The sequence below is a fragment of the Euprymna scolopes genome, chromosome 12, assembly GCF_053919585.1.
Source record: "Euprymna scolopes isolate OS-2025 chromosome 12, ASM5391958v1, whole genome shotgun sequence".
Lineage (NCBI taxonomy): Eukaryota > Metazoa > Mollusca > Cephalopoda > Sepiida > Sepiolidae > Euprymna > Euprymna scolopes.
In genome coordinates this window covers 154,608,323-154,752,501 of record NC_136493.1, presented here as the reverse complement: position 1 = coordinate 154,752,501, position 144,179 = coordinate 154,608,323, and the positions used below count along the sequence as shown (strand labels likewise).

Below are 144,179 nucleotides of genomic sequence, written 5' to 3'. Positions count from 1 at the left end.
GGTAGTGACAGATTAAAGAGTATTTACAATTACTGAGATATACCTGGTCTGGCATTCAATCCATTGTGTATTGGTGTTAGATGGTATGACTAGCCACAGAAAGAAACCACGGTAATCTAAGGCTAAAGGAATCACTACTAATAAAAATATAAACCAAAATAAAACATAGGACTGCAGCCTCCTTATATAAACTCAGGAACACCAAAAACACCCCGGGCATGCACTCACTACTCATCATAACAAAGAAATAGATATATTACTCTTTGATCCCTAATCAATAACAATCTATACTCGTATAATTTTTTATTGTGTGCATTCATATTCATATTAAAAACCCTTTTTGCTATTTATTTAAAAAGAAAATACAACATTCTTATATATGGGTCGTGGAATTGCATTAATCTGCAAAAGATCTAGTTAATTTGCACATTCTTTTAAACATTCATTTTAATTCCTTATTAGATGTTTCGGTTTTCTTATGGGATGATCATCTTCAGTTAACTATTACGTGTAATTATATTCATGCAGATATTCTACATGAGTTATACTTGCGTAATATTTGCATAAAAAGGTTATAGTAAACACAAACATCTTTCTGTATATTTATGTATGTGTATATATATATTTGTTTAAAGATTTTTGCCTACCAAACTCCTCTGTCAGTTTTTGGTCCACAGATATGAAACTTAATATATAGGGTATTCAAACCTATGCTACACTTTATAGTTGGGTGTTATTCAGGGAAAATCGGTACAAAAATGCGACGGCATTACGAATATGCATGCGTAACATAATAGCTATTGGCACATGATTTAATTTTTTAGTCTTGCAGAAAACATGCTTCATAGCTGAGGCATTAACGTCAAAGGAAAAAGTAAATCGTAAGCTAAACGTTTTGGTTTCGATTCTCGGTGGTGGCGCACGAGCCATTTTTTTAAATTTTTAAATCATTGCTATATACTGGATCCAATATAATATAATAATAAATACGAAATCTGTATTAATCAAAATTAATATTTAAGCGTATTTTACGACCGGGCAATGCCGGACGGCTTGCTAGTATATAATAAATAACATGGGTAGATGAAATACAGAGGAAAAATATGTTTAAACATATACATAAACAAACGAATAGACTAAATAAAGAAATGAATATACAGAAAACAAATAAACAAACATATAACAAAACAATAAAATAAATTCAATTATCATAATAAAATAATATATTCAATATGTGTGTACATGTGTACATGTGTGCATACTCTCGAAAATTATGGACATCAACACCTAACATCTTGTACAATACATTATATGTTGGTAAATAAACATAATATAATTGAAAATCATTGAAAATTTCTTCTAATATTGTCATTATTCTTTTATATGCTAACTCATACTCATGGCGTGTCCTATGAACCGCATTGACATAGCCTTCAAACACAACTTAAAAAAATATTTACAGTTTTTTTTTTTAAAATAATATAGAACTGGAATTTAGTTAGCAAAACAATAATAGTTACAATAAGATTGACCTGGTTACATGACGCATGTAACTTACAAAAAACGAGGTTATAACATATTCACGTAAACAAACGAGTCAGTCGAGCCAGATATTAGCTGATAGGAGATTTTGTCTCTGGCGGTCCATTGAAGCATCTCGTGGACGTAATTAGAAGATGTAGAAACCAGATGAGAGACGTCTGCAAGGTTCGAGGGAAGGTGGAAATAATGTTATATGTAAATTGATGTTTCCTTCGGAAGGAAGTATCTTCATTAACAGCATGTTATAGGACTTCAAAGGGAAATTTTTTAAGGAAATGAAACGAAGGTTAGTGGTTCGGTATTAAACGGCCACAGTGTATGTAAGTACACGCCATCATGATATTATTGTCTGTTACGTTTGTACATATGTTTTTTGAACTGTAATTAAATGTGTAACACACACCCACGCACTCACAGAGACGAACAAAAGTATGTATTTTATACATACAGAAAAGAGAATATATACACACATTTCATTTGGTGTCTGGTTACACGTTAACAAAGATACGTTTTGTATATACTAGTAATGGAAAAATTCCAATATTATTCCGATTCCGATAAAATTACCGATTCCGATATTTTATAAATATTTATATATCTGACTATACAGTTGTAATTTTTTCACGATCAGCGTAAAAACATGTTAAATGTGCGTATATTTTCTCAAACATAAAGATACACTTGCAGGGGGGTTTCTATATATTGTTGTCTTACTGGTATGAAAAAATATTTATTATTATAGTATTATTACGGCAGTGGAAGTCTCATTTCTTTCTGGACAAATGGGCTTTATTCAGCCACCATGGTTTTGTACAGTTAAAGTCGCGTCATCATTTTCCATCTTTAGAAGGAAGGTGGGATGGTCTCTATTTTGCTACAGTTTTAACCGCCATTTATTTCTATCTCGTCGCCTCCACAAGATTTCTACCTATCCATTCTCTTGGGGAATCAAAGAAAGACTTTTTCCCAATCTGCTGTGTCTGATTACCAAATACAGACTCGCTAACTCGTATCAATCTTTCCTCAAAACTGCATTTCACAAATCGTTCCGTGATGTGGTGATCCACACTACGCCATTTCAGCAATTGCTCTACCAATTTGACCAATCTCTCTAATGTTGTAATGGCACTCTTTTTTTTTTTTAAAACAAACAGCCTGTCTGTGCTAATAACTTCTAATCTAAAAACAGTGAGCTTCAATTTTTAATTCTATATATTGCACTGGCCACAACTGTCAGTCCGTCTATGATCTGACTATTATACAACACCTGTCCTCTCCAAACTCTATAGAAAATCGGTTGCTGAATGTTGTTTCCCTGGAAAATTGCCTTTGTGGTTACCAGTTTCCTAAAACTATTGAAACTTTTGGCTCACAAAATTTTCGCCCTATCAGTCGTCCCCACCTCGCTTAAATCTTTATATTATTAATCGAGCGTTAATGTTTGCAATTTTAAGCAAGACATTTCGTCATCGACTCAAACGGATTTTTCTTTCTTTAAACTTATTGCATAATATGATTAAACGTTTTTCTTTTTGAGTTTCATTTTCCAAATTGATATTTCAGAAAGTAAAAAAAAAAAAAAAAAAAATGCTGCAAATTAAATGAACACTTTCCTAAAAACTGATCCGATTTATTATGCATAAGTTCAGTTGGAAAATGCAACTCCAGCCATGCTGGCTACTGCTTTATATTTTTCTGTCTACGTGTCTTGAATAGACGTGTGTCTGACTGACCTTTAAAGTTTGTTGCAGTCTGACAAAGGGTTGACTAAATGTGCGGTAGATCAATTTTCAAGTTTGCATGTTGGAGAATCACACGTTCACTTTTAGTATTTGTTCAAAACGGGGGAAAATTGTTGTTTGGAAAAATTTGCAGGTAAGATTTCAATTGCTTACATTAATTAATTTAACATATTACTGTAATTTCTGACACAAAACGCGCGCGTTATGCACTGGTTTTAATCATAACTTTTTTTAGTCTCTATATTGTGGAAACAAATGGACTGTGAACTCGGATCTCGAAACCTGCGATAGCAATAAGATCTCTGAAGAAAGGAAAGTCAGCAGGGGTTAACCTAATACACTGAGAGTTATTTAGGCAGGAGGAGAAGCTGCAATCAACGTCCTGTTGACCGTTGCAATAAGATCTGACAAACCAGGGAATGATTGGATGGTTGGTTGTTTTTGTTTTACGGCATATCAACCCTTTTCGGGTTATTTAATGCCGAATCCAAAGATTTTGAAGAAAATTTTTTTAATAGAATATATTTGTTGTTTTCAAGTCGGTTTCTATTTAATCCATAGTTAGGACCCTAACAGGTACTACCACTCCGGGTCAGAGTGAACTTGGGAGCAATGGTAATTAAAGGTTGGCTCCACACTCCCTAAAGCCCGCAAGCTGGAGCCTCACCACTGACAAACCAGGGAACGACGAACGCTAAAAAGAAGATAGCTTTAATTGCCACACTTTATTTTTCCTCTTTGTTGGGATTCGCTCTCATCGTCACTTCCAAAAATAAGTTAGTTTTCACAGGAGTGTGTTAATGTTTTGTTATAAAATTTCTTTTTCCGCCACCATAACTACTCTTATTCACTCCAAATAAGGCAATTTACCACTGTGACGAAAGGGGATATTATTAGGGATATGCCTATAAAGGACACTCTAAGTAGGGAGTTGAGCAGCAAAAAGTTTCTCCGCATTACATTTAAACTTCTGCATGTTAGTACAGTAAGGAAAGCAGGAAACATGGAGGGAATTCCAAAGTCTTGTTAGAGAGAATAAACTATTAAAGTAGAAATCTTTCCGGCATCCATAGACCTCTGCAGTGAGTGGGTGGGATTTTGCTGCTTGTCACTATTTTTTAATGGAATTTAAAAAGTAAAATTTGATTATTTTTACCACATCTTTTGGTCATTAAATTAATAATTAAACTAAAATTGTTGTAAAATTAGAAATAAAATCATGAAAACTAGTTTTCTTGTCTAAAAAGATTCAAACATAAACAAAATTGTTTACAACTTGAACAGTGGTGCTTGTAGAGAGAAAGTGAGTGAAGATTTATGTGAGAAATGCAAGAAGGGATAACCTGGTTGTCCGTCTAATGTACCAGTGAAGAGACAGAGCATTTATAAAAAAACGAAATGTATTCTGGTGGATTCAATTTCGCAATTAAATTATTTTTGACATAAGTTTTTACAAATTTCCTTCTTTTTTACTATTCTTGAAAAACATCTATTGGAATAGGAAGCTATATTGCAATTAGGTATTAAAACAGCGAATTGATAGAGAACACTAGATCAATGTGTCAACAAAAGAAACAGAAAATAGATGAGACATTTCTGAATAACACATGCCATAAGAGTATTTATAGAAAAGACTGAGACTAGCAACATAACGTCTGTGAGATTGCAGAGAAGAATAAAGGGTGGAGGCCAATCAATTACAGATATTTTATCAAGAACTCTGAAATGAGACAAAAACTCATCAGCCCAAATATGACAACAGTATTCCATACATGGTCTTATAGAAGATTTGTCTAGATAGGGAATAGCTTCAGGCGTGAGAAAGTGTTAAGAACGATAGAGAGAATCAACTTTACAGCCAAAAGAACAATGGATCTAATATCTGAATTCCCAGAAAGATTTGATGAGAAAGATTGCCTCCTTAAGTAAGACACTTTATCAACCCTCCAATACTAACATACTTTTTTTTTTTTTTTTTTTTTTTTTTTACACAGTGATCACCACTTATCAAGGCCCGGAAGCCACTCAGGGATAAGGGTTATTGTAAGTACATCACGTTAGTGAGGAGATTTTATGAAGTGTTTAATTAGGGGGGCGGTTCATTAGGAATTTGTTAACATTAGACTTGAAGACATCCAAGTTGTAGTCCGGAGGGAAGCAGGCAGACGGAACAGAGTTCCACAGGCGTGCAGTTCTAAGAAAGAAGCTTTGCTCATGAAATCCGCGTTTTGATTTAGGCACAGATATAGAGTGGGGGAAATTTTTCACAGTGGATTCAGCTAGACGGGTGTTTTTCGTGAAAGATTGGCGAGGGGGGACCAGGGATTGGAGTTCAGACGAGCACCTGCCATGAAAATAACGATAAAACAAGGATAGGCTCGCAACGTCTCTTCTGTGGGAGAGGGGTTGCAGGGTAGAGAAAAGGGCATCCCCCACTAAACCACGAAGTCTATTTTGTACTCTGTCAAGGCATGATAGGCTGTTTTTGGCAGCTCCTGCCCAGATATGGCAACAGTATTCCATCCTTGGTACTGCACACACAATAACACTTATCCCCGAGTGGCTTCCGGGCCTTGATAAGTGGCGACCACCTTATAAAAAAAAAAGACCAAGAAGTTTTTGAGTTGATTTTTTATTGAAATCAGAGCCATCCATAAGAATCTCAGACAAAAAAGGACATGCCTACGATTGAAAGACACGAAATGAGATTTAATAGTTAAAAAAGATCGATTTTTTTTCTAAATTGTTCTCACTGTGTTTATTGGTATCCGAATGTTATAAAGAAAGAAAATAATTTAAAAAAATGAAATAGTCCATTATATATACAAAAGGGGATATAAAATGAAATGACAGCTCAAGCAAAAGTTAGAGAGAGAGAGAGAGAGAGAGAGAGAGAGAGAGAGAGAGAGAGAGAGAGAGAGAGATTATGTTTTTACTTTTTTATCAGCTTTTTCCTGTTTTAAAAAATTTAATCTGAACTCAATAAGTGGCGCTGTATCGTTTTAGTACTATGGATTGACTTAGTGGTTTAGGCTCCAGACTCTGGGGTCCTGGTTTCAAATTCCGCTAGGGTTAGTCACGTTGATGTGTCGTATAATGATGAAACATGAATTTATAAATTATGACAGTTTTAAAATATATGTCACTCTTTATCTGAAGGCATTACATCAGTGAAGGAAAAATTATTCTCAACTAGCATTTAGGTAAAGTGCTTTTCGTTAAAAATTTTACAAACAAAATAAATAAATAAATGTCACTAAAAACAAACAAAAAACGATAGTAGCAGGGATTGGATACATATATTGAAAGGAACCGACAATTCATGGTTACTTCTGTCCATGAGATTATGTTTTCAAATTTATTAGTTTTTCCCTATGTTTGTGCACATTGTAACGCCTTCTCGAGGAGGTGGTTAAGGACTCTTATTTCTCTGGATTCTCGGCACGTGCAATCTAGACTCCTTACATAAATCTGGTATGCTGAAAGCGAATATCGAAGCGGCAGGTAGGAAGAAAGACAAACAATTGTAGTCTATCTGCAGAAGCTTAATTTTCGCAAAATTATGTACAAAATGTTTTTATCATTCTCATTCAGATTTTGTAAGTTATTTTCGAAGTCTCAACTCTCTTCATAGACAGCAACAGACTGATGGATGAGGTGGAGTCCTCTCTCCAGGGAATGGTGGGTTTATACGACCTGTTCTACCTGAATTCAACAAGCAATCTGTTTAATTTTAGAGCACATCGACCCGATGTGGGTGGGGTAGAAGTCCCCCCAGCCAATCAAATCATGCTAAGTCCCAACGATCTGAGACCCCATTCAAGACTAAAAATCACATAACCTCGAGGTCATCAACCATCACTCAGCCAGTACAATATGTTCGTCTAACTAACGGGATGTTTGTAGTGCCATGTCGCGCATGGAAAGGGACCCTGCACTCATCCCCAGTGGGCTTTCCTGAGGCCACAATCCTGTGGGTGAGGACAGCTGATGGTCTACTTGTATTGCATGTCTGGTATTCTGCACAACTACTTGTCCAGCACCCACTCACTCACTCACTCTAACTGAAACTTTTAAATAAAATAAAATGAAATGACAGCTCAAGCAAAAGTTACATTTAAACCAGGACCAAACTCAAAGAAAACCAACCTGCCTCCTCCCTTGAGGCTTGCATTTACTAATATCCGCGGGCTTAGAACTAACTTAGATGATGTTGAGTCATTTCTCCTTGTAAATACCCCGGATATCTTAGCATTAAGTGAAACTAACCTTCACTCCTCCATTCCCTCTAACCACTTTAACATGCCTGGTTATCTCCCACTCTACCGTAAGGACTCGGACAGACATATGCATGGACGTGGAGTCTATATTCGAAACACCCTCCCCCTAACTAGAGAAATAAAACTAGAATCAGAGGGCCAGGCCTTTATGTGCTTCAGACTAAATATGCAACACAATATTAGCTACTTATATTTTCTCTACCGCTCTCCCTCAAACCAAGACTGTACCCTAATAAACAAAGTCTCAGACAGCATAGATATAGCACTCTCCCTCGATACTAGCGCACAAATACATGTATTTGGTGACTTCAATGTCCACCACAGTAACTGGCTAGGATTCTCTAATCACACAGACGTAGCTAGTAGTGCAACACATAGCTTCTCTGTATCCCATTCCCTATCTCAGTTGGTTACATTTCAGACACGTTTCCCAGACCAGCACGAGCAACATGCCTCACTTCTAGATCTCTTTCTGACAACGGTTCCCAATGACTGTACAACAAATGCCCACAGCCCACTCGGGAATGCTGATCATGCTGTGATAATGGTAGAAATCAGCCTAAATTCTCGCCCTAAAACTGAAGACCAAAACAACGAGGTATTACAAAAAGGCTGATTGGGAAGCCATCAGGGAGCTCATCAGAGATGCCCCATGGCAAAATATCTTTACTCTTCCAGCGGAAAAGTGTGCAAATGAGACCACTGAATGGTTCAAAACTGCTATTGAAGCACATGTTCCCGCACGGAAATTCTATAGCAAGCCCCACTCTCCCCAATGGTTTACTTCTGCTCGTGCCCCTGCCATATGTCAAAGGCAGCATGCGTTCCGCAGATTCAACCGACATAAGTCCAGCTCAAATAAACAGAAGTTTATAGAAGCTAGAAATAATTGTAAGAGAGTGATAGAGACAGCTAAGACAGATTACTCTGAAACCACCAGAAAGCGCATCGAAGCACAGAAATTAGGAACCCGGGAGTTTTGGAAAATCTACAACAGCGTAGTTAATAATGGACAGTCAACTATTCCCCCCTATCAAACAATCATGAGGTTGCTTGCACGGCAACTGACAAGGCTAATCTGCTTGCCAGTCGGTTTGCCTCAAACTCCACACTGAACTCGGTACACCACTCACTCCCTGATTTTCCTCTGCGAACAGACGCCACACTAGACGATTTGAAAATCACCCCTTCTCAGGTACATGCTATTATAAAAAACCTAGACACCTCAAAAGCATGTGGACCAGATCTCATCCCGGCTGTGCTATTAAAAAAATGCTCTGTCGAGGTTGCTCCAGTTCTGTCCAAACTTTACAATAAATGCCTTAACGAATCTTGTTTTCCCGACTGCTAGAAAACCGCCTCTGTGGAACCAGTCTTCAAGAATTCTGGTGAAAGAACTGACCCACTAAATTATCGCCCCATTAGCCTCCTCCCGCTTTTCGCCAAAATATTTGAGTCCTTAGTTAATCAAGCCCTAGTCCAGCACCTAACAGCTGCTAAACTCCTGACTGACAAACAATATGGATTCAGGCAAGCCCGTTCAACAGCAGATATCTTAACTGTAGTTTCTGAACGTATATACCGTTCATTGGATAAAACAGGAGAGGGTAGAGCGGTGGCCCTTGATATATCTAAGGCTTTTGACAGGGTATGGCACGATGATCTTCTAAGGAAAATTAGATCATATGGAATCACTGGAAGAATTCACAATGTAATTAAATCCTTCTTAAGTAATAGAAAAATCAAAGTTGTCCTCGACGGTCGTACATCCAAACAATATGACATAAATGCGGGAGTACCTCAGGGGTCTATCCTTGGACCTCTATTATTCCTGATATTCATAAACGACCTCCCTGATAAAATTGTTTCGGAGATGGGTATATTTGCCAATGACACCACTCTCTATAACAGATATGAGGGGAAAACAAATGAACACATATCCAAGGAAATGGCAGAAACACTAGAGGATGACCTCCAATCCGTAGTGGAATGGGGACAAAAATGGTTGGTCACATTCAATGCTGCTAAGACTAAGCTTGTTTCCTTCAATAACTACAAGAAACCTTCTCTACCACCAATAGCAATGGCCAAGAACACATTGCCTGAAAGTACTTCTTTTAAACTCCTCGGCCTAACGTTTACAGGGAATATGAACTGGAATAGATACATTGAGAGCATTGCCAAGGCTGCTGCAAGGAAGGTTGGCTCCCTCTACCATGCTAGAAAACTACTTACGCCTGACAGTATCCTATACCTCTATAAGGCAACCATTCGCCCATGTATGGAGTACTGTTGTCACATCTGGGCTAGTGCATCTGCTGCTTGTCTCTCACTCCTGGACAGGGTTCAAAAGAGAGTCGCCAACCTGATAGGTCCTGAACTGTCATCTAGGCTTCAGCCTCTGTCCCATCGACGAAATGTTGCATCCCTTTGCCTGTTCTGCAAATACTTTAATGGTGAATGCTCTGACGAACTGCAAACACTTGTACCTCCCTGACGTAACTACCCCCGACAAACCCGACAAGCTACTAAGTCTCATCCCTTTACAGTAGAGATCCCTAGGTGCAAGAAAGCCTTTTACTCCAATAGTTTCTTCCCCAGAACTGCGGGTCTTTGGAACTCCCTTCCGGGATTCTGCTTTCCCAACTGCAATGATATGCAGAAGTTCAAGTGTAATGTTAACAAACATCTTTCTACTCTTCTCCCTTCATAATGACCCCGCAAATTAAGTCCCTAATAGTAGCCCCCTGCTTCAAAGTGGCACTGTGCCTTGTTTGGGGTGAAAATTGAATTAAAAAAAAAAACTTCTTCGCATTTCCTGTTGTCGAGTTTTTTCCCAAATAGCAAAATATCTCAGGTCTTCCAACCCCCAAAAAACAAATATATCCATTTTGACAGTGAATTAAAATATATCTATATTTATCTTCTCTATCTTAAATCCTTGGGTTATCTGGCGTCACCCGGGAATACAAAGCTACCTCAGCGTAGTTCTAACGCTCCTCAACGGAGGATTACGTTGCACATCGTAGCATCCGCATTGCTTAACCAATCGTCACCAAACTTTATCATCGGTCATATTTGAACTTTGATTTAACTTAGGAATATCTAGGTTTTAATATTTAGTTCAAGGTCACGAAAGGGGTAACAGTAACTTCAGTTCTGATCATCGTAGAGACTTACTTCTTGGCCCATATTGCAGCTAATAAAGTCCCGTGTCATATATAATCCTACCATTGACAAATCCGGCCATGGTCAAATTTTTTTTTTTAGGAATTTCAACAATAAAATCGATGCATTGATCTTATACTCTTTGATAACACTAATCAAAAATGCCAAATTTCAGTTCGATCAGCCAAATAGTTTTTGAATGATCATCCTTTTTATGCGTAACTTTGCAAATATTTGATACAATATGACGAAGTAAAACTTGGATAAAACCTTGGCCGATTTTATATTATGAAGCGGAGGTAAGAAATCTTACGATTGATTTATTTTCTTGTTTCAGGAATTAAACAGCGCAAATGTGCCTGAATATTCCGGGCCACTGATATACTAAGTAATGAAAAATGAACATGAAAAAAAACAAACTGTTTTTCTTTCAATTCATGATTAAGCAAAATTAAATTCATCATTTTAATATTTGATTCTATTTATAGGTGAACTACAGAATAACATTCTTCCTCAAGAAAAATACGAACCAAACTAGGATTAAAATGATGATGCGAAAAACTGTTAAAAAAGGTAACTTAGTTTATTGATATGACTCTATAAAGGAATATTGAAGTAGGTGGGTGGTCTTGCTTCATTTTGGGTAATAAATCTGGTATATCGTAGTATGGACGAGTATCGTAAGCGTAGTGGAGTTCATAGCGGGAGGCTTGTGTACTTTCCGACGTTCCTTCCAGAATGTCTCTACCCGCCGGTATTTATGGCTTAACTGTTAGAATTTTTTTGTACCAATAATAGCGCCCCCCCCCCATTTACATTTATTATTTATATTCTGGTTCTTGTATTTGATTTTTTGTATTTCGTATCTTTTATGATTCTTAGTTTCGTACATTTCGGGTTTGTATGAAACTCCCTTTAATTTGAAGAAAAGGGAAATGCTAGCTCCTTGATGACGTCACGAGCCCAGCGCGAATTTCAGTCTCTTTTGAAATTCCGGCGATTGGACATCGTTTCATTGCCCGGCGCAGACAAAGAATTTTGGAACCTCCTTCAAAGAAGAGAACCCAGCAAGAATACCCCGGACATGCAACGAGGCATGCTTCTGAAAACTATCTACGTGGCTACGGTTTGCACGCATTTGGAAGGCGCATAATTTTTTAAGAAAACTTTATTTTGCCTGGCTACGGTTTGCACGTAAATGGAAGGAGAGACATTTTTAAAAGGACTTTAAATGAGAAAAAAAAAAAAGAAAAAGGCACGTGTCTGGCTGGCTTTCAATTTGTGAGTACGCTCCTAAAATTTATTACATATGAGAGTGTGATTAGGAACTACTATTCTGAATCATAATGTTGTGTTCGTTCATGGATACGACATTTTAATATGAGAACCAGTGTTATTTTTTCATTATATGTTACCTTGGCGTTCTTTAAATTTAATGCCCGCAAAGGTAAAAATTTGCAACTGAATCCACTGTAAAAAATTTCCCCCACCCTATATCTGTGCCTAAATCAAAACGCGGATTCCATGAACAAAGCTTCTTTCTTAGAACTGCACACCTGTGGAACTCTGTTCCGTCTGCCTGCTTCCCACCGGACTACAACTTGGATGTCTTCAAGTCCAACGTTAACAAATTCCTAATGAACCGCCCCTTAAGTAAACACTTTATCAAATATCCACACTAACGTAATGTACTTGCAATAATCCTTATCCCTGAGTGGCTTCCAGGCCTTGATAAGTGGTGATCACTGTGTAAAAAAAAAAAAAAAAAAAATAGCTTCAGCCCTTCCTGGGTCTGTTTTTCCTTTACTGTCGATAATCTGCCCTAAGTTTTTTATCTTCATTTAAAACAAACTCGCATTTTTTAGAACTCAAGCTGAATCCGTATTCTTCAATTCTCTGAAATACTGTCCTAATATGAGTTTTATGTTGCGTCACATTTTTTTTTTACGTGGGGCTCACCACTTATCAAGGCCTAGAAGCCACTCGGGGATAAGGGTTATTGCGTGTACAGTAATCAATGGGATAGTATCGTACTTAAGGGGGCGGTTCACCAGGAATTTTTTTATATTAGACTTGAAAACATCCAAGTTGTAGTCAGGTGGGAAACAGGCAACCGGAAGAGAGTTCCACTGGCGTGCACTTCTAAGAAAGAAGCTTTGTTCATGGAATCTATGTTTGGATTTACGCACGGATAAAGAGTGGGGAAAATTATTGACAGTGGTTTCAGCGAGACGAGTATTTATTGATAAAGATTGGCGAGGGGGGGGGACAGAAATTGGAGCTCGGACGAGCACTTGCCATGGAAATAACGATAAAACAAAGACAGACTCGCAACGTCTCTTCTGTGGGAGAGAGGCTGCAGGGAAGAGAAAAGGACATCCCCCACTAAGCTACGAAGTCTATTTTTTACTCTGATAGGTTGTTTTTAGCAGCTCCTGCCCAGATGTGGCAGCAGTACTCCATCCTTGGGTGTACTTGGTTTTTATATAGATAAAGAATTGCATCAGTAGTGTAACTGTACCCGGCCGTGGGTAAAAGAAAGGACAAGGCTTGAGGCTTTCATACTGATGTGATAAGTAATTTTATTTCGCAATTAACCTCCTTGATTCACCGTGAAAACTGTAACAAAAGAGAGCAGAAACAAACAAGAGAATCAAACAACGATTGAAGAAGGGAAGGAACGATGCTCGAACAATACACAAGGAAAATTAAGAGAGAAATCGATTAAATTCTTTCATCGTTCAGTGATAATAATTATAAAGGGAGTATTTACCCTATTTCGCCCGCCTGGCCGTGTACAATTTAAACTTCGCGGTCTTCTCCCATTTACCCAGTAGTCGCCGTCGTTTCCACCATTAAGGATTGCACCTTCTCCTCCCAGACCGATCCCACAGAAAGCAGGTTAGTCACGTGGCCGTTCAATTTAAAACACGGTTTGTTCAACTCATCTCTAACCTATGTTTCAACTAAGAAGCAAAAATAATAGGTGATGTTTTTTCAAGGAAGGGTCCTCCCCTCCTTTATTCTTCGAATTACCGTTCACATTTTATTTTTGTGAATGTGGCTCACCCCTGAGCAGTAGCTGCCGGCAGTTACAAGTAGTGAGATATCTTCTGGAGCGGTAGAAGGATCCCACCATTTTCCCAGCAACCTTGGCAACAGACTTGATGTACGTGTTCCACTTTAGATCAGGAGTAAAGGTCAAAACATTTTCGCTTTGAATCAAAATATCATCGAAATATGCGATTGCATATTCCATATCCGCTAACATTGTATCTATTATTTGCTAGAATAGTCTTGGAGCTACTTTTATTCCAAAAGGAAGAATTGCGTTTAAAAATTCTTAATGTGTGTTTTATCGTCTGGTAATTCGAACAATCTCCACTTTAACCTGAAGGTAAACAAGATAAATACAATTTTGAAAACATTGTACCATCGTTTAATTTCGAGAATATATCTTCTGGAGATCGTAATGAACAAACATGATATTTTAAAAAGTTATTGATACCCATCGAAAAGTCAGCACATACTTATTGTTTGGTTTTTCTTATATATATATATATATATATATATATATATATATATATATATATATATATATATATATATATATATATATATATATGTATATATATATTCTTATATATATTCTTATATATATATATATAATATATATATATATATATATATATATGTATATATATATTCTTATATATATTCTTATATATATATATAATATATATATATATATATTATATATATATATATACAAGAATATTATATATATATTATATATATAAGAATATATATTTATATATAAGAATATATATATATATATAATATATATATATATATTATATATATATATATATATAAGAATATATATTTATATATAAGAATATATATATATATAAGAATATATATATATATATAAGAATATATATATATATATATAAGAATATATATATATATATATATATATATATACATATAAGAATATATATATATATTCGTATATATATTCTTATATATATATATATTCTTATATATATATAATATATATATATATTATATATATATATATATAAGAATATATATATATATAAGAATATATATATATATATATATATAAGAATATATATATATATATAAGAATATATATATATATATATATATTCTTATATATATTCTTATATATATATATTCTTATATATATATATAATATATATATATATTTATATATATATATATATATATATATTATATATATATATATATAAGAATATATATATAAGAATATATATATATATATTATATATATATATATATAAGAATATATATATATATATATATATAATATATATATATATTATATATATATATAAGAAGATATATATATATATAAGAATATATATATATATATAAGAATATATATATATATATATATATATAAGAATATATATATATATATAAGAATATATATATATATATATATAAGAATATATATATATATATAAGAATATATATATATATATATAAGAATATATATATATATATAAGAATATATATATATATATATAAGAATATATATATATATATATAAGAATATATATATATATATATATATATATATATATATATATATATATATATATATATATATATATATATATATATATATATATATATATATATATCGTTGGCGACGCCTAATCTGATTAATCGACTTTTGAAATTACGCCATTTATTTCCAACCTTTGTAATTCCTCATTTATTGCGGCTAATGTCGAAAATGGTATTTTTATTTTGAGTTTAAAAATTGGTTTAAGATTTTCTTTAGTAAACTTCTGTCTTTGTGTACCGACAACCCCCCCCCCCGATTGAATTCGCTTCTCAAATCAGTAATATTTATTTTGTTCGCTCCGTCTTATTTTTATCAACGACGCTAACTTTTTTACAGAAAGAATTTATCGATATTTAAGCATTTATATCATGTATGAAATAAACTTTTATCGAAAATCTATAAAACTTCTATTGTTTGACTAAACGACATGTCCTACTTTTTTTTTTTGGGGGGGGGTTAAATTTGCGTATTTCGTATTCTCTTTCCTTTTCAACTTTTTTCAATAACGTGATTTTTTCTTCGTCCGACCATTCTAATATCTTTCAGTAAATATAGTTTCAAACCTACGAAAATCCGCTGGAAACTGGCCGTACTTATATTCCGCTAGAGTATTTGAGATTCCCTCAGCTGAAAAAGAAAAAAAAATCCCTCTAGCTTGTTGATTTTGTTGTTCTAGACAATACGTCTTCCAAAAGTGATTTATTTTCATTTGCTTGTTTGAATAAATTTGTAAACATCTTTTGTTGTTGGTGTTGAAATAGTTTTTGCTGTTCCGACTATTGTTGTTGAAATGGTCTTTGTTATTCGCATTGTTGTAAAGTTCCTTGAAGCACTTCAGTCAATTCCATTTCTTAATGCACCCACAAAATAGTACTTCGCCATTTTGTGTAGACAATAGATTTTTTGATACTTATGCACTTTTGTTAACGTGCTGAAATAATAACGTTTTTATTTAGAAAGCCATTCTTAACTTGGGGAGGGTGTTTTCTAACTATTCTCCATTTTTACTTAACAATTTAATAAAAGAAGATATCGTAAAATTTGAATTTAACTTGAAAATTCTATTAAAAAATACTATTAAAAAATAGCGCGGTAACAAAAGTGTAAGCACCAACTTTTTTACGTACAAGACTAAAAAAGAGGCAATTTTTTACTTTCTGTAAGAACTGAATAAGATTCTTTTTATCCGTTCCTTGTTAACTAACAAAAGCTAGAGAGAGCGAGAGAGAGAGAGAGAGAGAGAGAGAGAGAGAGAGAGAGAGAGAGAGAGAACTTTATTCACTTTCTTTCTAACGTTCTTCGTTAGCTTTTTCTTTCAACTTGCGAGAGTTCGTTTCGAATTCTTCGTCGATACATAGAAAGGAATAGGTGTCGTTGAAGTAGCCCAGCAGTTTTACTTTAGTTCAAGTAATAAATTTGGCATGTTGCAGTATGAACGAATATTGTAGACGTAGTAGGAGGCTTTTTTATATTACATTTTCATCCCAAACAAGGCACATTGCCACTTTGATGTAAGGGCTTACTATCAGGGACATAAGTTACAGGGGTACTATGTAGGGAGTTGGGCAGCAAGATGTCGGTTCACGTTACACTTGAACTTCTGCATGTCAGTACAGTTGGAGAAGCAGAGACCCGGAAGGGAATTCCAAAGTCTAGCGGTTCAGGGGGAGAAACTACTGGAGTAGAAGGCTCTCTTACATCTAGGGATCTCTGCTGTGGGATTTAGCTGGTTGTCGGGTTTGTCGGGGGTATTTACGTCGAGGAGGCACAAGTGCTTGCAGTTCGTCAGAGCATTCACCGTTAAAGTACTTGTAGAACGGGTTTGTCGGGGGTATTTAAGTCGAGGAGGTACAAGTGCTTTGAGTTCGTCGGAGCATTCACCATTAAAATACTTGTAGAACAGACAGAGAGATGCAACATTTCGTCGATGGGACAGAAGCTGATGCTTAGATGACACTTCATGACCTATCAAGTTGGCGACTCTCTTTTGAACCTTGTCTAGGAGCGAGAGACTAGTAGCAGATGCATCAGCCCAAATATGACAACAATACTCCATACAGGATACTTTCGGGTGTTAGTAGCTTTCTAGCACGGTAGAGAGAACCTACCTTCTTTGCAGCGGTCCTGGAAATGTTCTCAATGTAATTGTTCCAACTCATGTTTCCTGTGAACGTTAGGCCGAGAAGTTTAAAAGAAGTACTTTCAGATAAAGACTATTTGGCCATTGCTATTGGTGGTAGAGAAGGTTTCTTGTAGTTATTGAAGGAAACAAGTTTAGTTTTGGCAGCATTGAATGTGACCATCCATTTTTGTCCCCATTTCACTACAGATTTGAGGCCATCCTCTAGTGTTTCTACCATTTCCTTAGATATGTGTTCATTTGTTTTTCTGTCGTGTCTGTAGAGTGTGGTGTCATCAGCATATATACCCATCTCACAGACAATTTTATCAAGGAGGTCATTTATGAATATCAGGAATAATAGAGGTCCAAGGATAGACCCCTGAGGCACTTCCGCATTATATCATATTGTTTGGATGTAGACTGTCGATGACAACCTGGATTTTTCTCTTATCTAAAAAGCTTCTGTTCCTTTCGACATATCTCCTTGAATGTCGATATTTATGACTTTACCAACTAATCACAATATTACAGGAGGAAAGACTTATATTCATTGCATCATTCATTACTGAAATTAAAATCAAAATAATTTACAAGTTTATGGTCGCTAATAATTTCCACTGAAAGTATTTTCCACGTTGTAGGTAAACATGTTATTGGCCGGTAATTACTGGGTTTTCCCTTTTCCGTGTCTTTTTGCACCAGTGTGGTTCTACCTTTGGTCATCCATTCTGGCACGTCTGCTTCATAAGTAAGTTTTTCCAGATTCTGAATTAATCTTTCATGTAGTGAATTTCTTAAACCAGTATGCTTGTATTTCGTTGTGACATAATGCTCTCCAGTTTATTATTTTTCTTAGGGTTGTCATGAGTGTTTCCCTGCCGATTTCAGTTTCGGCCCCTTCTTCGATTTGCTGTGACTCTTCCTTCATGCTTTTCAGCCACCCAGCATCTCTATTATGATCCTGTTACTCTTCCCATATCTGGATCCAGTAGCGTTTTTTTTAAAAAATTTTTTTACACAGTGGTCACCACTTATCAAGGCCCGGAAGCCACTCAGGGATAAGGGTTATTGCAAGTACATCACGTTAGTGTGGAGATTTGATGAAGTGTTTACTTAAGGGGCGGTTCATTAGGAATTTGTTAACGTTGGACTTGAAGACATCCAAGTTGTAGTCAGGGGGGAAGCAGGCAGACGGAACAGAGTTCCACAGGCGTGCAGTTCTAAGAAAGAAGCTTTGTTCATGGAATCCACGTTTTGATTTAGACACAGATAAAGAGTGGGGGAAATTTTTCAGAGTGGATTCAGCTAGACGGGTGTTTTTCGTGAAAGATTGGCCAGGGGGGACCAGAGATTGGAGTTCAGACGAGCACCTGCCATGGAAATAACGATAAAACAAGGATAGGCTCGCAACGTCTCTTCTGTGAGAGAGAGGTTGCAGGGTAGAGAAAAGGGCATCCCCCACTAAGCCCCAAAGTCTATTTTGTACTCTGTCAAGGCAGGATAGGCTGTTTTTAGAAGCTCCTGCCCAGATATGGCAGCAGTATTCCATCCTTTGACGTACTTGGCTTTTATATAGATAGAGAATTGCGTCAGTAGTGAGATATCTTCTGGAGCGGTAGAAGGATCCCACCATCTTTCCAGTGACCTTGGCAACAGACTTGATGTACGTGTTCCATTTCAGATCAGGAGTAAAGGTCAAACCCAGAAGCTTGTCAAAACATGGGGCCTCTCCCAGACGAGAGCCATCCATCCCAATTGATGCCAGATGGGGATCAGATTGTTCATGATGTAAGGATAGGAGTTTGGTTTTAGATGCATTAAAGGTAACCAGCCACGTCTTCCCCCACCGAACCACGCGCTCGAGATCAGAGGAGAGAGAATCAGAGAGAACTTTGTCATTGATATGTTGCCGTAAATGGTTGTGTCATCAGCATAGATGGCAACGAATGATTTAAGTATGTGTTTCTGTTGGGACGGTTCTTCTGTTCGTGTTTTTCTTCCATTTTCCGTTCACATTCTGATAGAATTGTCTTTCATTCTTTTCAAAGGTCCTGTTTTGCTTGCATTGTTCAGATTTGTATCGGTATTGTTTTAATCTCCGTTCTTTTGCTGCTACTTTTTGCTTCAGTTCTTCTTGTTTCTTGCTGAGTCTCTCCCCGCTGGTCAAATTTTTACTTTTCAATCCATTTCTAGTCATTTTCTATCTTGTTTATCACTTTGACTTCTTGGTCTGTTCCATCGTTTGTCTTTTGTTGTATTTCATTCAGTTCTAGTTTTGAAAGCCAACCTATCTTGAGAATAAGTTTTGTTTGGTCCGTAATTCTTTGTTCTGGTGTATGGTAGTCACTGGACATGTCCTGCAATTCTTTCATCCATTTGCGATATCCCCGGTCTTTTGGGTGACTTTTGCAATAGTATTCCATTACCAGTCTATTCTCTTTTGTTGTCCATTTTTTCCTTCGAATTTTTAGTCGATGTTGGTTATTCTGGATCTCCTGAGTTTTATCTGTATCGTTTTGGTACATAAAATTAGAAGGGATACTTACGCGTTTTATGTCGGTGATATTGTTATTTCTGAATGGGATTAAAAAGTAGTACAAACCTGACCTTGTACAACGGTGCCGCTCATTTCAGGAAAGGGATAAAGAAAAAAATGGCAGCTCCTGCTATTTATGGATTTATGGGGGAAATATGCAAATGAGATGCAATCGTATATTATTTTAATTGGAATTCATTGAGATGAGTATTATTTATTAAGTTTTTTTGCGGACTATTATCCTCATTTTTTTCTTAGTTGTTTCACGAAGTTTTTTTGCGGACTATTATCCTCATTTTTTTCTTAGTTGTTTCACGACGTTTCGGCCAACTATTCCTCTGGCCTTCGTCAGGTGGTAACCGTGACGGGATTGGAACTCTGAATCTCATGACTGCATTCACTGCAATTACTGCCTTCCATAGTTGTTGCCTCACCACGTTTTGGCCAAGTAAGCCTCTGGCCGGCTTTGGGTAGGATTGAAATCGCTATCTCCAGACAATTCTCACCTGGAACCATAGAAATTCAATAAAAGAGTAATAAAAATTGAACATGCCAATGAATAATAAACACTTACAAGCCTCCACCCCTTGGAAACACTTCAAATGAACTACGAAAATTGCCATTTTTACATCTCCAACACATTTGAAAATAATTTCTGACGAGGACGCTTCACAGAACGTCTTAAACGCGCGTAAAAACGATTTCAATGACTTAAAAACATTATTACAATGATCTAAACATAATTCTCAATGAAAAACCAAGACACGGAATAATAAAATAATGTTAAAAAATACACATTGTTGGTGACTACCCCCTTATTTAAATATACATCTTTCTTTCGTTGGAATTTCTTAACCCATTTTATTTAAATATATATATATATATATATATATATATATATATACTTATGCATATACACATATATACTTATGCATATGTATACACATACACACATATACAATCTTCAAAGAAAGAAAATAAAAAGAAACATATATATACATATATATAAAGAGGCACCCATAAGTATACATATATACATATATTTATAGACGCACATATGCAGACATATATACACACATATATGCATATACATACACACACATATATACACACATGTATAGATATATAGACATTTATTACTTACGTTCACCTCAAACAATGCATATCACCATTTGGACATAAACGGCTACTATTTAGGACCATGCCTATGAAAAATTAACAACATGTTGGTTTACATTACATTTAAACTTCTGCATATCAGTACAGTTAAGGAAGCAGGTAGTAGGAATGGAATTCCAAATTCTACCTGTTTAAGGGAAGAAACTATTAGAGTAGAAAGCTTTCTGGTATTTAGTGACATCAACGGTGAAGGGATGTGAGTTTGTTGCTAAGCGTGTTTGTCGGTGATATGTAAGTCGAGGGAGCACACGTGATGGCACAAGTGATGAGTTTACTAGAGCACATTCCATTGAAATACTTGTAAAACAGGTACAGGTTGCAACATTGCGGCGATGGGACAGGGGGTGGGGCTTAGTTGACAGTGCGGGACCTATTAGATTGGACACTACTCCATACATGGGCGAATGGTGGCTTTGTAGAAGTACAGGATACTCTCAGGTGTGAGTAGTCTTCTTGCATAATAGAGGGAATCTGCCTTTTTTGCAGCAGCCTTTGCAATACCCTCAATATATTTGTTCCAGTTCATATTGCCTGTGAATGTTGAAAGTAGAATTCCCAGGCAGAATGTTATTTGTTATGGATATCGGTCGTTGGAGAGGCATCTTGTAATTGTTAAAGTAGTGCAGCTTTTACTAGCATTAAATGTCACCATCCATTTATGTCCCCATTCCACTACGATCTGAACGTTATTTCCTAAGGATTCTGCCATTGTCTTAGATTTGTGTACATCCGTTTTTTCCTTGTATATATTATAGAGCGTTTTATCATCAAAAATATACCCATCTCTAACACAGTGTTATCGGGAAGATTGTTAGTGAATATCAAGAATAATAGTGGTCCAAAGATCGACTCCTGAGGCACTTCCGAATTAATGTTATGCTGTTTGAATTCACGTCCATCAACTTGGATGGCCTTTCTAAGAAGGATCTAATTATATTTTGCATTTGCTCAGTTATATCGTCCGATTTTATTTTCATTAGCAGCTTTTCATGCAAAACTTGGATATATCAAGTGCTACAGCCCTAGCTTCACCCGCTTTATCCAGACTATTAAAATGTCTGCAACATTGGCTAAACCCATACTGTTTGTCAAAGAGAATATTAACTTTTGTAAGGTGGTGGAATAGTGCTTGACTGATTAATATCTCAAAGATTTCAGTGAAGAGGGGGAGGAGACTAATAGACTGCCAGTCCTTTCACCAAAATTCTTGTACGCTGATACCACAGAAGCCATCTTCTAACTATTAGGGAAGCAAGATTTAACAAGGTATTTGTTATAGAGTTTGGAAAGTACGGGGACTAGCTCAGCTGAGCATTTCTTAATTAGTATAGCATAGAGGAGATCAGAATCTAATACACTCGATCTGCAACGGTCTCTATGTATTTAATTATAAATTTACAAATATATATATATATATATACATATATATATATATGTATATATATATATATATATATATATATATATATATATATATATATATATATATAATGAAAAATGTTACAATTGAATACACTCGACCTACCACGATTACTATCCTGTATAAGCTTTTCTGTTTTCTTTCTTTTCAGTTGTTGGAAGTATCTTCATTCTTTTATTGATAATGATTCTATACAAACACTTCGATGACAAAATCTATCGATCCGTTCATACCAGACACCAATTGACTCCGCACCGCAAAGGTAATTTTATTCCTCAAGATTGGTTGCTAAACCGTTGGGATAACGAAAATAAAGCCACCAAACTTCACCAGCATAATTCTCTTAAATTCCGGTCCGTATCTTCGCCCATTTTCCAAGAAAGCTTTTTTTTCATTTGTTGTCAACCGAGGAAGGCGTGGCCGGTCAACATATTCATATTTGCATCCAGCTACGGAATTGCAAAGCACCTGAATAGGACCCTCATCATAAATGAAAACTTTCTTCCGTTTTTCAAAATGGAGGCCAAACAATCTCCTGTGCGTATCAGCCATGACATGAGCCTTTGTAACCGGTACACCATCTACTTGGAACGGACAGCCACCCGATTTGATACTCGACTTATGGATTTTAGTCTGAAACCTCGGCTTTATCTGCATGGCTTCCTACAGTCGTGGAAATACTTTCAAGGTGCCGAAAAAGAAATCAGACAATTATTTCACTTCAATGACAATCTGATCAGAAGCGCACAACATAAACTGGATATACTTAAAAAGGAGTTCTTTAAAGGGAAGTCAATACCCAACAGTGTTGTCTTCGTCGGCGTGGACATACGTAGACAAGGACTCAAGAAATACCTGAACGAATACATGGCTCCCAAGGAATACTTTAAAAACGCAATCGAATATTTTTACTACCATTACAATAATGTGATATTTGTAGGCTGTACGGACAGTCATGAATGGGTAAAAAAATATTTAGCAGATGTGAATGTTATTCCGGTCAAACAACTCTTGCTGCAAATGTGCGTGCTGTCCATATGTAATCATACGATCACATCACCAGGAGCGTTTGGATGGTGGTCGGCTTGGTTGGCCAACGGAACTACAACCTATTATACACCATCACAGAAAACACGACGTCTTCATCCGAATGAATTTAGCGCCAGTAATGAAGATCATTACCCGTTGAACTGGGTAGCTATATCGGAAGATAAAAACGATGAAAGTAAATAAAAACATATCGAATGCTGGACAAAACAAGAACTCTCGTTCATTAAAATAACAACAATGATTGTCCAGAATTGCCATATATATATATATATATATATATATATATATATATATATATAGTAATTTATAAAATATATATGGCGATTAAGCTACACTGAATATTCTGCGTTTCATCCAACTATAGGATTTGTCAGGCTTATGCGCATAAGCCTGACGAATCCTATAGTTGGATGAAACGCAGAATATTCAGTGTAGCTTAATCGCCATATATATTTTATAAATTACTAACTAGCTCTACCTACGTATTGAGCACTTTTGAAAAGTTTACGCATAAATCTATACTTTCGTATATTAAATTTATGTGAATAAATGAAGTAGTAGTATATATATATAACTACTTCATTTACTCACATAAATTAATATACGAAAGTATAGATTTATGCGTAAACTTTAAGTATTTACTTCAAAAGTGCTCAATACATAGGTAAAGCTAGTTAGTAATTTATAAAATATATATGGCGATTAAGCTACACTGAATATTCCACGTTTCATCCACTCTAGGATTCTTCAGGTTTATGCGCAAATTTTTCGGTTGTCTGTCGTTTTTATATACGCACCTTCTATTGAGATTTTAGTTACCCAATCAGCTTTCTAGTATCCACCGCGCCCTTCCTATCAGCCAATGAACATGCACTTACAGGACAAAGGCCCATTTGACCTCTGGTTGACCTGATTCTTTGTGTGTGTTCTATTTAGCCTAAATATCTAGTGTTTTGACCTGTTTTAAATCTAGGTTAGGTTTTTTATGTTAGTTTATATATATATATATATATATATATATATATATATATACATATCTTATACATATATATGTATGTATGCATATATATATAAGTATGTATGCATATATATATATATTTATATATATATATATATATATGATAGTTTATGTATATGCATGTTTATTTATTTTATGTATTTATTTGATTATTTTCTATTGTTTTTGTTAGTTTTAAAGTCATTTTGTATCTCTATCCTAGAGTAAATTTTAATCTGTGAACACAGTTGTTCGCTATTTCTCTCCTACAGTTTAATAGATGTTGGGGTTCTTTAAAGTACAGGATAGCAAATTTTTCATGAAGGCATAATCTACATGGCTCGTCTATGTCTCTACAGGTGTTTGCTTGTCTTACTATTTTCCATTCGACTACCGGCGAACGTCTGCTTTCCTTGAGTTCCCAGTATTTATTTGCTAGCTTTGTTTTCATACAGTGTTTTTTATTGTTGAATGTACTTTTGTGATTATAATATAGAGTTTTGAAATCCAAGGGAGTCATACCTACGTAATATTTCTTCTTATTCAGGGGGGTTTTCACGAATATTGTGGCCTGGTAAACTATGCTTTTGGTTAGACATTTATTTTGAAGTGGGCAACGTGTGAGGTATCTACAGTTGCATTTATCTTGTTCGTTTGTTCGTTATTAGTATTTTTATTTTTATTTCTAGTATGGAGTTGGTTTATTATTATTATTATTATTATTATTATTATTATTTCTGCTAGTTATATATGTGTCTTTTGTGTTAGTTTTATTTTTGTCATGGTGTCTACTTTTTTATTTTTTATTTTGTTGTTGTTTACATTGTTTTTATTTAATATTTTGTTATTATGTGCTTTAATTATCATCTCTAAATTTTCGCAGCAGCTGTAGGATAACTAGGGTATTTTTATTGAAAATTTTGTGTAAGGGGTTGGTTGCGGGAAAGTGCTTTTCGATAAGATCTTAAAATTTCTTGCTAAGTTTTGTTTTTAACATTTGATTGTATGGGGCTGTATACCAGATTATATTTCTTTTTCGTCTATTTTTAATTTTATTATAGTTATTAGTGTTTTGTTGCTTATATTTGATATCGATATTTTTTTATCCACTATTTTTTAGGGCTGTTTCATAGATATTGGTTGACCTGTTAAATGCATTTTCATCGCTTGAGTTATTGCTGAGTCTACTTACGATCGAGTTAGGAATCTGTTTTATAATTGATGGTGGGTGATTGGACTTAGGGTTTATGTATATTGGAGTAGCGTTATCTTTTAAGTAGGGTTCATATATGTTTTTTCTAAATTTAACGTGACGTGCAGGAAGTTTGTTATTTTTATGTATGCTAATACGTCTACTTTTAGGCCTAATTTTTTCATTTCCTTGTGTATGATTTTCTTACAGTTATCTCCCTTGACTTTGTTGGAGTCTTTTATTATAGCTATTATATATATATATATATATATATATATATATATATATATATATATAATCGGAGCAAACTTCGCAAGTAATGAAAAAATGAATAAAAAACTTTTTACAGTCGAAAGTGTAGAGCTAAAAATATAGATCTGCGTTAATAGACTTTCTTGTGCGTGAGGCGTTTGCTCAGTTGGCAGAGTGCCTGCCTCGCATGTAAGAGGCTCAAGTTTCGAATCCCGAGTACGGATATATCTAACTGATGAGCCCAACTGAGTCTTGAACTTCCAGTTTGTCGACTTTCATGCCTCTTGTGGAAATAATTATATAATCTCTCATATTCTGAAAATGTATATTTATAGAACAACAACCATAGCCAGATTTAAAAGATCCAATATCAGTGATAGTGCCTAATATAAAACAACAATTATTGTCTAGATCTCTCTCTCTCTCTCTCTCTCTATATATATATATATATATATATATATATATATATATATATGGATCTGGACAATCATTGTTGTTGTTTTATATTAGAGGCACTATCATATATATATATATATATATATATATATATATATATATATATATATATATATATATATATATATATATGAGATTAAAATGGAGGCGCCCATCTTATGCAGGCTTTCTCAAGAGGGATGGTCAATGACAAGAGAGCTACATTTAATCTATAGGGTTACATCTAAAATTTGCAACGGGGATCTATTCTAAGATAACAACCAAAATGATCAACCCAAAACTATAGATATGAAGACACTGATTTTATGAAAGGTTTCGTCCAGGTTATTATATCCACGACCACCGCCAAAATCATGGATACCATCTGACGCAAACGATATATAAATGCATTATTACGACCATAAGATCATTATCTCACCTGCAGACAAAGGTGGATGTATTGTAATTATGGAACCTACAAAGATAAAGTATTTCAATTCCTGCAAGATAAAAATACATATGAAGAAACTAATTCCTAGATAATGCAAACAGAAATTGACAAGTTTAACAAAACATGCAAGAAATTAATAAACAATAATAAAATTGGTCCAATCTACACAGAATATCATCCCAACTTTATATGAGCTACTTAAGATACACAAAAATAACACTCCAAATCTCTGGCATTGGCAGTGCTACCCATAAAATAGCACAAGCTATTGCAAAACTATTAAGCTAGTAGGCACAATTAGCAATTCTCATATAAAAAAAAATAAAAAACCTTAATCTGAAAAACAAAACTATTAACAACCTTGAATCCCTATATAATAATATTCCTACCAATAAATGCCTTAACCTACTTCTAAAATATTTGATTACCTTTTCCAACTGATAGTATAATTAACATTATAAGGCTATGTGTTGATATGACGTATTTCACATTTGACGGACTCTATTACAAACAGAAGCTTAGATTACCCATCGGAAACCCCTTTAGTGGGATCTTGGCATGTTTGTTTTTGGAGTTCAAAGAAATTGGGCCCTTAAAATAGAAATTGCGCAAGATTATTTAATTATATATACATAGAAAACATTTTAATCCCCCCTGCCCAAATCATCCAAGGTAGAGAACATTACTAACAAACTATATAAAATCGAACCTATCATGAATTCATTTATGAAAAAGAAAACAATACTGCCATATCTTTCCTAGACATTCATCTAATAAATAATAATAACCAACTAAGTTTTAAAGTTCATCGCAAAGTAACTAATAAAATAGTTCCATTGACAAAGTGAAAATAGATTTTATAATTGATTTTATTTATCTTATAATTGATTTTATTTACTTTATAATTGATTTTATTTATTTTAGAATTGATTTTTATTCATCTTATAATTGAGTTTTATTTATCTTATAATTGAGTTTTATTTATCTTATAATTGAGTTTTATTTATCTTATAATTGAGTTTTGTTTATTTTATAATTGAGTTTTGTTTATTTGATAATTGGTTTTATTTATTTTATAATTGAGTTTTATTTATTTTATAATTGGGTTTTATCTCAGAATCCTAAGAATATGCAGCAAAGAATATATAAATGGAGAATTTGATTACATAGAACAAACCTTTAAAAATTTGCAATCCCCTCAATATTTATTAAAAGAAAATTTCTAAATATTTACTGCAATCGGAATTAAAGCAGCCCCCCAAAATAACCAGACACATAACAGAAAATTAATCCTACCCACTAACAATAATAACAGCGCCATTTACAAAATTCTAAATTAATTTGGCTTCCAATAATCACAAAATATCTTCCTTGACTATAAGAGATCTAACTCGTAAATCGGTATCTAACACTAAAACTAAGATCAAAGCCGGAGTATACTCATATTCTGCACTGATTGCGGCAAAATATATATAGGAGAAACGCAATGCGATCTTAATAAGAGGTTATATGAACACAAAAGAGATGTGAAAATAATAATACACTTAATGTTGTTTTCTGTCACATTATGAAGAATGATCACCATTTTAACTTTAATAATGCGACTCTCCTAAAACGTATACACAATAAATCAACACGTTGTATAATCGAATCTGTTCTCATTTCCCGATCTACTAATGCAATTAAGCAAAGAAAAGGCTTCTTCCATATATTTTTGCTTATGTGTCAAAAATCATTATTAACAAAAAAGTTAGATAATAAACCTAAATACTCTCTTCTTAACTTCTTTCATATACTTTTTACAACCATCATAAACTGTATGTATGTGTATAAATGTTTAATTTACATAAAAATTCCCCCCATTACTATATATAGCCCTAAACATTCGACCCTCTCGTCACTAACCATCCCTCTTGAGAAAGCCCGCATAAGATGGGCGAAATATCGAGCCCCTAGGTCTCTCCGCCTCCATTTTAATCTCATATCCTCGGATTTTATCCATTTTTAATAATCATATATATATATATATATATATATATATATATTCGAACGAACAGAATTATCCTGAAAATTGAAATCAAATCTAATATTAAAACTGTAAACTTCCTTGGTGTCATCTTTAACCTCGCAAATGATACATATGACCTTACACTAAGGATAGTACCAATCCCTTATATATACACCCATTATCTAATCATCCAAAACATATTATTAATCACATCCCCAAATCCATTGAAAAAAGAATTAGCATTAACTTATCGAAATTGGAAATCTTTAATAAACACAATCACTTTTATGAGGCAGCCCTAAAAGAAAGTGGATACACTAATAACACCAGTAATTTATTGAACCAAACCCCCTAACAAGGGCAATAAAAACCACAGATCTAGAAAAATTATTTGGTTTTAACCCCCTTTTAATATAATGATTAAAACGAAACTTTTGAAATGAAACATTTTTGTAGATACTAAAAATCCCACCTCCCCAGCAATTTCACACTCTTCAAAAATTCATCTACTATAACTCTCGTAATCTGCTGGTTACACACTTTAACATTATTACCCTCCTCATTTTAGCTTATGACTAAGAAAAATTACAACTATTAACCTACCTATCATTAATTGCTCCTACCTCCCTACATATAGGTATGTAATTCCCACTAAACTCTACACCATTTTATAATGTTATTTTAAACTTTTTTTTAGTTTACTTAGTTTTTATAAATATGCCCATTCTTTTTTAGTCTTTGTCTGTATACTTCTAAGCACATATATTTTTTAACAAACCCTCTTTTTACATCAAATACTTACCCCAAAAATCCTTTTTTAATTTTTAAACCCTAAAACTTTCTTATTTTCCTAATTATTAACCCTCTATTTTTCTAACTATTATTAATCTTTATTTAAATCACATAATTGTCGCAAACCCAATACAAATAATAGGACGTATATTAAATGTAACTAGCTGGACATATGTTTATTATCTGCTATATAAAATGCTATCTAGGGCATTTGTATAAATTATATAGGACTTATATTAAAATGCAATAAACTAGACGTATGTTAACATTGCGACCAAGGAAAAATCTATCCCAAAAACCTTTCACCTTATGTAAATCCCTCCCACCCAAACCAACGCCTGTTTTGTTGACACGTTTAACTCATTTCAAATACGTAACTTCACATCCATCATTTTTCAATTCAACTTATATTGTTCACAGTGCAAATGTATATTTCTTTTCTTCTTTTTCTTTCACTGTATCTTCTACTTTTTAATATATTTTTATATAATTATTATAATTTTTATATAATTATTATTATTATAATTTTTCTTGATATTTCTCGTTTTCTTAATATCCACATGTGACTCCAAAAAACATATCTTCTTCTCTCCTCATTTTGATTATTACAATCTGACGAAGCAGACAGTGAATGTTCTATCTAGGGAAACAATTGTGTGAGTTTTTTTCAAAATTTAAAATAAATAAATCTGAATTATGTTCTTGTCTGGGTCAAATTGGCCTTAACTGACCTATATTTATCTATTTAAAAACAGATTTAGAAAAATGATTCTCTATCTGCTCATTTCCCCCTTTCTTACTCGCCTCCTCCCTCGACTATGTCTCTCTCTTTTTCCCCTCTCTTTTCGACTTCTTAATATTCTTTCTTCCTCTCCCCTGTTCTTATCTTTTTTCATTTTTCCTATCTTTCTCTTACCACCCCCATTTCTCATTTTCAAACTTAAATATTATTTTAAATACACCCAAGGGGGCATTTACTGAGATGATACCTTATTCGCTACTAGAGCTAGACCAAGGAAAGATAATAAAACAATTAGGAAATTACACAGCTTTTTTTTTTTTTAACAATTTTGGGCTATCTATAACAATTTTAACATGAAAAAAAAACTTCTAATTTTCTTGATACCACACTTAACCTTAATACAGAATCCTATCATAAGCCCAATTTAAATCTTTTCTATGTTCACAAGTTTTCTAATCATCCTAATTCTATTATAAAATCCATAGTACCTTCTATCTCTAAAAGAATTTCCTCACTTTCCGCGGACAAAAAAACCTTGAACTGTAATGCAACCTTCTTCAATAACACCTTACAAATTTCAGGGTATAATGAAAAATGCAATATAACAATAATAACCCCGTTACTAGCCGTCTAACATCTGTAATTACCCATAACATGACTAGAAATAAATCATATTCCAGAAAACAATCTACTCCGCTGAATAATAACTGTAATAACCAACTGCTTTACCAACATAGCTCCATCCAATGCAATAATCATAACAAGCTAAACCCCTGCAACCATTTTAGGAAAAAGAAGAAAATTTGGTTCAATCCCCTCTTCAGCTCAAATGTCAAAGCAAATATACCAAAAGAATTTTTTAGTAGAAATTTTTTTAAGCAATCACATAGATATAGTACCATATTTAATAAAAATTCTATTAAAAATTTCCTACTCTACAATGCCTAACCTAGCACAAATGATAATAGGGTCTAACAACAAAAAATCAAATTAGCTCAGACCACCCCTTTCCCCTAACTGCCAAAAACTAACTGTAATTGTAACAATAAGCAAGTTGTCCACTAAAAAACGATTGCATTTACAGAGATGTCATATATTCGTGTACTGTTACTGAGTTACCTTTAAACACCTTTAAAATAGTTGTAAATAATCCTCCCATGACAGAAATCCGTCTACTACTCAAAATATAACTCCAGTTAGTGAATTGAGTGAGCTACAAATCGTTTCACCTACAAACAACAAGATCACAACCAACAACACAAATAATATCAATATTGGTGAATATAATGATGATAGCAATAATAATAATAATAATAATAATAATAATAATAATAATAATAATAGCAATAAAAACAATAATGATAACTTGCCTCATTTTTCTCAAAACTCACCTCTGATGAAAATATTCTAGTACAAATTGAATTTACTATTACTGATTATACCAACCCTGAATTAAACCCAAAATTCTAACAAAAATCCACATACCACTAACACTATACAAACACCAGGTAAAATATACACTCATACTGGCGCCACGTCAACATTAATAAAGGTTAGAATATCTAGCTGCAATTCTTACTTTAATAATAAAATAACTGATAATAGCCAGGGAACTCCCCTAACCACTTTAATTAAAAAAAATTAAATCTAAAAAACCCTTTTCTCTATAAATTGGGCTATTCTTAAAAAGTCAAAGTCTTAGATTCTAGGTTCTAAGTCTTGTCACTTCTGCATATCTGAAGCTATAAGTATAATCACTTCCCCCAAAGTATCAACTTAATCAATTCCAAAAGCGAACTTATTCCCCAATGTAAACTTAAGAAAAAAATGCAAATATAACCAATTCGAAATTACTTAGATCACCTCTAAAACCTGTGGCTATAAATTTACTTAATATAAGAAATTTCTTCTATTCCTCTTTTTGTAAGATTAAAGGAGCTGCTGTATACTAATCCTGACATGATATCCATGTATATGTATGTTTGTTTTTAGACGTAATGTGTGAGTTTATGTATGTGTGTATATGCATATATATATATGCATGCATATATATGTGTATATATCTGAATGTATATATATATATATATATATATATATATATATATAAAATGCAAGCAGAGTTTGACACTGACCAACATCTCCAATTCAATGTAATTTTAAATAAGCAGAACACTTGGAAGGACTCAGGGCTATAGGAATATTGTATTTTTCTACTTGATTATTAGAAGTATAATTAATCAAAAAATTCTCCGGGTAACCATTATGAATGAAAATGTCTTTGACAATGTTCAATTCATGTTTAAGTTTGTTCAAAGAACAAATTTTAAGAGCTCTATACAATAATGTCTCAATAAGCCCTATTTTTCTGGAGGTAGGCACAAATGAGCGCCAATCCCTATAAAGACCGGTAAAGGTTGATTTGCCATAAACTGTAGTAAGATAAAAATGATTCTGCTTCACTCTCAAAAGCAAAAACTCCGTCATCGACATATCTAAAATATATTGAGTGCTTTAATTTATTACTATATAAATAGAACTGACCGTTATAGTTAAATGAAACCAATTGTAGCAGCCGAAAATTGCAACAAATACAAGCAAGAGTGAATTCTCGTGGTTGGAGATTTTGAAATCCATTTTTTCTTGGCTTGTCCAATCAGAAGCCTGCTTTCAGTCATGTCACTGAGTGTATAAAACGTGAAACTGGCAACACACTCTCTTTTTTCTTGGTTCTAGCTGACAGTGCACTCCTCTGTTAAAGAGTGACCTCGCCTGAACCTTTTGGCCTCAGGCTAACATGAATGCAAACATGGCTATTTCAACATGCGGTACAAACACTTTCTTTCTCATGCTACAGGATTGCTCTTGTCCATACATGGACGCAAGCTCCTACTACCAACTTCAACATGTATACACTGAACTTTTCTCTTTGTTTCTCATTAAACAGACCTGTCTAATCTACGTCTCTACATCAGAAACTCTTTTCACGACGACTATAGATACAAGCATCCATGAACACTGTTCTCCTCTTATATTTAATCTACGTTTCCACACACTAACTAATCCGTTTCTCTCCCATGTATTCTTACTAGCGATAAAGTTGCTTTTAAATGTTAGAATGAAATTTCTTTTGTCTTCATTTTCTAACTAAACAATCATTCAATAAGAAATCATAAATAATTAATGTAAGTTCATTTTTCAAAGACATATGCAAATTAATTGATATTTATATGCAAATTAATTGATATTTATATGCAAATTAATTGATATTTATATGCAAATTAATTGATATTTAACTGCAAATTAATTAATATTTATATGCAAATTAATTGATATTTATATGCAAATTAATTGATATTCATATGCAAATTAATTGATATTTATATGCAAATTAATTGATATTTATATGCAAATTAATTGATATTTATATGCAAATTAATTGATATTTATATGCAAATTAATTAATATTTATAGAAGTCGCTTCCATATTATGTGTATGTTAAAAAGTTCGTTATAATAATTTTTAAATAGAAAAAATAAATTTTTAATATCAATGTCACTGCGACAAAAATTAAACTTATATATATATATATATATATATATATATATATATATATATAGATATATAGATATATATGTATATATATGCATATGCTAAAACTTTTTCTCTTAAATGCTACACAATTATGCAGAATGTAGAAAATATGCGTAACTGAGCGTCATAGTTCAATGAAACAAATCGTCTGATAAACCATAAAATCAAAATTAATAATGGTTCGTTTTTCAAAGGAATATGCAAATTAGTTAACCTTTATGAAGTCACTCCAATAGCTATGACCGAGTATATTAAGTTTGATTTAATTTTTAACTAGAAAATAGGATTTTAATGCTAATGTCAGTGCTAAAAAATATCAACATTATAGGCGGATATATATATATATATATATATATATACTTCGGAATAGTTTTTATTTAACAATCAGTGGTTATGTAAACGTGAGATTGTAGGTTTACAAAATATTACTGGCAGTAATATTCTATAAGTTATCCCATCTAAACTAGAATTGCTCGATATGCAAGTAAATTAAAATTGTAAATCAATGAATTTCAAAAAAACTCTCATTATAACTATTTGCTAATATTTTCTCTCCTCTGATGAGATGGTAGACATCGAACCCTATAGGTTAAGGAGATTAATTTTCTAAAGCATTCTTTGTCTTGCTTAGAATAATAAAAATTCTTTGATATGAAACTCAACCACTTCATTTCATTTCAATGAGAGTTTTTTGAAATTCATTGATTTACAATTTTAATATATATATATATATATATATATATATATATATATTAGAAGAGATTATTCCAAGGGTTTAATATACTTAAAATCAATTGACTAATTGACTAATAGTAATGTACATTTATCAATAATTGACTCAATATTAAGCAACATGATTAACATTTCGGTAATGGAGACTCTTCGATATAATAAAAAGCTCGACATGCAGGTGGGGCTTAAATACAAGAGGGAAATATATTGATAATAGAAAAGCATATACTGGTGTGTATAGATTTATTGATCAATTTGAAACAAGGAATACAATATAGTGTGCAGGTGTTTTAATCTCTACAGACCGTATTTTATTTCTTTATCCATATATTTTCCTCTTGCATATATATATATATATATATATATATATATATATATATATATATATATATATATGTGTGTGTGTGTGTGTGTGTGTGTGTGCGTGTGTGTGTGTGTGTATTGATAAAAAAATCTAATAGTTTTTTTTACTAATGTAATTTTTAAATCTGACGGCTTTGTGTATTTTAATGGTTCTATTTTATTTTATTTTATTATCAGTAGTATTTTATACATATTATGTATATCTTATTGATTGATGATTTTATTTGTTTTCGTTAGCGATACTCTTTGAACGAATTCAATTATTTATACGAAAGTGCATTTTTACCTAAATGCGAGTTGGGAATAATTTTCCTTTTGACTAATTTGGTACCCCCTAAATGGGGAGCGGCATATATATTATTTTTAAAATATAATTATCCGCTGACATGTGATTATTGATTGATGTTATTTTTATTTGATCTCTTTCGCTTCCCTTGTTTTTTCTTTTTTCTTCTATGTTTTTTTTTTTTCTGTTTTTTCCCCCCCGATTTTGGTACAAATCTTACTCTTCCCCCCTTTTCCAGTTTTCTTCACAAATATTAAAGACTATCTTTTTTATTCTTAATGACACGTGATGTGACCTGGTAATTTTATTTTTGTGTGATTGCTGAATTTCTGAATAATTTTTATTACAAACTAAATTTTTGTATAAGCAATATCGTCTGAAGAGGTCTAGTTACTTGTAACTGACTGATCTAAACATGCTCATGAATGTGTAGTAACATATTAATACTTATGTAAAACAAATAAAACGTATATATATATATATATATATATATATATATATATATATGCATAGGCTATAACATTTTCATCATTAATGCTATGCAAATATGTACAATATAGAAAATATGCATAAATAAAACTGAGCGTAATAGTTAAAAAGAAACCAACCATCCAATAAAAGACCATAAAAATGAATAATTAATTAATCAATGGTCGTTTATCAAAGGAATATGCAAATTAGTTCACATTTATGAAGTCATCTATTTTTTTATAAATAATTTTACCAAGAATTCTTCATAAGTTTTGGTTTCAGTTTCGATTATAGCTGATGTATTCCAGTAATCTATTTTTTTTTTAAAATAATTTTATCGAGAATTCTTTGGAAGTTTTGGTTTTGATTATAGCTGAAGGAACTCAAGTTATATATTTTTTTTTTTCATAAGTTTTGATTTCGGTTCAAGCTGATGCACCCGATGATGGGTATATTTTTTTTATTTTTAAAATGACAACTTTATAATATATAAAAATCGATAGAACATTAACTCTATAAAAATATATATGAAATCTGCAAGAATTAAAATATATTTAAGACTGGGCTATGCTGGCGTCCTTGCTAGCTTAGATAAATACTTTTGCAGTTTTAACAAAAGAGCTACAATAATATAAGAGCGTCTCCATTTATGCTGAACATCTACAGAATACCAACATCAATATATTACATATGAATGAGTTCCGTGTGGAATTTCCACAGGTCCCACTAGTTAACCATTATTTTTCATATTTATGATATGCATTTCATATTTCATACCCTCATCAGACAGTGTGGTTGTTCTGCTAGGGAAGCAAGATTAGCAGAGGTTTTCTGGGGCAATTCTACAACACATGCAACAATATGTTTCATCAATATTCACAACCCAGCATTATTCTGCAGTGTTAACAACCTTCTATAAATTGTCATTCAAAGTACCATCAGCCACAACTGTACTTCGATCTTCCAGTAATTAGCTTGTTTCTTTATTCATACCAATTTTTCATACATCCGGGCACTTAGATGAACAGGTCTTATATTACACTTAAACTGATTTTCTATTCTGAAATCCAGACACAATTGGATTCTCTATTGTAATGCTACGTTACTATTTCAGCATGGAAGATTTCTATTTTACACATAATTTTGTGTGTGGGAGGATTGCAAGAGAGACATTGGTATATTCTTTAACAAATTTCTGGAAGGGATATCTACATCGTTCAGCTCTGGTGGTCTATACTAGTGCAATACAAAAGTCCGATAGAAATACTTTTTTTTTTTTTTTTTTTTTTTTTTTTTTTTTACACAGTGATCACCACTTATCAAGGCCCGGAAGCCACTCAGGGATAAGGGTTATTGCAAGTACATTACGTTAGTGTGGAGATTTGATGAAGTGTTTACTTAAGGGGGCGGTTCATTAGGAATTTGTTAACGTTGGACTTGAAGACATCCAAGTTGTAGTCAGGTGGGAAGCAGGCAGACGGAACAGAGTTCCACAGGCGTGCAGTTCTAAGAAAGAAGCTTTGTTCATGGAATCCACGTTTTGATTTAAGCACAGATAAAGAGTGGGGGGAATTTTTCACAGTGGATTCAGCTAGACGGGTGTTTTTCGTGAAAGATTGGCGAGGGGGGACCAGAGATTGGAGTTCAGACGAGCACCTGCCATGGAAATAACGATAAAACAAGGATAGACTCGCAACATCTCTTCTATGGGAGAGAGGTTGCAGGGTAGAGAAAAGGGCATCCCCCACTAAGCCACGAAGTCTATTTTGTACTCGGTCAAGGCAGGATAGGCTGTTTTTAGCAGCTCCTGCCCAGATATGGCAACAGTATTCCATCCTTTATGTGGTGTAGAGTGCTGGCTGAAAATGTTGCCGACATAGCTCTTCTTGTAGCTTAATATGGTGTACCAAATCAAATGTTTAACATGTATGAAACCGATCCTGGTAATGTATTGCTTTGCGATACCACCGAGTTATTCCTCTTGAGAATTTTATAGAATAAAGAATATATGGTTCTTCGAGATATCTTATTTATATTCCTATCTTAGAAGATTTGTGTAGAATATATGCATCTTTTATTGCTTTGTAAGGTTTTTATAAAAATGTCATGTCGTAAATAAGTATGCTAATTATACTTGGTTTTATTTCCATTTATTATTCGTTCAGATGAGAAATATGTTTGGGATATATCTCTATGTACTTTATGAGACTGAAATAAAATAACTGATATTCTAACAACTTCAAAAATGTTGTCATTATCAGCAATTCTGCCTTATTTGTAGAACATGGATCTTAGCTGATTCAATACAGATTCTATATTTGGCAGCCAAATTTGTCACTAAATGAGGGTCTAATGCCAACCATCATAATGAGTGATATTAATTCCCAGTCTCTCCTACACGTCGTCCACATTTAGACTTCCTGTAAATCACCACATCGGATGCTGAAGAAATGAATTGTACACGTCTTGACCATAATTTAATGTGCCCTTTTGCCACTTGAAGATCGACTTTCTTTGCAAAATATTGTATACGCTTGAAACAGATGCCCACTTTGCTGATGCATATACTTAATTTGCTTGTATTGACCCTCTTTCATGAATGTACTAGCAGTGGTACCTGGCGTTGCTCAGGTGTAGAGAGGTGGTGTAGTAAGAACCTCAAGAGTGGAGAGAGGTGAGAAAAAAAAGGAAAAGTGGTTGTAACAGAGGTGTGGAGAGGTGGAGGGGGATCAAAACAACAGTAGGCAGGCTCGAACCCGTAACACGAAGGAGGAATAGAAGGTAAAAAAACTAACATCTTAGCTGATGTGTCCGTCGTGGAACCAGAAGTCGTGAGCATTCAAATTAAGGGTAGTCAATCCAACAGAGACAATGACTTGCAAAAATGTTGACGAAAAAACTGACCTCTCATTGAAGAAAAATTCCCAGTTGAGGGTGAAGGAATTAATGTTTTTGGCCAATTTTTTGATATTTGTTATTCGAGAGCCCAAGCTTTAAAACGATACCGATTTTTCACGTTCCGACATTTATATAATAGATTAGGTTGAAAAGAAAGTCCTTGTGGAATTTTAATTTTGATTTCAAGCAATGTATTTTTAAATAAGTTTTCATTATAATACCTTTACTTTATATATCATTTTAATATATAATACATTTGCTTTATATATCATTTTAAAGAGCATTTTTCGCTCTATCTAATCATTTTATTTATGATCATTCAAATTCGCATGATTTTCTTATTTCAATTCAAGCTAGGCCGAAAAGCTGCTAAAACAGCTCACAATATCAATGAAGCATTTGACCCAGGAACCACTACTGAATGATGGTTTCAGAAATTTCATGGCAGTGACGAGAGTCTTGAAGATGATGAGTGTAGTGGTCGGTCATCTGATGTTGACAACGACTAATTAAAAGCCTTAGTCAAAGCTAATCCATGCTCAACTGTTTGAGAAATTGCTTCTGAATTATACATAATGTATACAATAGTTTCCAACCACTTGAGATTGGAAAGACAAAAAACTTGATAAATAGGTGCTTCACAAATTGAATGACAACCAAAAGAAACACCGTCATGAAGTGTAATTTCTTCTTTTAGGCAACAAAAACAACCTATTTCTCAACCGCAATATGACAACCGGCAATGTTCAGCTCAATGGTTAGTTGTCGATGAAACTCTGCGACACTTCCCGAAACCAGAGTTGCACCAAAAGAAGGTCATGCTCACTGTTTAGTCGTCTGCAAACAGTCTCATCCATTACAGTTTTCTGAATGCATCTTGACAACTTTCTGTGTGAGAAATGCTTCAAAAACCTAATCGATATCAAAAACGCCTTCAGCGACTTCATCGTCACCAGCCGTTTACGCTACTGGCATAAATACACTTGTTTTGTGTTGGAAAACGTGTATTGATTCTGATTGTGTTTATTTCGAGCAATAAGTTTTTGTTTGAGCCGAGATATGTCTATCTAAATTTAAAAGTTAAAAACCGTACAAACTTTTTGTAAACCGAATAGCATAGATAATGAACCAAATTTGAATATAATTCAGAATTAACAAATACATTTACGTTTTGCTATAATAAAAGGCGGCGTAGTTGACGCTAGAGAGGCAGAGAAAGAGTTTGATATATACAGGTAGTCAGGAGAGAGTGTGAAAGAAAGAGTCTGTTAGAGATGCATAATTAAGTCTTCTACAGAGGAAATCGGTTTAGAGTTGGAGATGTCAGGAAGCATTCGACTGGTAAGTTAAAGAGGTGTAATGACCAAACAGAAGTAACGTAATGTACTTGCAATAACCCTTATCCCTGAGTGGCTTCCGGGCCTTGATAAATGGTGATCACTGTGTAAAAAAAAAAAAAGACGCGCACTCCGAGACCAAAATAAGTTACAACCATGAAAATAAATGTTATGTGTGAAATATAATTTTGTTTTCATAAGTTTTGGAGGAGAAATAATTTGTATTTCCAGCACGTCATAGAACGATACGCCAAAGAACCTAAGCGATATCAAAAACACCTTCATTGCCACCAAAACACAAGATTTTTATGTTACTGCCATAAATACACTTGTTTTGTGTTGATTCTGATGGTGCTTATTTTGATCAAGTTTTTGTTTGAGCTGATATACTTGTAATGTTAAAAGCTTCATGAACTTTGTCAACCTGATAACATAGGTTTTGTTGTACCTTTCTCTTAGGCATGTCAAACCATCTCTGAGGTATGCTACCAACATCTGCTGACAGAGCATATTTGTAATCAACATCTTATTTATTGCTTTGGTTCAGAATTTGGCTTTCTCTATTAGGTCTGCATTCATCCACATAAGCAGCTTCTTCCACTTTTAGCACTTTAATACAATAAAACAGATTACTATATGCTGTGCTGCAACCAATAAACATCCTCCAATACAGTTCTCTCCTCTTCTAACAGAAGATCTATGAAAAAAAAAAAAAAATAGTTTGTTTATACACGTTTTTTTCCTATCCAACTTCCTCAAGAAGCGAGGGGGTCATTCAAAGATATCTGTTCGGTTCATCAGAGCATCAGTTACTTCATCATCCCATCCTTAACCAAAAGTAGATTTGTGCTTTATAACAAGTATTGCTGTACAAAACTGAATGTTTCACACAGAGGAAAACATGATTCATTGCGTGAAAGAACACAATGTCTAGAATTTCAATTCTGTCTTGCTCCTTACCCTCGCTTCTTGCCCAGTACGCAGGCTCCATTTTTGAGCTGTTCTGGATGCTTGCAGATGAAGCCATTGTTGCACAGAATTGCATGAATAGAAATGATTTGAGAATGATACGATGGATATGAGTGTTAAAGATAGGCTTAGATCTGATGACCTCAGAGGAAGATTAAATCTGGGCAGTGTGGCAAGATGTGTACAGAAGTTTTCGATGGGTATGTTGAAAGAATGGGTATTTAGTTCTCTTTCACTGCAAGAACTGTGACACTAGCGTCAGAAAGCGAGGTTGAAGAAGGAGCCCTCTGACTGTGCAAAAGATGCCTGTGCAGCCCTGTTGGCATTCCTGGTAAGGTGCCTCAAGTGATTAGCAATAAATTAACCCCTTCTCAAAGAGAGAAGGTAAAAGCTGGGAGAGTGGACCTCCTAGAACTGTACAGAACTAGCCAAGAGTTGTTAATAAATGTAGAATAGTTGAGGTATCAGGAGAAAAGAAAAAGGAGGAAGTCATGAAAGACAAATGAAAGATCTGCGTGAAGTTTCTATAATAGTGATTTTTTTTCTACTACTTTATCAAGGGCCAAAGACTATTTGGGGATAAAGTTTAAGTGTTCCGGTAAAACAATACCATGAGGATTAGTATTAAATAACTATTAAAATGGTAAAGGGGTTATAGGATTGGCTCTATGAAAACCAGCTAGAGATGCTTAACTTTTTCTCCCTTGAGTGCTGATGTCCACATGCTGATCTCATTTTTGCCTATAAATCTCTTCAATGGCGATTATGATCTCCATCATGGCATAGCATCAATTTACGTGCAAGAAAGAGGTTTGTGTTAGAATTACTAGGAACTAGTTTACCAAGGTTTTTATTGAGGATGGGAAGAAAGCTTATCAAGGCCCAAAGATCAGTTGAGGACAGTTAATACATGTTAAGTGGTTTTGTGAGACAACACTGCGACGATCAGTAATGGTGAAACTTAGATTTGATTATTTAAAAGGACAGCTCAACAAGAACTTTATGACCCTTATCCCTGAGTGGCTTCCGGGCCTTAATAAGTGGTGATCACTGTAAAAAAACAACAAAAAAACAAACTTGTTTATGTTCGACTTAAAAACGACCATGTTATAGTCAGATGAAAAACAATCCTGTGGTATTATGTTCCAGAGATGGGTACTTCTAGGAAAGAAACTTTGCTTATGGAATTTTCATCAGGCATTGATAGAGAACAAGTTGTTGATTGCAGCTAGACAAGTGTTGTGAATGTTTCACAGAAAAGATCATAGATTGAAGCTTTGTTAATATAAAATAATGACGGAGCAGAGATATACTCACAATATTTCTTGTGAGAAAAAATATAATAGGGAAAATAAAAGGAGGTTACACACTAGATTCTGAAATCGGTTTTGTACTCTTAAAATAGAAAAGGGTTTTCCGAGCATTTCCCAAGATGTGGCAATAATACTCCACCTCAGGATCTATTTCTCTCTTATACAGTTAGAGGATTGCATCAGGAGTGAAATATCTTTTAGAGTGCTAGAATGATCTATTTTTCCAGTGATCTTTGAAATAGATTTGATGTACATCTTGTCACAGAAAAAATATCTAAACTAATCTATCTGAGTCAAAGATAGATTAGTTTAGATGTTCATATCAAAAAGTCATCCAACACATGCCAGAATGTAAACAGATTTTAAATCAAATATAAGTTTGAAATACTCGTAAGCTATGATAAAATGCAGTACAGCAACAGAAAGTTTGTGAACATAACTTCCAAGATGAGGTAAAGAGGTATAACCATGTATATAGTTTTAAATTTCAGGTCAAAGATAAAAATAATTTTAAAAAATAACAAAAATACAGGAATAAATTAAAAATGTATTTTATTTATTTGATGATTTGTGGATTTCAAATTGAGTTTTTATTTTTGGCCTTTTGTAAATGAGCAGTTATATATAAAAAAAAAAATGAAAGGCAAGAGGTCGACTGATCTGGTCATGAGATGTTGAGCAAATTGATTATCACCACAATTTTCTCAATGGGTTTTTAAAAAAAATGGAGAGTGGAAAACAAAAAATGGATGGATAGGTAAGAAAGAAAAAGATTCGAGTCCTAGAATTCAAAACATCCGTGTTGAGTTAGAGATATGTCCAAGTAACTAAGAAAAAAAAAAAAAAAAAAAAATCCCAAATCTGGCTGTTTTAATTTATTAATTTAAAAAAAAAAAAAAAAAAAAAAAAAAAAATGGTGCAGAGTTGATTTATGAGAGAAGAGATATCTTTGCTTTGTTAATAAATTATAAAACTGAAATCAGAATTAAAAAAACAAAAAAACATTTTTTTTTTATAATGCAACTTTTCTGCCATTTGAATTTGATGTTTTTCTTGTTTTTCTAAAATTTGTAAAAAAAAAAATGCAAATTTTAGTTTCTCAGAAAATTCACTCATAAAAATATGTTGCCATTTCTCCGCACCAAGTTTTAAATTATTGGACGAGATTATCACATTTTGAGATTTTTACAAGTTTTTGAACTCCGAACTGATCACAAAAATCTTTTTTTCATCTTAAATTATCAACATTTGTTTGGCTAGAGTTTAGAAGTGTAATCGATTGATAAATGTCCCAGAATTCATCGACAGTGACATTACACAGAAAGTCAACTTCCAACGTTTGTGCATTTCGTTGAATACTCTCAGCAACCGACAATTGGACTTGATCATCGTGAGACTGAAAGCTGAAAGAAAAGAAAAGAAAACTCATTAAAAAGTAAAAGTTTATCGAAAGACAAGAAAATATATCCCCTTTTCAGTTGCAGAATTTTGCTAGCTAGAGACTATGGTATCCTCGCAGCAGAACAGATACTACACTTCCTCGAAGGAAGAGGCAATGCCTAGGAGTATGGTCATATGACAACACAATACATAGTACACTACATTTCATTCCTAGAATTGCACAATAAAAATAAGTCCAGTTTCAGCATCAGAGAAGATATCAAATCTCAATTAGTAATAAATTTCTTCAACAACTTAAATGTAACCAATTTCTTATGGGAACAGAAGTTAGAAATTAAACAGATGTTTAGTAATTCATTAACTGGTTACTAAATTAGAAGTATCGAAATGATAACTGATGAGAGTTGTGTATTCCAGAATGATTTCTATCATGGGTTTTTTTTTTTTTCTTAATATGCAGGAGAACCACCTACACTGTCGTCAGATTTCCAAATCTCAAGCTCTCTTATGCATACATACATACCTAAACACACACACACACATATATATATATATATATATTAGTGTTCAGACGATTATTCAGAATTTGGAAACGGAAAAAAATCGGAACATTTGGAGGGGATTGGAATCGGTAAAATTTGTGCTTTTTTTTCGATGCCCTAACGATTCTTATGTCTTTTTTATTTGATTTTGCTTAAAGAAAAATCTCCCACTGCTGGTAATAATGATAAAATAATAATTTGATTTTAAACTAACAGTAAAACTAAAATCTCTATATCATCCCCCACAAGTGTATTTTTACATTTAGGAAAATATATGCCCATTTAATATGTGTTTTTACGGTAATCAAAAGAAAAAATAACTTTATAGCTAAATATTTAGAAATTTATAAAGAATCGGAATCGGTAATTGTATCGGAATCAGGAAAAATATTGAAATCGTCCCATCACTAATATATGATTTTCATATAATTAGAGATTCCAATTTTTTTAAAACTCTGAATATAGTTTTGTTGTTTTTACTTTTTGGATTACTTTTGAAATCATTGCTATATATTGGGTACAATATAATAATCAATAGAAAGTTGGCTCTATAATTATAAATATGAAATCTACATGAATCAAAATATATTCAAGTATATTTTATGACCAGACAATGCTGGCCAGCATGCTAATATATATATATATATATATATATATTTTAGTCAGACTAATTATTTCCTGTCTGTGGCAATTCATATTCAAGCATAACTATTTAAATTGACATTTTAAAAAGTATGTTATAATTTTAAACAATTTTATTTAATAAATTTAATAATCAAATGATAAAGTAATTCAATTAAATTTCACAAGAATTGGATGAAAATAAAAATGGAAAAAAAAGACCATGATGCAACAGTGTTTAAAAAAGATGTCATTTCATGGCCTTTCTATTTTGTGGTTAAACAGGCCAAAAAGAAAAGAAATTGAAAGTATTTATTGAATGCTAATTTCGACATTTTGTGAAATATTTTAACTATCTCATGGCAAAACCAATTTTTTAAATTACATATTTGTCCATTGAATTCCCCTAAAGGTCAATGTGTTTTTAGAGAAAATTCAGAAAATGGCAGTGTGTGTGGGGTTAGGGTTAAGATTAGTGTGCATGTATGTGTGTCCGGTAATGACTGAAACAAAACAGAAGTCAAAAGACTCCTAAGCAGCAAGTAATTTTTTGGAAACAAGTTAGGCAACATAAAAGTCGATATATGAATCATATTGCAAAATATACTTACATTGTGGGTTTTAGGACTAAGTAGGTGAGCATTTTTGCTTGAATATAACACTTAACCATTAATTTTTGTGTCATTTCTTCAGGAGGGAAAAGGAGCATACCAGTCCTGAAAAAGACAAAATTGAAGGCCTTTTTGTTTACAAAGTCCTGTAAGCAACTAATTGATGCAGAATAATTTTTTATGCCAAAGTATTTTTTTCTTTATCATTATTTTATCCCAAACAAGGCACCGTGTCACTTTGATGTAAGGGCTACTATTTGCGACCAAATTTACATATATGCAGGGAGTTTAGCAGCAAGATGTCTGTTCACACTAAACTTGAACTTCTGCATGTCAGTACAATCAGAGAAGCAGGAAACCGGGAAAGAATTCCAAAGTCTAGCATATCAAGAGAAAAAACTATTTGAGTTTCCAGAATCTAGGGATCTCTATGGTGTAAGGGTGGGATTTTGCTGCTTGTATGATTAATCAGGGATATTTACATCGAAGGGATACAAGTGCTACGAGTTCATCAGAACACCTTCCATTAAAATACTTGCAAAACAGACAAAGGGATGCAACATTCGATGATAGGACAGAAGTTGGAGTTTGGTTGATAGTACGGGAGCTATTATGCTGATGACTCTTTTTTTAATCCTGTCTAGGAGTGAGAGACGTGACAAAAACACCAGCCCAGATGTGGCAACAATGTTCTATGCATGGGCGAATAATGCACTTGTAGAGGTACAGGATACTCTCAGGTGAGAGAGTAATTTTCTAGCATAGTAGAGAGAGAGAGAGTCCACCCTTTTCACAGCAATCTTGGCAATGCTCTCTATGTATTGGCTCCAATTCATGTTCCCTGTGAACGTTAAGCTGAGAAGTTTGAAGTACTTTCAGGTTATGTATCATTAACCATGGCTATTAGTGGTTGAGAAAGTTTTTTGTAATTATTAAAAGAAAGAAGCTTAGTCTTGGCAACATTGAATGTTACCATCCATTTATGTCCCCATTCCACGAGAGACCAGAGATCTTTCTCTAAGGTTTGAGCCATTTCCTTAGATAGGTGTTCATTCGTTTTCCTTTCATGTCGGTTATAGAGCGTGGTGTCATCAGCAAATAAACCCATCTCAGAGACAATTTTATAAGGAAGGTCATTTATGAATGTCAAGAATAATGAAGGCCCACGGATCAATCCCTGTGGTATTTATATAACGTTCTTTTGGTGTCTAGCCATTGAGTAGAACTTTGATTTTTCTCTTATTTAAGAAGGATTTAATTATTTTAAGTATTCGTTCAGTAATACTACATGATTTAAGTTTCATGAGGAGACCAACACACAGTGCACACATCTAATTTATTACCCAGGATTATGAAACAGAATGCTTAAATCATGCAGACATCATGAGTCACTAACAAGTAGCCACTCACTGCAGAGGAACAGTCATAACACTAGCTGACACCAAGTGCAGGAAGGAAAGATTTAGCCAATATATTAAGCACATTCAAAAAGTTTCCAGACATTTTTGGTACAGGCATTTAAAATTGTTGTAGACTCTTGATAATTCAATATGTTATTGCTATATATTTTAGGAGCTGACTAATTTTTGTAATATCAGGTTCAAATGAACAGATACAAGATTTGGAATACACTCTACTAAAGCCCGATTTTCACAGCTGGTGAATTTCAAAAATGCGATCTGGATATGAGGACACTTTAGAAGAACGATATGAAATAAAATTCGGTTTAAAACTTGGAACAACATGCCACAGAAACGTATAGAATGCTCCAGACTGATTTTGGACCATCTTTCATGAATGGAGCATCAGTTTTTGAGTGGCATAAAAGATTCAAAGAAGACAGGGAGCCTGTGAGGGATGATGAGGTGTGGGAAGAGTAAGGAAGTAAAAATACCAGAGTTGATTGGCCAAATAAAGAATTTCATGGACAAGGACTGTTGTGTGTCTAGAGACAATAAGTGCATGGTTTGATTTTAGTGTGAGAACTGTACACAGTTATTCGCGAGGAACTGAAGATGCAGAAGATTTGCGCGCTCACAGACTATATGATGAGCATCAAGACAATTCCTCATCCCCCCTATTGTCCTGACCTTGCTCCCTTTGACTTAGTTATTCCTTAAGCTCAAGGAAAAGCTTAGAGGCTGTCATTATGAGACAATTGAGGAAATGAAAGAGGCTGTGACGAAGGTCATTGACACGCTCACACAAGAGAACTTCCAAAAGTTGTTGGAACAGTACAACAAGTGCATTGCAGCTGGAGGAGATTACTTCGAAAAGGGACTAGAGTTTCAGGTGTGTACTATCAAGAAAAGTGCCTATACAAAAAAGGTCTGGAAACTTATTGAACGCACCTCGTATATGGCTAACTTTACAGAATTTGAGATGACTATTGATAATCCATATTATTTTCATTTTTCGCACTATTCTCATCTTGAGTGTAATTGAATGCTTAAAGTACTTTGTAAAATTCGGTTGTAAGTTACACTCCACTGGATGTTGAAGGTTCAATCCTTAGTGTAGGCAATAATCAAAATACAATTAATGATACAGGACTTGGTCATGGCTGATGGAACAAGAACATGCTACCCCTGTGAACTAAATAGAGGGGTCTATTTTAAATTCTGTGCAGATTCTATAGTTCAATAGAATGTTCCTAAGTTTGATAAAATATACCTGAAGGTTGAAGCTTGTAAAAAATACAAAATAACAGAAAGACATTCAAGATGAGAAGTGCGGAAAATCCAAATGACGATATATAGCTAGGATGAAAGTATTTAAATGAGAATTTTTTTTGAAGAGATATTCAACGAAGGAAACGTACCAAAGCATAGCCTGCCGTATTGTCAGTCGATCGATAGGTTTGTCAAGAACAAGTCGTTGGAGAACATATCGTAGACCAGGGGACAAATAAGATGGCAAGTTGGGCAGATCGTTATTGCTGTAATGGGGATGGAAAGCGGTCACCTGGGGAAACTTCTGACCAGTCGTAGTTAGAATGCCATAAAACATTCTTCCGATTGAATAAGAATCTGTGCCTCTGTAGACATCTTCCTCACTCACCTGGAAAATAAAAGGGCATATTGACCAAATAAAATAAAACTAAATCTTTAATAAATAAATTTATTCATAAATATGATGGATGCTATCAAAATATAGATATACTACAAGATGTACTCGGTATTGCCTGTTATTAAATGTAACGCAAAATTCCTTAAAAAGAAAAAGAACAAAAAACAAAAAAAAAAAAAACGAAAGAAACTGAGACATCTGCATGCAAATATGTTTTTTCTAAACAGTTCACTTCTTTTAAGAAAAAAAAACAAAAAAACTTGAGCTGAGATCAAAACCTATTTTTGATTGCCCACACTGAAGATTGACCATTGAACCTTCTGAAATGGATCATTTTTTTTTACAATGGAATTTTTCTGAGGTTGAGAGCATGCTACCCCTGTGTATTAAATACAAAGTTCTGTTTGAAATTCCATGCAGATTCCTTGAGTTTGACAACATACACCTGAAGAATGTTGGAGATTACATTAACAGAAATGTGAAAATGACACTCAAGATGAGAACAGTAATTTGCAGATGTAAAAAGTTGGAATCTTGATCATCAAAAATGAGATTCTAGTTCCTATAAAATGTTTTTTGTTAAAATAAATAAAATGTTATTTTTATAGAAAAAAAAAAATCATGTCTTATTGCTTACGTCATAAAAGTGTTCAATTTCAAGACAGTGGTCCTTCCAGTAATGACATCGATAAAGAATTTGAAAAGAGGACGCACTAAGATATGTAGTCAATGACAAACCTCTTAACCTACCCCTTGCTGTTAAGGGACATTTTCATCGTCTATGCTATCGCTTAATCCCCCCCCCCCGGGAAGCTGGTTGTCGTGCTCAGGACATAACAGCCATTCCAGAAACGTCTCCATGACATGCACAAATAAAGTAACACTCCCTGGCAAGTGACCTTGTCATAATGTACCAGCGTTACCTGGAAAAGTTTTTTAAATCTAAGAAACTACTGCTCCTACTCCTGAACACTTTATATTTTAATTGAATGTTTAGAAGAATATATCATGTTCTTTATGAAATTTATAATAAAAATGAATAGTTAAGCATTCATATTTCATAACTAAAAAAAGAGCATCCTCACAGGGTTAAATTCTGGTGTCTATGCACAAACACTGGAAGAAAAATACTATTTTTTAAGATTTGCTAAATTTTCAAAACAGTATTTTATACTTCTTTGTTATTAGAACAAAATTCGAAACATTGAATTTGAAGTAAAACCAATGAAATCTACTTAATTGTCATGTCACAGTAATGAACATATCCAAAAATTACAGAAAAAACAGGGGAAATAGAGTTTTACTTTAAAAAGAAAAAAAAACCCAAAAACCAAAGGTCAAATTGTAACAAGGGAGATAAATATTTTCTAAAAACTTAGCAAAACTCAATTTTTGCTAACAGTCTTCAAAAACTTAGCATTAATTGTTATTTTATCCAAAAATTATGAAAAATGATGTGTTGATTACTGCAACAATTATGTAAAAAAAAAAAAAATCATTGATTTTACCTGAAATCAATATTTTGATTTTCAAAATTCACTCTAATAATGAAGAAGCACCTAATATGGATGACTGGGATAGTTTCCATACATTTATACCAGATCTACCTCTGCGTTCTATGTTTAAAAATGTGTCCTCTATAGTATCAGACCTGACAGAAAGGTTAATTGTAGATATAGACTCGTTCATACCATTAAAAAAATTCCAGCAAAAACCTAATAGCTAGCCGTGGTTCTGTCCAGAATGTGCTGCTGCCATTGCACACAGAAATCACTTTTTCCATTGCTTTCAACATAATAGATGTAATGAGACTAAAGCCGCTTTCAGGACTGCCAGCAACTACTGTAAAAGAGTAATAAAGAATGCGAGACAGTTGTATGTTCAGTCCGTTAAGTCCAAAATAGCTGAGCAGCAGCTTGGTTCCCACCAGTTTTGGCAAATAACAAACAGGGTCCTGAACAGAAGTGTGAGCTCTATCCCAACCATCATCAATGGACCGGAGGTAATCCTATCAACATCGGACAAAGCCAAACTCTTTGCAGCTAATTCTACCCTATGCAATCAAGGCCACCAACCCCCCATATTTCCTCCTGTATTTGAACATGCACTATGCGACATATGTGTGTTATGTTGCCAAGCTAATCAAAAACCTTGATTCCAGTAAAGCAGCTGATGGCATCCCAATTATAATGCTAAAAAAGCTTTAACCAGAACTAGCTCCTATACTTACAAAACTGTTTAAACATTGTCTTAAGGAGAATTGCTTCCCAACACCCTGGAAAATCTTATCACTGCCCAATATTTAAGAATTCAGGTGATCGGTCATCCCCCTCTCAGTATAAACCTATAAGTCTCCTGTGCATCATGAGTAAGTTGCTGGAATCTGTTAAATAGAGAAGTAGTCAACCACCTCAGCAAAAATAACCTCGTCCATGGCATGCAATATGATTTCCATTCTGCTAGATCTACAGCAGATGTGTTAACGGTTATATCTCATAGAATTAGCGAATCTCAATGGCAGCTTTCTTCCTTTCTTTGTTCTTGACATATCAAAGGCCTTCGATAAGGTATGGCACAAAGGTCTACTCCACAAAATCTCCAGCTATGGTATAGCTGGAGACGTTTTCTCAATTATTAAATCATTTCTTTCTGATAGGCTCATAAGAGTAGTGGTTGATGGGCAGAAATCAGAAGGCCACAGTATTAATGCTGGAGTCCCTCAGGGGTCCATCCTGGGCCCAACCCTCTTCCTGATCTACATCAATGATCTCCCAAATCACATCCGAAGATCATTTGTAGACATTTATGCTGACGACACTATCATCTATGACAACACTTCAAAGGTTGTAAATGACCAAGTTCTCTGATTCTTTCTCCCCTGATCTTGAGCATGTGGTACAATGGGGAAAAAGGTGGCTGGTTAATTTCGATGCATCTAAAACCAAACTTCTAGTTTTACAACATCAACGTTCTGATCCCTCTCTGGCATTAAAATGAATGTCTCCATGTTTTGACTGGATCTGACCTTTACTCCTGATCTGAAATGGAACATGTACATCAAATCTGTTACCAAGGTTGCTGGAAAAATAGTGGGATCATTCTATCACTCCAGTAGATATCTCACTGCTGATGCAATTCTCTACCTGTAGAAGAGTCAAGTATGTCCAAAGACGGAGTACTGTTGCCACATCTGGGCAAGAGCTGCTGGAAGAACCTCATCCTGCCTTGACAGAATTCAAAACAGACTTCATAGCCTAGTGAGGAATGACGTTTTTTCAACTTCTTTGTCACAGAAAAGATGTTGCAAGCCTGTCTCTGCTTTATCGTTTCATAGCAAGTGCTCGTCTGAGCTCCAATCTATGATCCCCATCTCACCAAACTTTCACAAAAAAAATAGTCATTTAGCTGAAACCACTATCAATAATTTTCCCCACTCTTTATCTGTGCCTAAACCTAAACGTAGATTCCATGAACACAACTTTCTTAGAACTACACGCGTGTGGAACTCTCTTCCATTTCCCTGCTTTCCAGCTGACTACAATATGGTTGTCTTCAAGTCTAACGTAAACAAGTTCTTGATGAGCCGTTCCCCTTAAGTAATCCAATTTACCAAATTTACACTACCAACGATTATAATATTGTCCCATTAATATACATATTAGGATTCATCAGACTGTTTTCATTTTGAGTGTGATTTTCATCATGCTCCGGTTGATGTAACCTCTGACCTTCTTCAGGTTATCTTGCCGAACTCTGGAATGTTTCTGTTGAATTTGGATGGAATTTTGAACGCAAGGACCCATGACACAGTTGTACTTTTGAAATTCCATCCAAATTCATGAGTTTGACAGAAACATCCCCAGAGTTCGACAAGATACACCTGAAAAAGGCCAGAGTTTACATCAACCAAAACGTGAAACTCATACTCAAGATGAGAACAGTAATACGCTGAATATGAATAACCAATTCTCATTTAAAAAATTTAGAAACACAAAAACGTACGTACGTTTATAAGTGGATCCACAGACAATTTCCATCGGTTCATTTCTGGGGACCAAGCTAAATCATTAGCAGCATAAATTTGATCCGTGTGGTTCACTGGTATTGACCCGTTTGAACTGCGCAGGCATTTAGCAAAACCAAAGTCCGCAAGAACAGGCCGAAGCCAACAATCAAGGAATATGTTATCTGGTTTGATATCCCGGTGGACAATGTGAGATTTTGCAAGAAAGTAAACTGCAGATAGTAACTGATACAAGACCTGCAAGACAAACGTTTCAAGGGTAGCTGTTGTAAAAGCAGTGTTGATCATGAAATTTTTTAAAGTTTGTGAATATTCCGGCATTACAAAAAAAAGTGTTTGATTTGCCATGCCAAGCCCATCCATCTCGGAAGGGATAAGCAAGTGCTGAAACTGTTGAAAGCGAAATGTCCTGCTCTCGTAGTGGTGAATGATTTTCACCAGGTTTCTGTGTGGAGGTAGTTTTGACGGGATGAGTTCAGCACCAAACCGATAATCCAGAAAATTGGACAGACTCTGCCCTTGACCGTGACCAAGGTAGTGAAAGTCGATTAGATTTGTCATCATCTGAAAGAGAACAAAAGAAATTCAATAAAAAAGAAACAAAAGTTAAAATAATTAAGATTTTGTCAGAATTAGCACGACCCATTGGGTTAGAGCTTTTGCACTGGTGCACCCAAAGCATTCAAAGGTGCACCACAAGTCTTTTTAATTTTGAGAAAAGTTTAATTTAGATCTAACCGTGACTTGAAGATTAGTATTGACAACTTCTTGCATTCTACATAACATTGAATGTAAAAACAGATAAAACTAGCAGGTAGCCCATCGTTGCCCGGTTGTAAAATACTCATAAATACTATATCATTCGTTGGGTTAGAGCTTTTGCACTAATCAAATCATTCGTTGACATCTCTGCTGATGGCACGACCATCTACGGCAACACATCAAAGGCCGTAAATGACAAAGTTCTCTCTGATTCTCTTTCCTTTGATCTTGAGCGAGTGGGGGAGGAGGTGGCTGGTTACTTTTAATGCATCTAAAACCAAGCTCCTATCTTTACATCATCAACGTTCTGATTCCCATCTGGCATCAATTGAAATGGGTAGCTCTTGTCTAGGGGAAGCTCCATGTTATAAGCTTCTGGGCTTGATCTTTTCTCCTGACCTGAAATGGAACACGTACATCAAGTCTGTTGCAAGTTCGCTGGAAAAATGGTAGGATCCTTCTACCGCTCCAGAAAATATCTCACCCCTGATGCAATTCTCTATTTGTATAAAAGCCAAGTATGTCCAAGGATGGAGTACTGCTGCCACATCTGGGCAGGAGCTGCTAAAAACAGCCTATCCTGCCTTGACAGAGTACAAAATAGGCTTCCTGGCCTAGTGGGTGAAGCCCTTTTCTCTACCCTGCAACCTCTCTCCCACAGGAGAGACGTTGCGAGTCTTTTTTATTGTTACTACCATGGTAAGTGCTCGTCTCAGCTCCAATTTCTGGTCCCCCCCTCGCCAATCTTTCACGAAAAACACCCGTCCAGCTGAAACCGCTGTCAAAAATTTTCCCCACTCCTTATCTGTGCCAAAATCAAAACGTAGATTCCATGAACAAAGCTTCTTTCTTAGAAGTGCACGCCTGTGGAACTGTTCCGGTTGCCTGTTTCCCACCTGACTACAATCTGGATGTCTTTAAGTCCAATGTAAACAAATTCCTGATGAACCGCCCCCTTAAATAAGACACTTTATCAATTCTCCAATACTAACATACTGTACATGCACTAACCCTTATCCCCGAGTGGCTTCCGGGCCTTGTAAAAAAAAAATAAAATAAAAAAATATTTTAATTCCTGCAAATTTCTTATTTATTATAAACAGAAATAGCAAAGGTATTTAAAGTAGTGTTCAATTCCTTGAAAAAAAAAAAAAAAAATGAAGTAAAAAAAAACAGAAAGACATGTGCATGTGAGTATTATATTTTTTCTAAACAGTTCATTTCTTGTAAGTGAAAAAAGAAAAAAAAAATACTCAAGTCGAGATCAAAACCAAAAGCTGAAACCAGGGAGTCAAGTATTCTAACAATTAGGCAATCTTGACGCCATCTTTAAAAAGTGTTTTAAAACCATCGTATTCTTAACACAATGTAAATGATTCACAGTTGACAAACAGATAAAAATCTAATCACCCATACGTAGCAGTTTTTGAATTACAACTACTTAGCAGCCCTTTTCTCCGGATGAAGTTTTGAAGCGGGGCCCTTCAGCTTTTGGTGATAAAACGTCTCAAACGCATTTGTAATGTTAGGTTGTATAACAGTGTTAACACTTTGGTAAAAAATCAAACTGTTTTTTCTTTAATTGGGTTTTTTTTTGATTATCGATATTTATCAAAGGCATTCCGATACAAAAGCTATCTAAGAACACTCCCAGACACAGTACATTTGTGTGAAATTAAAAAAAAACTAAAACAATCTGTCCATATATATATATATATATATATATATATATATATATATATAAAAGGCACTTTGTGTACCCTCTTGATAGCTCAAATGTTTTACCCAAACCGATTAAAAAGCTTACCTTATTATTTATATAGAATTTCAAATGTTTAGACCAGAAATTGGCTGAGTAATTTGGTAGAGACTGCAGAGATCAAGTTTTTTTTTAACTTTGACCCTAATTTGGACTCCTTAACATTTATTTTTTGGGGCTCACATCAAATTAAAAAGTATGATCCATGTCTAAGTAACCTACCTTTAAAATTTCAAGTGTTTAAATATATATAGAAAGGGGTTTGTTTGCTATAATCTTTTTACGCAACTATTACACATAATAGTTAACTAAAGATGAGCATTCCATAAGAAAACTAAAAAAAGGGAATTAATTAAAATGAATGTTTAAAAGAACATGCAAATTAGCTAGATCTTTTGCAGATGAATACAATTCTGCGACTCATAATTTTTTTTTTTTTTTTTTTACACAGTGATCACCACTTATCAAGGCTCGGAAGCCACTCAGGGATAAGGGTTATTGCAATTACATTACGTTAGTGTGGAGATTTGATGAAGTGTTTACTTAAGGGGGCGGTTTATTAGGAATTTGTTAACGTTGGACTTGAAGACATCCAAGTTGTAGTCCAGTGGGAAGCAGGCAGACGGAACAGAGTTCCACAGGCGTGCAGTTCTAAGAAAGAAGCTTTGTTCATGGAATCCGCGTTTTGATTTAGGCACAGATATAGAGTGGGGGAAATTTTTCACAGTGGATTCAGCTAGACGGGTGTTTTTCGGGAAAGATTGGCGAGGGGGAACAGAGATTGGAGTTCAGACGAGCACCTGCCATGGAAATAACGATAAAACAAGGATAGGCTCGCAATGTCTCTTCTGTGGGAGAGAGGTTGCAGGGTAGAGAAAAGAGCATCCCCCACTAAGCCACGAAGTGTATTTTGTACTCTGTCAAGGCAGGATAGGCTGTTTTTAGAAGCTCCTGCCCAGATATGGCAACAGTATTCCATCCTTGGACGTACTTGGCTTTTATATAGATAGAGAATTGCATCAGTAGTAAGATATCTTCTGGAGCGGTAGAAGGATCCCACCATCTTTCCAGCGACCTTGGCAACAGACTTGATGTACGTGTTCCATTTCAGATCAGGAGTAAAGGTCAAGCCCAGAAGCTTGTCAAAACACGGGGCTTCACCCAGACGAGAGCCATCCATCCCAATTGATGCCAGATGGGGATCAGAGCGTTGATGATGTAAGGATAGGAGTTTGGTTTTGGATGCATTAAAGGTAACCAGCCACATCTTCCCCCACTGAACCACGTGCTTGAGATCAGAGGAGAGAGAATCAGAGAGAACTTTGTCATTTACAGCCTTTGATGTGTTGCCGTAGATGGTCGTGTCATCAGCATAGATGTCAACGAATGATTTAAGTATGTGTTTAGGGAGGTCATTGATGTAGATCAGGAAGAGAGTTGGGCCCAGGATTGACCCCTGAGGGACTCCAGCATTTATATTGCAGGCCTCCGATTTTTGTCCATCTACCACTACTCTTATGCACCTATCGGAGAGAAATGATTTAATGATTGAGAAAACATTTCCAGTTATACCGTAGCTGGAAATCTTGTGAAGTAGACCCTTATGCCATACCTTGTCGAAGGCCTTTGATATGTCAAGAGCAATTGCCCTAGAAAGGAAGCCTTTGTCAAGAGATTCACTAATCCTGTGAGATATAACCGTCAGCACATCTGCGGTAGATCTTGCAGAGCGGAAACCATATTGTGTGTCACTAAGAAGGTTATTCCTGCTGAGGTGGTTGACTATTTCTCTATTTAATATGGATTCCAGCAACTTACTCATAACACACAGGAGACTTATTGCTCTGTACTGAGAGGGAGATGACTTATCACCTGAATTCTTAAATATATAACAAAGTAATGTACTTTAAGCATATTAGCGTGATACTATCGACACCCTCCCCCTCCAAGTGTTAGGAAATAAAGAGGAAACAAGTTCATCAGCAGACCAAAGATATAGGAAGTTGTTCACAAAGGAACACAAAAGAAAGCAAAATAGGATTGTTAATCAAAGTGTGGCAGTAACATGTTCAAAAGATTTGCGAATATATTTTAGAGTTAGTTTTAGGCAAGGCAAGGAATTTTGTGACAGTTTACGATGGCTGATGACATTTACAATTGAAACTAGTTGCAAGTTGAATATTATTGAAGGTTGTGGCTTGGAGCAGATCAAGCTGAAAGAAGAAATCCCCAGCATACAGCATTGGAGTTGGCAGTTGTCAAATGGGTGAGCACATTACAACCACAAAATACAAATCTTAACATTTTGTGAAATGAAGAAAATCCAGCAAACAGATGAGACTATCCATATTTGTTAAGATCAGAAAAGACTAACTAGCCTTTGCTTAACTAGCAGAACTACCAAATGTTGCTCAGGGCCATAACAACCTAAATAGAAGTTGATACTATGTGTAACATCTTTATATTAAAACGTATATCCCTTCCTCACTGCCCGGCCATCTTTTAATCTTTCATTCCTTTTTCCAACCCCATTTCTTTTGTTTTTTAAAAATGTAATAACAAGACGTTTCTAAATTTTAGAGATCAGGATTAGTTATTCGTATTATTTGGATTCATCAGACTAGTGTTCTCATCTTGAGCGTCATTTTCACAATGTTTCGGTTAATGTAACCTCCGACCTTCTTCAGATGTATCTTGCCAAACTCGGGAATGTTTCTGTTGAACTCAGGAATTTAGACGGAATTTCGAGTGCAAGTGGTTAGAGTACTTAGAAAAATCAAGCGATATTCTCCTGAAGGTTGAAGGTTCAATCCTCAGTGTGGACGACTGAAAAATACAATTGCAAATTACTTAGCATCTCTATCCAGTCATGGTTGATGGAACAAAAGCACACTGCCCCCATGAAGAAAATAAAGAGTTCCGCTCGAAATTCCATCCAAAGTTCTGAGTTTGAAAGAAACATTCCAGAGTTCGGCAAGATACACCTGAAGAAGGTTGTAGGTTACATCGACCAAAACGTGAAAATAACACTCAAGATAAGAACAGTAGTCCGATGAATTCAAATAATATGTAATAACAATGTAATTCATTTACTGAAGCTATCGCTTTTAAATCTAATACTATAATCTTGTATTTTTTGCTCCTGGGCAATGCCGAGTAGAGCAACAGTTTGATTACCCTGAGCTTGTATCAATCTATCTCTACTATTATATAAAAGTGTGTGCGTGTGTGCGCATGTGTGAGTTCCTACTTCATAAGTTCTGAAACGGCTGAGCCTATCTTTTGCAACTTTCACACAAAGCTAATTTATGTGTCTGGCAGTGTTCTTAGATATATTTTGTAAAGAAATTCATCTAATATATCGAAAAAATCTGATCTTAAAAATAGCTTTTGTCTCTTATAGATAAAAATGTATAATTTTTACAGGAGAATATTTTACGTTACACCAGCCAAGGGAAGTAATAAAATTTCAGCAAACTATTTCTTCTTAAAAAAAAACAAACAAAAAAAAACCCAGATTTATTATAATCTGGAGGTATAGCTTAGTGCTAGAGCATTCAACTACAGATCGAATGATTCCCTGTTCAAGTCAGAGTGTATCTCACCATGTTATTTTAATTTTTTCTTATTAAGGAGTTCAGTTTATGATAAAAGAAAAGGTACCATTTAAAATCGCAGCAAATCATTTCTTCATTTGCATATTTTAAAATTAAACATTAATCAGAAATTACTTTTCCAGGGCATTCATCTTCAAACTCAAATATCAACTGACATGATATTGCAAACAAACACTGATGGAATTTGATGAACAATATTTAAAAGAACTTTTTTTTCTCTCAATTAGTCCTCTGGACAAATTATTCCACATAATATATAATAATCAATAAAAGATTGATTCTATAATAACACGTATGCAATCTGCATAAATTAAAATATCATGTTTAAGCATATTGTATGACCAAGCAACGTCAAGCTACCAGCTAGTTTACAATATACTCCGTTTGTTTATCCGTTTTTCCTCTTATCCCTTCTTTTCAAGCAAGCATCAGATTCAAAAAGCTTGTATGGGTATTCATATTATTTGGATTCATTGGACAACGATTCTCATCTTGAGTGTCATTTTCACAACGTTTTGGCCGATTATAACCTTCTACAGATGTATTTTGTCAAACTCTGGAATGTTTCCGTTGAACTTGGGAATTTGGATGGAATTTCGAATGGAACCTTTTATTTACTTCATAGGAGTAGCATACTCTTGTTCCATCAGCCTTGATGGATAAAAGATCCCAAGAAATTCGCATTTGTATTTTTCAGTTGCCCAAACTGAGAATTGAAACTTTAACCTTGAGAAGGTCACTTTTACAATTAATTTTTCTAAGTACTCTAATCACTGTACAGGTCCTTGCGATTAGGTACACCTGCAAAAGGTTGGAGATTACATTGGCCAATATGTGAAAATGACACTCCAGATGAGAACAGTAGTCTGAAGAATCCAATAACCAATCCTTATCTAAAAAATTCAGAAACGTTTGTAAGGGTAATTTCAGACCAGTTTTATGGTACTAGTAGAATGTTCCACATCGAGGCTTGACCTTGTATCATATTCCATGACCAACTTTATTTCCCGAGCAACATTTGAATACAAATGTTAATGGATTATAAAAGGAAACAACTACAGCAAACTATTCTCCTTTAAGTTAAGGCAAGAAATGACCAAATTAAAATTAAGTTAAGGCAAGAAATGACCAAATTAAAATTAAGTTAAGGCAAGAAATGACCAAATTAAAATTAAGTTAAGGCAAGAAATGACCAAATTAAAATTAAGTTAAGGCAAGAAATGACTAAATTAAAATTAAGTTAAGGCAAGAAATGACCAAATTAAAATTAAGTTAAGGCAAGAAATGACCAAATTAAAATTAAGTTAAGGCAAGAAATGACCAAATTAAAATTAAGTTAAGGCAAGAAATGACCAAATTAAAATTAAGTTAAGGCAAGAAATGACCAAATTAAAATTAAGTTAAGGCAAGAAATGACCAAATTAAAATTAAGTTAAGGCAAGAAATGACCAAATTAAAATTAAGTTAAGGCAAGAAATGACCAAATTAAAAGCAAACAGATAATCCCCTTGATTTATGTATAAATATTATTTTAAATAATTATTCATTTAAAAGCAGTTTATTTTTTCTTTAAAATGTACGTTAATTAATGCACTATTTTGGTTGAATGATATAAAACGTCTAGTTGTATTTATAATTCTGTGTAAAAAAAAAAAAAAAATTAAATGGCCACACTTAATGCTGCATACGAACGGATTTAATTGCATGCAGCATGATATCAATCCTTTGGATCGGACCATCTGAATTGCAGCATATTAAATGCCAAACCGGATAAGAATAACGATATCATGTGGTTTTATCTTTTTTCTTTTTTGACTAAAAAGAAAGATTCAGGTCATTCTTGATTATAGATATAAACATATTTTAACCAATATCATCCCTGATATTCATAAACGATCTCCTTAATACAACTGTGTCTGAGGTCAGTATATTTGTTGATGATGCTATACTCCATTTCTGACATAAGCGCAAATCTGATGCCAACACATTTAAGACAATATTGCCTTTGGAATTCCCTCTCTTCTCCCTACTTCTCCGATAATACCAATTCAAAAATTTTAAATGTTAACATTCATAACTCCCACCCAAGTTTCACCCTATAAATCTGACCCCTTTTGTCTAATTTATATCTTTAAACTAAATTAGAGCTAAGGAGAAAAAATATTTTAGAAGTGTATTTTGGTTTCCGTTTATTGTCAAATTTTTCTTCTGTAATAATATATGGTTAAACTATTAAAAAACCCTTAACAATTAATAATTGCACTGCACTCAGTGTTATTCAAATCTTATAAAATTATGTACTCCTAAAAGTTTTTATATATATATATATATATATATATATATATATACATACACACAGAGGTTAGAACGATAAAATTGTCACTCTAGAAAAGATGACATGATTCCATTTGATTAAATTTTTTTTTTATTGTTGCAGACCATCCACTAGTTGACCAGTTGTGTACAAATCCCAAGAGTGATAGGAGACTTCTATCATGTCTGAAAGTGACACAAATATTGAACGAGCAAGATTGGAGATGCACTGCTGTAAAACCTATGCTCTCCACCAATCCAAGTTATGACAACAGGACCCTTACCAGCACCCTCAAAATGCAAATCTGGATGGTTTAACATTTGAGGGTACAGCTCAACAAAGTTTGTGGCCACGGTTATGGTGTTTGGTTTTGTTTTAAAAGAGGGCCACATCATGCTACCTCACATCTTCACATTCGGTTTGAAAGTCAACACCAAAGTGTACCCGGATGTGCTAAAGAGTGTGGTGATCCTCTGGTGCAATTAGGTGGCCGCGGGCAGACCCTTTGTGTGACAGCAGGACTCAGCACCGGCCCACAAGTCCAAAAAATCCAGGCTTGGCTTCAGAAAAAGTGCTACGACTTTGTACCCTTCTCTCACTGCTCTCCCCCACTCCCCCTGACCTGAACTACTTTGTTTAGTCATACTTCAGGAACATCACCAACATGACCTCTCACAACACTAAAGCTAACCTGATTGCGGCCATCCACTGAGGTCCTGCTGGCGCTTGTAGAAAAGGCATGCTCCCAGTTCTGGACCTGTATCAAGGCAGTGATTGAGGCTGAAGGCGGCTGCATTGAATAGATGTCAGTTCGACTACATAATCAAATCACCTGAATTGATTTTTTCAATAAACGTTTTAAAATAAAACTGTAATGTTTTCTTTAGGGTGACAAATTTATCATTCCACACTGTATTTCAGGTTAATATTTTCTAAAAGTAAAGCAAACAAAATTTTAATGAGGTTAACACAAGAGGGTTTCATACCAACGTAGGGCAAGATATATTATTTGTTTTACATAAGCATTAATATATCGCTATATATTCATAAGCAAGTTTCGGTCAGCCAGTGATAAGTAATTAGAGACTACCACTTTAGATACTGCAAAAGATATACTGTTCTATATCAACGTGTCATTCTTTTAATCACACAGTTATCTCCCTTGGACTTTAGCATATTTATGTTTAAAAGACTTTTAATCTTAACTTCAGGTGTATTTTTTGTGGCAGTATCGCAAACAAAGTAAATGTTAAAAATAATTATCCAGGTATTTTTATCAGACAAGCGGTTCTGTGTACATGGGACATTGTAACAGTACTGTAGACTTGACCCAAGTATCTAGAGACCGGGATATTTTAGATGCAAAAAGAAAGTAAAACAATATTCTATTGCTAATTTAAATGCGAGAAATTGACAAAAAATTTGTAATGCTCTTTCTTTCATGGTAATTGAAAAAATACTTTTAACATTGCTTTTAAAATTTTTTAGGTTTACTCCCATTTAAACTCTTTGAAGGGTTCAAGAGTGTCACAGTATTAGAGGCCAAGTGTGGGACAGCTAATCTAGCTATTAATAGTAAAACTAATGAAATAAAACTTCAACTTCAAAAAAATTAAATACAAGGTATTGAGTTTTCGTTTTAGATTAGCTTCATCATAAAAGTCATTTTTTAGATTAGCTTCATCATAAAAGTCATTTTTTAGATTAGCTTCATCATAAAAGTCATTTTTTAGATTAGCTTCATCATAAAAGTCATTTTTTAGATTAGCTTCATCATAAAAGTCATTTTTTAGATTAGCTTCGTCATAAAAGGCATTTTTTAGATTAGCTTCGTCATAAAAGGCATTTTTTAGATTAGCTTCATCAGAAAAGGCATTTTTTAGATTAGCTTCGTCATAAAAGGCATTTTTTAGATTAGCGTCGTCATAAAAGTCATTTTTTAGATTAGCTTCGTCATAAAAGGCATTTTTTAGATTAGCTTCGTCATAAAAGGCATTTTTTAGATTAGCTTCGTCATAAAAGGCATTTTTTAGATTAGCTTCGTCATAAAAGGCATTTTTTAGATTAGCTTCGTCATAAAAGGCATTTTTTAGATTAGCTTCGTCATAAAAGGCATTTTTTAGATTAGCTTCGTCATAAAAGGCATTTTTTAGATTAGCTTCGTCATAAAAGGCATTTTTTAGATTAGCGTCGTCATAAAAGGCATTTTTTAGATTAGCTTCATCATAAAAGGCATTTTTTAGATTAGCTTCGTCATAAAAGGCATTTTTTAGATTAGCTTCATCATAAAAGGCATTTTTTAGATTAGCTTCATCAGAAAAGGCATTTTTTAGATTAGCTTCGTCATAAAAGGCATTTTTTAGATTAGCTTCATCATAAAAGGCATTTTTTAGATTAGCTTCATCAGAAAAGGCATTTTTTAGATTAGCTTCATCAGAAAAGGCATTTTTTAGATTAGCTTCATCAGAAAAGGCATTTTTTAGATTAGCTTCGTCATAAAAGGCATTTTTTAGATTAGCTTCATCAGAAAAGGCATTTTTTAGATTAGCTTCATCATAAAAGGCATTTTTTAGATTAGCTTCATCAGAAAAGGCATTTTTTAGATTAGCTTCATCAGAAAAGGCATTTTTTAGATTAGCTTCATCAGAAAAGGCATTTTTTAGATTAGCTTCATCAGAAAAGGCATTTTTTAGATTAGCTTCATCAGAAAAGGCATTTTTTAGATTAGCTTCATCAGAAAAGGCATTTTTTAGATTAGCTTCATCAGAAAAGGCATTTTTTAGATTAGCTTCATCAGAAAAGGCATTTTTTAGATTAGCTTCGTCATAAAAGGCATTTTTTAGATTAGCTTCATCAGAAAAGGCATTTTTTAGATTAGCTTCATCAGAAAAGGCATTTTTTAGATTAGCTTCATCATAAAAGGCATTTTTTAGATTAGCTTCATCAGAAAAGGCATTTTTTAGATTAGCTTCATCAGAAAAGGCATTTTTTAGATTAGCTTCATCAGAAAGGCATTTTTTAGATTAGCTTCATCAGAAAAGGCATTTTTTAGATTAGCTTCGTCATAAAAGGCATTTTTTAGATTAGCTTCATCATAAAAGGCATTTTTTAGATTAGCTTCGTCATAAAAGGCATTTTTTAGATTAGCTTCATCATAAAAGGCATTTTTTAGATTAGCTTCATCAGAAAAGGCATTTTTTAGATTAGCTTCGTCATAAAAGGCATTTTTTAGATTAGCTTCATCATAAAAGGCATTTTTTAGATTAGCTTCATCAGAAAAGGCATTTTTTAGATTAGCTTCATCAGAAAAGGCATTTTTTAGATTAGCTTCATCAGAAAAGGCATTTTTTAGATTAGCTTCGTCATAAAAGGCATTTTTTAGATTAGCTTCATCAGAAAAGGCATTTTTTAGATTAGCTTCATCATAAAAGGCATTTTTTAGATTAGCTTCATCAGAAAAGGCATTTTTTAGATTAGCTTCATCAGAAAAGGCATTTTTTAGATTAGCTTCATCAGAAAAGGCATTTTTTAGATTAGCTTCATCAGAAAAGGCATTTTTTAGATTAGCTTCATCAGAAAAGGCATTTTTTAGATTAGCTTCATCAGAAAAGGCATTTTTTAGATTAGCTTCATCAGAAAAGGCATTTTTTAGATTAGCTTCATCAAAAAAGGCATTTTTTAGATTAGCTTCATCATAAAAGGCATTTTTTAGATTAGCTTCGTCATAAAAGGCATTTTTTAGATTAGCTTCATCATAAAAGGCATTTTTTAGATTAGCTTCATCAGAAAAGGCATTTTTTAGATTAGCTTCATCAGAAAAGGCATTTTTTAGATTAGCTTCATCAGAAAAGGCATTTTTTAGATTAGCTTCATCAGAAAAGGCATTTTTTAGATTAGCTTCGTCATAAAAGGCATTTTTTAGATTAGCTTCGTCATAAAAGGCATTTTTTAGATTAGCTTCATCAGAAAAGGCATTTTTTAGATTAGCTTCATCAGAAAAGTCATTTTTTAGATTAGCTTCATCATAAAAGTCATTTTTTAGATTAGCTTCGTCATAAAAGGCATTTTTTAGATTAGCTTCGTCATAAAAGGCATTTTTTAGATTAGCTTCATCAGAAAAGGCATTTTTTAGATTAGCTTCATCAGAAAAGGCATTTTTTATATTAGCTTCGTCATAAAAGGCATTTTTTAGATTAGCTTCATCATAAAAGGCATTTTTTAGATTAGCTTCGTCATAAAAGGCATTTTTTAGATTAGCTTCGTCATAAAAGGCATTTTTTAGATTAGCTTCATGAGAAAAGGCATTTTTTAGATTAGCTTCATCATAAAAGGCATTTTTTAGATTAGCTTCGTCATAAAAGGCATTTTTTAGATTAGCTTCATCATAAAAGGCATTTTTTAGATTAGCTTCATCAGAAAAGGCATTTTTTAGATTAGCTTCATCAGAAAAGGCATTTTTTAGATTAGCTTCATCAGAAAAGGCATTTTTTAGATTAGCTTCATCAGAAAAGGCATTTTTTAGATTAGCTTCATCAGAAAAGGCATTTTTTAGATTAGCTTCGTCATAAAAAGCATTTTTTAGATTAGCTTCGTCATAAAAGGCATTTTTTAGATTAGCTTCATCATAAAAATCATTTTTTAGATTAGCTTCATCAGAAAAGGCATTTTTTAGATTAGCTTCATCATAAAAATCATTTTTTAGATTAGATTCATCAGAAAAGGCATTTTTTAGATTAGCTTCATCATAAAAATCATTTTTTAGATTAGCTTCATCATAAAAATCATTTTTTAGATTAGCTTCATCATAAAAATCATTTTTTAGATTAGCTTCATCAGAAAAGGCATTTTTTAGATTAGCTTCATCATAAAAATCATTTTTTAGATTAGCTTCATCAGAAAAGGCATTTTTTAGATTAGCTTCATCATAAAAATCATTTTTTAGATTAGCTTCATCAGAAAAGGCATTTTTTAGATTAGCTTCATCATAAAAATCATTTTTTAGATTAGCTTCATCAGAAAAGGCATTTTTTAGATTAGCTTCATCATAAAAATCATTTTTTAGATTAGCTTCATCAGAAAAGGCATTTTTTAGATTAGCTTCATCATAAAAAGCATTTTTTAGATTAGCTTCATCAGAAAAAGCATTTTTTAGATTAGCTTCGTCATAAAAAGCATTTTTTAGATTAGCTTCGTCATAAAAGGCATTTTTTAGATTAGCTTCATCATAAAAATCATTTTTTAGATTAGCTTCATCAGAAAAGGCATTTTTTAGATTAGCTTCATCATAAAAATCATTTTTTAGATTAGCTTCATCAGAAAAGGAATTTTTTAGATTAGCTTCATCATAAAAATCATTTTTTAGATTAGCTTCATCATAAAAATCATTTTTTAGATTAGCTTCATCAGAAAAGGCATTTTTTAGATTAGCTTCATCATAAAAGTCATTTTTTAGATTAGCTTCGTCATAAAAGGCATTTTTTTAGATTAGCTTCGTCATAAAAGGCATTTTTTAGATTAGCTTCGTCATAAAAGGCATTTTTTAGATTAGCTTCGTCATAAAAGACATTTTTTAGATTAGCTTCGTCATAAAAGGCATTTTTTAGATTAGCTTCATCAGAAAAGGCATTTTTTAGATTAGCTTCATCAGAAAAGGCATTTTTTAGATTAGCTTCATCATAAAAGGCATTTTTTAGATTAGCTTCATCAGAAAAATCATTTTTTAGATTAGCTTCATCAGAAAAGGCATTTTTTAGATTCATCAGAAAAGGCATTTTTTAGATTCATCAGAAAAGGCATTTTTTAGATTCATCAGAAAAGGCATTTTTTAGATTAGCTTCATCAGAAAAGGCATTTTTTAGATTAGCTTCGTCATAAAAGGCATTTTTTAGATTAGCTTCGTCATAAAAGGCATTTTTTAGATTAGCTTCGTCATAAAAGGCATTTTTTAGATTAGCTTCGTCATAAAAGGCATTTTTTAGATTAGCTTCGTCATAAAAGGCATTTTTTAGATTAGCTTCGTCATAAAAGGCATTTTTTAGATTAGCTTCGTCATAAAAGGCATTTTTTAGATTAGCTTCGTCATAAAAGGCATTTTTTAGATTAGCTTCGTCATAAAAGGCATTTTTTAGATTAGCTTCGTCATAAAAGGCATTTTTTAGATTAGCTTCGTCATAAAAGGCATTTTTTAGATTAGCTTCGTCATAAAAGACATTTTTTAGATTAGCTTCATCAGAAAAGGCATTTTTTAGATTAGCTTCATCAGAAAGGCATTTTTTAGATTAGCTTCATCAGAAAAGGCATTTTTTAGATTAGCTTCATCAGAAAAGGCATTTTTTAGATTAGCTTCGTCATAAAAAGCATTTTTTAGATTAGCTTCATCATAAAAGTCATTTTTTAGATTAGCTTCATCAGAAAAGGCATTTTTTAGATTAGCTTCATCAGAAAAGGCATTTTTTAGATTAGCTTTATCATAAAAATCATTTTTTAGATTAGCTTCATCATAAAAATCATTTTTTAGATTAGCTTCGTCATAAAAGGCATTTTTTAGATTAGCTTCGTCATAAAAGCCATTTTTTAAATTAGCTTCGTCATAAAAGGCATTTTTTAGATTAGCTTCATCATAAAAGGCATTTTTTAGATTAGCTTCATCATAAATATTATTTTTAGATAGCATCATCATAAAAATTATTTTTAAATAGCATCATAAAAATTATTTTTAAATAACATAATAAAAATATTACCTTTAGAACAAGATTATGATTCTTGTATTTTATCCGAAAGACAAGGGAACAGGTCCCATCACCCTGTTCTCCAGTCCTGCGATTCAACGGCGTATTATCCCTGAGTTTGAAATTTTGTCCAAGAATCCATTCACCTTGGTCATTTTCATCAAGTTTTACATTGTGGTTGGGTATTTCCAACCATAACTCAGACACTTTTTTTGTAATCTGGGTTAAGTCCAATGATTTCCAGTCAGTTTCTTGTTGAAAAAGTTCCTGTACCGACTTATGAGAATAATCCTGAAACGTTGAACTGGTACAGTTACCATTTTTTACAATGTCATTAGTTAGGGAGCTGCTTCCTGACCCAGAAATAGACGGAGGATATTTGGGGCAGAAGAGAGAAGTGGGGGAAATTATCTGATCTGGACTTGCAGAAAGATCCGAACACGAAGAGAAGTCACTTGGAGAGTTAGAATCCTCACTGGCTGAATACTGAAACGGTTTCTGTTTTAGCCGAGCAATCTGTGAAGCTAATTGTAGACAGTTCTCGTCAGCTTTGATCCTTTCTATCTTGCGCTGTTCAGCAATCTCTTTCAATTTTTCGTTTTCATCTCGCAGTTTTTTAATTAACGCATCTTGTTCTTTGAGCGACTTGCGCATTCGTTGCATTTCCAGCCGCAAATGGCTTACGTCCATCTGACTTTGATCAGATCTCTTACAATCAACGCTTTCTGTGACCCACCACTGTGATTGTTGTTTTAATGAGGTATCCTCAGAGAAGGAGGACACAGATTTATAGCTTGGTTGCATATCACCCGTGTCTGCAGATATTTTATCGAGATTTAATATGTCCATATCTGAACTCAGCGAATCGATATCACTATGGCAACCAACCGTGTCTTCATTCTCTTGGGCTTCACTATTTCGAGGAAAGCTAATAATCCTCATGTTTTTATCTGGAAAAATTGAATTGTTGAACGAATTATAAATATATTCTGTTGAGTATTGGATATTTTTTAAAGAATGGACTGGGTTTCTATAATCTGTAGGTCTTTGAAGAGTCACTGAAAAAAAAACAAAAAAAAACATAATATCAATAGACTGCTGATGATATAACGCTCTATAATATGCATAAGGGAAGAGCAGACATAAATCTAAGACAATGGCAGAATTATTAGAAAATGACCTCCAGATTATAGTGGAATGGGGCCGTAAATGGATGATAACATTTAATGCTAGTAAAACTAAGCTGCTCTCCAACTCCCTATACCCATGACAAATAGCATCCTATCTGAGAATTCTACTTTCAAACTCCTCAGCCTAACATTTGCGGGTAATATGAACTGGAACAAATACATAGAGAACATTGCAAAGGCTGCTGCAAAGAAGGTGGGTTCCTTCTATCGAGCTAGGTATCCTGTACCTCTACAAGGCCACCATTCGCCCATGTATGGAGTATTGTTGCCACATCTGGGCTGGTGCATCTACCATTAGTCTCTTCCTCTTAGATAAAGTCCAAAAAAGAGTTGTCAATCTAATATATCCCACTTTATCAACTAAGCTCCAGCCCCTGTCTAATCGCTGCAATGTTGCATCACTGTGCCTGTTTTACAAATATTTTAATAGAATGTGTTCTGATGAACTCGTTTTACTTGTACCCCTTCGATGTACATATCTCTGATAAACCCGCTTAGCAATAAGATCTCACCCCTTCACTGTTGATGTCACTAAATGCCATAAAGCTTTCTATTCTAACAGTTTCTTCCCTCGAACAGCTAGACTTTGGAATTCCCTTCCTGCTGCTTGCTTCCCGGGCTATATTGATATACAGAAGTTTAAATGTAACAAACAAATATCTTGTTAATCTTTCCTAGACATGGCCCCAAATAGTAGCCCCTTACGTCCAAGTGGCGATATGCATTGTAAGGGGTGAACAAGAGTAAACCCCCCCCCAAAAAAACCCCCCAAAAAACAAACAAAAAAAAACAAACAAAGAATAAACATTGGTACTTGTACAGTTTAATCAAGGCATTAAAAAATAAAAATATTGAAAAAAGTTATATTGTACATATCCATTATGGAATGAAGTTCCATAATAAAAAAATTTCACTAAATTTTATCAAGTTTTTTTTTTTTTTTTTTTTTTTTTTTTTTTTTACAGCAAAAAAACAATTGTTATGATACCAATGAAAAAGGTAGCCAGGTTTCGATTTTGATGGAGAAAAGCCATTATTTAACGTAGGGAGGTGAGTGTTGGCTCTTTAGGCCGAATTATCTCCCCGTGGCATGTTCTAAAAATCCAAACATGGCTACCTTGAGCACGCTGTTATAAAAACGCGTTTTTCCGCTGCAAAAAAAACAGGTACAAATTAAGTGAAATTTTTTTCCGGAGAACTTCAGCCCAAAACGAATATGTATAATATCACTGTTTTTTCATTATTTTCATTTTTAGTATCTTGATTAAACTGTACAAGTACCGAAACATCTTAATTGATGCACACACGAAAAAAAAAAAGTCCACACTTGTAATTCTTTTCAAAAACTGCAAATTTAAGCTAAATTTAATGTAAGTGTTTAAACAACCTATACCTCATTTGATTCACCTTTTATTCTTCTATAATTTTACCCATTCATATTTGACTTTTAATTAAAATATTCTAGTGTTTACGTCAATTTAAAAAAATAACTTCAAATTGAGAAGGCAAAAAGAAAGTCCGCACAATGGAAAATTGTGATTTAAATGTAACTTTAGAACATTAATGCAACACAAATACAACAGGAACACAATGAACTTGCTAATATTTAGTAGCATAGCCCTTCTGCAATTTGACAGCCTGCAATCTTTTGGGAATTCCTTGAATTAGACTGCAGCAATACTCCAGGGAAAAGGCATCCCACTTTTCTTTAATTTTTGTCCAAAGTTCTTCCAAATTTGAAATTTTATCATTGCGTAGCTGTTGCTTGATATAATGCCATATGTTTTCGATAGGATTGAGGTCTGGAGATTGTGCAGGCCAATCCACACATGGAATATCATGCTCTTCAAGGAACCGCTTGACATTGCCAACTGTGTGAATGGGAGCATTATCCCACATGAAGATAGGATTATCATCCAAATTCCGCCAAAGTAGGGTAGAAAATGCTCAGTCAACATATTGATGTACTTAGTCGAATTAATTCGACCTTGCAAGTGAACTCTAGGCCCTAGACCATTGGTACTAATAATGCCCCCCACTAAAACTGAACCTCCACCTTCTGGCAGCGTTGAAACCGAACAGCTAGGATTAAATTAGTCTTTCCTTCGACGGACGTAATGCTTACCATCACTGTCTAGCCTATTGAACTTGATTTAGTCACTAAAAAGCACTTTTGACCAATATGAAGAGTCATGATCTTCATTGCATCTGACAAAGTCCAGACGGCACTTTCTGTTCTTTACAGAAATCATTGGCTTGCGTCTTGCAACATATCCTCACAAATTAAATTCCTTTAATCTGTTCTTGACAGTAGAAAGAGAGCACTTTTTAATAAGATTGCATTGTTAGATTTGGGGAGCCGTTTCAAATCTGTTTCTTAGGCTGCAGATCTTGATAGCATTGTCTTCCCTGTTAGTAGTACGTCTAGTACGACATGAGTTAGGGCCATCACGAACACTGCAGATGTTTTGGTGCTTTGGCACAGTCATTTGTACCGTTTTCTCATCACGTTTTAATCTGCGGCTGATTTCTCGATTGAATAAACCAGAAAGGTGGATATTAATGAGCTCCTGACGATCACTAATAGAAAGTCATGGCATATGGACTAAATGTTACATTGTATAACCTGGAACAACAACAATTACGATTAGAGATGCTTTGTTTCCTGTTGGTGGATATTTTAAACTGATTTAGAGGCGATAATTTAAGCTGGTTTTAAGCGAATTTGTTGCTGCTGACTTTCTTTTTGCCTCAATTTGAAGTCATTTTTTTTTAAATTGACGTGAATACTAGAATATTTCAATTAAATATCAAATATGAAAAGGTAAAATTACAGAGGAATAAAAAGGCGAATCAAATGAGGTATAGTTTGTTTAAACACTTACATTAAATTTAGCTTAAATTTGCAGTTTTTGAAAAAATTACAAGTCGGGACTTTCTTTTTGCCAGCACTGTATATCTCACAGATTAGTTTAAAAATTATTAAACAAATACATCAGACGAAGACTGTAAAAGGCTGTAAAGTGGAAAATTTGTTTATAACATTCATGCTTTTGCTGATGATGCGGTATCTTAGATTAATTTAAAAATGAATACCCAAATACATCTGACGAAGATAGTATTGACCAGTTTGCATTGTAAACAGCTGCAAAATTTTAAATATATGTGCATGTGTTGTATAATAATTCTCCAAGTTCCAAATATAAAGTTTTCTCAGTCATTCATTACTTTTCAAAAGGTATCCATTAAAATATTGCTTTATATTGAGACTAACAAGTCTGCAAAATTATGTTAATGCTGCATATTTAGTCACGTATTCATCAGATGTTTATATTAAAAGAGAAGGAACAGCAGAGCATGTCAGTTACATGACCCATGTAAGTTGTCCAAAATGGTGTTTTTTATCATTTTTTTTAAGGTTAACATCTGATGAGTACGTGACTATGTATGCAGCAATAACATAATTTTGCAGACTTGTTAGTCACAATATGAAACAACATTTTAATGGCTACCTTTTGAAAAGTAATAAATGATCAACTGGGAAAACTTCATATTTGGAACTTACAACACTATATGCTCTGGAACCAAATAAAGGCATTCATTGAGCTTAGACTGTTTTTCCACATTTACATATTTACATTAAAAATTTTTTTTCATTATAAAAGAATTTTTATAAGAAAGATTTAATCCATTACGATTGATATATACAAACCGAGTACGTTTCAAGTAAATGGTTAACCATATGATTATGAAAAGGTATGAGGTGATATGATTTAAGAAATAATCATTCATATAGGCTTCAAAATTTAAACTAATCTGTATGATCATTTTAGAAATGATACAAATTTTTATTGAAATAGTATATATATATATATATATATATATATATATATATATATACACACACACACAAATTCAAATAATGAAAAATAAAATGTACATTAGATCAAATGTTTAAACAAAGAATACAAAATTTTTTTCCATATTCCATGGAGTTTCAAAAATTAGGCCTTTTTCAGAGAAAATAACTAACAAAATAAAGAATTTTTAATTTAAATTTTTTTTAAACACTTTCCTAAACAATGTTAGATATTTGGTTACAAATTCATACTGACCAGGAAAATAGACTTCTGTAAAATGTCACGTTACAAGCACTGAATAAATTAAATTTGAAAATGTTTAAAAAAATAAATAAATAAATAATTAAAAATACAGACAAAAGTCCTTTCGAGTGTATAACTCATCGTCAGTGGAGAAACATATCCATTCTTTAGGCTGTCAATTGTAAAGTGGCCGTTTTGTTTATATTTTAAATTCAATCACTCAAAGTTTAAATAATTCTGGTGTCTTAAGAATTGCCTCCCCTTAACAGACACAGGAATTATGTAAACTGAGCGTTTGAATTAAAATTGACAGTCTAGAGAATGGATATGTTTCTTCACTGACGATGAGTTATACACTCAAAAGAACATATGGAATAAATACCACCCACAGTTACGGCCAAAAAAAAAAAAAAATTCAGGTAAAAAAAAAAAAAAAATTATTGAATTATTTATTCATCTACTCATAACGACTGTATATTCCTGCATTGTAAGCCTTCAAAAACACCTTTTATCTGTTAAACAATGCTTCAAGCAAACTACGCAATACTTCTTAGATTTTAATCAGTTTAATAAAAGTTATTGTACCTTTTTTTGATTTCTCGACTGTTAACTGTAAAAACTATGTTGAACAAAAAATGTTATCCACTTGTTCTAATAGTTTTTTTTTTTTTTTGAACGACTTGACTTGTTCACCCGGGATAGATTGAGCTAGTTCCAATGGAGTTACCCACATCATGCATCAATGCTGCCAACCCTCGACGATCAGCAGCAGGGTCAGTGGCATGATCTAGCCATTCACAATTATAGCATCGGACACCAAAAAATGCGAGGACCAGATATGCCTTTACCGTCATGAGCCATGCCTCGAGTTAGCCACCTCATCACTTCCTCCAACCAATGAGTGCATTAAGTACTACCAGTTTATGAATTCCTCATTCGGCCAATGCAATACATAACCAAATCACTGGAGTCTCCTTTTTGAGCAGAGTTTCTTCCAAACCAAAATGGTAAGTGCATCAAAGACAAAGATTCTCTCTGCAAACTACCCTCTACCGAACTGAGTGACTATAACCCTTAATGATGAAACTGTGAAAGAGGTTGAAAGCTTCAAGTATTTGGATGCCAATTTTACAGTCACTGGCCAAGTGAAAGATAAAATCAACATTCATATCAATCTGGCTAGAATCTTCTTAGTTTCAAAAAACAACTTTGGTCTCATCAGGAGATAAGACAATCCACAAAGTTGTGAATCTACAAAGCCATGGTTCAAACAATTCTTTTCTATGGATGTGAGACGTAGCCATTGCAAAAGAAGATCTTCAACTCAACGTTAAAATCCTGCACATTCACCTCTCCAACCGGATCCCCAACTCGACCATCCACGCTAAATAATAATATTGTCAGGAGAGTCAAGGAAGTTACTTTTTTCGTATTTAAAATATGCTTTTAGTTGTAAAGTAAATTATTGTTATGTCACGCTTAAAGATAATTCCATAATTGCTAAAGTTTGTAATCATTTTTCTATGAACCTGTCACAAGCCAGACAGAAAATTTTAAGAATGCAGACAATTTGAAAAAAAAAAAAAAAAAAAAAGTTAAGGCAGCAGACGATATAACAAAAAAAAATAGTTATATAAAATTAACTGCACCGATCTATTACTAAATCATATCTAGTAGTTTCTTCCCTCGGACAGCTAGACTTTGGAATACCCTTCCTGCTATTTGCTTTCCCGAATGTACTGATATACAAAAGTTTTAGGCATGGTCACAAATAGTAGCTTTTTACGTGTAAGTGGTGATATGCCTTGTTAGGGGTGAACGTGAGCATAAAAAAATCTATATAAAATTAAAAATAATAAAATGAAATATTGCGGTTATAGGCTTCCATACTAATCTAAATTTCAGTGATCAATTTCTTAACTCTTAAATATCCGACTATATAAACCACACCCATTTTACATATTGCTTATCAAAAAGGAAAAAAGAAATGTTACCAACAACATCAACAAGTTACATTTTTTGAAATCCAATCGTCACAAAATGTCACCCCAAAATCAAAGTAAAAAAACACACAAAAGAGCAAAGATAAAAAAAAAAAATCATGGATTCGATTTTTCCAACGAATTCAACTTACTTTGAGGTTGAAGTATTTTGAGGACGGCCAAGTGTTTCTGACCGTCTGCCTCAACGTATGGTGTCTTTCCTTGGTTGTTTTTTAAAGAGACATCGGCACCCGACTTCAGAAGTAAACTGACAATGTCAGTGAAGCCACGATAACAAGCGAGGTGTAAAGGAGTATCGCCGCGGTTATTCTGAGCGTTAATGTCTGCATGGCTAAAAAAAAAAAATTTTTTTAATTAAATTTCATGAAGTTAACGTTTGCATGGCTAAAAAATAAATTTTTAAAAAATGCAGAAAACTAGCAGTGTTGCCTGGAAATGAAAATTGTTCTTAGAAATTAGAAACAAAACAAAATATAAAAAAATCTTTGGATTATTTGGATGACCATTCTCATCAAGTATTAGTCACACAAAATTTCAGCTGATGTAACCTCCAACCTTCTTCAGGTTTTTCTTGCAAAATTTTGGAATCTTCCTATTTAACTCTGCATGGAATTTCGAACAGAACCTTTTATTTAGTCCATGGAGGTAGCATGTTCTCATTTCATCAGCCTTGACTGGGTGGAAATTTTAATTCATAACTTTTTTTGTATCACTCAAACTGAGAATTGAATCTTGAACCACTAGAAGAGCGACATTTGCAATTGAATTTTACCTAGTACTCTGTTATGTCATGGATTCTTGCATTCGAAATTCCATGCAGATTCCCCAAGATACACCAAAAGGTCAGAGGTTACACGAGAATAGTAGTCCAAATAATCTAAATTATCAATCCTCATCTCAAAAATTCACAATTTGTTATTTTTAAATACGAATAAAATTTTTCTCCTTTGTGTACATAAAACCAAATGGAATTTTCCATGGATAAAGTTTCTTTCCATTAACTTACAATCCATTGAATATTGTCTCAAAAGTGTTTTCCTGCAGACTACAATATGGTCATCTTCAAGTCCAATGTCAACAAATACTTGTTGAGCATTAACCCTCTTAAGTAATCAAATCTTGTTCAGTGTTTTTAATTCTCTCAATCTCATTAACCCTTATCCTCATGTGGCTTTTAGCCCTTGGGGTAGTGACTTATTAATATACCCCTCTCCCCTAACGAATTATTATTTTTAATACTTAAACATTTCATTAGTCTTGATGTACATTTTATTGGAAATTCTTGCAAAAAGACTGCATAATAATTACTATTATTGGAATTCTTAAAATCTTGACCCACGAAATAAAGAAAATTAAATCTGGACAGTATAGGAAAATGTATGCATAACAGAAGACTTTAATGCTATGGCCATATTGAAAGAATGGATGAGAGTTCTTGGATTAGTAGATGTAGTACAGTTGAGGTAGTAGGGTCAGCTTAAACTCTTATCCATTTTTTTTAATGTAACCATACCATCAAAGTTTCCTGTTTTGCACATGTCTCTCTATACTATCTAGATTTAATCTTTATATTATAGAATGGAAATACACAGATAAAAATTTTCTTAAATATTTCATTCAAATTTCTAATCTTTTGTACTGGATGGCAGCCATTTACCTGCAATTTCAGAGACTCCAATTGATATGTCTTTAAAATTCGCACTGGCCCTTTATCAGATAGACTTCAAACATGTCCATGTGAATTCATTTATTTTATTTTTATTGCTGAACCCATTCTTAAAATCATCTAGACTAATATTATTAATTTGATAAAATAATACACTTAATAGAAACAAACTATATTAGAAAAAAAATAGAATCTAATTGTATGGTAGATGTCATCAATTCTTTTGAATTTCTTTTATTCTTATTCACCTTAAGCAAGTCACAGTGCCATTTGGACATAAGGGATTACTATTTGAAATTTTATCCACAGGAATACTATATGGGGAGTTGAGCAGCGAGATGTCTGTTCATGTTGCACTTGCACGAATCAGGATACCGGAAAGGAATTTCAAAGGTTAACAGTAATTTATTTCTATTATTAATTTAATAATGTTACAAAAATATATATTTCTAATTGTATTATAGATTCCATTAATTCTCTCTAGTGAAGTATAGAAACCTAAAAATTCTGTTTTTATATACCTCCTCCAATTGCAGAACTTTGAAACATGTAGTAATACAAGAATGTTATTCATATCTCAATATTTATGCAGCTTATCATAATACATTCAAAATCATCTCTCTTTGACTGAAACATATTTGTAACAGTATTTGCGGTTCGTCAAGAAGGAACTACACCAAATCATCTAGGTCATTTAATCCAGGTGGTTCAAGAATAGTTGTGGGATTGTTTTGATAAATTGTTTTGATAGATATTATAAAAAATTGGAAGTGTTATTAAAGTCAAGTGAGTGCAAAGCCCATTTACGATAGCACCTCATACTGATAAGACGACCACTAAAGTGTTTCCGCATATCATTAAATGTTGATAAAAAAAAGACTTGAATATTCACGAGTTATTCTTTGCATATCTTTGTAGCCATACAACAGTTTCCACACTTTTATGCATTTCTTTGCATTATTGTTGTATTCGGCAAGATTTTTCAAATTGCAACAGTTCGGCCGTAGAGGGCAGACAAGGCAGTCTCACATTGTATGGCCCCTTCCCAACATTCACAGATGGTTGAGTCAATTGTAGTTCCATCTGCTGATAATAGGTTTTTATCAGCTCATTCCTGTTTTCAGGTGGTTGTTTTCCACTAGTGCTGAGGTGCTACTGAACCGAGACGGAGAATCTCAGAAGGGGAGATTATCATGTTAATAGGAGGAGAGAATTCTTTAATCGTTTTATTCATAGCTGTAATCTGGTCTTTTTCTGAGATGGTGTTAGGAGTTTGACATGGCTGGAGAAGCTTCATGACCAAAACGGTGAGTACAAGTCGGGCATAAGCTAAAGTTTATTCATACTAAATATACTTAGATTGAAGAAAGTATTTGAAATTTTATCAACAATTGCATAAGTTGTATTGTTTTTTTAAGGTGGGGGATAGTTCAGCATCTACACTTTAACTCCCATCCAAAAGTGGTGGAATGCAGCGTTAAAGGTTATTTTTCTATGTCTTAATTTCTTAAGAGCCTAAAGTGATTTGTCCATCACCAACTTTCTTTTAACAGAATATAAAATCCAGTTATGTTTAATAACCTACTAATTGGAATATACATTTAAAATTAAAAGAGATACAAAAGAAAATTCACTAAAAGGAATTAGGTTTAACTACTTTACTAAAACGACTAATAAGGGGGTTCAATTGAGATATCTACATTAATTAATGTGAGATGCAAGTTTTTAATATGGAATGCAGTAGAGGGCAGACAATGCAGTGTTGCATTATATGATCATCCTCTTCAAATTCGTATGGTTCTTATATAGGTAGAGAATTGCATCAGTAGTGAGATATCTACTGGAGCGGTAGAATGATCCCACCATTTTTCCAGCAGCATTGGCAATGGATTTGATGTATGTGTTCCATCTGATCATAGCAACTTTTCATTACCCAATTCCTGTTCTCAGGCAATTCAATGTTTTCCACTGAAGCCAAGGTTTTTTTGAACCAGGAGAGAAAACCTCAGAAGAGATTCCCGTATTAGTAGGGAACGGGCCATTATCTTGCCATTTGGTCCACAGCCGTAGTCTAGTCTTGTCCCAAGATATTGGTAGGTGTTCTACATGGCTGAGGAAGTTTCTTAACTTCAGTTGGTGGACTGTTGGTTTACTCCATGAAAGAGATGGCATTCATCACGAATAGCTTTTGGGTAGAAACAATCCTATGAATACCTGCAAATTTTACCAAACACTTTGAAGCAAACCAAAAAACAAGCAATGTTGACAAGTTCAACAAATATCAGTAGATAATCTTCCAATTCTAATATTAGATCCCAATTTCAATCTAACTATTTGTGTAACGTTACCCAACACATTGTAGCCTCAGTCGTAAAGTTGGCAAAGAGTATAAAAGAACTTCGTTTTTTGTTGTACAACATTTCCTCATTCTACCATCAAGCGTGACTTCTCGTTACGACATGTGATAGTCTCAAATATGCTCTCTCTCCTTTTTACAATCTTCATTTTCCTTACGATGACATCATTTTGTTCACAGCTCAGGATTTGCATATCGCCGTTCACACTATGTTACACTCGTGCCCAGGACTGAAGATCATATTCTATGCGTATGAATCTTATTAGAGTTTGAAATGTTCTTATAATAAAATAGTTGGTGCTTATTTATAATTATACCTAATAAAAAAAATAAAATAGTTGGTGTTTATTTATAATTATACCTAATAAAAAAAATAAAATAGTTGGTGTTTATTTATAATTATACCTAATAAAAAAAATAAAATAGTTGGTGCTTATTTATGATTATACCTAATAAAAAAAAAATAGTTGGTGCTTATTTATAATTATACCTAATAAAAAAAAAAAAATGCAGAAAAATCTTTATGATGTACATAATCATCATGAAATGAAAATGCCATATTCCAAAAAATCACGTAAATTGATCAAGTAGTCTTTTTATAGAAAATCTTTTTATTATAGCAATATTAAGAATAAATTGTAGCAATTGTAAGGCTAATTTTGATTCCGATAGTTCGAATTGAGTTGTCTCTTATAAAGTATGGTCGATTAAAACAGAATATTGCTTCATCATAAAATTTGATTTTCTTAGCTAAAAAAAAAAAAAAAAAAAAAAAAAAATTCAAGTTACATACTTTTTGGAATATGACACTTTCGTTTTCTGATGGGTCTGTACATCATAAAGATCTTAAAAATGATGAAGATAAGGACAGAGAAAGAGAGGATGGAAATGAACTTACAATTTCAAAAGGATCTTGATACACTCCGTATGTCCAGTATCAGCAGCAGCATGGAGTGGTGTTGCACCCCAGGTGACACGAGCGTTAATATCGGCACCCGCCGAGATCAGGCTTCCACATATACCTGAGTGGCCTCTACAAGCACCCCAGAAGAGGGCGGTGGCCTGCTTCTCGTCCCTGGTGTCCACCGAATGACCGTCTGCCAAGAGGGTGTCTAACTTCTTCTTGTAGCCATTTTTAGCAGCGTTGATGACTTTAGACATATTCTCATTCTGACACAAGGGAAAGGTTTGCTAGCAGGAATAGTTTTCCAACCCCAAAACTGCGGCTATGGCAAATACCTGAAAGTAAGGAAAAGAAAACATTAGGATTTTCATAGAAGAAATTCCACCTGACCACAATACACACTTTAGAAGATATCATTGGCACACATTTCCATTCAGTTTATATTTTAGCAATTCTCACCTTGCTAGCAGATGGTTATTGGAAACAGATTCCTAGTGCAATCCTAAATGCTTGAATAAATAGATTGCCCTCTCCTTAAAAAAGTCTTAATACACTGTAACGGGATGTAATAGGAATATTCTAGGTCCAAATTTAAAAATAAATAAATAAAATAATAAGCAAACAAATTAACAAGATAGTGTAAGACCTAATAAGTAACATGACACCACAAATAAAAACTTCATATGGTTTAAATAAAGTACTAATCTTCAAATAGCAGGTGTCAAAATTTGAAACCAATTGAATTATTAGTTTACAAATATTTAAACGGAGCTAATGTTGCAAGTTTTCAAAACAATGGGGGGGGGGGAAATTTTATATATTGATAAAGCATTGATTTCTGACAGAAAAAAGAAATACTGTTCAAGCAAATCAATGGCTTCATAAATGTTATTCAAATTTTGATCCATCGGAAAGAACAGTGGTGATATGTCGACTTTAAATTTAGCAGTACGCACACAAATAATTGGCTGTCCTCGAAAACATCCAGGAATTCAACAAACTCGTTTTGGTTGATTGCAAATTCAGGTTGCATGGAGTAACAAGAGTTGAAAATAGAAGTTTCAGTTTTGTATAGACATTGGTCAATATGAAAGCTGTGCACAAAATCTTCCCTAGCATTTGTTTACAGTTGATTAAATACAACAATGTGTCAACAATTCAGAGAATTATTTGCAATTGTTTCAGCAACAAAAAAAATAGTTTTTTTATGCAAATATGTGACATAGACCTACCACTTTATACAAGAGTCAAATCTGTGATAAACCGAGTGAACAGTAGTAAGTGAAAGTTGACCAAAGATACAAACATCAGCAGGCAAAGTTTTGGCTGCCATATTTTCTTCAATTACCTTAAAAAAAAAAAAATGGAAGAACTATCAATAATAAATAGCATTATTGGTGTATTCGAAGGAAGAAATTGATACAGAGAGTAGAAAGTAGACCTTAGGTTTATTTTGGGCAGCCTTATAACTCGCTTTTCTAATTTTATCCTTTAGTCCTCACATTCCATAAGCAATGTTTCTGACAAAAGGGAGAGAATTGTTTTCTGCTTGTAATTAAGCCATAAAACATTTATCATTGGCATTATAGTAGTATTGGTCTCTTTAGATCCTTAGATCAAGTGGCTTCATATTTTGTCTGGAGCGATTCCCAAGATAAAAAAAATGATATAAATTGCTGTTCGAATTGCTACTTCACCTACCCTACATTCAAAATTGCTTGCAGACCTCAAAAAAATATTCCAGCAAAAGAAATTTGGCTTCAACGGAGAAGTAATACATCGAAACAGAGACATATTTTGAGGCCAAAGACAAATTATTTTAAAAAAAAGACATTGAATTGTTCGACGTGCTGGACTCAATACATCATCATAGAATAAGATGATGTTGATGAAAAAAAAAAAAAAATTTGCCTAAAAAGTTGTTTTATTAGTCAAGTCCAGGAATTATTGAGTGATATTTCATAGACTAATTTCTTATTTAAGTAAACTAAATATAAAAACTAACTGACATGCAGGGTTCCCCTCCACGAGTGAAAAATTTACTTTCATCATGACTAATATTTGTGCAAAATTTGTTAAAAATCCAAGGCATGGTTATTGAGAAAAGTGTAACCAAACGAACAGGAGTGAAATACTATGTCCAATCTCTCCTATGTCGCGGGGAGAGTGGGGTGGGAGCAATAATGAATAAATATTATAGATATGAATATTATAGATATATGAATAAATATTATAGATATATGAATAAATATTATAGATATATGAATAAATATTATAGATATATGAATGAATATTATAGATATATGAATAAATATTATAGATATATGAATAAATATTATAGATATATGAATAAATATTATAGATATATGAATAAATATTATAGATATATGAATAAATATTATAGATATATGAATAAATATTATAGATATATGAATAAATATTATCAACCTTTTTATGTTATTAAAGATCAAATCCGATGCTTTTATTAAAAGTTTTGTGCTTCAAATTCTTAAAATATTCAAGCATTTATCGATACATTGTTTAAGTAGTTCTTCCAGGATAAACAATTGTATACCCCACATGGAGTTTCTTGTCATTCTTAAATTCTTGTTTTACAAAATATAATTTGATTACAGAATAAGTTACCAAAAGTACCTAGGCTACAAAGTCTATTTTGAACTCTGTCAAGGCAGGATAAAGTCTTTCTAGCAGCTCTTACCCAGATGTGGCAACAGTACTCCATCCTTGGACATACCTGGCTCTTTTTAGTTAGAGAATTGCATCAGCAAGTAGATATCTACTGAACCGATAGAAGGGTCTCACTATTTTTCCAACAACCTTGGCAACAAATTTATGTAAGTGTTCCATTTTAGATCAGGAGTAAAATCAAGCCCAGAAGTTTGTCAAAACATGGAGCCTCCCCAAGACAAAAGCCATTCATTTCAATTGATGCCAGATGGGGATCAGAGCGTTGATGATGTAAAGATAGAAGCTTGGTTTTCGATGCATTAAAAGTAACCAGCCACCTTCTTCCCCATTGTACCACATGCTCAAGATCAGAGGAGAGAGAATCAGAGAGAGTCGGCACTTTTAACCCCTAAGCCACTTGACTGTTGCTAAAGTAGGTGAAATTAAAATGATAAACATTGGACAAATGCTGGAAGCTTGATTTGTTCACACATTCATTTTATATATATATATAAGAGCAAATAGTTAAAACATGTTAAAAAATACCTTGAAAAAGAGTTAAAAACATATTTAATCTGAAAAGGAAACACTTAATAAGTGGATAATCCTTAATCCGTGGAGTTTCGAAGAAATACTTTCCTTCTCATCAGAGGGTAGGAATTAGCAAAATGCGAGATCGGATTTTGCACACAGAAGTATTTGATTTTCTTTGAACATATTTTTGAATTATTCCACGGATATGGGCCTTTTGGCTTATTTTGGACCATCTTCCAATTACGCGATTTCCTTGGATTTTACTTGTGCGAATGGAAAATTAAATTAACTTTCTTGGATTTACATTTTTGGATTTTACCGTCATTGGATGCTTTTCCTTTCACCTGTCCATTCACGTGAAATCACCTTTTTCTTCACCATGTTCCCTCTGCTTCACTTTTTGTTATTAAGTAAGATCTTTGACTTACTTGCAGTTTCATCTAATACTTTTGTATGCAAAATCCAATCCCACATTTTGCTAATTCCTACCCTCTGATGAGAAGGAAAGTATTTCTCCAAAACTCTGCGGATTATGGACTATCCACTTAACTAGTGTTTCCTTTTCAGATTAAATAGGTTTTTAACTTTTTCAAAGTGTTTTTTAACATGTTTTATTAACTATTTGCTCTTATTATAAGCTCTATCTCCTACTTGGTTTTATCAAGCTTTTACATCTGGTTGAGATTACTTTATAAATATTAATTCTTTAATATTTATAATATACTTTAGTTTTACCATCTTGGATCATTTTCGTAAATTTAATTTTTATATATATATATATATATATATATATATATATATATATATATATATATATGCACCATTGTGATTGCACACAATCAGATGTCGAACTTAGCTCTGGTCGATAGTGCTCACCCCTGGCCCTGATGTTCTAGATGAATGTCACTTCAAGTAGAAAAAAGTAACTTAATAGCTTGAATAGATTAAAACAAAAAAAAAAGAAACAAAAAAAACAAAACAAAAAAAACAACAACTTAATTTGAATAGATTGCTGCCTTTAGAATAACATTTCTTGTAGTGAGTTTTAAAAAAAAATTTTTTTTTTTAAATCGTCCACAATTATTTTCGGTTTAAAAATGTCAGACGTGTAATTTAATTCTATTTAAGTTACGGGAGATAATTCAGTTTGTCATGCTGAATTGGTCGCACAGATCTTCCATAAACATGAAACCCAATTCTATTTTTATTTGTAATTATTTCATTTTTCGTAATTTTTAGAATGTATATTAATTTTGCCATGACATGCAAGTACATAAAGTTTTCACCTGAAATGTGTTGGTTTAAAGAAATAATGTGAACAAGTACCAACACTTTTTCACCCAGTCAAGGGGTCAATATATAAGACTGCCGTTTTTATTTTTGTCTGGTCATTCGGAGATAAAGAGAATAACATGGATATGTTCTGTTTAGATTAAATAAGAAACTGACATCTAAACACTGATAACATTTCAGTTTTTTTTTTTTAGAAATAGGCAGATAATTCAAAGAGTTTTTGTCAATTTATTTGAAAGAAAAAAAAACTTAAAAGGCCATCTTCTATGCGGACCATAGTCGACAATCTTTTAAATGTTTAAATAAGAAACAAATTTTAATTGTAAATAAAATGATGAAAAGTTTTATAGCAAACATGCAATAATATAGTCATTCACACACTGTTTCATTGCATCACGGATATTCAGTGTGGCTAGGCAGACAGTTGCTTAGCTAAAAATGAAACTACTTGTAGAGATTCAGTAATCTTAACCATTAGATCTTACGTTACAAACTATGTGTAAGGGAAATTTCAATGTATACATAAACGGTATTAACTGTTAAAGACTGTGCCATTTGTTTTCACAAAGACTGCATTTTTGCCAGTGACAGTTGGCAATTTCACTTATCAGTGTTCAACCTAAAAAGTTGGGGGGGGGCGCATATGTAGTCATGCAGAGATATAGTTTCATTGTATCATAGCTCTTCAGCATGGTTAGACAGGTAAAAAGTGCTCAAGATAGAAACTCAACAATCCAATAGATTGTGTTCCATTCAGCCATAACTACACAGACAGTAATGCATATAAACACGTGCAATGCAACGCACACACACACACACTACAGAGTTAGTCATAACTCTTAAAAAATAATTACTTACTACACATGAAAATAAAAAATAACATAAAAAATAAAAATGTTAATTTTGAACGTTCCTCCATTTTTCTTCTAACACCAATTCAACGCCTTCAATTAAATTTCAAACAGCCGTGCAATGGCTTTCTATGCAGGGTTCAAATCCAATTAGATCCATAGCATTTACACACGAACAACATTGGGAAAAGCATGGACCAACTATACAACGCCAATTAAGGGTATAATAGCAACTTAAGTTAATATAATTGTATACAATAAATTGTTGCAATAAGTTCTTTCACTATTCCAGTTTTTCTGCATTGCTATCAGCCTTCATAAATATTTATTTGCCAGTAAGGCTTCAAGCAAACTACCATTCTCTCGATCTTATGTGTGAGTGTGTATATTATATATATATATATATACACACCAACTTTTTATTTATTTTACATAAGCATTTATATATGTCACTAGACATTCGTGTTTATAATTTCGTATAGACAGCATCGTCTGAAGAGGTCTCTAGTTACTTGTAATTGGCTAACTGAACTATGCTCATGAATGTGTAGCAATATAAACGCTTATGTAAAACAAAAAGCATAACTTGCCCTACTTCAGTACTGAGCACTCTTGTATGAACCTAGTTAAAAATTCATTGGTTGTTTCACCTCTGGAAAATATTAACCTAATATATATTTCACCCAAACCTCTGGCCTATGTTATATGAGAAATATTTGGAATCAAGTCTCCCCTTGCTGTTATTTCAGATCATTTGAAACCATAGCAGCAAGTTTTAGTCTCCCTTCTATCAAGGTTAGAGGTTTTGGAGAAATATCAGGTATTTTGTAATTCGTATGCAAAACTAGGAAAACATAACTATGAAAACATTTTATGGCTGTAAAAAAGTGTCAAAAATAGGCTCTGGATGATGGATGATCCCCTTACTGTGCGACCTTAAAGGCAAATGTCACATAGCCCACTACACAATTCAAATTGCGGACTTTCTATTTGGTGCCACTGTGTGTGTGTGTGTATGTATATATGTATCTCCATATGTAACCAAACCGAATATTGAAATGCTCATATCTTTGGTTCTACTACATGAAAATTGGCAGGATTTTTGAAGATTATAACACTATTCTATGGTTAACATTTTAAAATTGGTAAAAAAAAAAACCCCAAAAAACACTATATTTTCAAACAAATAAAATATGCTCAAATTTGCCTACATTTGTACATATATATAGTCCAGCTTCAGTTTTGCTGCTCGGCTGTCTCCCCCCCCCCCCCCGTGGCTTTGCCAAGCCACTAATATATATCTTGAATAAAAAAAAACATACCAGACAAAACCATTTAAATTTTCTAAAAGAAAAAAAGAAAGCAAACAGCAAGTAATACAACTCCCGAAAAAAAACCCTTCACTATTTCCATAATCAGATGTTTTTCTTTCTTTTCTAAACCGATTGATACATTTTTTTCTTTATTTTTAAAACTTTGTAGTTAGAGACGTTTTCTTTCTTTTAACTTTACCAGTTGAGATGTTATTTCATATAATTATTAGTGCAAACACCTGGCGAAGTATATTTTTGTCAATTTTGATGGAGGGTGTACACTAATATAAATTAGTATTAGTGGACAAAGAAAATTCCATAGGTCTGCGTCGGACCTTTTAAAATTTTAAGAGTCGAACATTTGACTTGCATACACTTCACATAACAAATTCATACTGCAAGAACACCTGTCGCAGGTAAAATTCTGGGAACAGAACAAATACATACCACTTTCATGTCCCTTTATTAGATTTAAATTAAACTGTATGTCTAGAATCCTTATTCTAATTTGGAATCAAATCAATTGCATTGATTCAAATTTTTTTTAAAATTTAAAACTTAAGTTTTCGGGGTCTTAAATTGAAATTTAGAAAATCTTGCTTATTTAGTGCAGAACTGATCAAATTTTATGCAAATTTATGCAAATTTTATGCAAATTTATGCAAATGGTGGTGCTCATATAATGCACTTTCAAATAATACTATGATGAAATTGAAATTGAGGAATATTTATTAATCAAGGTTTAATAACTAATTGTTAAACTTTCATAAAAATCGGTTGTATATGAATTTTTCTGAAGGACTTACACCCACTTTGTATAAACATTATCACCATATATTTGTTTTCTTTTATATAGCATTACCACCATTTTTTTTTAACCCCAAACAATACATTGAGATATAATTTGTAGGGATACTATGTAGGGAGTTGGGCAGCAAAATATTTGTTTACATTACACTTGTCAGTGCAGTCAGAGAAGCAGGGACTCAGAAGAGAATTCCAAAGTATAGCAGTTCTAGAGAGGAAACTATTAGAGTAGAGGGCTTTCTGGCATCTGGGGATCTCTATTGTGTAGGGGTGGGATTTTGCTGCTTGTTGGGTTTATTGGAGACATTTATGTCAAGGAGGTACAAGGGCCTGTAGTTCGGAGCACCTACCATTAAAATACTTGTAAAACAGGCAGTAAAAATAGTTTGCTGATGGGACAGAGGTTGAAGCCTAGCTGACAGTGTGGAACCTATTAGGTTGGCGACTATCTTTAGAACCCTGTGTAAGAATGAGAGATTAGTAGCAAATGTACTAGCATTTTCCAAATGTGGCAACAATACTCCATACATGGGTGAATCGTGGCCTTGCGGAGGTACAGGATACTTTCAGGCATAAGTATTTTTCTAGCATGGTAGAGAGAGCCCACCATTTTTGCAGCAGCCTTGGCAATGCCTTCAATGTATCTGTTCCAACTCATGTTCTCTGTGAATATTAAGTCAAAGAGTTTGAATGAAGTACTTTCAGGTAATGTATCATTAGCAATGGCTATTGGTGGTTGAGACCTTGTAATTATCAAAGATTAAACTTTTCCCTGGATACGTATTCATCCGTTTTCCCCCTCGTGCCGGTCGTGCGTGGTGTCATCAGCAAATATAACCATCTCAGAGACTATTTTATCAGGATCATTTATGAATATTAGGAATAATAAAGGTCCAAGGATCGACCCCTGAGGCACACCTGCATATTGTTTTGATATACGACCATCGAAGACAACCTGGATTCTTCTCTTATTGAAAAAGGATTTGATTACGTGAAGTATTCATCCAGTAATACCATAGGATCTGATTTTCATGAGAAGACCATCATGTTATACTCTGTCAAAGGCCTTAAATATATCTAGGGCTACTGCCCTAGCCTCCTCTGCCTTATCCAGTGCATGGTATATAAGTTTAGAGATTACAGTTAGGATATCTGCAGTAGAATGGGGTTTGCCTAAATCCATACTGTTAGTCGGAACAGAAGTTTAGCAGCTGTGAGATGGTGGGCTTAGTATCAGTTCTAAAATTCATAATGATCAGTTAATTAATATAAGAGTGAATCACGTACATATACACATACCCAACTTGACATGAGGATTAATACCTGGAACTATGCTCCATGGTTATCGTTAATTAAAAGAAAACAAGATGAATTACAAGCAGATTCTGAGATGATAATGCAAGAAGTTCAAAACAATAAAATGGAGAAAAGCAGTTTTGGATGACAAAGCTATTGAGGCTGTTCAGAAGTTTTGTTACCTTAATGATACAATTGAAGCACAGGGAAGAGCTAGTGCAGTAGTGCAATCACAAGAGTTAGAAATATATGGTATACTTACTATCTAGGAAAACGTTGACAATCAAAGCAAAAGTCTACCATTCTATTTTCTACATTCCCGCTGAAACCATTCCTACGCATAAGAGGGATCAAGAAAGCAAATCAGACAATTGTGATTGTCTGAAATCAATTCAAAAAGAAATCTTCCACTCTAAATAAAAAGTCAATTGTTTTTCTTTAGGTCATCAGAAATGATAAACATTCATATAAAAAAATTGAATTACTGATGTAGATATATCATCTAATATACAGAAGACAAAATGGATGAGTGCGTTTGTCCACGAAAGGCTTTTTGCGTCATGGTTCTCGTGTCGGTTAGATTCTACAAGTTTTCCCAGATGCAATATCTCAGATTCGCAAACGGACAATTTCTTTCATTTATTTTTGTTGAGTTTTACAAAATTTCCACCGTCTTGTTGTGTCTTTTTCGTATAAATAAAGCGAAACTATTCGAACGCACATGCCAACTCCCGGCCTTTGCCCGGGAAGTATCTATTCTGTAATTGATTCTTGGCCAATGTAGGGGAAACCCTTCATACTGAGACAATTACTATTTATTTGGATACTGCCAGAATGCCCTCTTTTTTGGGGGTAGCTGCCCCGCCCCCACATTAAAAACAACTTTCGTGGGAGGTTTAAAAGGAACACTATTTCTGCAGGTCATCTTTTTGATTGACTTCCTTTAGTTTTGAACGCTGTACACTTCCTGTCAGGTCATGGTATAGCGGTCAGACGTCAGATTTTCTTTCACTTTCTTTTCTGCCTTCACGTTGTGGATTCGAACCTGCCTACTACCATTTTTTTTTTTTTTTTTTTTTTTAAACACCTCCAAACACCCAGGCAATGTCGGGCACCCAGGCTAGTTTTATATGACTTTCAGTGCGAACGCTGACAGAACATAATTTTTTGTTTTCATCATTTTGATGGTGGGTGTACACTAGTTGTATATAATATATATACACACACACACACACACACACACACACACACATATATATATATCAGCACCGGATGTAAAAATTTCCAGGTTGATATCTGGGAGCACATTTAATTCACTAGGAGAGATGCACCTTCAGTCTTTGTTAAGACATGCATCGAGGAAAAGGAACACTCTGATGTAAAAATCAGAGGTCTGCTCTGTACTGTGGCAGCCATTACACCGACTGAGATTAGCAGTTGTAACAAAAAATGTGGTTGGTTCTGCACAAAGCCTTCATCACTATAGTCAAATCATTTGTGGGGATTTCCGAACAACTTAGTTATTGTTGCGGAGCTCATACGTCGAAATTGATGGAACAGTCCATACGTGAGGGAAGAGTTTATCAGACATGAATATGCAGTGTGATGATGTGTCTGGAAGTGAAACAGAGAGAGTGAGGGTTGAGGACATGCGTTGCATGGAGAGAAATGATTTATAAGTAATGAAAGTTTTAAAAGACAGGCCTAGATCAAATTACATCAGAGGAAGATTAAATATGGACAGTATAGGATGATGTGGGGAGAACAGGAAATTTTGTTGGTTAAAGTCATGCTGAAAAAGTAGAGAATACGGAAGAGTGCTTGGGTTAGTAGATGTAGAACAGTTGAGGTAGAAAGGTCAGTTGGTAGGGGCCGGCAAAAAGAAAACATGAAAGTGATAAGGATAAATTGAAGAAAAAGAGGGATACATACTCGGCCAGAGATAGGTTAGTTTTGAAGTCAATTCCTAAAAGCTGTCCAACACGTGTTAGCATGGAAAACCAAAGTGAAACCGGATAAGACGAACATCAAAGAAATGTAAAAGTTTAAAGGAAGTTTCATGTTTTCTACTTGTGCTGTGCGTGCGGCGTGCGCGTATCACGAAATCAGGTCACTAATTCGGTGTTCGGGATTTCCCCAAAATGCTAGACAGCCACGTTGAAATAAATTTTTTTTTTTTTTTAAATGACACGGTCCGTTGGTTTTACAAGGTGCAATTCAATTATAAATCATTTTTTTCCCCACATACAGACATTAGCATGTACAACACATCGTTTTTTTTTTTTTTTTTTTTTTTTTACACAGTGATCACCACTTATCAAGGCCTGGAAGCCACTCAGGGATAAGGGTTATTGCAAGTACATTACGTTAGTGTGGAGATTTGATGAAATGTTTAATTAAGGGGGCGGTTCATTAGGAATTTGTTAACGTTGGACTTGCACGGGTTTTATGAAAAAACATTTTTTCAGCCAAAATGAAATTTAATAAAAAGGAAAAAAAATTTTTTTAATCCAATATTGTTTGAATTTGATTTTTTCTTCTTTTTTTCATATCAACCCCTAAAAAAATACATTTAAAAACAGAAAGCAAACAAAAACAAAAGACATTTTGAATATCTATTTCCTTAGATATGTGTGCATTCGTTTTCCAAGTCTGTTATAGAACGTAGTGTCATCAGCAAACATACTCATCAATTAATGGATATCTTTCATCTATCGCTTCAAATTCTTCAAAACTTGTTTGTCACTAAAAATATTTTTTTCTTAATTTATAATAGGACAAAAAAAGTGTAAACGTGACTATCCATGACAAATTTTAAAAAGAGGATACAGTTGAGAAATTAGTTTAAAACAATTTAGTTTACCTACTCATTTGTGACAACGTATTGATGCAAAAAATATTTAATACTGGCAGATTTACCCGGCGTGGTCTGGGCTCAAGTGTGAGATAACATGTGTAACATCAGAAGAGCAGTTTTAGATTTTATAGACATTCTATCACTTTCTATAGAGAATACAGACACTGAGATATATATATATATATATATATATATCTTTTTTAAAAGATGAAATGAAAGATTTTTTTTCCTTTCTATATAACTAGTGGGGGGGGGGATCCCGGCGTTTCCCGGGCATGATGAGGTGTGTGTGTGGGTGGTGTGTGTGTGGGGGGGGGGGGGTAAATCAAAACAATAATAAAATGGAAAATAAAGAATAAGCGAACGAAATAAACCTATTTAAATGTTAAAACTTTTTAAAAATTGAAAAAACAAAAGCAAAAAACAGCGAACGTGATGGGAAATAAAGAATAAGAAAAAAAAAAAAAAAATGGCATAAATATTTAAATGTTAAAACTTCTTAAAATAATCGGATATATATATATATATATATATATATATATATATATATATATATCTCGGGAAGAGTCTATCAGACATGTGTACATAGCGTGATGATGTATGGAAGTGGAATCTGGTCAGTGAAGGTGGCATGAACAGAAATGATACAATGGATGTGTAATGCAAATATTAAAGACAGTTCAGATAACCTTAGAGGAATATTTAAATGTAGGTAATATATGGAGGTATGTGCAGAATAGGAGGCTTCATTGGTCACATTGAAAGAATGGATGAGCATTTCTAGGTTAGTAGAAGTAGAGCAGTTGAGTTAGCAGGTTCAGTTCACATGAGAAAATGAAGGAAAACACGAGGAAGTGATAAGGATGATTTTGAGAGAGAGAGAGGGATAAATAAAGACCTGACCAGAGATAGATTAGTTTTGACGTCCATTTCTAAAATCTGCCCAACACATACCAGCATGTAAGACAGATGTGTGTAATATATATATATATATGCAAGACCAATTGTGTAGATATGGAGGGTATCATCAATAAACATCAATATCACTGGATGTCAAAGGAGCATTATGTAAGGATCTGTAGCATAGTGGATAGATACTTGGTAAAATACAGTCTTAAAGTTATACTCTTCTGGAGGTTGAAGGTTCAATCCTCAGTGCGGGCAACACTCAAATATAATTGCAAATTACTTAGGACTTCTACCCAGTTATAGTTGAAGGAATGAAAGCATGCTGCCCTGTGAATTAAATAAACGGTTCCATTTGAAATTCCATGCAGATTCCTCGAGTTTGATGGTTACATCGACCAAAATCTTGTGAAAATAACACCCAAGATGAGAATATATTGATATTATTTAATTGGAATTCATTATTGAGATGAGCATTCATTTATTCATTGCGGACTTTTATCCTCATCTTTTTAGTTGTTGTTTCATGACGTTTCGACCAACTATGAAAAATAGCGGTTTTAATCCTACCCAAAGCTGGGCAGTGGCCAAAACGTGATGAGACGACAACTATGGAAGACAGTAATTGCAATTAGGAGATTTGGAGTTCCTATCCCGTCGCGGTTATCACCTGATGAAGGCCAGAGGAATAGTTGACCGGAACAATGTGAAATAACTAAAAAAGATAGTCCGCAATAAATAAATGAATAAATAAGAACAGTAATTCGAAGAATCCAAATAAATCTTCTGGAAGCAATAACATGGCCATCACTGAGTAAAATGTTAAAAACAGATCCTTTACGAAGATCAACTAAACTCAAACTGGCCTTTTGGTCAAGATCAAAGTGTAGTATCTCTTCCGGCAGATACTGCAAGCTATGACTGGCTAGGACTAGCTATGACTAGCAAGGACCAGATGTGGGGGCAACCCCACATCCCTGACCTTTAACCAGCTCCCATTTCCCACCTCTCGGGAGCTGGTCCCCCCTTTCCCTTCCCCGCCCCTTCACTCCTCACATTAAAAATTGGCCTTGTGCCTAATTTGCTCGGTGGGGGAGCAAATAAATACCATCTGTTCTTCAGATGCTGCACTTCTATTTCTTGTTCTCTTTCGGTGGAGAAGAAATCCTTCACGACTGAGACAATTTTTATTTTTGTACCTTTTCTCCACGTTAAAAAACGACCCTGGTGTCTAACTCTGTCCCGTGGGAAGGCATAGTAAATAGGAACAAAAGGTAACATAAATTAAGGGAGGGGGTTGCAATCGGGAACGGAACACATCAAAATCTGATCTACATTTTCCGAGTGTTGTTCTGCTTGTAGTAGCAGCAGCAGCAGCGTTTGTAACACAATATAACAGTATTTTTATTTTTTAATTTTTTTGCAATTAACATCCTCAAGGAGGGGGGGGGGGGGAAGCCAAACAAACCTAGGAATATCGTACATTAATTTCTGTTAAATTCCAAACAGATTCAATGCTTCCGGTCAGTCTTGAAAGAGAAAAGATACCCCTGTAGGGGAAGCTGCATTGTGAGGCAGGAGTTGCGCAATCCTCCACCTCCTCTGTTTGAACATGGTAAGTTCTCGTTTATATTATCTCCTATATAATAAACTGATCTCTATTTTTGACACTAAATTCAGACATTATATGAAAATAACCGAATACTTCCTATGCACATCTTTTCAACTCAACACCACGTTTCATGAAAATATTGCTACATTTTAAGTATTACATTTACTCCTAGATTTCTGCCTCTCCCAAAAAAGTCTTCTAAATATGGTAACCAGCATATTCTCCCTCTATAAAATAGCTACCAACACATTACCCATATACGCCGGGACCATTCGTTTACACAGGTAACAGATTAACTTTTAGTTTGCAAAATCACTACTTTTGTTCAGAAAATAAAGAATGACCCTCACTTTGAAAATCTACAGTGATCCTCTGCTCTAATGCCTCAAATATTTTATGGACATTTTTTTTATAATTAAATCATTTTTTTAATCTTCCATCCCAGGCAACACTGGAACACAGGCTCTGCTAGTTATGTATAAAAATAAAGACAATTAGAATTAGAAATTATTAATATGTATAACTTATTCAATATTTAGAAACGATTTTAATATGTCAATCAAACGCCCCATTCAGTCTGTGAACAATCATATTTTCGTAATAATAAATTGAATTAGTCATGAAAGTATAGTAGACAAGTCAACAATTTAAAGGAGATGACATATGAAAGACAAAATAAAAAAAATAGAGTGCAGGGGGGGGGGAGACAATTTCGAGACACTCCATTAAAATACAGCGTAAGATTAAGATGCAGCATAATCACGTTGACACACCAGTTCCCATTAGTTAAGTAAAGTTGAGGCTGATCAGTACCAGATGGGTGACCATTCCGGTATATCAGGCAGTGTATGTAGGAGATAGACACCTTCCTGAAAGAACTACAAAAACTTGACGTAGTTATCTCCCTTGATGAAGATATAAACCTACGAACCATTTATTTAATAACCCTATGAAAATGTCGCCCTTGGGTGAATTTCATTCAACCTGTCTAGGGTGTGGGCAACTTTGGTACAGACATGGTACTCCATAATAAGATCAAACACGTATGGAGAAGAACATGTTTTTTTTTTTAGTTTTCTTAAACAAGTTTCAGTCTAATAATACAGGGTTTGGCTTGCATTTCAAAACATGTTTGATGTCACTTTTTAAATCATTTGTTCAAAACAAATCACTCAATTTGTTATTTATAGATTTTTGTAGTTCTATTTCGTAATCATATACCGCAGAATTATGTATATCAACATGAAATCCACCCAAAACATGAGATTGAGATGCACTAGCCTTGAAGATTGGAGTCGGTTTTTGTTAAGATAAAATTTTGAGACGAACTGTTTAAAATAATGAAGAAACTTCTTTCTAAAGATAGGTCTCAAAGTGGAAGACCACAATCACAATGACCTGAAAACTTTGTAAAAGTCATTGGAAATAATCACATCAAATCCAAAAAGGTTCATCCAAAGAATTGGCAAGAGGGAGGCAAAAGTAAGTCTCAAACTATAAGAATTGCCCACGGTGATTTAGGGATTTCTGATTTAATGCACTAAAGATGCCAAAAAAGATTAGAAAAAAAGCAAAATGTTGCAAAGATAGATGAAAAGAGGCCATCGCAGGGGAAATTGTATCTGCGGATGTGACGTGATTCACTATTGAATTGGTTCACAATTGACACAATCATTGTAAGAAAAACTTTAATGTCCCTATTGAATTACAAACAGTCTGCCACACAAAGGACATTCACCGCCAACAATTCATCTCAAATGCTGCTATTTGTTCTCGCTGCAACATATCTTCAACTCTTGTGGCATCTTTGCTTATTTCTTCATGCTCTTTGTTGTTGCTAGATGTGTCATCCACAAAACTATGGAACGAGCTCCTCCTCACTATTGAAAAAAAAAAAAAAAAAAAAAAAAAAAAGAAAAAGAAAAGAAAATATGGCCCCAATCAGTAAAGCAGGATATCAACTTGCTCTTTGACTTTGGAGTTTGCTATTGGAACCATGATCAACTCATATCTGCTATTGTTGGGACAAAGTAAATTCTTTGGATGGAGATGGGCCAACTGCTCTGGATTGATGCTGATACAACTGCACAAACTGGCTTTTGTTATGATTTGGGTCGCTATTTCATGAAAATGAAAGGTCTCATTTTTTGGGAGAAATAAAATTGCAACTTTCCATAAAATGGGGTGACCATCCACATTGCGGATGCCATTGCGGAGATCATCTGCCAAGGTTTAGGCTCAAAGAAATATGGCCATCATTTCCTTGAGAATTTGGCATTTAATTGATATTAAAAGTTTTAAATAAAATAAATACAAGTCCTCAGCAAATACTAACTGGGTGGGGGAGTATGTTAAATTAATTGTATTTACCCGGCGTTGCACAAGTGTAAGAAATAAATAAAATACCGACTTGTTTATGGAAAAAAAAAAAAAGGAAATTAATTTTGGTAACTTATTCTGTAATCAAATTATATTTTGTAAAACAAGAATTTAAAAACCATTTTAATACTTGACAATAATCGATTAACAGTCCCAGACAAATTATGTCCAACAGGTTACACAGAAGAGAATGCTGGTTACATAAAAATTAAGGATTTCCATTACACTGACCATAAAATAAGTGGATTCCTTCCATTGGTGAATGAAAATCAAATTAAAAAGAAATTTTTTTTTTCATAATCACGTTCAAAACATTGCATCATAATTGAAATAAATAATCTAGTTTCTTATGAAAAAAAAAAAAAATACAGGGGTTTTAAGTTGCTATGATTAAGATTCAATATATCAGCTGTTGAACTGAATCTTGTACTAATCAATGATAAGTATTTTATAGATTCTGACCCAGAAAAGAGTAATCCTCCTTTTTGTTAGAACCATCACTCATTGAATATGAGGACTAATGGACAAAATAAGGGAAGTGAGAGTAGTTAAAATAAACCCAAGGATCACTTACTACTCATACATACTTATACAAACAAAATATATATTTTTTTCATAACTTACTATACATATACAAGGTACTGATCATATTTAGATTTGACCGGCCATTATGACTTTTTGACTCTTGGACTGATTTGACTTGCTACATCTAACCACAGTGAGGAATCATAGACAATATAAATATATTAAAAATTTGAAATGGAAATATAAACATTAGTATCAGTAATAATATTCAGTTTAATCTGATCCTGAAATTAAAATTTGGGTTTGGGAGAACTACTAATAAAACTAAAATTTAAACTGGGGAGGATGGGGCGGGTCACCCTGTATTTCAATATGAAAAACAAATACTCATTTTTTTAAAACTAAATATTTACTGTTATTACCTTATAAATCAGTCAGATGGACATCCTGAGGACTAATCTGATTTAGTTTGGTGGAATTATCTTCTCTTGACGATCAATACTTCGATTTGTCAGTGCTTGTTAAGACAGTCAACAAATCAATTTTTTTTAAATATCGTTTTAAGCAAACAATATTGTCATGTCGAAAATAGTAACATATCCCAAAATTACGAAAATTCAAGTAGAACTGCTATTGTGTTTTTTAGTAAAAAAAAAAAAAAATAAAATAAAAGGATCGCTACAGACAAATATTGCAGCCATGAGCAAGCAACCTAAAATATTCGTTTAGAGTTATTCTCCCTGCGTGTAGCCTCCTACCACCTACTTTATAACGTCTAAGGAAAATTCGATTTTACAATTTTCCGTAAAAATTACTTTTAATTATAAATAATTTTCTACTCAATGATTTTTCATAAGTTTTGGATATATTACTATTTTCGGCATAAAAAATTAGTATGCAATATTGTTTTTGCTTAAAATGGCGTATTAAAAAAATCGATTTGTCGACTGTATTCTTAATAAGCAGCAATTTGTTTCTGTCTCATGAATACAGTCAAAATGATAATTTATGCAACTGTTTTCTAACAACAACAAAAAGAATAAAATAAAAAAAATAAAAAACTTCTTTACAATTTCATGAAATGGGATTGTGACTTTAATGTGACTGATGGGAAAATACAATAACGTAATACATTTTATTGAAACCGTCCGTTGTTGCGGACCAGGATATAATAATACCTAACTCACCACAAGAAAATAATGAAACGAATGGAATTGAAGGAAACAAAAACTCAATTGATGGATAAGATAAACGTCGTTTATTTACTGTTGAAAAAATGAATGTTTTAGATATACGTGTTCATGTCCGCGCGGGTGTAACCATCGTTTGTAGAGGACTGGTATTGTAGAAGGAAAAAGGAAATGCGTTTTCATCTCACGTTCGGGTCACTATCGTTTGTTCGCACATGGGAAAAGAAGTGAGCAATATAGTAGAAATGAGAATGATAGTCCAGCGTGTAGACAAAGAAAAAGGATAGAGGGTTGACATCAGTTAAACTGTGCGCCATGTTAGCCGTCAGCTACGCGGTAGTGTTCTCTGGCACAAGTAGTAGATAGAGAGAGAAAGAGTGTACGTACTGTCTGTTGGCCTTTTGTCCCACATAGTAAATGGCGTGAGGTACGCACGTGCCGAAAAGGCACGCTGTCGGTCCGTAGACCGGACAGCTCGAAAGCTGGTCCTAAAAGGAAGAAGCCGCTTATTGCTCTTTCTTTTATACTTGTTTCCGGTGGTCTTTTGCGCATGTGTGCGCGTGTGTGTATATACACATGAATGTGAGTGTATGTACGCGAACGTGAATATATGTACGTGTGTGGACGTGTGCGCGTATGTATATAACAAGTAATATAGCTTGAAATGTGAACGTGTTTTTGTGTGAGACTAGGAAAGGCTCGCACACCGTCTATACCTGTGTACTTTTTCCAGGAGTACAAACAAAAATCAGTTGTTTTAAACTAAAACCCAGAAATTCTTTGAAGTAATCATTTTAACTGTTAAAACGGAAAACTACTTGACAATTGTGACCGCAATTTTGAAATAAAATAGGAAAGATTATTTGAATTTTTTCAAGAATTGTCATCACGTGGTACAGGGCCCCACATGCCAGACCTGATTGTTTTCAGTAAACTGAAAAACAGTGGGTGGTCTAATATTTAGAAATGGTTGGGAGGGCCTAACTAATCGATTTTTGTTGCTTCTTGTTTATTCCTCATTCCGTCGTCAATGAAATGTTAATACTGTAAATAATTCAATAAAACTTTTGCAAATTTGGGTTTATCTTAAGTAGGACAATCCCTGGAGTGAATGTGGTATTGTGGTAAGTGAATTATTTCTAGTTAAGAGGAGGATACACACTCTTAAGTATTTGTGACCAAGGATGACCAATGACAATCCTTATTCCCACACTTTTGAATGATCGTGTGCCTAATTTGTCCATAATGTAATTTTATATTTTGTGCAAATAAATATTTCAAAATTCAAAAAATGAATATTTCAAAATTGGTATAGGTTCTGGTCAGTCCCAGGAGTTCTTTCAGGAGGGAGTTGGTGTTGGGTTATTTTTTATATACTTAGATTCACCTCAAACAAGGCACATTATGCCAGTGGCACTCACCTTAGTTTGGCTGAACTAACTTCCTCTGAAGTAGGAAGTTTCATGGGAATATCAAGTTCACAAATGGCCTACAGTCTATATATCTCCACGATCAGGGGAAATGATGATGTTAGATTTTCGCACTTCTTGCCGGGAGATGTCGACATCCTCCTACATACAACATCAGGAATTTCTAAACAGTCACCCATTTGCTACTGACCAGGTTCAATGTTGCTCAACTTCAGTGATCTCACGCAAACTGGTGTCAACGTGATTTTGCTGTATTGTGACAGAAATAAGCGATTACTAAAAATTAGGGGCCAGATTTATAGGGGGCACACTAAGTGGGGAGTTGTGCAGCGAGATGTTTGTTCACATTAAATTTCTGCATGTTGGTACAGTCAAGGAAATAGGGAGGAAATTCCAAAAGCTAATAGTGTAAGGTAAGAAGCTATTAGAATAGAAAGCTCTCCAGCATCTGAGGACCTGCACAGTGAAGGGATGGGGTTTAGTCAATGGTCAAGCCACCAGAGCAGCAAGTTTGTTGGAGCATATTCCATTAAAGCACTTGTAAAAGAAGTACAGAGATACAATATTACAGTGATGGGACAGAGGTTAGAGCTTGACTGACAGTGCGAGACCTATTATTATAGATTGGAAACTTTTTGGACCCTGTCTAAAAGAAGAGACTAGCGGCTGATGCTCTAACCCAGTTTTGACAATACTCCATGCATGGGCGAATGGTGACTTTGACAGAATACGGACAGGTGTAAGAAGTTTTCTTGCATGGTAGAGAGAGCCTACTTTTTTTTTTTTTTTTTTGCAGCAGCAGCCGTGGCAGTATCTTTAATGTATTTATTTCAATTCATGTTACATGTGAATGTTAGGACAAGGAGTTTGCATGTTTGACTCTTGGATACTAGTTGAAAAGGTTTCTTATTTTTAAAGGAAAAGTGCTTTATTTTAGTAGCATTAAATGTTACCATCCGTTTATGTTCCAATTCAACTATAAAGTGAAGGTCATTTTCTAAGGACCAAACCATTATCTTTGATATATGCGCTTTCGTTTTATTTACATGTTGAGAATAAAACAAATATTCCCATCTATAACACAATTTTATCAGGGAAGTCATTTATGAATATCAGGAACAATAAAGGCCCCAAGATAAACCCCTGGATTACACCTGTATTACTGTTGTGTTTGGTGTTTGGATATATGGGCACCGAAGACAACCGGGATCTTTCTTTTTGGCTAGGAAGGATCCAATTATATTAAATATTCTTCCAGTAATACTTGTATGAATTAATCATCCCTCATACGGCCTTCATAATAGATCTTGTCAAAGGCTTGAGATATATCAAATAGCTGTAAATGTCCCAAATTATTAAACTTTTTCTTTCTGAGGTTTGTAAAAACAGTCATTGATGGGCAAAAATCAAAAATTTATAGTATTAATGCTGGCATTCCTCAAGGTTCCATCTTAGACCCAACTCCCTTCCTGATCTTCATGCTCTAAAATGGAGTACTGTTGCCACATCTAGGTAGGAGCTACTTGGCATGCCCAATCTAGTCTTGATAGAGTTCAAAACTGGTTTGGAAACCTAGTAGGTGATGCCCTTTTCTTTTCCTTGCAACCTCTTTCCCACAGAAGAAATGTTGCTATGTTATTTTCATGGCAAGTGCTCAACTGATCTCCACCCCTGGTCAAACTTTCACAAAAAACAGTCGACTAACTATAACCACTATAAACGATTTCCTGCACTCTCTATCTGTGCTTAAATCTAAACACAGATTCTATGAACATAGCTTCTCGCCTGTGGAGCACTGTTTTGCTATCCTGCTTCTCGGTTGAATACAACAAAGTAGTTTTCAAATCCAATATAAACAAGTACTTGTTGAGTCGTCCCCATAAATAATCAAATTCTACCCAATTCACACCATGAACAATTGCTACACTACCACCTTACATTCATTAACCCTTATCCTTGAGCAGCATTCGGGCCTTGATAAATGGTGAATCCCAAGTAAAAAGAAAAAAAGTGCTACTACCCTAGCATCACTTGCCTTGTCCAGTGTACAGTATATACATTCAAAAAATAATATCTAACCTCCATGAGCAAAGTTTCTTTTCTAGAACTACCCATCTGTGTAACAAAATACTGCTGAGCCACTTCCCAGCTAACTACAACAATGTCATTTTCAAGTCCAATGTGAACACATTTTTGTTGAGCCTTCCTATTAAATAATTAGACTGCCGAACTTCCATCATTACCAATTGCCAGGACTCACTTGCCACTAAGTAACCTTAAGTAGTCTTTGGGCCTTGAGAAGTGGTGTCTAAATCCATACTAATGGTCAGAAAAACGTTTAACATATGCTGATCGACTACAGTGGCCTCACCTGGAAACACTGACAGAGCTGCTCACAGTAAATGTTGCACTCGTCTGATGCCCCGCCTTTTATAGACAGCTGAATTCTTCCACTATAAACTCACCCTGTAAAATTTTGCCACATCAGCGGTGATCAAAGCAGATGAATAACGTTATTATTCTTTGGACAAATCTTGTGTCTATATATACAGATAAATAATTGGTGTGAGCAAGGTCCATCTAGAAGGAATGGTGGGAGAATGCAGAAAAAATAAAGCAGCAAGAAGATGATTTGATACTGCATTCCTTGACTTACAGATAAATCTGTCAGTTATACAAATAGTCTTGGCGATATCAAGACATAATTGATTGTAATCATATATTCGCTCATGCATGGAGGATACTTTCCATATCACCAACGACCACTAGCTGCTACTCTTGGACAAGTGCACAAATAAATTTCTAACCTAATAGATTCTGCACTATCTTTATCCATCTATAGTATCGCTGTAACATGACGTCCATTATATAAAGCATACAGTAGCAAAGAAAACAAAGAGGAATTTGGATTTAAACAATGTATATTGATAATGAATGGATAAAAGATATAATGGATGTGTGTGCGTTGATGTGGCGTCAGGATAGATGCTGCTGAGAGTCAGTTTGATGCCATTGTTGGTTCTGGAGTGTTTGTTGGTTTGGTATCGGGTGTGGCTGGAATGTGATCAACAGGAATTGGTGGTGAGCAAATGGATGAAGAGTAGTGTTGCAATATTTTTTATATATTTAGAGAGTATGATCACTGAAAGTTGGAAGTTCTGCTAATAGATATTGGCAATAGGAACTGACCAATCAAATGGAGCTACGTTCTAAGAAATCAGAATTGCTCCATAAAAATATTGAATCTTTTAAAATTCCAGCACATAATTTTATCATGTCAACACGAGAAAAATCTTTGACTCTCTGCCTGTAAAATTATAAAGTCCGAGGCTTATACAGAACAGCTATCCACGAAAAACTCCTTGTCCCCAGGACTTGCACAGATCAGCTATCTTAGAAACTCTTCTGAAATTAAACAATTTAATTAATTCAAGAAGGACGATGCAAGTTATTCACAAATTACATGATATGTTGCTCGTGAAGAGGCACATTTGCTTTTGAAAAGATCGGTTGTCAGGGTAACAAAGATAGGTCGTCTTTGGCTTGGGTAGAACAAGGTGACCTCCCTCTGGTTGGCTTCTGGTGAGCGAAACTGAGGGGGGGGGGGTTAAGATTTGTAAACATTTACCTAAGAAATGAGGATTATTAATAAAAAAAAAAAAGAAAAAAAGTAAAAGATGGTCTTTGGCTTCAAAAGACTTTCTTTTTATTTCTATTTTCATTGCAGTGAGCGTGGCACACATGTAGTGAATACAATTTTGTGGCACACAAGTAGGCTATCCACGATGTGACCATGTGACTATTTGAGAAGAAATCCTACTTTATCAATTCCATTTTTTAGCAATTTGGAACCACAAAAATAAGGCACAATTGGGATGACAGATCATACATCATTGAACCCAATTAGATCTAAGAAGCGTAACACATTCCCATATTGGTTTACATGGACTTACAGCACTTGATTTGCCGCATCAATGTAAATATCCCCGACCCACAGTAAAAATCACGGCCCTTCATTGTAGAGACATCTAGATGCCAGAAGATTCCTTGCTTTAATAGTTGCTTTCCTGAGAAATGCTCTTCCTGCTTCAGTTTTGCTTCGACTGCACTAACAGGCAAAAATGTAAACATACAACTTGATGCCTAACTCTCCAGGCCAGGTTTCGACTTCTATAAATATGACCCCTATCACAGCAGCCTCTTAATCTTCAGTGGTAATGTGCATTGTTTCAGGTAAAAAGATTTTTTCAACAATACAAAGAAACAATAATTCGTAAGGTAAAAAAATTTATATATAAGTGATTAATTCAAAAACATTGGTATTTTTTTATGACGTGCCCCAGCGTAGTAGAAACACCCCCAACCACCCCATGTTAAGAACGGCTTTCGGAATAAACATCCCCAACCTCCCCATGTTAAGAACGGCTTTCGAGGTTGGAGGTGTTTATTCCAAAAGCCGTTCTTAACATGGGGAGGTTGGGGTGTTTATAATACGCTGGGGCACGTCGTAAAAATCTACCAAAACAATTAAGTATTAGATAAGGAACCATTCCTGGTTAAAATCTATTTAGTATTACACATACAGTAGGAAGAAAAACATTGAAATGTGTAAATTTGCTAAGAGAATCATGAGTTTTCACAAAATGGAGTACCAAGTGATGTGGCCAGGGTTTTTTTTTTTTTTTAAATCTCTGAAAATTAAAAAGTATTAAACTATCCCCCCTTCCCCTATTACTACGGAAAATTTTGATTTTAACTTAAAAACGTTCTTAGTGTCATTATCGTCGGATATCTTTTTACTATAGACAACAGACTGAAAAAGTGGTAAAATAAAAATAAATATGTTACTAAAGGCAAGAGAAGTTACTCTTCTTACTTAGATAAGTTTTTGGTGTTTTAAAGTTTGAAACTGAATTGGTGACGAGCACGAGCACTTAAGTTAAACTGACAAGATGGTGGACACGAGACTATCATCTTTAGAGTCTCGATAATTGCTTAAAATTTGTAAATAAAACAAAATGCTGATAGAAACCCATCCAATAAATGCCACCATGACGCATGTAACAAAAAAAATTGCTTAGATCATCGGTCTTAACCCATTACCCAAAATGTTATTTTTAAGTATTTGAAAAATTGCCAACCTCCCCCCCCCACACACAGTAGTTACAGTAAAGCAAGAGTCAAGTGGTCAGATACTTCTTTAGCATTCCGAGTAGAATGACCACCACCACCAGTATCAGGAAACGAGTTCGTAAACATAGTTTTGTTATTCTTACAAGCGTTTGGTCATTAACCGCGTTTGTTTTACAGATTCGAAAAAGTTGTCAAAAAAAAAAAAAAAAAAAAAAAAAAAAAAAACAACAACAACAACAAAAAAAACAAATATATAACAAATGTTATCGAAGGCAAGATAAGTTACTTTTCTACCGAACTGGATAATTTTTTAGTGTTTTTATTTAATGTAAAATGTTTATTCAGTTCGAAAAACGAGTAATGCTAAAGGCTGTCGGCAAGCAAGAAAAGATGGCCGCGATGCCTTTGAAGACTTTATAATCACTTCAAAATAAGAAATAAGACAATGATATATATTATTCCTTAATTGGAATTTTTTTATTTTGAGATGAGCATTTTATGTTAATTTTATTTTTATTTCGGACTATTAGTCTCATATTTATTAGTTTTTTTTTTTTTTTTTTTTTTTAATCTTTTTATTGGTTCACAACGTTTCGGCCAACTTCCTCTGGCCTTCGTCAGGTGGTAACCGCGACGGATAGGAACTTCGAATCTCCTAACTGCATTCTCAGCCATCACTGCCATCCGTAGTAGTTGTCTCACCACATTTCCAGATGAACATTGTCTGAAGATAGCAGTTTCAATCCCACCCAAAGCGTGCCAGAGGTAATTGGTCAAAAATGTGGTGAGACGACAACAACTACGGATGGCAGTGATGGCTGAGAATGCAGTTAGGAGATTCGAAGTTCCTATCCGTCGCGGTTACCACCTGACGAAGGCCAGAGGAAGTTGGCCGAAACGTTGTGAACTTGTGAACCAATAAAAAGATTAAAAAAAACAAAAACAACAACAACTAATAAAGATAAGACTAATAGTCCGAAATAAAAATAAAATTAAGACAAAATGATGTTAGAAACTCATCCAGTTAATGTTACAGTAACATTTATTGGGTGGATTTAACATAATTTGTTTTATTCCTTATTTTGAAGTGAATATTGAGTCTTCAAAGACATCGCAGCAATCTATAATGGTTGATTTAATAAATTGCAATTAAAACAAAAAGTCATCTTTTAACTTATCCCCAATCCATTTCTTAATAATAATAATAATAACAACAACAACAACAACAACAGGATCTTTGTGCTGAATGGTGAGAGGAAACAAACTTGTCATCGAGTTGCTGAGAAATGAGAACGTAGAGGGGGAGAAGGTGAAGAAGTATGTGATGGTTGAGGTAAAGCATTCATTAATGGAGTTGTGAAATTCATAGGGTTCAATTTTTCAAAATATTTGGCCACATATCTTTACATTTAGAAGTGAGTAAAATAAATGGTAGCCCGCTCCAAATAAGATAATTAACTCGAAAGGATAAAAAGAACTTTTTTTTTTAATCGTGACAATATTAAATTGGTAGGCATCCCTCCCTCACTTCATATTCCAAATATTTACGTAAAAATTTTCTCGACACTTGTAAGAATTCCCCGAACCAGTGTCAGATAAAAACTTTGCATCGGTATAAAAATGTTCCGCTTACTAAACTGAACTTGCCATATTAGTTACAAAAAGGGGGTGCATATTCAGAACTGCACTTATGGAGGCAATTAAAAGTAAAAACACAGAAAAGTTTGTATGATGTACGTCACGTCACCACGGAACGGATATATATATATATATATATATATATATATATATATATATAATTTGAGGTTGCTATTTTTCAAACCAATGAAATATGAGGTTAATACAATAGTGCTCAATACGGAAGTAGAGCAAGTTACGCCTTCAATTTGTAAGCAGTAATTTGTTGCTAGTCCAGTCATCGGTCTTCTAGTATTTACTATTTAGTAACTAGAGACCTCAGGCAACAACGTTTATATTCAAAAGCGGAATGCATTTTATTAATAAATGAAAATAAAATAAATCCACACTCAATCAACCTTTTTCTTCGCACAAGCACAGCTGAACTTCACCTCTTAACCCCCCCTTTTTTTTTACACAAAAAAGCTTCTGCTGGAAGTTGATTTTCGTATTTCCTTATGAATTCCACTTTTGAAGCGTTGTTGCCTGAGGAGGTCTCTAGTTACTAAATACTAGAAGATCGAAACAGGCTCATGACCGTGTAGCAACAAATTACTGCTATGTAGAGACAAATTGAAAGTATATATATATAATTTGATCAAGTAGTTTTTTTTTATTATTATAGAAAATCAAATTTTACGTCTAAGTGAGTCGTAGCGTTTCGTCGGCCATGATTAAATCCGATGAAATAAATAAGGGTAAATAACTCAATTCGAAGTGCCGATGTCAAAACCAGCCTTATGTTCAATACAGTTTAGTAATAAAATCGTTAAAAGTCGTAGAAGTTGGTTTTCTTAGTTAAAAAAAATACACTTTGATCTGGGCTCGAAGGCCACTTGTTTGTAGCAAATTTAAAAGCGATATTAGTTTTCAGCATACGCCAAAACCTTTAAACGTAGCCATGTTAAAAGTGATTGTTATGGTAGAAACTAGGTAAAAATTTACCAAAACGGCACCCCCCCCAATGGCGCTTCTACACTGTTGGGACGAGATTTCGGAAATCATAATACTGAATATCTCATGAAAGCGATGGTATCTATGTATTCCTCGTATTTTTTAAAAGATAATATAAAAAAATTACGAAAATCAATAAGATAAAAAATTATTAAAGAAAATAAAATAGTATTTGAAGAAAACGTAGAACAAAGAGTTCAAAAGGGAGGTAATTTTCTGTTTCGATTTAAAAAAGATGGCAGCAATCTTTCACCTGCTAACACGATTAAAGTTGTTTTGCAGTAATATTCAGGTAATTTCAAACGCATAATTTAGAAGCTAAGATACCATTATAACTTATTAAAATTGACAAAAAAAAAAAAAAAATCAGTTGAAACCATTGTTTTTTTTTTTTTAAATCTGAAAACTACATTTATCGACTACAAAATGTCATTCCAATAATGTAGAAGCACCAAAAAATTATCACTAGGTGGCCAGAAATTTGGTGCACATTTTACGTTAAATTTATATAGAAAAGTGATCCCCACTTTTTGAAAAAAAAAAAAAAAGTAATTTCTTCATATCATGAAAACTATTTCTTTGCGACAGAAAAGATATACGACAGCGTGTTATATGTTCCCTAAGTATTTCATAGAGCATGCGAGTATCTTTTTCCGTGAGACGGAACTAAAAGGAAAAGAATACCACGCAATTTCTTTTGTTGAAAGTGGTAGCGCGCACTTGCGCGTACAACAATGGCCACTACTTTCAACATAAAAAAATACGTTGCTTAACATCCAGAAAACTACTAATCTGCGGAAAATTTAAATGCGATATTCGTTTTCACCATACCCGAAAAGTAAGGTGGAAACCAAGTAAAAAAATTTACCCAAAAAGTAAACGGGGGTTTTATTTCCATTATGTAAAAATGAATTTTCGGGTTCGTTTTAATACATATAGGTACGAAAAAGTGGTCACAATTCAAAAATAACATGTTATCAAAGGATCTGGAAAAGTTTTTAGTGGTTTTTAATCGCTATCAAACGCGTATTCGGTTCGAAAAAAAAAAACAAAAAAAAAAAACTACGCAACCTTTTTTTCTTTTGCTTTTATAGGTGGACAGCCTGGACAGGTAGTTGTGATTTAACGGAGGGTGTTAAATTTGATGACCGGAAAACTCGTTCATTTTTGCTAGGTAGGAAAACTGGTCCATTATTGAATAAATATGGATTGAAATCATATTTTATGGCCGTTCTTGAAGTAGGTATTGTTTTTAAAAGATAACACACATCCCATAATACATTTTTAAATATTTTAAAAAAATATTTTTACTTGTTTACTGTTGTTTTAAAAAAAAAAAAAAATTGATTTTTCTACTTCTCTTTATCGGTCATAAAATGTGTTTTCAATCGATACTTATTCAATAATAGACCAGTTTTCCTATCTAGCAAAAAAAAAAAAAAAAAAAAAAAAGAACGAATTTCCCGGGTTCGAGTTTTCCTAAAATCTCGAAATTTACCATCGTTTTTGTAGAACGATTTAACTTTTACTTCAAATTCCAATGGGTTGGACAGTGTTATCTTCTGCGATTTCTCCAAGGTAAAAACTAATAAAAATAAGTCTGCTACTCGGAAAGAACCCCATTTCATTCAGAAAAAGGATTTTTTGGTGTCGACCCAACAATGAAATGCTAACAATGTCATTGTGGCTTCCATCAAGATTGACGAAACTAAAGCCACGGTGTGTATTTACATAAAACAAAGCACGATTCTGCTTTCTATAATGAAGCCGGGTTGTAGAAAATAGTATCACAACTTTGACGTTTGGGGATGTATATATATTTAAGGTACTCGTGCAGAGAGTGATCCGTGCTGAAATAACGTTATTTAAAAAGCCATTCTTAACATGGGGAGGGGAGAGTGTTTTGTACCTATTCTATTCTGTACTTTAACCTTACAATTGAATAATAAAAAAACTAAATTAAGAAACGGTATTTTTTTTTAGATTAGGTCCACCTCCACAATTTTCTTTTGCTATTTTATTTCTACAGACATGTACAAGCTTTGTTACACTGGCATGAACATGTTTCGGTAGAATATAAAACACTTAAAAAACTTTTGACCTGATGAAATCTTAGTTATTAATAACTACTGATCGAAGCACGAAGCATTGTCATGTCAATATAGCAAAAACCTGTACACGTTTGTGTGTGTGTGTATGTGTGTGTGTGTGTGTTGTGTGTATTTGTCTGAAATTTCCAGTGTCGTTATCACATGAATTTGTTTATAATAAAAATATCTTGCTTTTCTTTTATTGGGCACTCTTAACCTCGATAAATTCATTAGTTATCACTCTTGAATACCTTAAACCGTAACATAATTAAACAAGTTAAAATCTATTGCGCTAAACAAATCAATATTTTTTCAATAAGTAGGTGAAACTTTTAGGTACTAGTGCAGAGAGATCCGGACGTAAATAACGTTATTATTTAAAACGCCATTCTTAACATGGGGAGGGGAGGGTGTTTTGTACCTATTCTATACTTCAACCTTACAATTGAATAAAAAACATATCATAAACTTCAATTAAACTTAGAAATACGATTTAAAAAATAGCACTGATCACTACTACTCTGCCCTAGCACCAACTTTTATAAGTAAAATTATGAAAGTAAATTTTTTTTTGTTTATATAATTACTTATAGGATTTCTCCTCTGACCCAAGATAAAATATGCTAGAGACTAACAAAGTCCATCCCTATTAATTTGCCTGTACCCCCCCCCTCCCGAGATACAAAGCCGGTGTTTAATGCGGGAATATCCACGTTCCTCAAAAAGGATGCTCTATATCGAGAGCAAAAATTAAAATTGCCCCCGTTTAGAAGGATTTCTCCTTTGATCGAAGGCAGAACAGATATTTTAAAACGTGAAAAAAGAATTAGGTTTAGTTCAAATTCTGTAGCAGCATTTAATTTTAAAGCAATTTAATTTACCATAAAGAGATTGTAAGATAATCCGTTTATATGCAATTTTCTGAAATGATTGAACACGAATTATTTTACCCAGTCAGAAATTACAGTGAATTAAGTTCATTAAAACTTCGGTACTTGCATAGAAGAATGCGAAACATGCTATTGTTTAGATGGGATTTTCAAGTTAAATTGAATTTGGACATATGCACTTATTGATCCGTGCTGAAATAGTTATTTAAAAAGCCATTCTTAACATGGGGAGGGGAGGGTTTTTGTACCTATTCTGTACTTTAACCTTACAATTGAATAAAAAACAACTTTAATTAAACTTGGAAATACGATTTAAAAAAATAGCGCGGATCAGTAAGTGCATTAACACCTTCAATTTTTACAGTATCTTTTGTTGGTACTAATGCACTTACTGATCCGTGCTATTTTTTAACTCGTATTTCCAAGTTTAATTAAAGTTTCATGTTTTTTTATTCAATTGTAAGGTACAGAATAGGTACAAAACATCCTCCCCATGTTAAGAATGGCTTTTTAAATAATGTTATTATTTCAGCACGGATCAATAAGTGCACTCTGCACTAGTTCCCTTTTGTTCACTAATTAGTTAGAGAGTACATATTACAAAACGCCCTTCTCAGGTTAAGAATAGGTTTCTAAATAACAACGTGGTACTTATGCAGAAAGGTACCGTGCTGAAATAAAAACATTTAGACACCTATAGGGAGAGTGTTTTGTAAGGATTTTGTTTTATCTGACAATAAACAAAAGATCCGCAAAAGCTGAACATACTATCAAAATAAATAGCACGCTTTCTGCATACGGTCTGTATTCTGCAGAAGTACGAAAACTTGGTTAAAATATTAATTTTTGGTACTTTTGAATTTATGAACCCGCGATTTCACGAAGTTACTCCAGTGTGCCCGGTGGATGACGGGAAGAACCGGAAATGATTGTCAAGTAGTTTTCTGGATATTAAGACATTTCTTTTCCTATGTATTACTTTATGAATTTCACTGGTCGTTGCCATTCTTAACATGGGGAGGGATTGTAACAATTCGTTTTTGTGGTGCTAATGCAGAGAGTGAAAAAATCGTATTTCCACGATTAATTAAATATTTTTTTTTTTTTTTTTTAATTCAATTGTAAGGTTATAGTACAGAATAGGTACAAAACACCCTTCCATTCCCCATGTTAAAAATGCCTTTTTAAATAACATTATTTCAGCACGGATCACTCTCTGCATGAGTACCGTTTTTGTTTTTTTTAATAAGGCTCGCCCGGCTGTTTCCGGTTATTCCCGTCATCTGCCGAGCAGCACACCTGATTAACTTCGTGGAAATTGCGGATTCATAAATGCAGAATCACTTTTTTTTTTTTTTTTTTTTTTTTTTTTTAACGCAAATAGGTCACAAACGACTAAAAGAAAACTATTTAAAAAAAAATAATTTCCCAGCTGTATTCTGTTTGAAATAAAACAAATCAGTTCAGTAACCAGAGTTTTCTTTTGTATATTCGGGTCTCCGTCTCCAGTCTCCACTGAGGAAGCCGACAATATATAAAATAAATGGAAAACTCACCTTATGTGACTGTAGAGATAGTCCGCTACATGTATTTGTAGCTGACCTCCACAAAATGAAATATTTGTGATATCGCAGAGAAATCCTGGCGGTTCCACAAATCCCGTAAACATCCCGAAGACAAATATGAAGGGTTTATTTAACACGATTTGTAATAAGAACAAAAGTTTTTTTTTTTGTTTTTGTTTTTTTGTTATTTTTAATTATCGAACATAGAACGGGGATAGAGAGAAAAAAAGGGGGGGGGAACAAAAACACTTGTTTTGTTGGGAATAAAAAGGTTTTAAACTTTAGCGAAAATTAAATCACTGTTATTGAAAGGAAACAGAGATTCTTTTCTCTTCTACGTTAAGAGAAGGAAAATTTCCCATCTGCTTTCTGTAAGGAAAGCACCGACCCTATGAATTGAAGAAGGAAAGAGGTTTGCCTTTTCTTTCTTTCTGCGAAGACAGCCGCGGACGTGGAGTTCCCCTTCTCGCACAGAAGAAAGCTTGGGTCGAGGGGCGGTGGCAGTGGCTCGCACTACTATTAAACTGATGACTTTTGTACGCACCGGCCAATAAAGAGGCACCAACAAATAATACTAATAATAGACCTGGACATGCATTTGCTACTTGTTCTAGTAAAGAATGAACTTACTAATATTTTACAACACAGCTGTTAAAAGTACACACACACATTTACAATACGCTGAAAATGAATACGATCACAATAGATCAGTTCCTTTAGTTTTAAATTACGTTTAAGTAGTGGTAGTAGTAATAATAGTTGTAGTGATATAGTAGTATGCAAGTACTTGTTCTTGTTCAATCAGGATTATTTTCCTCACTACGGCGTGGTTAGCCATCAAGTAGGGGGGAGGGGAGAGATAAGTACATAAAAGCCGGCTCCTATGATGGGGGCGCTAGGGAAGGTTTATAAAAATAACGGTATTAAGTTGAAAAGTGAATTTGTAATGCTAAAAAGTGAAAACCTCGACATACGAGAAAAATGATCCCAAATCCACTGTGTACTTTTTCTTTCTTTATGTTATTAAAGCAAAAGCACTTGTGCATTTTAACATCCCGACAGATTTAGAAAGCAATTCTTAACATGGTAAGAGTAGACTTTGTTAACTCTTCTCTTGTGCGGACGGAACTCTATTAAAACGAAAACAACTACCTTCTGGAATGCACACGTTAATTATAAGTAATTTTTAAGAAAACAGTTTTTCTTTTTATTTTTCATTTATTTTGAAATCCACGAAAGTGAAAATAAATTTTTTTAAAACAGTTATTGTTACTTCTTAAGTTGAAAGTGATTATTCGAATGAATGAAAATAGTCGATTGTGGATTTGGAACTTATTAAATTAATTAAAGTGACAATTAAATTTATTATACATATCCCTCGCCAATCTTGCAGGATAAACACCCGTCTAGCTGAAACCACTGTCAATAATTTTTCCCACTTTTTATCTGTGCCTAAATCAAATCGTAGATTCCATGAACAACGCTTCTTTTTTAGAAGTGACTGCACTAGTGCACTACTGCACGCACGCCTGTGGATGGAACGCTCTTCCGTTTGCCTGTTTCCCATCTGACTACAACTTGGATGTCTTCAAGTCCAACATAAACAAATTCCTGATGGACCGATGATACAAGCGATTACTACGATACTATCCCATTGATTACTGTACACGCAATAACCCTTATCCCCGAGTGGCTTCCTGGCCTTGATAAGTGGTGTCCACCATGTAAATATATATATTAGTGATGGGACGATTCCAATATTTTTCGATTCTGATACAATTACGGATTCTGATTCTTTATAAATTTAACTATAAAATTGCTTTATTTTTTTAGATTATCGTAAAGACACATGTTAAATGGGCTGATATTTTCTCAAACGTAAAAACAAACTTTTTTTTTGGGGGGGGGAGTGATTTATAACTTTTCCTTTTAGTTTTACTGGAAAAAAATGTGACAATGGGGCGGAAGGGGAGCATTGCCTGGTTGAAAAAAAAGTGACAGCGGGGGTGGGCGGGTGACAACGGTGACAGGAAGCGCGCGGCGTAACCTGGTCATAAACAAAATAAAATTGTGAAACGGGAACAGGTTGTGGGTGGGGGAGGCGGCATTGCCCGGTCGTAATAAAAAGGGGACTTGGGTGGCATCAGCCAGAAGTGAAACCGAAAGTAACATTTTGTAAGCAAAAAAAAAAAAAAAAAAAAAAAAAAAAAAAATTGACGCGTGCCGAATGCGAACTTAGAAAATAAGCGCTTTATCGATGGGTCCGTGAGAACACATGTTATAACTTTACAAATTTAGCTATTTAAAACTGAAGAACTTAACGACAGTTAGCGCATGCGCAGTTTGCAAATCGCGTCGAAAGCAAGGGTTTTATCTGATCTTCCTTCAAACAAAGCATTTTTACACAATTTTCCAATTTTTCGATATTTTTTGTTCGAGAGATCACTTTTTTTTTTTTAACGATACCGTCTTCGTGCCTGTACGACGCGGATGACAAAAGTTTTTAGTCGACGTACGAACACAAAGCTAGTGGAGGTTTGCCCGGTCATAAAAATGTGACAGCGGGTGGGGGTGGGACAGAAGCAGGGGGGATTTCATGGTCTTAAAAAAAAAAAAAAAAAAAAGGATATAGTGAAAGCCTGAGGAAGGGGGAATTGTGGTAACAGGGTCGGGGGGGGGGGCGCTGCTGCCTGATCGTAAAAAAAAAAAAAAAAAAAAATTGTGACAGCCGAAAGGGAGCGTTGCCCGCTCGTAAAATTGGCCTAAATATGATAAATTGTGAAAGTGCGGGAGTGGGGACAAAAAAATGTGACAACAGGGGCGGGAGGGAGCCCCCCCCCCCCGGTGTTGCCTGGTCATAAAAAAAATTGTGGCAACTGGAGTGGCGTTGCCCAATCGTCAGCCAGAGGCAAAACCGAAAGCAAAATTTTGTAAACAATAAATAATAAAAAGGAAAAAAAAAAAAAAAATACTGCGTGCGAACATGCACATCGATGTTGTCCAGGTGTTTGAGAGTGTGTGGTCAGCAAAAAAAAGTGATAGTAGGCAGACAGGCTCGAACCCCATACTGCGAAGGAGGAAATGAACGTGAAAAAACAAAACAAAAAAACACGTGACTCCTTTGCCGTTGCGGCGTTGCGTCCATCACCAATCTGGAAGTGGCAAAAGTTTAAATTAAGGTTAGTCAATCGAAAAGAGGGGATGACTTTCGTAAATATCGGCGAAAAAAGCGACCCCTCCTTGTAGAAAAGTGCCCAGTTGAGGGTGAAGAAATTAATGTTTTTAGACAATTTTTCGATTTGTCGTTGGAGGGTCGAGCTTCAAAACGATACTAATCTCGTAAAAATCCGTCGCCTCTGTCGAAAGTTTTAGGCAGACATACAAACATACGTACATACAGTTAAACAGAGGTGACATTTATATTATAGAAGACTAGCTTAGATATTCGGCGTTTCCCGGGTTTTGACACAGCTGCTGACTCGAAAATGAAAGAACGGATAAAAACAGCAAAATGTAATTGGTCAGAAAAAGAAGTACATGAGAACCAGTTTAAGCGAACTCGGTCTAGAAAGATGTCATGAAAACAAAGTGAAAATAATTTAGTTTTAAAAAGTAGAATTTATTTGAGCTAACTAACCGTTATAAAAATGATTAGTTAAAAGAAAAATCATTACGTAACCTAAATGTTAAGACTTTCTTTTAAAAACCTCTGATAAAATAGCGAAATAAAGAAGTTATTTTTAAAATTACAAAACAACCCTATTAAAAAAAAGACCACCGTTATGTGTCGTTACGGCGTATTGCAACGAAAACAGAATGAAATTAATTCAGTTTTAAAAAAGTAAAATTTGTTTGAAGCGAAATAACCCTTATAAAAATGATTAGTTTAAAAAAAAAAAAAAAAGGAAAAAATTACATTGCTAAACCCTCGAAAAAAGAAAAATTGGTATGCCAAATAAAAATCTTTTAACCCTGTTGAAATGTTAAAACTTTCTTTTAAAATCTGCGATAAAAGAAATTTTAAATAAGGAAATTGTTATTTAAAATTGTAAAACAATTCTGTTAAAAAAAAAAAAAGACTACCGTTACATGTAATCGAACGTGAAAGTAAAGCTCCTAATACCTCTGCCGCATGACGCCAAGAATGAAACAATGTTGGAAATTCTGTTATTTAAACGAATTCATAAAATGATGCTTGACTGCGCATGCGCAGTTTTCGAAGTCGGTAGAAAGGCACAATTTTTCCGACCCTCTCTTGGTTAAAACGTTTATTTCTCTACGTTTTTTATAATTCTCACATATTATTCAATCGAGACATCACTCATTCAGATGGTCTCGGCCCGGTCCGACGCATCTGAGAAAAGTTTCTGCGACACACGCACACACAGTTTGCCTTTTATATAATAGAATAGACTAGAGACGGGCGCCCGGTATTGCCCGTCGTCCAAAAAATTATTGTGACCATGGTGGTAGGGAGGAGCACTGTAACCTGATCGTAAAAATTAATTGTGACAACGAAAGATGGGGTAAAAAAACTTGTGACACCCGGACCCGGACGGGAGGGGGGGGGCGTCGTTGCCCGATCGTTTAAAAAAAAAAATAAAAAAACTGGACTTTGGTGGCATCAGCCAGACGCGAAGCCAAATCAAAATTTTGTAAGAAAAAAAAATTAAAAAAAAAAATGAAAGAAAATATTGACGCGTGCTGGGGCGTAAACGCGCATAAGTCATGTTAGCAAGTGAATGCCTTATCAATGAGCTCAGGATGACACAGATGTTATAATGTCGCAAATGTAGCTATTTAAAATGGAGGAACATAACGACGGTTAGCGCATGCGCGGTTTGCAAACCTCGTCGAAAGCAAAGTTTTTATATGACCTCCCTTCAAACAAAACGATATTTCTGCACAAAATAATCAATCAAGTTTTCCAACTTTTCAATATTTTTTGGCTGAGAGATCACCTTAATGTTGCCGCGTTCGTGCCTGTACGATGCGGATGACAAGTTTGTAGCGGACATACGAACACACACACACATGTTTGAGATTTATTTAATAGAAGACACTCCTAATTTAATTCATCGTATGTCGTCTGCTGTTTGACATTTTTCAAATTGTAAATTTCGATTATCCATTTAAACTTCGCTTTTGCTTTTGAAAATTATTCCGTTTTGTTTAACTGAATTATTATATACTCTTTAATGGAAGTTCCGAAGTTAAATTTAATTCTTACTGCATAGTTTGCCCATTAAATTATTAATTGAATCATATTGTTAAAACAAACAAACAAACAAAACTATAATCTTGATGTGGTGGTGTTATTTTAATATATTTATATCATTGTTTTAAAAATATGAGTCTTAAAAGTTCCTTTACACTATTGAATGGTTTTTGTATTCCAATAAATGATTCATGGTAAAAAATGATAAAAAAAATAATTCAGTATATAATTCGATTTGTCACAAAAAGAAAACCCACGTGAAGTTGTTTTATAATAATATTAATATAGATTATAATTGCACTAGCCTGTATTCCCAGCGTTTGTCTGGAAAAGAACGTGAAAAAAAAAACAACAAAAAAACGTGACGTCTTTGCTGTTGCGTCCATCGCCAAACCGGAAGTGGCGTAGGTTTAAGTTAACCCTAGTCAATCGAGAAGAGGGGACGACTTTCGAAAATATCGACGAAAAAAGCCACTCCTCATTGTAGAAAAGTGCTCAGTTGAGGGTGAAGAAATTAATGTTTTTAGCCAATTTTTCGACATTTGATGAAAATACGTCGCCTCTATCGAAAGTTTTAGGCATACATACATACATACATACATACATTTAAACAGACAGGTGATATTTATGTCATAGAAGGAGATTATATATTAATATAGAGTTTGAAATTTCATCTTCGTTGACCCTTTTGCACCCCCCCACACACACAGAGTAAACCTGAATTTGTCCATCGTTGTCTAAAAATAAATATTTTCCCTGTCCATAGTCTGTTCTGTGTTTAAAAATGCTGGAGATTGGTTTTCTGCAACTCAGTACAAACCAATCAGTTCCCCGTGTGTCATGAACAAGTTGTTTTAATTTGTGATAGACCAAGTTACCAATTATCTCAGCAAACGTAATCTAATTAAAGACAAGCAATATGGTTTCATCCTGCTGGTTTCATCCTGCAGGATCAACAGCTGACGCGCTGACTGTAATGTCGCACAGAATCAGTACATTTATGGTGCTTGTTAAGATGCAGTCGACAGATCGATTTTTTTATTTGTCGTTTTAAGCAAAAACAATATTCTCTCTAATCGATTCATAAAAAGTAGTTGTTGATGGATAGAACCCATTCTGGTCCTCACCCCCACGCTTTCTTATCTTCCTTAATAGTTTTCTAAATCATATTTTGAGATCATTCGTTGACATCTATGCAGACAACAAGCATCTACGGCAACACTTTGAAGTGCACTGATGATGAATACTTTGTTCATCCGTAATGCGATAAGTTAAAAGTGGCTTTCTACTTTGAACATGTCTAAAACCAATCTTGTCTATTTCACCACAAACGCCCATATTTTTCATCATTCAACTGTCAATCTATCTACTATCTATCCCATGAATCATTATCCTTCAGTAACATTTAGCCTTGGTAAGTGATGACTCATCTATATAAATAAAACAGTCGATGTATGTATGTGTGTGTGCGTGTGTAAATATTTAACCGATAAACTCTTAAACTACTGGTCACGAAAAACTAAAATTAACGGGAAATAGTAATAATACACCAAGGATGGTTTATAGCTAGTAAAATCTTTGTTTGGATGAATAACGTGTACAGAAATATGTCGGCAAGTTGAAAATGCAAGATGTTCATTTCAACTTGAAGACATATTTCTATTACTTTTGCGCATGCACAAATTTATTCATAGCGTGAAGTAGTTTAATTTTAAATTTTTAACTATCTCACGATAGCTCAAATGGTAAGGAAGGCGGCTGGAGCGCTAAACATTTTGGTTTCGATTCTAGCTGATGGCACCAGAGTCATTTTCACGTTGTCACACCGGTTTCCATTAGATCATCGAAGTTCAGCACCATTGAGGCTGGTCAGTATTAAAATGGCTGACCATTTGAGAATACCAGTTGCTATATGTGCACTCCGCTTACCCCAGCATTGTTTCCAGTCGTCCAGAACTTCTTGCCACTGGAATCAAACAATGCCGAATCAGTAGAGGAAAGGTTATTGATTACGCAAACCTTGCTTCAAAATTTAGTGTGTCATCCATCACCCCCAGGATGATTAGAAGGTCATCGTTGTTCCGACGGACTAACATTCAGTCTTAAAAGATGGATTTCTGAAATTGTATTTGTGTCCGTTCCAAAGCAGTGAGTTTTTTTTTTGTGATTGAAAACGTCACGTATTAAAAAGTTAGAATGGACATTTTGTAGGATAATGCGTACATGAATTAAATGTATATATGTCTGTAAAGAGAGATATTTTTAAGTTCTTATGAAACTCTAAAATCAAAACCAGGAATTCGCCAGAAAGCTGAGTTATTCTTTGTAGACGTGGGTTACCAATGTTAAAATGTTATGGAAAATAAAACACGAAAATCTAGAAGAACGAAGTCGATTCATAGAATTGTTTTCCTTGAATCAGTTACCATATTTAAGTCTCACTTGACACCAAAGTCACCAACTTTTGTAGCAAGTAAAGCAATGCCAAAAGAAAAAGTGGCAAAGTCTATGAGACGATCGTTTGCCGTGAAACGTAACTTGGTTTCTCTGTGTCGTGAGGACGTTTCTTAAAAGGGATGTTACGTCCTAAGCATGGCGCGATCAGCTACCCAGTTATAAACGATAGGTGCATCCTCTTTAAAAGTTTATATCCGTCCGTGGTTTTGACAAGTCTTAGATTAGGTTTTACGCATTTTGGCGTCATTAACTGGCAGTTTCTTTTATTTTTGCATCATTAATTCTCTCCAGAGAATTAATAATCTGGGCTGGGATCATCAGCTAAAATTTGAACGCTTGTATAAAAGAAACGAACAACACATATGTTTCTTTTTATATAAAAACTTTATAATTTATTTTTATATTTCAGTTTCCAAAGGAACACACAATTAAAACTGGAAAGTTGGTTGAGCTGACTTGTGCACAACCAATTGCTGCGAAGTGGAGATTCTAACTGCAAAACAAATCTTCTATCGTGCTGACGAAGAGAAAGAGAGAAAGAGAGAGAGAGAGAGAGAGAGAGAGAGAAAGAGAGAGAGAGAGAGACATGAACACATATCTATAAGAAACCGACAAATATTTTTTTTAGATTTCTGATGTTGGTCAAGTAGATGTAACCTTTTGTCTCATCCGATGCTCCTGTTCACCTCGATTGCTCTGACAGGGCCTGGATTTCATAAACATCTGTAAAACGCAGCAAGTATGAAATCTGATTAACAACACACTCTGAAGTCGCCATATTTTAATAACATCTATCAATTTTACTGTCTTCCTGTGAGCACAAAGAAGGCTTTTAAATGTGAGAAAATTCAGCCCCTCTCAAATGCTTTAATCATTTTGCCACAGTCAAACCAATAATTTTTATTGACAACTGCTTAAGACAAAATAAATATATAAAGTTTCCTTAATGAATGAGAGTTCAGTGTCGCAAAAACATTCTAGGCGAAAAAAGAGTGATTTTGTCTGTAATGCAAATTTGACTAGACATGTTCATTTTTTTCCGATATTGTATGATTATATATTAGATAGACATTTTCGACGTGTGTGTGTGCATATTAGCTTACTTATATTTTGTCAGTAAGAGAGTGTGCGTATAAATGTGTGCATACGTGGGTTTCATTAGCTGTATGTATACGTGATCGGTGTTGAGTAGGTTTTATTCCGTTTGCCTGAGTTGGATTTGTAATGTAAGCACGTGTGTTGTGCATGAAAAAAAAGAAAAAAGAAAGTTGCATATTTGAGTTTTTATATTACTCGCGAAACTTTGACAGTTGGATGATTCTGGGAGACTATGCGACTGCTACCAAAAGAGAGTATATATAACTGCTACCAGGAAAAGCGTCAGGGTTTGTAATAGTCATGCTAAGATGGACAACTAGTCGGACCATGTCCGGTGGCTGTGAAAACTCAACTAAAAATAATATCTCGTGTCAACTTCCACACCTGCGTGGAACGAGTTTTCTTAACTTCTGGGCAGGAGAGAACATTCTGTAACGTTGGTCAGAATAATATAAAGGAGATAACTTGAATATAATCCAGAGGAGATAACTCAAACAATTCTAAGCTAACTACTTCATGTGAAATTTTATGAAAACTTATGAAAAAAAGAAAATAATACTACCTTCGGTCGGAAATAGTTGGTGCAGAATTAAAACTGTCCGCGTTTGAGGTTTTGGCACCATTTCAATGTTTTAGGGGGTAACTGGTAGTACTTTAGAGCGTGCTTCATTGAAAAAGAACAGGTTTCGTTCTAAAAGTCATTTAGAATTCAATCCATGCACATTACTTTGTTGACTGTTATATAATCTATTTTTAAAAATACCCGCAGTCGCTATATAAATATGGAAAATGTAGCTGATGCCAATGTGGAAGGTAAAAACAGAAGTGATAAGAGAGAATTGACAAAGCGTTGCTACAAATGTCTAAAGGGCGCATCCTAGAACGAGGTGCAATCAAAGATGTTGCCACAAAATTCGGTTTAGGAAAAATACTGTAGGCAGAATTTGGTCACGAGCACTAGACAGTTCGTCCGATATATCGATGTCAATGGATTCTTTGAGCCGTAAGTTTCTGTGGCCGAAAAAAGAAGGACTATAGTTCAAAGTTGGCAAAAATAAACACTATTCCCTTGAGAAAAAGAACCACTTTGAGGTCTACTGCTCAAGCATGTGGAAGACCTAAGACAACATTGATTGCAAGGATGAAAGATGGTGAAATCCGGGCACATTCAAATGCTGTAAAACCGCTTCTCACGATAGAAAACATGAAATGTCGCGTTGATTTTTGCCTTTCACAGTTGGATTTAAACCGAGGAACTGTTAGAGAAATGTTTGATGTCATACATATTGATGAGAAATCGTTTTACATGACGCAAAATGCAATGAAATTTTATTTAGGCAAAGACGAACATGACCTTTTAAGAACCACTAAAAGCAAACGTTTCATTACAAAGGTAATGTTTCTTGCTGCCGTGGCTCGACCCCGTTGGGATCCACATCGCAAATGTTACTTTCACGGGAACATTGGAATTTGTCTATTTGTCAAACAAGAGGCGGCTAAACATAACAGCAGAAACAGGCCTGCTGGAACAATGGTAACTAAAGTTATGGATACAATCACAAAAATTCAGATTCGTGAATTCCTTGTTGAAAAGGTCCTTGTTTCCACACAGAACAAATGGCCAAGTGGATCCATTGCATAACGAATCATAATTCAACAAGACTAAGCCACACGTAGATCCAACGGACCCGGCCCGGTGTTCAAACAAGAATCGGAGAGGTTAGGGCTGAACATTGAACTAGTTAACCAGTCTGCAAACAGTCTGGATCTGAATGTGCTTGACATAGGTTACTTCAATATAATCCAATCCATTCAACACCAAAAGGCTCCAAAGAATATTGATGAATTAATTGAAGCAGTTGAAACCAGCTTTCAAGAATTAGAAAAATCAAAATTAAACAAAATTTTCCTGACATTGCAGGAGACAATGGAACAAATAATTTTGGCTGATGATGGCAACAATTACAGGCTTCAGCATATGTCAAAAGCACAGCTAGAAAGAAAAGGAAAACTTCCCACTTCAATTTTGATATCAGAAGAATTGAAAAGTAAATTAACACAATTGAATAAATAGATGTTTTAGCTTTTTGCATTATTTTTTGTATATTTATTCAATCATACATTGTAAGAATGTACGTGCAATCAATTGTTAATTTAATTAAGTATAATTATTTGGTTAACCTGTATTTCCTTTCAAAAGTACTGCCTTATAAAACTTGAAACTTGTATGCACCAAGTATTTCCGACCAAACTGAAAATTTTTGTGCATCAGCTATTTCCGACCGGAGGTAGTAATAATAATAAACGAATCTGATACTAACAGTATAACAGACTAATTGACAATGACAAAAGAAGGCTTCTTCGATTAATATAATAACCCTGACAAACATTGCACCTAATTAAAAGAAACAAAGTTGAACTCAAACTACGGTGACAAAGGAGGTAGATAAAAAGAGTTCCGTGGGCGCGGACAGGCTATGATCCTCACCATCTTCAAGAGTTTCCCAATTATTGTTCATGTTTTTAAGTAACTGCTCTTTCGAGGTCAGAGGTTATCGTGCTTGTTTCGCGGGCTTTTAAATGCTGAAACAAGATCAACCCATTGTCTCAACTAATAAACAACGCGGACATTAATTGGTGAACGTTAAACAAGGTTTTAAAATGTGTATGCTGGAGGCGAGGGAGAGTCGTACATGGACGAATGTTATGACTGAAAGCTTACTTGCAGTTCTGCAATGCTCTGAGGGTCTCTGAATGGAGCCCTTAAAAGGTCCGTTAGAGATTACTACGGCCTGTAGTTTGATTGGCCATCGTGTGACCAAACAAAAGAGAGAGAAAAAAACAACAGATCTCATTTTTATGACTGGTTACCGCATTCTTGCGGCAAGCAAGGTTAAAAAACAACAAAGGTCAATGATAAAGATCACTTGAGAGAAAATATATGGAATGATTTGTAAATCAGAACAATACAAATTTATCGTTTCTATTGAAAGTAACTGCTTTTATTTTATTCTGCGCAAATCAAAAGGCGGATATAACCGGCTGTTTTAAAGGTGACTATTGGCCGATAATTCGTACGAAACATAAGAAAAAGAAAGAAAGAAAAATTAGATAAAGAAGTTGTTGCTATAGAATTGTTGGCATATTAATTTAGCCAATAATGTGGCCTACACATCATAAAATCCGATATCAAATATATTGATGGAACGCCTACAATGTTGTTTCCCTTAAAAATTGCATCCACATTTTTGGAATTTTTCACAATATTACCGATTAATTAGGTGTATCAGAAGCCGCCATTAAAAATGCTGTATATGAACTTGAATAATTCAACTTACTATCTTTCGAAGCTTATAACTACTTGAAAAATGTAAATCAAACCCTAATTTTTTTTTCAATTAAAGGAACAAAGACCAAATTAAAAAAAAATAACAGGTTTAATAGCAAATTATGCAATATTTATTTTTTTAAATCGGTTTTCTTTAAAGAAAATCAACGAAATTTTACTTACTTCGATTATAAAAAATATATAAATTTCAAAAAATCACTTACCTATAAAAACTACTATTTAATGGGTACTTCCATTATTCATTGTTAAGAATTTATGCATATTTATACTTATATTCCATGTCCTTTTTAAATAAAATACTTTTTTAAACAAGGATAAAAAAAACGCGAACTCAGATTTTTTTTAACTGTTCAAATAAAGGGAGACAAACGTCTGATTTTACTCGCCTTTATCTTCCGGTGGTTTTAAAGGGACATAATGAATATCTCTTTCTATTGCGTGCTGTAAATCAAAATTAGTATTTTGGTGCCTCCGTAGTTTAAAAACTGAACACATTCACTTATAAGTTTTTGCATTTATAAAAAAACCCACTCGACCTATTTTTTAAAATTCTCTTAAAGTAATACATGAATTTTTGATTTAATATATTTTAATTCTTCTTTATTGAGTGAATTTTTTTTAATATCTAAAAAAAAGAAACCATTGAATGAAATAGAAAAAATTGTCGTCAGCGTCCAATATGTACTTGGCAATCTAAGCATAACATATGCTTCCACTTAAAAAAAAATTAACGTGGTTTAAAAAAAAAAAGTTTTACACTTTGGACTTTACAGGTAAATTTCCAGAAAACACTTTTTTTTTGTTTTAAATTAGAATATTTTATTTATTGATCTTTTATCTTCAATTTGTGATGTATAAAACTTTGGTGAGTAAATTAATTATTAAAATTTTAATAGACATTTCAAAATGGGGGGGGAGTGAATTAAAACGTTTATCTAAAATATTATATTTGATTTATTGGAAAGAGCATAAAATTTCACATTAACCCTGAAAATATCGTAAAAATTTAACCAATAGAAAAATTTTGATAGATTTTTAAAGTTTAAAAATTGAAAAATATTAAACTCGTAAAAGTCAATTGATTTCATTATGTAAATTAGATGGCTGCATGAAGGCGCGCCGGCACCTTGTAAACACTGTTTTTAAAAAAATGAAAAAAAATATTTCTATTATTTTTTAAACAACTTTAATAGTTTATTTTGGAAGTATATTCCATAAAGAAAATAAACAACCCACTTTAAAAAGAGAAATTACGAGTTTTTTTAAAAATATTTTATTCGCAGTTTTGTGTTAGGGGTGTCAAAAATTTCCCCGAAATTCTGATACATCTACCGATTAATGTTTCTGACTTTTTTAAAACGAGGATAGACTATTCGTATTACTTGAAGTCTTCGGATTACTGTTCCCAGCTTAAGTGTTCAAATACATATGAAGAAGGTCAGAAATTACATCGACCGAAAACGTTGAGAAAATGTGTCCGAAGAATCCAAATAATACGAATTATCGAATATGTACCAAATTTTCAGATACTATTTTTAACATACGTGTTCATTTTTTTTTTTTTACATGGGGGATCTGTTTCCCACGGAAATAGAATCCTATTTGGCTAATTTTATTTCCGTATCGTGTTTTGTAAATAACAGCGGGAGGAGGAGGAAGAGGGCCATTAAAATAACTTCGTTGAAATCGGAAAAGCTAAATCACGTTTACAAATGAAAACAAAAATTACAACCGATAACTTTTACCAAACACATTAGAATTGAATTTTCTACCGATCTGTATATTTTTTACTTACTGAAACTGTTTGAAAGTTTTTCTTTATGTGAAAATAAGTTGCAGAATCTCGATGCTTATGGACATAAATGTCGAACCGATTTTAAAAATCATATAAAGATCAAAAACAAATTCTGAAATTAAAAAATAAATTTACAAAATTTTCCAACTATAAAACTATACCGGTCGATAGAAAATGAAAATTTCCTGCGCTTGGTAATAATTATATATATATATATATATATATATATATATATATATATATATATATATATATATATATATATATATATATATATATATATCCCCTAATTTCTCGACTGTTAACCATAATGCGTGATTATCGTAGATATTAGCAGACACAATGATTTATTTTCTCCAATTCCGACCGTTAAAACAGATGAAACACAAATACACTCCTACAAATTTCACTGATAAATAGATTAAATAAAAGTCTTAAGTATAATAAAACTAGCAGGGCTACCTGGTGTTGCCCGGGGAAAAAATGTAATACATTTCCATCTCTGCTTTATCTTTCTCTCTTTCCTCCTCCTCCTCCTCCTCCTCTTCTCCTATAACCAGCTCGTTCCTCTCTCCAGACGCACGCGCGCGCGCACACACACACACACACACACACACACACACACACACACACACACACACACACACTTCATTCATCATGTTTTCATTTTTTTATTAACAGCGTATGAATGCCGACTATATTAACTGGAAAAGTCCTATTAGTGGGACGAAAAAACTTTGGAAATAGTGGGTTTTCTAACGCACTGATTGCTCCCAAGTTTGTGCAAGGTATAATTTGATGAACAATTATATCCTTGTATGTCAGCATTATGGACCGAAACAATTGTACGCAATGTTGTGTCAATTAAAAGAAAAATATTTTGAAAATGAGTGTATCTATCCTTATTAATGTGGTATCTCGAAAAAAAAATATCAGTAGCTCTAGTATTGCACTTTTGAGCAATCTAAACAAGAAATTTATCTTATTTATTCATAGGTTATCACCGTGTTAAGTAGTTAAATTATATATATAAGCATTTCAGCTATATATATATATATACATATATATATATATATATATATATATATATATATATATATATATATATATATATATATATATATATATAGAGAGAGAGAGAGAGAGAGAGAGAGAGAGAGAGAGAGAGAGATAAAAAGAATAAACCAAGTTATGTGTCCATCAACGTTTGGTCTTTATTCCAAGACTTCCTCTGGATGAATGAAATGAAGAAAACAAAACATCAGTACTAATATTTGAAAATATATTTTGGATGTAATGAACCATGTTTGTACCATTTCAAAAGCGAAAAAAGTCGTTGGAAATTCAAAAAAAAAGGTGGGGAGCTAGCGTTGTGAAAGAGAGATTTTTTTTATATCTCTATTTCGTCAGAATACTATTTCCAATATTCTCATCATATATATATATATATATATATATATATATATATATATATATATATATATATATATATATATATATATATATATATATATATATATATATATAAGTTAACTTAAAAAGATACATTTTTTTCGGAGAGAAAAGGCTATTCTGTCTGGATAGATCAAGCTCTATCCGATTAAAAGGAGCAATTATGAGAAAAGATAGGAAGATAATAATTAAAGTTACCTTAGAATTTATTACGTTATTACGTCAATAAGGATGAGGGTGATTACAATAAGTGGAAGAGAAATGAGGAGGGAACCTATTTCGGCCATAGTATTTCAAAGCTAAATGCTTCTCATCAAAAGAATGTAACAGAACCCTATGGGCGCATGTGAGAAAATCTGCAGCACCTGAAGAATAGCTGGCTAGTGAAAGTATTAGCAGCAGCAGCAGCCATTAAACCACGTATGCAAATTAACAAGTGTGTGCGAGCTTGCATCACAGGAAAAGGAGAGAAAAATACACTATGTGGTCGAGGGGAGAAGTAAGTTGCATGCCAAGCAAGATGGACGCATGAAGTTGAGAGCGAGAAAGCACTGATGGCAAGGAGAAAGACTTTTAAAAAGCATATGTGTGTGCGAAGAAACTTTTGCAAGATAATGAAAAACTACAAATAAATGCATTCCATTTGCACTAAAATGCTGAGTCAGATTTTTATTTATTTATTTATTTTTGTTTATTCTTTTGTGACTTTGCCAGACAATGTTTGGGTCCAAAAGGTTTAAAGTTTAACGACACTCTTGAAGTGTAGCAGCATGTTACATTATATTTATTTGGGATGCCGTGACCAGACCTTTTACCAAAAAAGGGTCAAATTAAGAAAAAAAAAAAAGAGTAAAAAACAAAAAACACTACCATGGAGAAATGCAGTCACAAAAGAAGGACATAAAACAAACCAGATCAAGGGAAGGAACTTAACACAAAAAATGGCGATGAGTACATTGTTCGTTTCATTTCTTCTTGTCTGCTCACTTTTGAATTTTCTTTGGTTCTGTCAGTCATAATTTCTTGTTGCTCTCAGATGTTTTGGTGAGGATCATAGTTTACTGTCAATATTGTTTTAGTGTTAAAGACAACTGTTCTAATCTTACCGTTCGGTTATGCATGATGATAAGATATTGTTTCATACTCAAATAGCAGTTTATTTTGTTTTAGAGAGGAATTTAGAATAAACCATTTTGATTTGAACATATTTTTATAAGTTCTTGTTTGAACTGTTTAAGTGGTATCTCCAGTTTTATTTTTATGAATTACTAAAGTTTTAAAATTTGAAAAACTTGGCTTGAGGTTTTGCAAGACAAGAATGAATGTTTAAAAAATTATAATGTGCGAAAAAGTAAATATAAGTACAAAAGTAAGTACTAAAAAATAAAAATTAATCTGGCTTTATTTCTATAAAGTGTATTAATTCTGTTCTAAGCGTATGGGTCGTTTATAATTAACTATTCATCTTACCATTGTGAAAAAAAAAAACTATTAAATATAAAGACATTGGATTTTTTTATTTTTACTTTCTTTTTAAAATAAGAAACTGAAAAAGAAAAGACATGCTCAGTCTTAGCATAGGCAATATCGAGCAACTTATAAATAATTCTGCTTTATTTTCAAGGGTTTTAACCGCATCTGTTGCTTTTTGTTTGTTGATATTTCACAACTTGGGTCCAGATAAATACTGAACACTGAAATATTCAAATTTTAAATTGTTTTAATTTTGAAATAAATGGCAAGCAAGACTGCATGAAGGTCAGGTAGGACACTTGACATGAAGGAAATTATTCTTTAAAACTGAAACTCTTTATGACAATAAGGCACAGCAACTTGCATTGTCACTGTAGTAGAAAGTTAAGTGCTCACTAAACATTTGGAGTGTTCAGTCCTTGGTTATAGAGATAGAGAATGTAAACAGTGACAAACTTTTCTGTTGACAAACAAGTACATGCCCCCACACAGAAATATTATAGCAGAAGATAGGAACTCGTGATTTCTGGAAAATTTATAATAGCGTAGTGAATAAAGGGTAATCAGTAATTCCTCTATTATCCAACAACCAGAAGATCGCATGCATGGTGATTTTCCCCCAACTCCACCTTAGAACCAACAAACAACTCCTTCCTAAATTTCCCAATGCAAACTGAAGCCACACTCAATGATCTGACAATCATCTCTTCTCATGTTTGTGATATCATAAAAAACTTAGACACCTCCAAGTCGTGTGGCCCTGATCTCATCACTGCTATTATTGCTACTATTATTATTGCTATTAAGAAACGCTCAGCTGAGCTAGCCCCCATACTTTCCAAACTGTACAACAAATGCCTTACTGAATCTTGCTTCCTTAATAGTTAGAAGATGACCTCTGTGATACCAGTGTACAAGAATTCTGATGAAAGGACTGACCCTCTGAATTATCGCCCTGTCTGTCTCCTCCTCCTGTTTGCTAAAATCTTTGAGACCTTAATCAATCAAGCACAAGTTCACCACCTCACAAAAGCTAATCTTCTCTCGGACAAACGGTATGGATTTAGGCAATGTCGTTCTACTACATATATTTTAACAATCAACTCTGAACGTATTATACTATTCATTGGATAAGGCAGGCGAAGCCAGGACTGTAGCCCTTGATATATCTAAGGCTTTTGACAAAGTCTGGCACAAAAGGCTCCTAATGAAAATTACATCATACAATATAACTGGATGTATACTAAATATAACTAGATCCTTCTTAAACAATAGGACCATCCAGGTTGTCATTGATAGACACACATTCAAACAGCATAACATTAATGTGAGAGTGCCTTAGGGGTCGATACTTATACCACTACTATTCCTGATATTCATAAACGACCTCCCTGGTAATATTGCGTTCAAGCTGATGATACAACACTATAAAATGCACGAAGGAGAAATGGATGTACACAAATCTAAGACAATGGCCAAATCCTAAGAAAATGAGTTCCAGACCGCAGTGGAATGGAGCAGTAAATGATGGTAACATTTGATGCTAGTAAGACTAAGCTGCTCTCCTTTTACAATTAAAAGAAACCTCTCCAACTACTGACATCCATGACAAATAACACTCTGTCTGAGAATTCTTCCTTCAAACTACCTGGCTTAACATTCACAGGCAATATGAACCGAAACAAATAGAAAGTGCTTGCAATAAGTTTCCAGACTTTTTTTGTAGAGGCATTTAAAATTGTTGTAGACATGAAAATTCAGTATGGTATTGCTATACATCTTATGAGATAATTAACCAAGTTTTATGGGAGTCTGTGAAGAATTATAAGGGGCATGGGAGGAGTAAGGAAGTAAGAACACCAAACTTGATTGGCAAAATAAAGAATTTCATCGATTAGGACCATCATGTGTCTATGGATCTTAGAGGCTGTTGTTATGAGACAACTGAGAAGATGAAAGAGGTTGTGACAAGAGTCATACGTTCATATAAGAGGATATCCATGGCGTCTTTCAGAAGTTATTGGAACGGTACAACAAGTACATTGCAGCCAGAGGAGATTACTTCAAGGGAGACTAGAGTTTCACGTGTGTACTATCAATAAAAGTGACAATATGAAAAAAGTCTGGAAACTTCATGACGGCACCCCATACATTGAGTACATTGCGAAGGCTGCTGCAAAGAAGGTGGGTTCCCTCTATCGTGCTAGAAGACTACACACACCTGAGAGTATCCTGTACCTTTACAAAGCCACCATTTGCCCGTGTATGAAGTATTGTTGCCACATCTGGACTGATGCATCTACCACTAGTCTCTCCCTCATGAATAGGGTGATTTTTATCAATAAAAGTTTTAAAATAAAATTGTAGTGTTGTTTTCTTTAGGGCGACAAATTTATCGTTCCACCCTGTAGTTTCTTTCTTCGAACAGATAGACTTTGGAATTCCCTTCCTGCTACCTGCTTTTCTGACTACTGATATACAGAAGTTTAAATGTAATTTAAACCAACATCTTGTTAATCTTTGGCATGCCCCCAAATAGTAGCCCTTTACATCCAAGTTGTGCTATGTTTTGTTAGGGGGGAACGTGAGTAAAAAAAAAAAAATAGTAAAAAATAATAGTAAAATAATTTTCCAACTATTTCTTATAAAATAATTTATGTCGATAATATTAATAATCACCCAACAAACACATGTACTCAGGCTCTTATTAGAGTGGAATATGGTTTTGAAGTCTTAGGAGGCAATCTTCCCAGGCATTATCTTCTCCTTCAAGAAAAGAGATTGGTTTAGACAACTTCAAATTTTGCATTCATCCTTTAGAATGTCCCCCTCCTTGCTTTGGAGTAGCTGGAGTCCCCCCTCCCCCTATAAATTGTTTTAGTGCTAACATTGCTGAAGTAAGAGACAGTTAAATAAACACAAGAAATGCAATTTATCGTAGTCATTACTATTACCAACATAAAATAGTTTAAATGAAATGCAGTTAAGAAATAAGTTAAAAAACAATTTATTTTGCTTTAACGAATCATTTGTGGCCTATTTGCGTGAAAAAATTAATATATAAAAGGAGTTAAAAATTTATAGGAGGCAATACAATGCAGAGGCGCAACGAATAGATACAAACTGAAAAAAATTAAGTTATCATGGTGGAATAAGCGATGCATCACCTGCATTAATACAATATATGTGCATATATATATATATATATATATATATATATATATATATATATATATATATATATATATATATATATATATATATATATTCTTATTTTTAAAAAAGAAAATCTCTCCACACGACGCATTAAATTATTTAATGTAAAAAAAAAATAAATAAAAAAAATAAAACCGCCAGAAGTCAAAAACTAGCCAACAATAAATATTACGTAAACATATTCAGACCTAGAAAACAGCAACTCTTCCCTCTTTGTCAGAAACAAACATCACTGAAGGAATTTGATAAGTAAAAGACAAATTAAGAAAAGCTTTTAAATTCTTTTAAATATTATGTATATTATTAAAAAAATTTTTTTCATATATTATTTTTTATATATTATTTTTTTAAAGCAAATAGGTCAGAAATAAGCAAAATAAATTCATTTCCATAAATTTCCCAACTGTCTGTATTCCCTTTATAATAATGTTTGTCAGTAGTTATAATAATTACGTTAAATTGTATTTATTGTGGCGTATATTTAACTGTCTCTTATTGTCGCAATGTTAGCATAAAAAAACAATTTATTTTGTGGGGAGTCCAGCTACCCTAAAGAGGGTGAGGGCTATTCTGAAAGATGAATACAAAATTTGCAATCTCCTTCTCTGATGAAGAAGATAATGCCTAGGAGGATGGCTTCCTAGGTCCTAATAGTAACGATTACACAAATTAAGACAAAGCATTTATTTTATACAAAATTACGGGGTCAATTTTTACGACGTGCCCCAGCGTAGCCGTAGCACCTCAACCTCCCCATGTTAAGAAAGACTTTCGGAATAACCCGGCCCCACACACATCGAAAGCTGTTTTTAACATGGGGAGGGGGTTATTCCGAAAGCCGTTCTTAACATGGGGAGGTTAGGTTGGGGTGTTTATAATACACTGGGGCACGTCGTAAAAATTGACCAATTTAGGCAAATACGAAAAGTCGAAATATGTGGAAAATACGAATTAAATTAATTGTGATCGTAACGAACGACTTCCCAATAATACCCTATAACAGCTAGAGAGAGAGAGAGAGAGAGAGAGAGAGAGAGAGAGAGAGAGAGAGAGAGAGAGATAGAAGACAAAAAATCGTTGGATGAAAATAGCAGTAGCCTTGAACAAATATAATTGAAGAATTTTTCGTTAAAACTAACAAAAACACTCATAAAAGAAAGTTTATGATGATGATTGCGGAGATGCCCGTTAAAACGACGTGTATGAAGCGCCGATAAAGCGGTGTGTGTGAATGAAACTTTTCTTTGTAGGTCAGTAGTACGGAATACAGCGTTTTGATTGGTTCATTATTTGACCAACCAGGAAGCAGCTTTAGCATAGTCGAGCAGGATGTAACTACAGTACGAGGATGTCAACTTTCATTTCACCTAAACCGTAACAAGGAAGCTAATAATGTATGGAAGCACGTACGGATCATTAATCTTTAGCGGCTGTGTTTTTTTTTCTTCTCTTTTCTTTTTTTTTTTTTGTGTATATATTTATAATCCTTGCTCCATTTATATTCTTTGCGTGTGTATGAAAAGCTGGATTTCGATTGGTTGCAAACATTTCAATAAATAAATGAACACAGATAAGAATCAATAGCATAAGATGGGAAGGAAACCATGATATATATGTACACACACACACACACACACACACACACACACACACACACACACACACACACACACACACACACACACACACACACACATATATATATACTAGTGTACACCTGTAAAAATAACAGAAAATATTATGCTTCACTAGTGTTCATATTTGCTATTTATCTAGACATATTACTAAAATATACATATAAAATCAAAGAATTGTGTCAGTAATTTAGCTTTTCATATATAAATGATTATTGTCATTCCTAATGGCCCAAAAGAAAAAAAATCATTGCTGTTTATTTTTTTTATAAACTGGGAGATTACTTTCCAAAATAATTTCACTTAATGGAGTAAGTCCAAGGTGGTTGTCAGACTTGCTATTTACTTCCTCACTCTCCTCCTCATCGTGTGTGTTTTACTTGCTAACTTTTGCATGACGGATGGAACTCTATATATTGCCACGCACATTGCCACTGCTCGGAGTACCCTATTCTGCCTTGACAGAATTCCAAACGGATTTCATAATCTAGTATGCAATACCCTTTTTTCTTCTCTGCAACCTCTTTCCAATAGAAGAAATATTGCGAGCCTGTCTCTGCTCTATCACTATTTTTATGGCAAGTGTTTGACTGAGCTCCAATTTATGCCCCCATCTCACAATTTTTACCAAAAACATTCATCTAGCCAAAATTGCTATTAATAAATTCCCCCACTCTATATCGGTGCCTAAACTTAAATGTGGATTCCATCAACAAGACTGCTTTCCTAGAACTGCCCTCCTGTGAAACTCTGTTCTGCTGGTCGACTTTCCAGCTGACTACAATAATGTCATGTCCAAGTCCAATGTAAACAAGTTTTTATTGAACCACCCTCATAAATAATCTAATTACACCAAATTTCCACCACAAATGATTACTACGCTACTGTCCCAATGACTACAATACACACATTAATCCTTATCCTCGAGTGGCCTCCAGCTTTGATATGTGGTAATCCTTTCATAAAAACCAAATATACATATACTAGTGTCGGAACATGATGAGAATTGGCAGCGAACCGGATGTTAACGCATCCACCATGAGAGACAAAATGAAAAATCATCTTTTGCACATGGCTCCACGCATCGCTTCCGCCTGGGAAGAAAAAATAAGATAACGACAAAATAATTAGCGACCAATGGCAGAGCTCCGTGCCTAAAATAAACACCTCAAATATCACAGTCACTGGGAGCCAGTTTGCCACTATAAAATGAGGGATTTGAGGGAACCGAAAAGAGGGAGAGGAGATTCGCCCTGCTGCGTCAGTGAACACACGGACGGAATCTCCCACCCGACCTAAAAAAGAGATGAAGAAGAAAAAGAAATAAGGCACCAGTGAACTGAAGCCGACTACGCTCTCATGTTATGGGCCAAACGCCTTCAATTCTAAACACTGTCTAATTCACACAAACCAAAGGAGGGAGGAGGAAAAGGAAGACGAAGACGCCGGGCTGCTAGCTGTTGATGAAAAAGTCACTCGCTTTCCAGTTACAAGCCAGGACATGCATCACCGACAGCAGGATGACCGGCCTACCCTAACCATCTCCATCGTCCAAAAGATAAGTTACATTTTACGAACATTCATTCCTCGTCAATTCATAAATACCTACAAGCATTTTACGAACATTCATTCCTTGTCAATTCATAAATACCTACAAACATTTTACGAACATTCATTCCTTGTCAATTCATACCTTCAAACATTTTACGAACATTCATTCCTTGTCAATTCATACATACCTACAAACATTTTATGAACATTCATCTCCTTTGTTAAATCACATTCCATCCTATGAACACTTCGCCTCTCCTAATACAAATTGTTGGTAGTAAATAAAATCGGTTCTCAACCTTCAATATTCGTCTGTCTTTAATTATATGGAGTCAGAATCTACACACTTCCAACGTTGTTCATTTCATGTATTCTTGGTTGTGGACTCTATGGTATCCTTTCCCACCCCTAATCCTCTTTTATAACCACCGAGGCCATACTAGCATACCGTTTGGCATTGCTCGGTCGTAAAATATGCTTAAATATGATATCTTAATTTATGCAAATTTCATGTTTATCATTATAGAGCTAATTCTCTATTGATTATTTTATTGTATTCAATATATAGAAGTGATTTCAAAAATTAAAATATATATGACTTGAGTGCAATCAGCTAGAATCGAAACCAAAACGTATAGTTCCCTAGCATTATTTGCTACCATCTGAGCCAAGTTCATATGCATGTTAAAACATTATAAATAACATTGTTAAACATATAAATGTATATTTGCACATATGTAGAGCTTATACATTAAGACGAAATGTACCTGCCAAGTTTAATTTTTTTAATTTTGACCTCTTAGCAGCTAGTTTTCTGGTTAAAAATCAAATTGATTTTGTTCCACAGATCCGAATACCTCATACATCAAGCTCAAGTATGTAGACCAAAAATTGACAAAATAGTTTCGAGATAAAGGTAGAGATTTACTCTAAATTCAACTCCAAATCCAATGCAATTATGCACAATGTGGAAAATTGCACAAATGAAAGTGTACGTAATAGTTTTTTTTTGTTTTTTTACAAGGTGGTCACCACTTATCAAGGCCCGGAAGCCACTCAGGGATAAGGGTTATTGTTAGTACAGTACGTTAGTGTGGAGATTTAATAAAGTGTCTACTTAAGGGAGTGGTTCATCAGGAATTTGTTTACGTTGGACTTGAAGACATCCAAGTTGTAGTCCGGAGGGAAGCAGGCAGACGGAACAGAGTTCCACAGGCGTGCAGTTCTAAGAAAGAATAGTGAAATAAAGCTAATAATCCAATAAGAAAGAAAAAAAACGAACAGTGAATTGATAAAAGTTTGTTTTTTAGAAGAATATGCAAATTAGTACAAACAAATCTGTTTGAAAGGTGATAACGTACGTACAAATATAGATACATGTGAAAGGTGATAACGTATATACAAGCATAAATGTGTGCGAAAAATGATAAGATCCACTTTAAACTTTGAATGCATTTGTCTGTTTTGTCTTTAGCTACATGGAAGTTGATAGTTTGTATGTTTTAATATAAAACAAAATCGTCCATAAAAAGTGACATAAACTTTCAAAACATTCAATATTTTAATATGACAAGAAGAACAGCAAAGGAATGTAAAGCCCCCTCCCACAAAAAATTGAATTTCACAAATGTATTAAAATGACTGACTCGTTTTCTCAGAAACCAAAATGCATTCGAGTAAATATAATTTGATAATTAAATTATTTTTTGGAAATAATATTTTTTCTAAATAGGAGACACCTACTCGTCCCCCAAAAATAATTAACTAAAAAAAAAAAAAAAATGATCAAATTCTAGTTTTGGAATAAAATTAAACCAAAACAATAACACTTATTCGCTAATAATAGTCTGCTCAACCCAAATATGACTAAATTTTTTTATAGTTTTGCTACAAGTCTATGAGAACGACTCAACAATAGTAGCCAACTCGTCTACTTATTAATTAGAGCAATGTAGCATTCAATGATGTGGTGGTAGACTCAAAAAGTCATTAGCTATGATTGATATTTTACTTTAAAATCGTCTGAGATTGTTCAACTTTATCGTGTGACAAAGGAAAAATTTTGAGATGAATTTCTGTCTCAGTCATAATTAATAATAATAATAATAATAATAATAATAATAATAATAATAATAGGAACAATCCTGAAAAAACTTTGAAAAAAGAATGGGAGAAATTGGAATCAAAGGAATGACTAAAAAATATAATGAACAACAATCATGAAAACAGTTGAAATATTAAAAAAAAAAAAACCCTTGAATGTGGAAACTAACACACAGAAGCAACAAGTGCTGGCCAGACAAAATGCTGCAAAGGCAAAACATGAAACACTACATGGAACCAAGAACACTGAAACTGCATATCTATAAATTCTCTAACCAACCCTACCCCCATTGCCATATCACTGCCCCCCCCAAAGAGCAAGACCAAATAACCAAGTAGAGTCAAGGAGGAAGGAAAGACCGATAAAGTGACCCAAGCTCAGCCAAATAAGTGCAAAGAGAACTGGGATCTTGGGGAGGCTTATTGCCACTCAAATCCCAGCAAAGACCAATAGTTGCTGCCAACGAGAAATCAATGGCAAGCAGCTGTTGCGATAATGCAAATTTATTTGCAAATGTTATCGAAAGAGGTGGAGAGTACTGGAAACCTGGAGAGACTTGTTGTCACTCAGCTTCCAGGGAACACCACAGGCTGTTTTCAGAGAAAGATCTCTGAATACCTGCGTGAAAGCTCCTTGTGAGCCAATAATAATAATGATAATAATAAGTGGAGATCAAATGCACAGAATTGAAGACATGGAAGATGAAGAAAGTCAAGATAACAGCACTAATAGTAAGAGAATTAGGAATAATCCCGTAAAACTTTGAAAAAAGAATCGGAGAGATTGGAGATAGAGGGATGGCTGAGAAGATACAACAGATAACAATAATGAATGCGACTGAAATATTAAGGAAAAAACTTGAATGCGGAGACTAATACATTAGCTGCAGGCGCAGGCTGGACATATGGAAACTGCTACAGATTTAAAACACAAAGAAACACCACATAGAATCATGAAGGTTGAAACTGCATGATTGTAAGTTAACCGCCCTGTACTCCCGTTTCCCCCACAAAAAAAGTGTTACCATAAACTGGCACCATACCGAATAATTATGGAGGATCAAGGACGATGGAAGGGCCGAGGAGAGAAAACACTAACTAGACCTCCGCTGGATGAGTGCAAAAAGGACTGGGACCTTGAGGAGGCTTATTGCCACCCAAATTCCAGTTAAGACCAATGGTCACTACCAACGAGAAATCAATTCCGGGATTCTGCTTTCCCAACTGCAATGATATGCAGAAGTTCAAGTGTAATGTTAACAAACATCTTTCTACTCATCTCCCTTCATAATGACCCCGCTAATTAAGTCACTGATAGTAGCCCCCTGCTTCAAAGTGGCACTGTGCCTTGTTTGGGGTGAAAATTGAATTTAAAAAAAATAAAAAAAAGCGTGTTGTCACTCAGACTCAAGGGAACACCACAGATTGTTCTTGTAAGTAATAATAATATACAGATGTTAACAGGAATGCCGACTTATCTATAAGCTACTCATCTCCTAAACTCTAATTAATTGTTCGTCATAATATTGATAATAAAAAATAAAAAAGAAAAGAAAAACTTTTTTACTCTTTTTTTTTCTACCCTAAACAGGGCATATTGCCACGTGGAATGTAAGAGCCTACTATTTGGGATCCTGACTGTGGGGAGTTGAGCAGCAAGATGTCTGTTTGCATTACATTTAGACTTCTTCAGGTAAGTAGTCAGGGAAGCAGGAAACAAGGAGGGAATTTCCAAAGTCTAGCAATTCAAGGGAAAAACTATTAAAGTAGAAGGCTTTCTGACACCTAAGGACCAGAACAGTGAACGGGTGAAGATTTTACTGATTATTGAGTATTGTATGTTGTAGGGTATGTACGTTTAGGGGGCACAAGTACTATAATTTCATCAGGAGCACATTCTATTAAAATACTTGTAAAACAGGCATAAGGATGCAATATTGCAGTGATGGGACAGAGGCTGGAGCTTGGCCGACAGTGCAAGCCCTATTAGATTTGAGATTCTTTTTTGGATTGTGTCTAAGAGGGAGAGACTGATGGTGAAATGCAGATATAGCAACAATACTCCATACATGGGCGAATGGTGGCTTTGTAGAGATATAGGTTACTCTTAGGTGTGAGCAAGTTTTTAGCACAGTAGAGGAAGCGCACCTTCTTTACAATAACATTGGCAATGTCCTCAATGTATTTGTTGGAAACGAGTTTAAAAGATGTGCTCTCACGTATAAAATATTAAAAAAATACAAAAAAATAAAAATAAAAAATAACAAAAAACAACAATGGTATAACATTAACTACTAATTCATATGTTCACTCCTCATCAAATAAAATGATACACACTTTACGGATACATGCATATACATATATATTTGCATGCACATATATCCATTCATATACAATTTGGAAAAGTAAAAATAAAAAAAAATTGGAAAAGTAAAAATAAAAAAAATTTGAATAGTAAAAATAAAAAACAGTTGGAAAAGTAAAATTAAAAAATTTGCAAAAGTAAAAATAAAAAAATTTGGAAAAGTAAAAATAAAAAAATATTGGAAAAATAAAAATAAAAAAATTTGCAAAAAAAAAAAAATATTTGAAAAATAGAAATAAAAAAATTGGCAAAAACAAAAATAAAAAAAATTGCAAAAGTAATAATAAAAAAATATTGGAAAAGTAAAAAAAAAAATTGCAAAAGTAATAATAAAAAATCGTGGAAAAGTAAAAATCAAAAAAATATTGGAAAAGTAAAAATAAAACAAATTGCAAAGGTAAAAATAAAAAAAATATTGGAAAAATAAAAAATATAAACTTTGCAAAGAAATAAAAATATATTGGAAAACTAAAAATAAAAAAATTTGCAAAAGTAAAAATAAAAAAATTTGCAAAAAAAAAAAATTGAAAAAGTAAAAATAAAACAAAATTGCAAAAGTAATAATAAAAAATATTGGAAAAGTAAAAATAAAAAAATTGCAACAGTAATAATAAAAAAATTTTTGGAAAAGTAAAAATAAAAAACTTTGCAAAAATAAAATTAAAAAATTTGCAAAAGTAATAATAAAAAAAATGGCAAAAGTAATAATAAAAAAATATTGGAAAGTAAAAATAAGAAAAAATTGCAAAAGTAATAAAAATTTTTTTTGAAAAAGTAAAAATAAAAAAATATGCCAAAGTAATAATAAAAAAACTGTGGAAAAGTGAAAATAAACAAATTTGCAAGAGTAATAATTACAAAATATTGGAAAAATAAAAATAAAAAAATTTTCAAAACAAATAAAAAATATTGGAAAAATAAAAACAAAAAAAAGTGCGGAAATGTAATAATAAAAATATATTGGAAAAATAAAAATAAAAAAATTGCAAAAGTAAAAATATAAAAATATTGGAAAAATAAAAATAAAAAAATTTGCAAAAGTAAAAATAAAGAAATATTGGAAAAGTAAAAATAAAAACATTTGGAAAAGTAAAAAAAAAACATTGTGAAAAGTAAAAATAAATTTTTTTTGCAAAAGTAAAAATAAAAAAAATTTGCAAAAGTAAAAATAAAAAAAATTTGCAAAAGTAAAAATAAAAAAATATTGGAAAAGTAAAAATAAAAAAATTGCAAAAATAAAGATAAAAATATTTTTTTAAAAGTAAAAATAAAAAAATTGCAAAAATAAAGATAAAAATATTTTTTTAAAAGTAAAAATAAAAAAAATTGCAAAAGTAAAAATAAAAAAATATTGGAAAAGTAAAAATAAAAAAATTGCAAAAATAAAGATAAAAATATTTTTTTAAAAGTAAAAATAAAAATTTTTGGAAAAGTAATAATAAAAAAAATATTGGAAAAGTAATAATAAAAAAAATTGCAAAAGTAAAAATAAAAGATATTGGACAAGTAAAAGTAAAATATTTTTTGAAAAGTAAAAATAAAAAATTGCAAAAGTAATAATAAAAAAATATTGGAAAGATAAAAATAAAAAAAATTGCAAAAAGAAAAAATATTGGAAGAGTAAAAATAAAAAAATTTGCAAAAGTAATAATAAAAAAATTTCTGGAAAAGTAAAAATAAAAACATTGCAAAAGTAAAAAAAAAAAAAATTGCAAAAATAAGAATAAAATTTTTTTGGAAAAGTGAAAATAAAAATTTTTTAAAAAAGTAAAAATAAAAAAAATTGGTAAAATAAAAATAAAAAAACCTCTACAGAAATAATTGTAATTCAGGATAAACGAATAAAAAAAAATCACATCCATATAAAAACGATCAGAATGAATTGAAAAGGAATTAACATTGTTTGGACAAGAAATTACTTTAATAATTATTAACAAAAACATAAATTTAAATCTAAATCTAATAAATATTCCTCTCATTTCATTTTACTTCAGTCGAAGTTCATCAAAAAATCCTAACAATTCATCTCTATACAAGATACATTAACATTCGAATATTTTATTACAATTCTCTTTTATCTTTCAAACACGGAATTATCAAAGAAGTCAGGAATAATAATTTTCCTCTCACTTATTGACCAGTTACTTACGTTATAGTCTTTTGATCTCTTAGTCTTGCTGAATTCCAGGACAAGAATTCATTTAGTTTGGTGAAGTATCCATCCTAGTCATAATACTATGCACAACATCATTTAGATAAGGTGCACGAATCCTCGTATAAGCAGTGTAGGGTAATACTAAGCGAATTTTATTTGTACTTTGAATACTTTCAATAAGGAAATGACAGAAACACTAGATGAAGATCTCCAATCTGTAGTGGAATGGGGACAAAAATGGATGGTCATATTCAATGCTGCCAAGACTAAGTTTGTTTCCTTTAATGATTACAAGAAACCTTCTCAACCATTAATAGCAATGGCCCAAAACACACTCCCTGAAAGTACTTCCTTTAAACTCCTCGGCCTAACGTTCACAGTGAACATTAACTGGAATAGATATATTGAGAGCATTGCCAAGGCTGCTGCAAAGAAGATGGGCTCTCTCTACCGTTCTAGAAAACTATTTACGCTTGAATGTATCCTGTACCTCTATAAGGTCACGATTCACCCATGTACTGTTGTCATATGTGGGCTGGTACATCTGCTACTTGTCTCTCACTCGATGAAATGTGGCATCCCTCTGCCTGTTCTACAAGTATTTTGATGGTGAATGCTCTGACGAACTACAAGCACTTGAATCCCCCTTGACGTAAATAACCCCGACAAACTCGACAAGCAGCTAACTCCCACCCCTAGATATTAGAGATCCTTAGGTGTAATAAAGCCCTCTACTCCAATAGTTTCTTCCCCAGAACTGCTAGACTTTGGAACTCCCTTTCGGGATTCTGCTTTCCCAACTGTACTGACATGCAGAAGTTCAAGTGTAATGTGAACAGACATCTTGCTACTCATCTCCCTTCATAATACTCCTGCAACTTATGCTCCCGATAGTAGGCCCCTACTTCAAAGTGACATTGTGCCATGTTTGGGGTGAAAATTGAATTTAAAAAGAAATGTATTTTAAATATTTAGTCAGAGTTTACTTGAGGGAAAAGTATCCTTATGCCAGATTGTTCTGACAAACCCCTATACAGAGAAACCACAGACGCTCGAGCATAGAGTCTAATAGGTTTAGTTAATAATGAAGACAACGAAAGGAAGTCTCATTTTAACATTTAATAAACAACTTTATTGTCATTTTCGTTAGTAGCTGTAGTAGGAGAGATAAACGTATTAGTAGGAGAGTTCAATATACGCGCTCGCTTATATTATAGTAGCCATAGATTGGGACATGTAAGCGGTGGCATGCAGCGTTCTCGTGATGTCCCTCTCATGATACCCTGGATTAACTGGTTGAGTGTATTCCCCCTCAAAACTCTAGTATAAATCAGAGTACTGAGAAATATTATGATAAAGAGAGTTTGAATACGATTGGATGCCTCACATCAATGTGAATTTGAATTCACGGAACTATTGCCTCATCACACCACTTTGGTTACCTGTGTTAACAAATAGAGCAGGAGAAGATGGTCAACCAGAATCAAATCAGACAGAATGGGGATCCATAGTTGACAAAATTCAATCACATTTAAATTCAAACGTCCTTTCTTCAAGTTATCAGTTCTGAGAAAACTATTATGAAAACAGCATCACCCTAACGCAGAACCATGGGAGGCGAACAAGATACGTCACCAGGGGATAGCCAACATAAATTTTCACTTCATTATTTTAATCAGGTTTCAGATTAATTCTCAAATGAATCATTACCAGGTGGGTTTCCCTTGAGTCTGGGAGACAACAAATCTCCTCAGATTTCCAGTACACTTCACTACTTTTGATTGCAAATCAGTTGTTCACCATTTATTTCTCGCTGATAACCACTACTGGAATTTGAGTGGCAAGAAGCCTCCTCAAGATTCCAGTACTCTTGGTGACTTTCAGATTAGCAACTGATTGGAGCACATCCAATTGCTTTGAAGATCCAGCCAGAAAGAGGGTAATATCTTGTTCTAAATTCTATCGTGCGTGGGATGACATATTTTGCCTTTGGATAGGAAAGCACATTCTCTCTAACGTTACGAAGAATCATTCAAAGAAAATAAATCTAATGAAATCTAAGGGAGATAACTCAGACCATTCTATAATTTCATCTGTTGCATATCTACAAAAAATGATGTCTCATTACCTCAATATTATCCTTATTTATAGTGACTTATT

The 144,179-nt window shown here is 33.8% G+C and overlaps 2 protein-coding genes across 2 annotated transcripts; one reads left to right on the top strand and one right to left on the bottom strand.

Annotated features, from left to right (window-relative positions):
- The first annotated feature begins 22,796 nt into the window (after positions 1-22,796).
- Positions 22,797-23,846, top strand: LOC145291129 (uncharacterized). The gene has a single exon (XM_080136644.1). The coding sequence runs from the start codon at positions 22,797-22,799 to the stop codon at positions 23,844-23,846; it is 1,050 nt and encodes a 349-aa protein (XP_079992770.1).
- A 19,651-nt stretch (positions 23,847-43,497) lies between these two features.
- Positions 43,498-112,627, bottom strand: LOC145291569 (uncharacterized). Its single transcript, XM_080137642.1, has 8 exons — positions 112,145-112,627; positions 80,158-80,498; positions 75,369-75,568; positions 67,954-68,999; positions 52,744-53,325; positions 48,490-48,728; positions 45,669-45,773; positions 43,498-43,896 (listed from the first exon to the last, which is right to left on the bottom strand). The coding sequence occupies exons 2-8, from the start codon at positions 80,418-80,420 to the stop codon at positions 43,722-43,724; spliced, it is 2,610 nt and encodes an 869-aa protein (XP_079993768.1). The 5' UTR covers positions 80,421-80,498; positions 112,145-112,627; the 3' UTR covers positions 43,498-43,721.
- Between the last annotated feature and the right edge of the window lie 31,552 nt (positions 112,628-144,179).

Coding starts and splice junctions, on each gene's coding strand:
- LOC145291129 (XM_080136644.1), top strand. CDS start 22,797: ATGATTCTATACAAACACTTCGATGACAAAATCTATCGATCCGTTCAT.
- LOC145291569 (XM_080137642.1), bottom strand. CDS start 80,420: ATGTCTAAAGTCATCAACGCTGCTAAAAATGGCTACAAGAAGAAGTTA. Junction 53,326..67,953: donor ATCATAATCTTGTTCTAAAG/GTAATATTTTTA, acceptor GTTCTCTTTCAG/ATGATGACAAATCTAATCGA. Junction 48,729..52,743: donor CTGTGGATCCACTTATAAAC/GTACGTACGTTT, acceptor TTTATTTTCCAG/GTGAGTGAGGAAGATGTCTA.